The sequence below is a fragment of the Oncorhynchus mykiss genome, chromosome 3 (genome assembly GCF_013265735.2).
Source record: "Oncorhynchus mykiss isolate Arlee chromosome 3, USDA_OmykA_1.1, whole genome shotgun sequence".
Taxonomy (NCBI): Eukaryota; Metazoa; Chordata; class Actinopteri; order Salmoniformes; family Salmonidae; genus Oncorhynchus; species Oncorhynchus mykiss.
Window position 1 is genome coordinate 9,596,019 of NC_048567.1, and position 142,195 is coordinate 9,738,213.

The window sequence follows — 142,195 nt, forward strand, 5'->3', positions numbered from 1 at the left end:
GCAGATCAGCGTCCACTTCGCCAGAAAGGTGAAGTCATGCAGGTTCTGTCATGCAGGTTCTGTACAGAGAACAAACCAACTCAAAAGAGAGAAGCACTTGTCATGACACCTTTACCTAAGGGTCTGTGGCTGAAGATCGCAGCCGACCTGCGTGAGCTCGAGGGCAAGAAATACCTCATAGTGGTGGACTACTATTCTAGGGACATAGAAATACCACATAGTGGTGGACTACTATTCTAGGGACATAGAAATACCACATAGTGGTGGACTACTATTCTAGGGACATAGAAATACCTCATAGTGGTGGACTACTATTCTAGGGACATAGAAATACCTCATAGTGGTGGACTACTATTCTAGGGACATAGAAATACCTCATAGTGGTGGACTACTATTCTAGGGACATAGAAATACCACATAGTGGTGGACTACTATTCTAGGGACATTGAAATACCACATAGTGGTGTTCTACTATTCTAGGGACATTAGAAATACCACATAGTGGTGACTACTATTCTAGGGACATAGAAATACCTCATAGTGGTGACTACTATTCTAGGGACATAGAAATACCTCATAGTGGTGGACTACTATTCTAGGGACATTAGAAATACCACATAGTGGTGACTACTATTCTAGGGACATAGAAATACCTCATAGTGGTGGACTACTATTCTAGGGACATTGAAATACCACATAGTGGTGACGACTATTCTAGGGACATAGAAATACCTCATAGTGGTGGACTACTATTCTAGGGACATAGAAATACCTCATAGTGGTGGACTACTATTCTAGGGACATTAGAAATACCACATAGTGGTGGACTACTATTCTAGGGACATAGAAATACCTCATAGTGGTGTACTACTATTCTAGGGACATAGAAATACCACATAGTGGTGACTACTATTCTAGGGACATAGAAATACCACATAGTGGTGGACTACTATTCTAGGGACATAGAAATACCTCATAGTGGTGGACTACTATTCTAGGGACATAGAAATACCACATAGTGGTGACTACTATTCTAGGGACATAGAAATACCTCATAGTGGTGGACTACTATTCTAGGGACATAGAAATACCACATAGTGGTGACTACTATTCTAGGGACATAGAAATACCACATAGTGGTGGACTACTATTCTAGGGACATAGAAATACCTCATAGTGGTGGACTACTATTCTAGGGACATTGAAATACCACATAGTGGTGACTACTATTCTAGGGACATAGAAATACCTCATAGTGGTGGACTACTATTCTAGGGACATAGAAATACCACATAGTGGTGACTACTATTCTAGGGACATAGAAATACCACATAGTGGTGTTCTACTATTCTAGGGACATAGAAATACCTCATAGTGGTGACTACTATTCTAGGGACATAGAAATACCACATAGTGGTGGACTACTATTCTAGGGACATTAGAAATACCACATAGTGGTGTTCTACTATTCTAGGGACATTAGAAATACCACATAGTGGTGGACTACTATTCTAGGGACATTAGAAATACCACATAGTGGTGTTCTACTATTCTAGGGACATTAGAAATACCACATAGTGGTGGACTACTATTCTAGGGACATAGAAATACCACATAGTGGTGGACTACTATTCTAGGGACATTAGAAATACCACATAGTGGTGTTCTACTATTCTAGGGACATAGAAATACCACATAGTGGTGACGACTATTCTAGGGACATAGAAATACCTCATAGTGGTGGACTACTATTCTAGGGACATAGAAATACCACATAGTGGTGACTACTATTCTAGGGACATAGAAATACCTCATAGTGGTGGACTACTATTCTAGGGACATAGAAATACCTCATAGTGGTGGACTACTATTCTAGGGACATAGAAATACCACATAGTGGTGACTACTATTCTAGGGACATAGAAATACCACATAGTGGTGTTCTACTATTCTAGGGACATTAGAAATACCACATAGTGGTGACTACTATTCTAGGGACATAGAAATACCTCATAGTGGTGGACTACTATTCTAGGGACATAGAAATACCTCATAGTGGTGGACTACTATTCTAGGGACATAGAAATACCACATAGTGGTGTTCTACTATTCTAGGGACATTAGAAATACCACATAGTGGTGACGACTATTCTAGGGACATAGAAATACCACATAGTGGTGTTCTACTATTCTAGGGACATATAAATACCACATAGTGGTGACTACTATTCTAGGGACATTAGAAATGCCACATAGTGGTGACTACTATTCTAGGGACACAGAAATAGCTCACCTGCCCACTACCACTAGCCAGCACGGTCCCCGTGCTGGATGGGAAACTCCAACCAAAACGCTTCAGCCATAACACTGTTAAACAGAAGGACCAGAAAGCCAAACAAGCTTACCGGTTCTTCTATAACAGGAGGCATACAGTACACCCCTACTGGAATTACACCCTGGACAGGGTGTCAGAGTCAATCTGGACGGAGAGAAAAGATGGAAAACACCAGCAGTTGTCATCAGCAAATATCCAGAGCCGAGATCCTACGTTGTGGAAACTGAACACGGCACCATCGCTCAGAGAAACAGGCGACACCTTCAGGATTTTGCAGAGTCACCTACTCCAGAGAGAACAACAAAAGAGTCACCCAGTCTACCAGTGAGCCATCCAACTCCCATCCTCTCACTCAGTCCACCACCTCAGCCAGCCTCACCACAACTGGTGAGAATGACCTCCAGAGGTGGAGAGGTAAAACTACCACTGAGGTTCAGAGACACTTGAGAAAAAAGAACAAAAGAGGAATAGGAACAGCAACTGTTTCAGGGCAGAATGATCCTCATGTTGCTGTGGACTGTCAACCCCCATGTCCTAGTTGACACAGTTATGTTGCTGTGGACTGTCAACCCCCATGTCCTAGTTGACACAGTTATGTTGCTGTGGACTGTCAACACCCATGTCCTAGTTGACACAGTTATGTTGCTGTGGACTGTCAACCCCCATGTCCTAGTTGACACAGTTGTTGCTGTGGACTGTCAACCCCCATGTCCTAGTTGACACAGTTATGTTGCTGTGGACTGTCAACCCCCATGTCCTAGTTGACACAGTTATGTTGCTGTGGACTGTCAACCCCCATGTCCTAGTTGACACAGTTATGTTGCTGTGGACTGTCAACCTCCATGTCCTAGTTGACACAGTTATGTTGCTGTGGACTGTCAACCCCCATGTCCTAGTTGACACAGTTATGTTGCTGTGGACTGTCAACCTCCATGTCCTAGTTGACACAGTTATGTTGCTGTGGACTGTCAACCCCCATGTCCTAGTTGACACAGTTATGTTGCTGTGGACTGTCAACCCCCATGTCCTAGTTGACACAGTTATGTTGCTGTGGACTGTCAACCCCCATGTCCTAGTTGACACAGTTATGTTGCTGTGGACTGTCAACCCCCATGTCCTAGTTGACACAGTTATGTTGCTGTGGACTGTCAACCCCCATGTCCTAGTTGACACAGTTGTTGCTGTGGACTGTCAACCCCCATGTCCTAGTTGACACAGTTATGTTGCTGTGGACTGTCAACCCCCATGTCCTAGTTGACACAGTTATGTTGCTGTGGACTGTCAACCCCCATGTCCTAGTTGACACAGTTATGTTGCTGTGGACTGTCAACCCCCATGTCCTAGTTGACACAGTTATGTTGCTGTGGACTGTCAACCCCCATGTCCTAGTTGACACAGTTATGTTGCTGTGGACTGTCAACCCCCATGTCCTAGTTGACACAGTTATGTTGCTGTGGACTGTCAACCCCCATGTCCTAGTTGACACAGTTATGTTGCTGTGGACTGTCAACCCCCATGTCCTAGTTGACACAGTTATGTTGCTGTGGACTGTCAACCCCCATGTCCTAGTTGACACAGTTATGTTGCTGTGGACTGTCAACCCCCATGTCCTAGTTGACACAGTTATGTTGCTGTGGACTGTCAACCCCCATGTCCTAGTTGACACTGTTATGTTGCTGTGGACTGTCAACCCCCATGTCCTAGTTGACACAGTTATGTTGCTGTGGACTGTCAACCTCCATGTCCTAGTTGACACAGTTATGTTGCTGTGGACTGTCAACCCCCATGTCCTAGTTGACACTGTTATGTTGCTGTGGACTGTCAACCCCCATGTCCTAGTTGACACAGTTATGTTGCTGTGGACTGTCAACCTCCATGTCCTAGTTGACACAGTTATGTTGCTGTGGACTGTCAACCCCCATGTCCTAGTTGACACAGTTATGTTGCTGTGGACTGTCAACCTCCATGTCCTAGTTGACACTGTTATGTTGCTGTGGACTGTCAACCCCCATGTCCTAGTTGACACAGTTATGTTGCTGTGGACTGTCAACCTCCATGTCCTAGTTGACACAGTTATGTTGCTGTGGACTGTCAACCTCCATGTCCTAGTTGACACAGTTATGTTGCTGTGGACTGTCAACCCCCATGTCCTAGTTGACACAGTTATGTTGCTGTGGACTGTCAACCCCCATGTCCTAGTTGACACAGTTATGTTGCTGTGGACTGTCAACCTCCATGTCCTAGTTGACACAGTTATGTTGCTGTGGACTGTCAACCCCCATGTCCTAGTTGACACAGTTATGTTGCTGTGGACTGTCAACCCCCATGTCCTAGTTGACACAGTTATGTTGCTGTGGACTGTCAACCTCCATGTCCTAGTTGACACAGTTATGTTGCTGTGGACTGTCAACCCCCATGTCCTAGTTGACACAGTTATGTTGCTGTGGACTGTCAACCCCCATGTCCTAGTTGACACTGTTATGTTGCTGTGGACTGTCAACCCCCATGTCCTAGTTGACACAGTTATGTTGCTGTGGACTGTCAACCCCCATGTCCTAGTTGACACAGTTATGTTGCTGTGGACTGTCAACCCCCATGTCCTAGTTGACACAGTTATGTTGCTGTGGACTGTCAACCCCCATGTCCTAGTTGACACAGTTATGTTGCTGTGGACTGTCAACCCCCATGTCCTAGTTGACACAGTTATGTTGCTGTGGACTGTCAACCCCCATGTCCTAGTTGACACAGTTATGTTGCTGTGGACTGTCAACCCCCATGTCCTAGTTGACACAGTTATGTTGCTGTGGACTGTCAACCCCCATGTCCTAGTTGACACAGTTATGTTGCTGTGGACTGTCAACCTCCATGTCCAAGTTGACACAGTTATGTTGCTGTGGACTGTCAACCCCCATGTCCTAGTTGACACAGTTATGTTGCTGTGGACTGTCAACCTCCATGTCCTAGTTGACACAGTTATGTTGCTGTGGACTGTCAACCTCCATGTCCTAGTTGACACAGTTATGTTGCTGTGGACTGTCAACCCCCATGTCCTAGTTGACACAGTTATGTTGCTGTGGACTGTCAACCCCCATGTCCTAGTTGACACAGTTATGTTGCTGTGGACTGTCAACCCCCATGTCCTAGTTGACACAGTTATGTTGCTGTGGACTGTCAACCCCCATGTCCTAGTTGACACAGTTATGTTGCTGTGGACTGTCAACCCCCATGTCCTAGTTGACACAGTTATGTTGCTGTGGACTGTCAACCCCCATGTCCTAGTTGACACAGTTATGTTGCTGTGGACTGTCAACCCCCATGTCCTAGTTGACACAGTTATGTTGCTGTGGACTGTCAACCCCCATGTCCTAGTTGACACAGTTATGTTGCTGTGGACTGTCAACCCCCATGTCCTAGTTGACACAGTTATGTTGCTGTGGACTGTCAACCCCCATGTCCTAGTTGACACAGTTATGTTGCTGTGGACTGTCAACCCCCATGTCCTAGTTGACACAGTTATGTTGCTGTGGACTGTCAACCTCCATGTCCTAGTTGACACAGTTATGTTGCTGTGGACTGTCAACCCCCATGTCCTAGTTGACACAGTTATGTTGCTGTGGACTGTCAACCCCCATGTCCTAGTTGACACAGTTATGTTGCTGTGGACTGTCAACCCCCATGTCCTAGTTGACACAGTTATGTTGCTGTGGACTGTCAACCCCCATGTCCTAGTTGACACAGTTATGTTGCTGTGGACTGTCAACACCCATGTCCTAGTTGACACAGTTATGTTGCTGTGGACTGTCAACCCCCATGTCCTAGTTGACACAGTTATGTTGCTGTGGACTGTCAACCCCCATGTCCTAGTTGACACAGTTATGTTGCTGTGGACTGTCAACCCCCATGTCCTAGTTGACACAGTTATGTTGCTGTGGACTGTCAACCCCCATGTCCTAGTTGACACAGTTATGTTGCTGTGGACTGTCAACCTCCATGTCCTAGTTGACACAGTTATGTTGCTGTGGACTGTCAACCCCCATGTCCTAGTTGACACAGTTATGTTGCTGTGGACTGTCAACCCCCATGTCCTAGTTGACACAGTTATGTTGCTGTGGACTGTCAACCCCCATGTCCTAGTTGACACAGTTATGTTGCTGTGGACTGTCAACCCCCATGTCCTAGTTGACACAGTTATGTTGCTGTGGACTGTCAACCCCCATGTCCTAGTTGACACAGTTATGTTGCTGTGGACTGTCAACCCCCATGTCCTAGTTGACACAGTTATGTTGCTGTGGACTGTCAACCCCCATGTCCTAGTTGACACAGTTATGTTGCTGTGGACTGTCAACCCCCATGTCCTAGTTGACACAGTTATGTTGCTGTGGACTGTCAACCCCCATGTCCTAGTTGACACAGTTATGTTGCTGTGGACTGTCAACCCCCATGTCCTAGTTGACACAGTTATGTTGCTGTGGACTGTCAACCCCCATGTCCTAGTTGACACAGTTATGTGTATTGTCGATGTTAAAGAAAAATAAAACGTGTTTCTATGTTACTAAAAATACATGTTATTGAAATACAAATAGTTTGTATTGAAAAGGTCCACAGGGTGAATATTTGTATTAGGTAGAGAGGATGTATAGTTTGGATTTCTCTCAGAAAAGGGGAGATATCTATGAGACATCACTATAATTGATTGGTTATGCGTGTCATCGTCATAACCGGATATAACTAACCTAGCAATGAGGACTAGAAGATAGTAGCTCGTTGGACTACATGTTAATTGCCAGATAATTCACTGCCTGACCTCCATAATGACAGAGAGAGAGAAAGGCAGATGTCACACCAGGTTATGATAAGGTTATGCTCCAAGCTTTATTTGGAGAGAGGCAGTGCTTCCAAGACAGAATTGAATAAACACACAAAAACATTGTCTACATTTAAATCACTTTCAATGAACATGGAAAAAATATTGACTTTTCATCGTAATCTCTAAACTGTTGTTTTGTTTATGTACTTCATCTCCACATAAGGGAAATTTATTAATTCTAGTTCTATGCTATCTATGTAGTTAGTGTTCCAGTTAGTGTGTCTGTTAGGCTATGTGCCACTTAGGATTGGTGGGCCTGTCAGCCAGTCAGTGGTAGTGTCCAATAAGAACAGAGTGTTTAGGGCACGTGGACTGCCCTCATGATGTTAGTGTGACCAGAACCAGGGATCCAGCCGGTCACCACGATCACCATGTCACCTGTCTTGAAGAAGCCCCTGGCCTTTCCTACACACAGTGAGGGAGGGTGGAAGAGGGAGGCAGACACAGTGAGGGAGGGTGGAAGAGGGAGGCAGACACAGTGAGGGAGGATGGATGAGGGAGGCAGACACAGTGAGGGAGGGTGGAAGGGGGAGGAAGTCACAGTGAGGGAGGGTGGAAGGGGGAGGAAGTCACAATGAGGGAGGGTGGAAGTGGGAGGCAGACACAGTGAGGGCGGGTGGAAGAGGGAGGCAGACACAGTGAGGGAGGGTGGAAGGGGGAGGCAGACACAGTGAGGGAGGGTGGAAGAGGGAGGCAGACACAGTGAGGGAGGGTGGAAGAGGGAGGCAGACAGTGAAGGAGGGTGGAAGAGGGAGGCAGACACAGTGAGGGAGGGTGGAAGAGGGAGGCAGACACAGTGAGGGAGGGTGGAAGGGGGAGGCAGACACAGTGAGGGAGGGTGGAAGAGGGAGGCAGACACAGTGAAGGAGGGTGGAAGAGGGAGGCAGACACAGTGAGGGAGGGTGGAAGAGGGAGGCAGACACAGTGAGGGAGTGTGGAAGGGGGAGGCAGACACAGTGAAGGAGGGTGGAAGAGGGAGGCAGACACAGTGAGGGAGGGTAGAAGGGGGAGGCAGACACAGTGAGGGAGGGTGGAAGGGGGAGGCAGACAGTGAGGGAGGGTAGAAGGGGGAGGCAGACACAGTGAGGGAGGGTGGAAGGGGGAGGCAGACAGTGAGGGAGGGTGGAAGGGGGAGGTAGACATAGTGAGGGAGGGTGGAAGAGGGAGGCAGACACAGTGAGGGAGGGTGGAAGAGGGAGGCAGACAGTGAAGGAGGGTGGAAGAGGGAGGCAGACACAGTGAGGGAGGGTGGAAGAGGGAGGCAGACACAGTGAGGGAGGGTGGAAGGGGGAGGCAGACACAGTGAGGGAGGGTGGAAGAGGGAGGCAGACACAGTGAAGGAGGGTGGAAGAGGGAGGCAGACACAGTGAGGGAGGGTGGAAGAGGGAGGCAGACACAGTGAGGGAGGGTGGAAGAGGGAGGCAGACACAGTGAGGGAGGGTGGAAGTGGGAGGCAGACAGTGAGAGGGAGTGGAAGGGGGAGGCAGACACAGTGAAGGAGGGTGGAAGAGGGAGGCAGACACAGTGAGGGAGGGTAGAAGGGGGAGGCAGACACAGTGAGGGAGGGTGGAAGGGGGAGGCAGACAGTGAGGGAGGGTGGAAGGGGGAGGTAGACATAGTGAGGGAGGGTGGAAGAGGGAGGCAGACAGTAAGGGAGGGTGGAAGAGGGAGACAGACAGTGAGGGAGAGTGGAAGGGGGAGGCAGACAGAGAGGGTGGAAGAGGGAGACAGACAGTGAGGGAGAGTGGAAGGGGGAGGCAGACATAGTGAGGGAGGGTGGAAGAGGGAGGCAGACAGTAAGGGAGGGTGGAAGGTGGAGGCAGACATAGTGAGATAGTGAAAAGAGACGTGAATATCATCCATATGACACTAAACCTACGTTCTCTCTTTCCCACTTTCTCCCCATCTTTCCCACTCCTTTTCTCTCTCTCTCACACACACCCACCCCTTCAACACACACAGACCTATGTTCATGCCGAAGTTGACTCTGTTGTCTACATCATCGGCCCAGACGGGGGCAGGGAGGGGGTGGAACAGCACTGGGAACACACCCCTCAGCAGCTGGGCCTGACGTGCCACCTGGAGACAGAACACACACTGCCCCCGTCAGTCCACCCAAACTAACAGCCTTTACCTTTACCCTGAAGGAGGCAGGTAACAGCCCCACTCTACAGGCTACAACCACATATCAAACAACAATCCTAAACCTAACCTTAGGGGTTGTGTCTCGTAGAGTGGGCCAGTATTCAATCTCACCTGAGGACTTCTTGTTACCGCGACGATGGGACAGCGTGGGCGATACCGGGACAGGAGCTGGGCTGACCTGGGAGAGAGAGAGGGATAGAACGAGCAGAAAGGGAGAGGGTTGGAGTCAGTGAGCATGTGTGTGTTTGCATGTATAGTACGTGTGGAGTCAGTGAGCATGTGTGTGTGTGTATAACAGCATACCTGCCAGTAGTAGTGAGTACTATGACAGCTCCAGCACAGCATTTGAAGGAGGATTCTACAGCTCCTATAGCAGTGACCTCAGTAGGGTCATTGGACAGAGGGGTCAGACGACGAAGCTCCTCAAACAACTGCTGTTGGAAGATGGCTGCCTCTGCCTCCCTGCAGATCTGTAGGTGTGTGTGGTGTGGTGTGACAGAGATGGAGGGGGAATTGTTAAAGGGATAGGTCACCGCAAAATCTAAATTTGTCAGACATTTTGATTCCTTGGAAGTGTCCTACAGCCCAACTCTCCATATTTGACAGGCAGCAGGTAGCCTAGCGGTTAGAGAGTTGGGCCAGTAACCTAAAGGTTGCTAGTTTGAATACCCAAGCCGACAAAGTGAAAAATATGTCGATGTGCCCTTGAGCCGGGCACTTAACCACCCTAATTGCTCCAGGGTCGCGGTTGATAATGGCTGGCCGTGACCCCACTCTCTGAGGGTGTCTCAGTGGGAGTTGGGATATATTGAAAAACACATTTCCAATTTACACATCTATAATACACACTTGTACACGTGTGAAATAGGACAAATATAAGCACCCACCAAATGATTATTTAATAGAATGGACTTTCTACTCTCCACACACTGACCGAGTGCATCATGGCCACAGACTCGACAGGGAACAGTCCTTTAGCCGTCTCCCCAGAGAGCATCACACAGTCGGCTCCATCCAACACTGCGTTAGCTACGTCACTGCCCTCCGCACGCGTAGGCCTGGGGTGGGCTACCATGCTCTCCAACATCTACCACACACACACACACACACACACACACATCAGCACACAAGGGATGTGGTTGGGCAACATGAGAGAAGACACTGAGAATAGAATGGGTAGAGTGATGGGGAGGGATGGTTATTGATATTCGTGAGACTCCACACAGAGTCTAGCCATATGAGTCAATATGAAGGAGACAGAGAGAACATGAGACCGAGGAGTGTTTGTGTCCGTGTCTATGTGTGTGTGTCTGTGAGAGACAGTATCTATGTTATCATCATTATATTTTGTGTCCTGTTGCTAATATCCTATGTAACACATGTATGTTGTTTGGCCCTTCCCCGCTCTTCATGCCTTGAAGTATTTGTGTGTGTGTGTGGGTGTCTGCATGTGTATGTGTGCATTTTGGCCTTTTATAGAAATACCTGCTATTATGCTGTCACTCTGAGTCAAGAGCTGTACCATACAACACACTCAACATGGCTCCAGGACTGTGTGAGTATGTGTGTGTGTGTCCTCTGACCTGTGTGGCACAGATAACAGGCTTGCCAGCGGAGTTGCAACGTCCGATCATCATCTTCTGAGCGATGAAGACTTTCTCTGCAGGGATCTCTATGCCCAGGTCGCCCCTGGCAACCATCACCCCATCACTCTCCGCCAGGATCTCCAAGAAACTGAGAGAGAGCGAGAGAGAGAGGGAGGGAGGGAGGGAGGGAGGGAGGGAGGGAGGGAGGGAGGGAGGGAGGGAGGGAGGGAGGGAGGGAGGGAGGGAGGGAGGGAGGGAGGGAGGGAGGGAGGGAGGGAGGGAGAGATGGAGGGGGAGGGTAGGAGGAGGAAGAAGAGAAGTAGACGTGACTTATGATGACATATTCATATACAGGCAGCCATATGGGTGATGTATCATATACAGTATATATAATATCCAGATCCTATATAGTTCTGACACATCCTCATCCATCACTCTGCTGTCAGCTGTCAGTGTGATTATAGATCTCTAACATCCAGACGTGGTTATCAGTGACGTGGTTATCCATCACTTCGCTGTCAGTGGGAATGTGTGTTATGATAGCAGATAATGTTCTATTTAATTCTGTGGTTACGATACTGCAGAGTGGTTTTATATGTATTTATTAAAGAGCCCCAGTAGTTCCTGCCAAGGCAGCAGCTACTCCTCCTGGGGTCCAAACAAGATGAAGGCAATTACTTCACCATTTAAAATAAAACAGTACACCATACAACACATTATTACACCACTACTCTACCTCTACATACACTACCTTACCAAAAGTATGTGGACACCTGCTGGACAAACATCTCATTCCAAAATCATGGCCATTAATATGGAGTTGGTCCAGCCTTTTATGCTATAACTGTCTCCACTCTTCTGGGAAGGCTTTCCAGTAGATGTTGGAACATTGCTGTGGGGACTTGTTTCCATTCAGCCACAAGAGCATTAATGAGGTCGGGCACTGATGTTGAGTGATTAGGTCTGGCTCGCAATCGGCATTCCAATTCATCCGAAAGGTGTTCAACGGGTTTGAGGTCAGGACTCTGTGCAGGCCAGTCAAGTTCGTCCACACAGATCTTGACAAACCAACGCCAAGAGTGTGCAAAGCTGTCATCAAGGCAAAAAATGGCTACTTTGAAGAATCTAAAATCTAAAATATATTTAGATTTGTTTAACACTTTTTTGGTTACTACATGTTTCCATATGTGTTTTTTCATAGTTGTCACACCCTGGTGTGTTTCACCTGTCTTTGTGCTTGTCTCCACCCCCGTCCAGGTGTCGCCCATCTTCTCCCTTATCCCCAGTGTACTTATACCTGTGTTCTCTGTTTGTCTGTTGCCAGTTCACCTTGATCATAGAAAAACCCTGGAATGAGGTGTGTCCAAACGTTTGACTGGTACTGTATACTGTAGTGTATCTATAATACAAAATGTATAATACCACAATAAAACAATATTACAACATTACAATGTACGTGTGTGTAGAGTCAAATCAAATCAAATTTTATTTGTCACATACACATGGTTAGCAGATGTTAATGCGAGTGTAGCGAAATGCTTGTGCTTCTAGTTCCGACAATGCAGTAATCACCAACAAGTAATCTAGCAAACAATTCCAAAACTACTACCTTATAGACACAAGTGTAAGGGGATAAAGAATATGTACATAAAGATATATGAATGAGTGATGGTACAGAGCGGCATAGGCAAGATACAGTAGATGGTATTGAGTGCAGTATATACATATGAGATGAGTATGTAAATAAAGTGGCATAGTTAAAGTGGCTAGTGATACATGTACTACATGAAGATGCAGTAGATGATATAGAGTACAGTATATACATATACATATGAGATGAATATTGTAGGGTATGTAACATTATATAAGGTAGCATTGTTTAAAGTGGCTAGTGATATATTTTACATCATTTCCCATCAATTCCCATTATTAAAGTGGCTGGAGTTGAGTCAGTGTGTTGGCAGCAGCCACCCAATGTTAGTGGTGGCTGTTTAACAGTCTGATGGCCTTGAGATAGAAGCTGTTTTTCAGTCTCTCGGTCCCAGCTTTGATGCACCTGTACTGACCTCGCCTTCTGGATGATAGCGGGGTGAACAGGCAGTGGCTCGGGTGGTTGTTGTCCTTGATGATCTTTATGGCCTTCCTGTGACATCGGGTGGTGTAGGTGTCCTGGAGGGCAGGTAGTTTGCCCCCGGTGATGCGTTGTGCAGACCTCACTACCCTCTGGAGAGCCTTACGGTTGTGGGCGGAGCAGTTGCCGTACCAGGCGGTGATACAGCCCGCCAGGATGCTCTCGATTGTGCATCTGTAGAAGTTTGTGAGTGCTTTTGGTGACAAGCCGAATTTCTTCAGCCTCCTGAGGTTGAAGAGGCGCTGCTGCGCCTTCTTCGCGATGTTGTCTGTGTGGGTGGACCAATTCAGTTTGTCTGTGATGTGTACGCCGAGGAACTTAAAACTTACTACCCTCTCCACTACTGTTCCATCGATGTGGATAGGGGGGTGTTCCCTCTGCTGTTTCCTGAAGTCCACAATCATCTCCTTAGTTTTGTTGACGTTGAGTGTGAGGTTATTTTCCTGACACCACACTCCGAGGGCCCTCACCTCCTCCCTGTAGGCCGTCTCGTCGTTGTTGGTAATCAAGCCTACCACTGTTGTGTCGTCCGCAAACTTAATGATTGAGTTGGAGGCGTGCGCAGTCGTGGGTGAACAGGGAGTACAGGAGAGGGCTCAGAACGCACCCTTGTGGGGCCCCAGTGTTGAGAATCAGCGGGGTGGAAATGTTGTTGCCTACCCTCACCACCTGGGGGCGGCCCGTCAGGAAGTCCAGTACCCAGTTGCACAGGGCGGGGTCGAGACCCAGGGTCTCGAGCTTGATGACGAGCTTGGAGGGCACTATGGTGTTAAATGCCTAGCGTGTCTGTGCGTATGCGTTTGTGAGTGCCTGTGTGTGTGTCTCTTCACAGTCCGCGTTGTTCCATAAGGTATCTGATTCTACTGCTTGCTTGAGTTATTTGATGTGGAATAGTTCCATGTAGCCATGGCTCTATGTAGTACTATGCATTTCCCAGAGTATTTTCTGAACTTGGGGACTGTGAAGAGACCCCTGGTGGCAATGGCATGCCTTGTGGGGTATGCATGGGTGTTTGAGCTGTGTGCATGCCATTTGAACAGACAGCTCCGTGCCTTCAACACGTCCATACCTCTCATAAAGACAAGTAGTGATGCAGTCAATCGCTCCTCTACTGTGAGCCAGGAGAGATTGACGTGCATGTTATTGAAGTTAGCTCTCTGTGTACATTTAAGGGCCAGCCGTGCTGCTCTGTTCTGGGCCAACTGTAATTTGCCTATGTCCCTCTTTGTGGCACTTGGCCATACAGTATGACTGATCAGTAGTCCTGGTGCTATAAAACCAGAGCCTGTAGGACTAGTTTTGTTGATAGCAATGTCAAGAAAGCAGAGTCCTATCATGCAGCCTCAGAATGTTTTTCAAATCTAAACATATAGCCCAACAGTTGTATTACAGTTGTATTTAGGTACAAATCTGTCGCTCTGCCCCTGAACAAGGCAGTTAACCCACTGTTCCTAGGCCGTCATTGAAAATAAGAATTTGTTCTTAACTGACTTGCCTAGCTAAATAAAGGGGGGGGGGGAATTCAGGAGTATGGTTGTCTTACTGTATGTACTGTAGATTATAGAATCTTATTGTTAGAGATACAGAATGAGTCATGTGATTCCAAGGCCAACAGCAGGTATTGACAGCAGGGTATCCATCTACTGAGGCTGAAGATATGCGCTGTTCATGTGTAAATCTGAGACTGTAAAGCTACTAATTCAGTGAAAGTTATTCTATTCATGTTGACTCTTCATGTTGTGTCTCTTCCTCTCTCTCTTCTCCTCCACACACACTCACTTATGTACTCCCTGGCGACTCTCCACCTTGCTGACCACCTTGATGTCCTTTCCGAAAGGCCCCAGGGCCCGTCGGATCTCCCTGACATCCTGGCCACAGCGGATGAAGCTGGCGAACACCATGTCCACCCCCTGGGCCACGCCGAACCTCAGGTCCCCCTCATCACGCTCACTCACAGCGGGCATGTCCACCAGGTCACACCCCGGCAGGTTGACCCCCTTACGGCTGCCCAGAACACCTCCACTCTCTACCAGTGCCTCCACCCAGTCTGGACCTGGAGAGAGGGGAGAGGAAGAGAAGGGAGGGAGGTCATAAGAACAGATCATGAGATAGAAGTAGAGAATGTTTATTTGTTTATGGCTTGTCTATCTCCAGGACTGTGCAGTATGATCATGTACAGTGGATCTTCCTTTAAAAGTTGCGGTATACTGCAGCACAGCTTGCGGGATGCCACAGAATTCTGTGTAAGCCATTGTTGCCAGAATGACGCAATTTACCACATTCTGCCACCATCTACAGTGGGGAGAACAAATATTTGATACACTGACGATTTTGCAGGTTTTCCTTTTTACAAAGCATGTAGAGGTCTGTAATTTTTATCATAGGAATCTAAAACAAAAATCCAGAAAATCACATTGTATGATTTTAAGTAATTAATTTGCATTTTATTGCATGACATAAGTATTTGATACATCAGAAAAGCAGAACTTAATATTTGGTACAGAAACCTTTGTTTGCAATTACAGAGATCATACGTTTCCTGTAGTTCTTGACCAGGTTTGCACACACTGCAGCAGGGATTTTGGCCCACTCCTCCATACAGACCTTCTTCAGATCCTTCAGGTTTCGGGGCTGTCGCTGGGCAATAAGGACTTTCAGCTCCCTCCAAAGATTTTCAATTGGGTTCAGGTCTGGAGACTGGCTAGGCCACTCCAGGATCTTGAGATGCTTCTTACGGAGCCACTCCTTAGGTGCCCTGGCTGTGTGTTTCGGGTCGTTGTCATGCTGGAAGACCCAGCCACAACCCATCTTCAATGCTCTTACTGAGGGAAGGAGGTTGTTGGCCAAGATCTCGCGATATATGGCCCCATCCATCCTCCCCTCAATACGGTGCATTCGTCCTGTCCCCTTTGCAGAAAAGCATCCCCAAAGAATGATGTTTCCACCTCCATGCTTCACGGTTGGGATGGTGTTCTTGGGGTTGTACTCATCCTTCTTCTTCCTCCAAACACGGCGAGTGGAGGTTAGACCAAAAGCTATATTTTTCTCTCATCAGACCACATGACCTTCTCCCATTCCTCTTCTGGATCATCCAGATGGTCATTGACAAACTTCAGACGGGCCTGGACATGCGCTGGCTTGAGCAGGGGGACCTTGCGTGCGCTGCAGGATTTTAATCCATGACGGCGTAGTGTGTTACTAATGGTTTTCTTTGAGACTGTGGTCCCAGGTCCTGCCGTGACCAGGTCCTGCCGTGTAGTTCTGGGCTGATCCCTCACCTTCCTCATGATCATTGATGCCCCACGAGGTGAGATCTTGCAAGGAGCCCCAGACCGAGGGTGTTTGACCGTCATCTTGAACTTCTTCCATTTTCTAATAATTGCGCCAACAGTTGTTGCCTTCTCACCAAGCTGCTTGCCTATTGTCCTGTAGCCCATCCCAGGCTTGTGCAGGTCTACAATTTTATCCCTGATGTCCTTACACAGCTCTCTGGTCTTGGCCATTGTGGAGAGGTTGGAGTCTGTTTGATTGAGTATGCGGACAGGTGTCTTTTATACAGGTAACGAGTTCAAACAGGTGCAGTTAATACAGGTAATGAGTGGAGAACAGGAGGACTTCTTAAAGAAAAACTAACAGGTCTGTGAGAGACGGAATTCTTACTGGTTGGTAAGTGATCAAATACTTATGTCATGCAATAAAATGCAAATGAATTACTTAAAAATCATACAATGTGATTTTCTGGATTTTTGTTTTAGATTCCGTCTCTCATAGTTGAAGTGTACCTATGATAAAAAATTACAGACCTTGTGGGAGAAATTGGTTATGTGGGAGAAATTATATACATGATTTTGGTAACACAAGAGAAAGATACACTTATGGGTTCATTTCTTGTTCTGGTAAAATGCATTGTCTATTGTATAGGGCAGGAAGTAGATAAAGGCCATGGGAGTATGGGACAGCTGAAAAACACTTAAAATGCAGACACATATATGCCTAGGGCAACTGGACATACAAAGATCAGAGAGATAGACAAAGGAGGGGGTCAGCCAAAGGACCAACTGATGGATTACAGGCATCAATCACATCACAGGGGAGACACACAAGTCTGTTTGATCTTAGACAACAATATGAAGAGAAGGTGACCAGGGCAGCTGAACACACTAAAAACTAGAGATAAAGGACACATACAAAAGGGACACATGGGGTTAATTACAGGGTCTAAACACAGGCCACAGGAAAGGGGGAGGTATATTATCTTTAGATCAAAGCAAGGGTCTTGTCATCATGATAATCTGACGGAAAGCAGATGTGGGCGTTACTGGGCTGAACAAGCAGGATGCACGGATTGGAATGTAACTGTAGTTGCATTGGGGGATGAACTGATGATGTATGTGTGGGTATAAAATGAAGAGTGAGAGCTCTGGAAAGGGTGTGTGTTCCGCGGACCGCTCCGGCTTATGATACTGTTGTATTAAAAGTCTATATTGATTTTCACAAAGTTCTTGGTTGTGTCATATTTGAACCGATTTGCCACTACATAATTGGCGAGCATGCCAGGAGAATTAGGGACTGAATAACGTTCTTGGCTGGCAGCGGGATCTTTGGACGATCTGGGCAAACAAGGGTGGCCACCCAGCTAAGGTAAGACAACAGTGAAATGTTTGCGTAGATCGCTTCAGAGATCCTGCCTCAGCAAGAGGAGCGTCAAGTAGGTCTCTCTCTCTCAAATTTCCTAAAAACTATAGAAACGAAAGAACTTTTTGAAATTCAATGAATTTGCATGCATGTGTGTAAGCTTGGAAATTGTATAATGAATGTGCATGCATGTCTAGTGAGTAAGTAGGTGGGGGCTGTGAACTTCGCTGGTGTAGGGTGTGTTATTCTGGCATGTTGGGGCTGGGATTGGGCACAGGGTTACAGCTATCTGCTTATAAGGTTTGAATAAAATAAGTAGTTATAGAAGTCCTGCGATACCGCTTCAAAATATTTACCAGAAGGTCTGAATGGGTAGGTTACTTTATTGATAAGTAATCCTGCGATACCGCTTCAAAATATTTAGCTGAAGGACTGAATGGGTAGGCTACTTTATTGATAAGTAGATAGATAAACATTCATGGCTACCGCTTCAAGGAAAAGGTCTGTACGGATGAGTATTTAGAAAATAAATACACATGGCTACCGCTTTGAAATGAAGGTCTGTACGGGTGAATATTTAAAACACAGAAAGAACGCTGGCCTGATTGTGCGACGTTCAACTGAAAAAGGAAATCCTGCGAATATAAAACGCTCCGTCTAGCTAAACGGGGGTTTATAAATCAGTAGGTCGCGCCACGATATTGCTCTAACGTAGAATAAAGATCAATACGGGGTGGATGAATAGGATATGAAGACAAGCTGATCCGATTAGACAGTAGTCTCGTCATGTCGTAAAAATCCTATAGGATAATACCAGTTTATGTAGAGGAAGTGTATTAAACTAGGGGATAAACTATAGGTCGTTTTTAGGTAAAAACGAAGAGTGTGCGTGAAAAATCCTATAGGATAATACCAGCTTATGTAGAGGAAGTGAATTAAGTTAGGTAATAAACTGTTTTGTTTTTAGGTAAAGACAAAAGGATTGAATGAATGCTGTAATATAATTATTTGTGATGAATGAGCAGATTAGAAAGAAGAGGAAGAACAGGCTGTGTGTCTGTGACCAACTGGGAATGCGCAGGCCTCTCTGACAGTTAACTAAGTGTAATTTGAGAAAGAGAGCGCATTTAACTCTCACTGGGAAGAGGAACGAAATCGATAAATATTGGGCAAGATAAGTTATACATAAGCATAAAACATTGACTGGATAATGAGTTAAAATATCATTGTAAAAATTACAATAGGTGTTAAAAAGAGTTATTAAACAAGGCATGGATAGTATAAAACGGATGCGAAGTAGGAAGAAATAACTTAAAAATATACAGAAACTAAAATATACTGGTTAAAATAAATCTAGGCAAAAGTGAGAATTGCATGAAAATAGAAGTCTAGAACACATTAAAAATATCACGAGCCCTGTAAACGAAATAGGAGGCTGCAATTTAAAAATAGCCTCAGGAATTAAACAGTAAAATAGGCTAAGAGAGAATATAGCAAGCGGATAAATAAAGAGATAAGAAAGTGCAGACATTATAAATAAGCTGAATTAGAAGGAAAATTATATGAAATAGGATTTAATACATTGAATAAAGTTAAAGTAATAGTATAAGCAAAGATAAAAACACAGTGATATTTGTGGTGCTGTACTAGAATAAGACATTAAGGCTTCTGTAGTATTCAGTAATACAGTTGTAGACATTATAGAGTAGGTTTTAATAGGAGGTATTAAGTGATGTGACTAATAAATTATTATTTGAGAAAGTAGGGTAGATCTACCTTGGAAAATAGTAAATAAAGTATATAATGCGATGGGAGAGTTTAGGAAAAATAAATAGTGGCATGGAAACAAATGGACTGTTTCTCCCTGGAATATAGAGATAGCGAAATTTAATAAAGCCATAGAGTCGCTGAAAGAAGCGCACGTTAATTCTACCAATTCGATTTGAATATGAAGGAGCGGTTTGCTACAATGTAGGGCAACATTACCCGGTAAACAGGATAAATAAAATAATGAATTGGAACGATCACATAAAACCATAACAAGAAGCTTAACTTACCAGCGTTTTAATGTTAATTAACATATCATCAGAAATACATTACGATGGGGGAAGTGTAAGAAGTTGTAGAGCAGGGCTAACTAGTGTGGGGGAAAATTAGTGTAAGATGACACTGGAATGCGATAGCAGAGAATGCAGAAATACAGGAATTTACACCCGTTTTAAAAGAACAACAACTGATCGTTCTAAGGTTAGTACGAATTAAGTTTTCACCAAGCGGTGTATAGTCTCTGATTGATCAAAAAGTGGTTCATAGAGAGTACAGTTTATGTGATGAAATACGTACTAGATCACGTTTTACCTAACTTATAGTAAGGTACCGATGTAATTTACAAATAGCCTCACTCGGAGTCGTTTTGCATTACAATGGTGGTTTCAGTGGTGATAAAATGCGTGGAGAAGTTGTTATTAGCGTCAAAATACGGAAAATAAACGTATATGAAAAATCACAAGCGTGGTAAAAATAGAAGAAAAGCAAATTGTAGAGTATGGGTGTATTCAATTTCTAAGGGTAGGATACAGATGGCCGAGCATGGGGGAATTGTGCGTTCTGTGCATGGCTGGAGCTTTTATCGCATGCTCGGGATAAGTGAGGGGATTTTAGTATGTGTGTTACTGTTGGCTTGCTGATTTAGAGGGTGGCATGGTGAATGTTAACGAAATGTACATTTATTTTCCAGAAAAAAGGGGTTACATTTTCAATGGGTTTTTCAGTTCGGTTTCAAATTGGGTATGCAGAAGGATGGAAGTGCTTTTGAAAGTGTGGTTAAGATGTTTCTAAAGAAAAAAGAGTGAAAACATTATAATGGTGTCGAATGCCCTGAACTCTAAGAATTTCCCGTGAAGACTGATCAACTTCACTAGAAATTTTTGGAATAGGTGGGATTTAATTATAAAATGATTGAGAAACACCAGTTTCTGTTCAAAGTGTAGAATCACTGAAATTCCATTATTTCCTTGGGAAAAAGATGAAGAGTTGTAATCTTGAATTGACTAGTTATTCAAATAGGTTTATTTTTATTTAACATGGGGTTATAGGAGAACATATCAATTCCCTGGGGTTATGGTCTTTGGGTAAATACAAAATGTGCTTTGTTCATGCTACATATAAAATGGAAATATATGTAAACAAGGGATAACAGTTACTCCAAATAGGTTATTGGAGGGGGGGTTTCTGCAAGGGTTATGATGATAACTACATAATCTGTAACTCATCTGAGAGATCGCTAGTAGAATAAGGGAGTTATCATGGAAATGTAATGTCAGACTGCATTAATGCTTGGGAGAGACTATCATAACACCAAGTGGGTGTGAAACTCAAACCCACCCTACTGGCTGAATAGTGTGGGACAACTGTGTCTGATGACCTGTGAACTGTATCTGGAATGATATGTACTGGGAGAAGAATGACTAAAGGGGATTGGGATAATGACCTTTTATTACTAGGCCACTCATGACAGAAAAACAGAGGTAAAAGGGCGCATGGTACAATAGATATTACTGGTACTAAAAGTTTTTAGTATGATAATTATTAAAGGGAGATGTATTGAATTGAGTAGGTCAAATTTGAGTTAAAGTAAGCACTAAGGACTGTTATTTTGAATATTGGATTGGACAATATATAAACAACATTTAGTTTTAAATATAGGACTGTTTAAATTTACTAAGCCTAGGGAAGCTCTGGAAACTAATCCTGAGACAGGTTGATTGACAGAACTTGCAGAATATTAGATTAAAGGTTTTTGTTTCTTTTATTTTACAATATCATAGTAATTGGAGTGATACATTGGAATGACATAAGTAATTGAATAAAAAGTATAGTCTGTTGTGTGATACCACCCAAGGATGAAGAAGACATTACAAGAAGACATTACAAATAGTGGTAATTTATTGCAAATATGCAGTTATTATAATTTACTTTACCATTTTTCTTGTTTGGTCAATTTATTTTTGTTTTGAGGAAAATAAGAGTGTATATTTTTCCTGAGGAGGGACTGATATATATTGACTAAAAATGATTTGAGAATGTTTAAGTATGTATCAAACTATGGAAGGAAATTAGGAGTAGTGACTTATGTGTTATGGGTTAGAAAAACTGTAACTACATTGGGGGCTCATATATGAAGGTTATGGTAACAAGAGGGGGGTGTTATTTCTAGAAACAGTGTATATTGATAGACAAGATAATTCACAGAAAAGGAAGGACAGTTGGTTTTGTAAAAATATAGGGACAATTCTAAAAGTAAATAGAACATTACACATACCTAGATTATGGTAAAAGTGATAGGTAGTGGCATTTTGAACACTAGAGCAAAAGTTTAAGAAGCTTAGGATTTAGTTTTGTTAGGATTGGATATTCTTTCAACTGGAAGACACTTGACTGATTACATGTTATTCTTGCAGCAGTTACGGTAGGGACCATAATTTGGCTATCATTATGAATATTTTTGTGGCAAGAGGCCAGGTATTTAAGACAGAATGTTTACATAGGGCTGTTATTTAAAAATTAAGATTTAGTGATCTTGCTCTAAGAAGAAAGTCTTTTGTCAGGAAATAACCCATGAGTTAGTATGTATGTTCCCAGGAAAAGACGCCAGATGGAAGGGCATGGGCTGAATTCTGGAAACTGAGTGTACATCAAGATACACCGGGCTGGGGATATACTTCTTACAGCACCTGCAGTGGTAAAGATTGTCATGTCTCTCTATGATGGGTGCATAAGTTTCACAAGAAGTAAGGTCCAGCTGAATAATGGGTGAGCTTGAAAACACCATGACAGAGGACGTGAAACAAAACAAAAGAGAGAGAGAGAGACTAGATTCTACTGTAGACATACTGGGTTGAGTTTGGGGGTTATTTGTTTTATTTGATAATGTATCATGTGAATAAGGATATATGTTAGGGTAGTTGTACTCTAAACCACATGTTGAAGGCTCAATGTGGAAGCTCATTCCGTGTTGAATTACTTTAAGAAGGAATAATGTTGATTAAGGTTATGCACATGTTTATCAGTTGAAACAGAGCAGATGGGGAACTAAGTAAAAAATGACATGGTTTGGGAACACCTCTCAGAACCTGCGGCCGAAAGGGGAAGACTGGATGAAAGCATGAGGAAGCCAATTAGGGCCTCCATTTTTGTGGAGTCCAGCAGAAAAGTATCCTGGAGGCATAGAGTCAGGTGAAGAGAGAGTGGGAATTGTCATGGTCTCAGATTTCAGTATTCATGAATACAGTCATGCATAACATATAACATTGTCAATACTGTTATGTTTTGTCCTTTGTTTTCCAAGTCTTATGTTTAGGAAACCAGATGGAGAAGGGTTCTCCAGCTTCAGCTGGAATGTCAGTTTGTGTGATGAGTGATGGAAGTAAGAGAATGTATGGTGTAATCATAGAACAGAGGCCATAAGTCTCTAAGTATGAATGCCCCATAGAAAGAAGGCAGAAATCTGAACCAGGATGAGAGGTTCCACATCTGATGATCCAAGGGGACCAGAAGGATCTCTCCCAGTGATACCAGGAGATCGAGTCTACGTTTGAGTGTTCCGAAGGAAGTGGGATCAGCCGAGGAGGGAAGGACCCTACGAGGTGGCAACAGCCACAAACACGGCCGTCCAAGTGAAAGGAAGCAAGACGTGGTATCATCTAAACCACTGCACCCGAGTCCCGACGGAGAGAAGGACACAACCATACAGAGATGAGGACACAGAGGATGCTGATTCACCAGAAGGGACCCCGGAGGGAGCAGGAGCAGCGGAATCGATCAAAGCGCCGGGGAGGAATCAAGAAAATGGCAGACCAGATACAACGAGTGCATCGGCTAACATACTCAGAAGAACGAACCAGGGAAAAAGAGCCTGAAAAGAAAAGAGACAAACAACCAAAGTTTCCTCCAGTATGGCCAGAAAGCCCAGAAGTGGGAGGGGGTAACATGTCTGCCACTCCTGATGATATACTTGTTGGGGCAGACTCTGTTGACGGAAGCCTTCTACAGTGGGACCCCGAGGTATCGCCTAAAGAATGTGAACATCTCTTCCCTGAAATGGTCACCTTCCAGATGGAAGCACAGTCCGGCCTGAGGAGGGAGCCTCAGGGGAAGACAGAGGAGGAGAGGCCTCACAGGAACAGAAGGAGAGACCCCGCAAAGAGGAGGAAAAGTCCAGCAAGCTGAAGAAAATGGGGATTTCCCCAAAATTGACTTTTCAGCTCTTGAATTGTCTCCTTAACAGACACTTGAAGTTAGAGCCACAGAAGAACAATGATATTGACATAACAGAAGTAACAGTGAACGCTAGTATAGCAACAACAGACTCACGTACAATCAAGATGTAGGGTGGAAACAGGAAGAGAAGAGAGGAACCAGTCAAACAATCTAAAAAGACTGACAAGGTTAGAATCTCTGTTCCACCTCAACATATAACTGAAACAGAAGAAGAGAAGACAAAAGGATCAAACCCTTACCGGAGATTGCATTTGGTGGATGGACATATCATCGAACGAAGAGAGAAGTCATTTGGGACTCAAAAGGATGTGACCTGACGTTAACCAAAGAAGTAGACGAGTGGGTGCTCACCATGAATCAGATTGAACCAGTTGAAGGTGAAGAATTAATAGGTGAAATAATGAGAACAAGATTGGCTGAAGGGAGTAGTTCCTCAGTCATTCAGAATTGGTCTTACGCCAATACCTAAACAGGAAGAGCCTGTGGTAGCTAGAAAGCATCAGAACCAGGAGGGTTCTTTATTGACATTTTGAACTTTTTGACTAACTCTAATGACCTACCTCAAGATAAGAACATTGCAAAGATGACAGACAGACATACCAGACTCTGAACCACTCAAGGACACCACATGAAAAGAATAGTGAAGAATGAGTGGTACGAATGGGCTAAGTATACAGCAGAAATAAACATAGAATGGACAATTGTATTTTGTGTAGAAAATCACCTTCCCATCTTTTGATAGTACCTGAACCTGCATCATTTGAAGAATGTGTTAAATGTAAAATGTTCAATATTCAGAGAAAATACTACATTCCCTTGTGTAACATAGAATGTAGGATTGCTCGAGGGAGCACACTAGAGGCAGAACCATGTTAAACGAGACTGGATTAGGAGACAAGGATTGTGCTGCCTATGACATTAAAACTGAATTAAATGGACCTCAATTAGACAGAAGTACTGTGGTTAAGGGAAAATATGAATGTTTTTACAGCCATAACACCGAAGGAATTGGTGTAGGAAACACCACTGTAGAATGTGATACTATTTGGGTACTAGAGACTGCAGGGGTTCGTAGGAATAAAGATAAAGGGTTGGTGACGAATAGAAAAGGGTTGTGTGGTAAAATAACTCAGGTTGCGCCATCTCTTATTATGCTAAAAAATCAGGACAGAAGTATTGCGGATAGTTTCTGGATGTGTGGGAATGACAAACTGTTGAATGTACTGCCAGATGGATGGACGGGTCTTTGTACCTTAGTTAGAGCAATTCAACAGGTAGTCATCATGGGGTGATTTAATAATGGTTATGTTAACTCTAGAGTTAAGAGGGTGTATGAGAAAGACACTGAGGTATACTTTGATGCAATTGGACAGCCTAGAGGGGTACCTCGGGAGTTCAAGGCAAGAGATGAAGTTAAATCTGGATTTGAATCTATATTTTTGTGGATAACACCAAATAAGAACTTAGAGTGGATTAATTACATATACTATAACCAACAGAGATTCATTAACTATACTGACTCGGCTTTAACGGCGTTGGGGAAACAGGTACAGGCTCCCAGTAAAATGTCTTGGCAAAATAGACAGGCTCTCAATTGGCTTTTGGCAGAGAAGGGTGGAGTTTGTGTTATGTTCGGGGATGATTGTTGCACCTTTATTCCCAATAACACTGCGCCTAATGGATTCTTTGCTGTCGCTATGGCTAAACTTAAAGGGTTAAGAGAAGAGGTTAAGAAAAATGCTGGGGTGGACTCTCATGGTTGGGATTGGTTGGACTTAGCATTGGGGAAATAGGGAGCCATGTTTGCTAGGACGGCCTTTATGCTGGAAGGGGGGTTATTGGCTCTGGGTATTGTATTTTGTTGTGTTTTACCCTGGGTGAAATCACTTGTGATCCAGACAACGGTTAAACAGATGTTTGTAAGTAGAGCTGACACTCCGGTGATAGTTGATCCTGTGCCGGGTAGGCCAGGCCACTATACTGATGAAAATGGACAGTTATGCTGTCATTCCAAATTCATAAGAAAGTCAACTGATGCATATCCACAAAAAGGGTCATTTCCGTAGTAAATACTAGAGATGTTTGGTCTAAGTTAGGTGTTCTTTTATTGTTTCTAACTAGATCTTTTACTCTTATGAAATACTAGAGATGTTTGGTCTAGTTAATTAGGGAGCTTTATTTTTGTTAATCAATTGTTGATATTCTGATCCGTATATGTCCTTTTAAGTTTTTTGGTGCTTATTAAAGCACCAGAGGGGGGTTATGTGGGAGAAATTGGTTATGTGGGAGAAATTATATACATGATTTTGGTAACACAAGAGAAAGATACACTTATGGGTTCATTTCTTGTTCTGGTAAAATGCATTGTCTATTGTATAGGGCAGGAAGTAGATAAAGGCCATGGGAGTATGGGACAGCTGAAAAACACTTAAAATGCAGACACATATATGCCTAGGGCAACTGGACATACAAAGATCAGAGAGATAGACAAAGGAGGGGGTCAGCCAAAGGACCAACTGATGGATTACAGGCATCAATCACATCACAGGGGAGACACACAAGTCTGTTTGATCTTAGACAACAATATGAAGAGAAGGTGACCAGGGCAGCTGAACACACTAAAAACTAGAGATAAAGGACACATACAAAAGGGACACATGGGGTTAATTACAGGGTCTAAACACAGGCCACAGGAAAGGGGGAGGTATATTATCTTTAGATCAAAGCAAGGGTCTTGTCATCATGATAATCTGACGGAAAGCAGATGTGGGCGTTACTGGGCTGAACAAGCAGGATGCACGGATTGGAATGTAACTGTAGTTGCATTGGGGGATGAACTGATGATGTATGTGTGGGTATAAAATGAAGAGTGAGAGCTCTGGAAAGGGTGTGTGTTCCGCGGACCGCTCCGGCTTATGATACTGTTGTATTAAAAGTCTATATTGATTTTCACAAAGTTCTTGGTTGTGTCATATTTGAACCGATTTGCCACTACAACCTCTACATGCTTTGTAAGTAGGAAAACCTGCAAAATTGTCAGTGTATCAAATACTTGTTCTCCCCACTGTACCACAAACGGTCGCGACATAAAGTCAAAACCTTTAAAGGAAGAACCACTGCACCAACACTGTATCGCCAGTAATGTGTTTTGATGCAGTATGTTTGTGTGTGTGTGTGTGAGTGTGTGTGTGTGAGAATGTGTGTGCGTGAGTGTGTGTGTGTGTGTGTGTGAGTGTGAGTGTGTGTGTGTGTGTGTGTGAGAGAGTGAGTGTGTGTGTGTGTGTGTGAGTGAGAGTGAGAGTGAGTGTGTGTGTGTGTGTGAGAGTGTGTGTGTGTGTGTGTGTGTGTGTGAGAGTGTGTGTGTGTGTGTGTGTGTGTGTGTGTGTGTGTGTGTGTGTGTGTGTGTGTGTGTGTGAGAATGTGTGTGTGTGTTAAATTATGTGTTACCTGTCTCCAGGACTTTTAGTCCGATGAGTCCGTCGTCGATATAGATCCTTCCTCCTTTCTCCAGGACCTGAGGCAGACTGGGGTAGTCCACCCAGATGACGTTCCCATCCGTACTGTCCCTGTCCCCCTCCCCTGTCACCACACGCACACTGGCCCCACGCTCCAGCTCCACCTCCTGCTCTGCAGTCTACATACACAGAGAAACACAGAATAACACACACATCTTAACTTCTGTCATTTAGCAGATTCTCTTATCCAGAGCTACTTACAGTTAGTGCATTCATCTTAAGATAGCTAGGTGAGACAACCACGCATCACAGTCATATAGTAAGTAAAACTTTTCCTCAATAAAGTAGCTATCAGGACAGTCAGAGCTAGCAAGAAATGGCATGCAGACGTGCACACACACACACACACACACAGGCTAGACATTGCCTTATAGAACACATAGAATGTAGCAGACAATAAAATCTTTTTTTTTTAAGTATATTGAACTTTCCATTGGCAGGACTGGTGCTATAACAAACAGATCAGTGCCCAACAGAGGAGGCTGGTGGGAGGAGCTATAGGAGGACTGGCTCATTGTAATGGCTGCAATGGAATAAATGGAGCGCAGTCAAAATCTCCATATGCTTGATGTGTTTGATACGGTTCCATTTATTCCATTCCAGCCATTACAATGGGCCCGTCCTCCTATAGCTCCTCCCACCAGCCTCCTCTGGTGCCCAAACACTTGTCCTGTTCTGATGCTGAGAAAGCATCTTTCTCACTACTGTTGATACTGTTGCAGTCAAAATGTCCATATGCTTGATGTGTTTGATACGGTTCCATTTATTCCATTCCAGCCATTACAATGGGCCCGTCCTCCTATAGCTCCTCCCACCAGCCTCCTCTGGTGCCCAAACACTTGTCCTGTTCTGATGCTGAGAAAGCATCTTTCTCACTACTGTTGATACTGTTGCACAATCTGTGTCTGTGTCCAGGATAGGACACCCCCCCAAAAAACAGCATGGTCAGTCAACACTGGTCACACTCTCCTGGTCTGTTGACCCTCACCCTAAACTGGACTACTGACGAGTCGGGATGTAGGGAATGTAAGCCCATTGGATAGAATGTTAAGTAGTGATGAAATGCTGGCTTACCCCTCGAACCAGGCCTGTGCGTATTTCAGGGCCTTTGGTATCCAAGGCGATGGCTACCGGCCTGTAATATAAAGGGTCAGTGGTTATGGTCTCGACCGCCTCCCGGATGTTCTTGATGGTCTCACCATGGTACTGAAGGAAGGAGACAGGGAGAGAGAGAGAGAGATAGAGAGAATAGCTGTTACTAAACTGATATGATTGACAGTTGTGTCAGATCAGTGATTACTTGCGAGACAGGTTATGACAGAGACAAACAAACCTCATGAGAGCCATGAGAGAAGTTGAGTCGAGCGATGTTCATTCCTGCCTTCACCATCTCCTGCAGTTTGGCGATGGAGCGAGACGCAGGCCCTGAGAGAGAGAGAGAACAAGAGACAACAGAGACCATGGGTTGTCCAGCAGTTCATTGGTTAATCAATCCACTTTGATACATCATCAATAGTGCAGTCAGTGGGATGCCAATCACCAATACCCAGCCTGCCAGCCAACACCACACCAACCTAGATCTACTGAGCTCCAACCCCTAGCCCATACAGTTCTACCCTAGGTCAACTCTGCGTGGCCATAGTGAAAGAATTAGAAGGCCTACCTATCCTGTTAAGCAGGCACTCTAATCCAGACAGACATGAGTGCATTGATTCTCATACTTTCTTTGTTCATGTTCCCCGTGGGAATCTAAACCACAACCCTGGCATTGCAAGAACCACGCTCTACCAACTGAGCCACATGGGTTTACCTACACAAGCTACACAAAACAAATTGTTATTTTACTCACTGATGGTGCAGTTGTGGTTATTTAACTCACTGATGGTGCAGATGTGGTTATTTAACTCACTGATGGTGCAACTGATTGGTTATTTAACTCACTGATGGTGCAGATGATTGGTTGTTTAACTCACTGATGGTGCAGCTGATTGGTTATTTAACTCACTGATGGTGCAGCTGATTGGTTATTTAACTCACTGATGGTGCAGCTGATTGGTTATTTAACTCACTGATGGTGCAGATGTGGTTATTTAACTCACTGATGGTGCAGATGTGGTTATTTAACTCACTGATGGTGCAGATGTGGTTATTTAACTCACTGATGGTGCAGCTGATTGGTTATTTAACTCACTGATGGTGCAGATGTGGTTATTTAACTCACTGATGGTGCAGCTGATTGGTTATTTAACTCACTGATGGTGCAGATGTGGTTATTTAACTTACTGATGGTGCAGATGTGGTTATTTAACTCACTGATGGTGCAGATGTGGTTATTTAACTCACTGATGGTGCAGATGTGGTTATTTAACTCACCAATGATGCAACTGATTGGTTATTTAACTCACTGATGGTGCAGCTGATTGGTTCTTTAACTCACTGATGGTGCAGATGTGGTTATTTAACTCACCAATGATGCAACTGATTGGTTATTTAACTCACTGATGGTGCAGCTGATTGGTTCTTTAACTCACTGATGGTGCAGATGTGGTTATTTAACTCACCAATGATGCAGCTGATTGATTATTTAACTCACTGATGATGCAACTGATTGGTTATTTAACTCACCAATGATGCAACTGATTGGTTATTTAACTCACTGATGGTGCAGATGTGGTTATTTAACTCACCAATGATGCATCTGATTGGTTATTTAACTCACTGATGGTGCAGATGATTGGTTATTTAACTCACCAATGATGCAGCTGATTGGTTATTTAACTCACTGATGGTGCAGATGTGGTTATTTAACTCATTGATGGTGCAGATGATTGGTTATTTAACTCACTGATGGTGCAGCTGATTGGTTATTTAACTCACTGATGGTGCAGATGTGGTTATTTAACTTACTGATGGTGCAGATGTGGTTATTTAACTCACTGATGGTGCAGATGTGGTTATTTAACTCACTGATGGTGCAGATGTGGATATTTAACTCACCAATGATGCAACTGATTGGTTATTTAACTCACTGATGGTGCAGATGTGGTTATTTAACTCACTGATGATGCAGCTGATTGGTTATTTAACTCACTGATGGTGCAGATGTGGTTATTTAACTCACTGATGATGCAGCTGATTGGTTATTTAACTCACTGATGGTGCAGATGTGGTTATTTAACTCACTGAGGGTGCAGATGTGGTTATTTAACTCACTGATGGTGCAAACGTGGTTATTTAACTCACCAAGGGTGTAGATGATTGGTTATTTAACTCACTGATGGTGCAGATGTGGTTATTTAACTCACCAATGGTGCAGCTGATTGGTTATTTAACTCACTGATGGTGCAGATGGGTTATTTAACTCACTGATGGTGCAGATGTGGTAAATTAACTCATTGATGGTGCAGCAGATTGGCTATTTAACTCACTGATGGTGCAGATGGGTTATTTAACTCACTGATGGTGCAGATGTGGTTATTTAACTCACTGATGGTGCAGATGTGGTTATTTAACTCACCGATGATGCAACTGATTGGTTATTTAACTCACTGATGGTGCAGATGATTGGTTATTTAACTCACTGATGGTGCAGCTGATTGGTTATTTAACTCACTGATGGTGCAGATGTGGTTATTTAACTCACTGATGGTGCAGATGTGGTTATTTAACTCACTGATGGTGCAGATGTGGTTATTTAACTCACTGATGGTGCAGATGTGGTTATTTAACTCACCAATGATGCAACTGATTGGTTATTTAACTCACTGATGATGCAACTGATTGGTTATTTAACTCACCAATGATGCAACTGATTGGTTATTTAACTCACTGATGGTGCAGATGTGGTTATTTAACTCACCAATGATGCAGCTGATTGGTTATTTACCTCACCGATGATGCAGCTGATTGGTTATTTAACTCACTGATGGTGCAGATGATTGGTTATTTAACTCACCAATGATGCAGCTGATTGGTTATTTAACTCACTGATCGTAGAGATGATTGGTTATTTAACTCAACAATGATGCAGCTGATTGGTTATTTAACTCACTGATGGTGCAGATGTGGTTATTTAACTCACTGATGGTGCAGATGTGGTTATTTAACTCATTGATGGTGCAGATGATTGGTTATTTAACTCACTGATGGTGCAGCTGATTGGTTATTTAACTCACTGATGGTGCAGATGTGGTTATTTAACTCACTGATGGTGCAGCTGATTGGTTATTTAACTCACTGATGGTGCAGATGTGGTTATTTAACTCACCAATGATGCAGCTGATTGGTTATTTAACTCACTGATGATGCAACTGATTGGTTATTTAACTCACTGATGGTGCAGATGATTGGTTATTTAACTCACCAATGATGCAGCTGATTGGTTATTTAACTCACTGATGGTGCAGATGATTGGTTATTTAACTCACCAATGATGCAGCTGATTGGTTATTTAACTCACTGATGGTGCAGATGTGGTTATTTAACTCACTGATGGTGCAGATGTGGTTATTTAACTCATTGATGGTGCAGATGATTGGTTATTTAACTCACTGATGGTGCAGCTGATTGGTTATTTAACTCACTGATGGTGCAGATGTGGTTATTTAACTTACTGATGGTGCAGATGTGGTTATTTAACTCACTGATGGTGCAGATGTGGTTATTTAACTCACTGATGGTGCAGATGTGGTTATTTAACTCACTGATGGTGCAGATGTGGATATTTAACTCACCAATGATGCAACTGATTGTTTATTTAACTCACTGATGGTGCAGATGTGGTTATTTAACTCACTGATGATGCAGCTGATTGGTTATTTAACTCACTGATGGTGCAGATGTGGTTATTTAACTCACTGATGATGCAGCTGATTGGTTATTTAACTCACTGATGGTGCAGATGATTGGTTATTTAACTCACTGATGGTGCAGATGTGGTTATTTAACTCACTGAGGGTGCAGATGTGGTTATTTAACTCACTGATGGTGCAAACGTGGTTATTTAACTCACCAAGGGTGTAGATGATTGGTTATTTAACTCACTGATGGTGCAGATGTGGTTATTTAACTCACCAATGGTGCAGCTGATTGGTTATTTAACTCACTGATGGTGCAGATGGGTTATTTAACTCACTGATGGTGCAGATGTGGTAAATTAACTCATTGATGGTGCAGCAGATTGGTTATTTAACTCACTGATGGTGCAGATGGGTTATTTAACTCACTGATGGTGCAGATGTGGTTATTTAACTCACTGATGGTGCAGATGTGGTTATTTATCTCACTGATGGTGCAGATGTGGTTATTTAACTCACCGATGATGCAACTGATTGGTTATTTAACTCACTGATGGTGCAGATGATTGGTTATTTAACTCACTGATGGTGCAGCTGATTGGTTATTTAACTCACTGATGGTGCAGATGTGGTTATTTAACTCACTGATGGTGCAGATGTGGTTATTTAACTCACTGATGGTGCAGATGTGGTTATTTAACTCACTGATGGTGCAGATGTGGTTATTTAACTCACTGGTGGTGCAGATGTGGTTATTTAACTCACCAATGATGCAACTGATTGGTTATTTAACTCACTGATGGTGCAGATGTGGTTATTTAACTCACCAATAATGCAGCTGATTGGTTATTTAACTCACTGATGATGCAACTGATTGGTTATTTAACTCACCAATGATGCAACTGATTGGTTATTTAACTCACTGATGGTGCAGATGTGGTTATTTAACTCACCAATGATGCAGCTGATTGGTTATTTAACTCACCGATGATGCAGCTGATTGGTTATTTAACTCACTGATGGTGCAGATGATTGGTTATTTAACTCACCAATGATGCAGCTGATTGGTTATTTAACTCACTGATGGTAGAGATGATTGGTTATTTAACTCACCAATGATGCAGCTGATTGGTTATTTAACTCACTGATGGTGCAGATGTGGTTATTTAACTCACTGATGGTGCAGATGTGGTTATTTAACTCACTGATGGTGCAGCTGATTGGTTATTTAACTCACTGATGGTGCAGATGTGGTTATTTAACTCACTGATGGTGCAGATGTGGTTATTTAACTTACTGATGGTGCAGATGTGGTTATTTAACTCACTGATGGTGCAGATGTGGTTATTTAACTCACCGATGATGCAGCTGATTGGTTATTTAACTCACTGATGGTGCAGATGATTGGTTATTTAACTCACCAATGATGCAGCTGATTGGTTATTTAACTCACTGATGGTAGAGATGATTGGTTATTTAACTCACCAATGATGCAACTGATTGGTTATTTAACTCACTGATGGTGCAGATGGGTTATTTAACTCACTGATGGTGCAGATGTGGTTATTTAACTCACTGATGGTGCAGATGTGGTTATTTAACTCACTGATGGTGCAGATGTGGTTATTTAACTCACTGATGGTGCAGATGTGGTTATTTAACTCACCAATGATGCAGCTGATTGGTTATTTAACTCACTGATGGTGCAGATGTGGATATTTAACTCACCAATGATGCAACTGATTGGTTATTTAACTCACTGATGGTGCAGATGGGTTATTTAACTCACTGATGGTGCAGATGTGGTTATTTAACTCACTGATGGTGCAGATGTGGTTATTTAACTCACTGATGGTGCAGATGTGGTTATTTAACTCACCGATGATGGTGCAGATGTGGTTATTTAACTCATTGATGGTGCAGATGATTGGTTATTTAACTCACTGATGGTGCAGATGTGGTTATTTAACTCACTGAGGGTGCAGATGTGGTTATTTAACTCACTGATGGTGCAAACGTGGTTATTTAACTCACCAAGGGTGTAGATGATTGGTTATTTAACTCACTGATGGTGCAGATGTGGTTATTTAACTCACCAATGGTGCAGCTGATTGGTTATTTAACTCACTGATGGTGCAGATGGGTTATTTAACTCACTGATGGTGCAGATGTGGTAAATTAACTCATTGATGGTGCAGCAGATTGGTTATTTAACTCACTGATGGTGCAGATGGGTTATTTAACTCACTGATGGTGCAGATGTGGTTATTTAACTCACTGATGGTGCAGATGTGGTTATTTATCTCACTGATGGTGCAGATGTGGTTATTTAACTCACCGATGATGCAACTGATTGGTTATTTAACTCACTGATGGTGCAGCTGATTGGTTATTTAACTCACTGATGGTGCAGCTGATTGGTTATTTAACTCACTGATGGTGCAGCTGATTGGTTATTTAACTCACTGATGGTGCAGATGTGGTTATTTAACTTACTGATGGTGCAGCTGATTGGTTATTTAACTCACTGATGGTGCAGATGTGGTTATTTAACTCACTGATGGTGCAGATGTGGATATTTAACTCACCAATGATGCAACTGATTGGTTATTTAACTCACTGATGGTGCAGATGTGGTAAATTAACTCATTGATGGTGCAGCAGATTGGTTATTTAACTCACTGATGGTGGAGATGGGTTATTTAACTCACTGATGGTGCAGATGTGGTTATTTAACTCACTGATGGTGCAGATGTGGTTATTTAACTCACTGATGGTGCAGATGTGGTTATTTAACTCACTGATGGTGCAGATGTGGTTATTTAACTCACTGATGATGCAACTGATTGGTTATTTAACTCACCAATGATGCAACTGATTGGTTATTTAACTCACTGATGGTGCAGATGTGGTTATTTAACTCACTGATGGTGCAGATTATTGTTTATTTAACTCATTGATGGTGCAGATTATTGGTTATTTAACTCACTGATGGTGCAGATTATTGGTTATTTAACTCACTGATGGTGCAGATGTGGTTATTTAACTTACTGATGGTGCAGATGTGGTTATTTAACTCACTGATGGTGCAGATGTGGTTATTTAACTCACTGATGGTGCAGCTGATTGGTTATTTAACTCACTGATGGTGCAGATGTGGATATTTAACTCACTGATGGTGCAGATGTGGATATTTAACTCACCAATGATGCAACTGATTGGTTATTTAACTCACTGATGGTGCAGATGTGGTTATTTAACTCACCAATGATGCAGCTGATTGGTTATTTAACTCACTGATGGTGCAGATGTGGTTATTTAACTCACTGATGATGCAGCTGATTGGTTATTTAACTCACTGATGGTGCAGATGATTGGTTATTTAACTCACTGATGGTGCAGATATGGTTATTTAACTCACCAAGGGTGCAGCTGATTGGTTATTTAACTCACCAATAATGTTGACTACCCAATATGGCATATATTTTTTGGGCTACTTTGTAGCCTACAAGGGTAGACCTACTTTTTTGGGCTACAAGGGTAGAGCGAAAGCTCACAGACACTCAGGCCTCCGTGGAATGCTTTCTGACACGTGGTGCAGATGATTAGTTATTTAACTCACCGATGGTGCAGATGATGCTTGTGTTGCGGGCTGTGATTGGCTCCTGGTCGATGTCCAGCAGACACAGGTGCTCCAGGAAGGTGTCAGCCATGCTGGCGTCCAGCTGCTGCTTCTGGATGAAGGAGTCTGGGAGGGGCATGACGTCAGAGTAACGTCTGATACGAGCTAAGAGAGAGAGAAATGTCTATGTTTTTTAAAACTTTTGTGAGCGTAATGTTTACTGTTAATTTCTGAAGGTTTATTTCCGTTTTTGTTTTTTTGTCTATTCCACTTACTTTGGTAATGTAAACCTTTTGAATTGAGAGAGAGAGGGGGGGGGAGTGAGAGAGACACGGGGTAGAGAGAGACCTCTTAGCTTGTTGAGGTTTCAGAGGTCTCTTAGCTTGTTGAGATGTCCTCAGACTGACAGAACTAAGGTTGGAGAAGGCTAACATGCAGCATTCTGAACAGTGACATTCAAGAGAGGGTGTGAGTGTTTGTGGGGAGGGGGCTAACGTCACGTGACATGCAACATACTGCCATACAGGACAGATGCTGTGACTGGCCACTACATGACATTTACAACCTAACATGGAAATCGTATACATTGACATTCTGGAGACAAGAAGCAATCTGACAAATGGTTCTAATTTGGAGTCTGTTTTAAATGAACACACACATCAGATGCACAGTCTGTCTGGGTACTGGTGTCTTTACAAACAAACCATTCTTTATTAGTACTATTTTCTACATTGTAAAATACTAGTGAAGAATAAAACTGTTATGCGGTGAGTGAGGACCCAAAAGCGGTTTAACATAAACAGAGTTTCTTTAATAACGAAACACACGTAGGCTCAGATGGACAGGCAGATTCCGACAGGACAGGACAAGGTAAAGCAAACACGACGATAGTCTGGTTCTGGCATGAGATACACAAACGAGAATCCGACAAAGACAGAAGCAGAAAGAGAGAGAGATATAGAGACCTAATCAGAGGGAAAAAGGGAACAGGTGGGAAAAGGGGTGAACGAGGTAGTCAGAGAAGACAAGGAACAGCTGGGGGAAAGAGGGGAAGAAAAGGTAACCTAGTACGACCAGCAGAGGGAGACAGGGTGAAGAGAAAGGACAGAAACAAGACACAACATGACAATACATGACAAAAACACTATGAAATAACACATACGGAATCATGTAGCAACCAAGAAAGTGTTAAACAAATCAAAATATTTTTTTGATTTTAGATTCTTCAAACTAGCCACCCTTTGCTTTGATGACAGCTTTGCACACTCTTGGCAATCTCTCAACCAGATTCACATGGAATGCTTTTCCAACAGTCTTGAAGGAGTTCCCACATATGCTGAGCACTTGTTGGCTGCTTTTCCTTCACTCTGCGGTCCAACTCATCCCAAACAATCTCAATTGGGTTGAGGTCGGGTGATTGTGGAGGCCAGGTCATTTGATGCAGCACTTCATTGCTCTCCTTCTTGGTAAAATAGCCCTTACACAGCCTGGAGATGTGTTGGGTCATTGTCCCATTGAAAAATAAATGATAGTCCCACTAAGTGCAAACCAGATGGGATGGTGTATCGCTGCAGAATGCTGTGGTAGCCATGTTGGTTAAGTTTGCCTTGAATTCTAAATAAATCACAACAGTGCTTTATCATGGGGGTAACCACACATGAGGAGATCGTCCGTTTACCTAGTCTGCGTCTCACAAAGACACGGCGGTTGGAACCAAAAATCTCAAATTTGGACTCATCAGACCAAAGGACAGAATTCCACCAGTCTATTGTTGATTGCTCGTGTTTCTTGGCCCAAGCAAGTCTCTTCTTATTATTGGTGTCCTTTAGAAGTGGTTTCTTTGTAACAATTCGACCATGAAGGTTTGAGTCATGCAGTCTCCTCTGAACAGTTGATGTGTCTGTTACTTGAACACTGTGAAGCATTTATTTGGGTTGAAATTTCTGAGTCTGTTATCTCTAATGAACTTATCCTCTGCAGCATAGGTCACTCTGGGTCTTCCTTTCCTATGGCGGTCCTCATGAGAGGCAGTTTCATCACAGCGCTTGATGGTTTTTGCGACTGCACTTGAAGAAATGTTCAAAGTTTTAGAAATTTTCCGTACTAACTGACCTTCATGTCTTAAAGTAATGATGGACTGTCATTTCTCTTTGCTTATTTGAGCTGTTCTTTCCATAATATGGACTTGTTTTTTCACCAAATCTTCTGTATACCACCCCTACAACACAACGGATTGGCTCAAAAGCATTAAGAAGGAAAGAAATTCCGCAAATTAACTTTTAACAAGGCACACCTGTTAATTGAAATGCATTCCAGGTGACTACCTCATGAAGCTGGTTTAGAGAATAGCAATTGTGGGCAAAGCTGTCATCAAGGCAAAGGGTGGCTACTTTGAAGAATATCACATATAAAATACATTTTGATTTTTTAACACTTTTTTGGTTACTACATGATTCCATGATGTGTTATTTCATAGCTCATGTCTTCACTATTATTCTAAAATGTAGAAAATAGTTCTAATAAAGAAAAATCATTGAATGAGTACGTGTGTTGTCTGTGATCTAAACGCCTCATAGGGAAAAAAAATAATAATAAAAAGTTGGACACAAAAAAATATAAAAAAATACATTTAACACTCAGTCAGTCTGTACTGCTGCTGTCAACACACAAGACAGGCAGAGAGGAGGAGGAGGAGGAGGAGGAGGAGGAGGAGGAGGAGGAGGAGAAGGAGGAGGAGGAGGAGGAGGAGAAGGAGGAGGAGGAGGAGGAGGAGGGAAGGATATGGATGGAAGGAGATGGAGGGAAGGATATGGATGGAAGGAGATGGAGGGAGGATAGGGAGGGAAGGAGATGGAGGGATGGATATAGAGGGAAGCAGATGGAGGGAGGATAGGGAGGGAAGGAGAGTAGCTCAATACTCAAGGTGCCCCCTAAACGGTGGGAAGGAAAAGGAGAAGGAGGAAAAGAAGGAGCTGACAAACATGCTGGTCCTGGGAGGTGGTCTAGCCCTGAGAGAGAGAGAGAGAGAGGGGGAGAGAGAGAAAGACAGAGAGGGGGAGTGAGAGAGACACAGGGGAGAGAGAGACCTCTTAGCTTGTTGAAGTCTGTGATGTGCTTGTCAGTCTGTGTGTATGTGTCCTGTGGGATGTCTAGGCACGGTGCTCTCTTTCTCCATCCCCTCGATCACGCTCTCCATCTCTCTCTCCCTCTGTCTCCTTTCTGTGACCCAATTCCGATGCCCTGCTGCACACATTATTAAGTGTTCACAGAGCTCTACCTCTGACACATCACACACACACACACACACACACACACACACACACACACACCTCACACACACACACACACACACACACACACACACACACACACACACACACACACACACACCTCACAAAATGATATAATTACAATACTTAGGTGCCGATACGATATGTATTGTGATTCTCACGATTCTACATGTATTGCGATTAGATACTGCAGTTTTATTGTGATTTGAGGTTCCAAACATATTTCTCACTATGTCTGCTGCAGAGGGACAAGAGAGAGCATCAGAAAATGAATTTTGATCAGTCTGAAAACATGTTGGCTCTCTATTTAAAAAGAAAATGCAGAACAAGTGATAGGATGAAAACCTGAGTTTTGACGCTGGTACTGTCAACTAGTGCTAGATAACGCTGCCTACAGTAGCTAAAAAAATTGTTGGAGTCAAATATCGATATAATATCTTCCACCACTAATATTGCGATATGTAACTGTATCGATTTTTAGCCCCATCACTAATTCACACACACAGAAATGGACTGAAACTTGTTACTGACCAAAACAGACACCTGTTCTAGCTGACTGTAAGGCTGAGATTAGGTCCCAACACTGTGCTGTAATGTACAGATCAGTGCATGTTTTCCATAGAGGAGCGATATGGTTGGGTGTGTGGACAGGACATACTGACACTAGCTGAAAAAGTGTTCTATGTGTGAGGAAGATAAGGCAATGTCTATGTGTGAGGAGGTGTGTGTGTGTGTGTGTGTGTGTGGACAGTCAATGAACCTTAGGTTATCCTGACCAACCACCACTGTGCTCTGGGTCAACTCCTGGCAATGCAAATCTAACTGCCTAATTCTGGTATACAGCCCTCAACATTTAACCACCAATCAACCAACAATAACTATTATAACGCAACCAAAATTCATACAATAACATTCTTACGATATTACGCTTGATGCTTCCTGAATGATGATAAGCAGACTAGAAGCATTCTGCTGAGGACTGGAGAAAACTTGCTTTGCATCAGTGACTTCTATGAGTCTTATGACCTTGGAATAAAACGTCTCTGTCTGATCTCCAAAATATCAACTTTTCAGGAAATTTAAAAAAAGTTATTTTTACAATTAACAAACATGCAGTTGTGAAATTACAGAAGCTAATTTAAATAAAAATGCCATATATGTTCAGAGTACACTGAGGGGTGTTACCACTTTCAATAAAGGTAAAAACAATAACAAATCGACTAAGTTAAAGGTTTTCATCAGGCAGCAACTAAAAAGAGAATAGATGTACAACCACTGTAGAAGATTCTGTTCCACCTGATCTTGAGTCAAGGTAGAATGTCTGAAAGACATCAACTCCAATGTGGTCACTATAGCATCAGAAAGTGGCTAGTGTGGGTGAACCTATTTAAGCTTTAATCTTTTAGCCAGGTAACACTTCAATATTCTATTGCATTAATGGAGAAGTTTAAAGGTTAACCTCCTGTATGCTAGCAGCTCTACAGACTTACCTCCCATCTTGACCCAAAGCTTTGTCAAACTCCAACTGTACTATCCTATCACCTCTATATGTCTGTCCAGTCCAGTCCAGTCCAGTCCAGTCCAGTCAGTCAGTCAGTCAGTCAGTCAGTCAGTCTGTCTTTTCTCAGTCAGTGCTCAATCTCTGAACTTTCACTAATTTCCTCCCTCTCCCCCTCCTCTCTACACCCCTCAGCCCAATCTACTGTAACCATTCACAGTGTCCACTCCCTTTGACACAGAAGTTAGCCTGGATGATCATGTGATAGTCATAGTGACTTTTTCATTATTGATCACATGGTTTTGTTTTTCTTCATCTAGGGTTATGGTCAGGGTTAGGTTGGAATTACAGTCAGGGTTAGGTTTGGGTTACGGTCAGGGTTAAGGTTAAGGTCAGGGTTAAGGTCAGGGTTAGGTTGGGGTTACGGTCAGGGTTAGGTTGGAATTACGGTCAGGGTTAAGGTCAGGGTTAGGTTGGGGTTACGGTCAGGGTTAGGGTCAGGGTTAAGGTCAGGGTTAAGGTCAGGGTTAGGTTGGGGTTACGGTCAGGGTTGCGGTTAGGGTTAAGGTCAGGGTTAGGTTGGGGTTACGGTCAAGGTTAAGGTCAGGGTTAAGGCCAGGGTTAGGTTGGAGTTACGGTCAGGGTTAAGGTCAGGGTTAGGGTCAGGGTTAAGGTCAGGGTTAGGTTGGAGTTACGGTCAGGGTTAAGGTTAAGGTCAGGGTTAAGGTCAGGGTTAGGTTGGGGTTACGGTCAGGGTTAAGGTCAGGGTTAGGTTGGAATTACGGTCAGGGTTAGGTTGGGGTTACGGTCAGGGTTAAGGTCAGGGTTAAGGTCAGGGTTAACGTCAGGGTTAGGTTGGGGTTACGGTCAGGGTTGCGGTTAGGGTTAAGGTCAGGGTTAGGTTGGGGTTACGGTCAAGGTTAAGGTCAGGGTTAAGGCCAGGGTTAGGTTGGAGTTACGGTCAGGGTTAAGGTCAGGGTTAGGGTCAGGGTTAAGGTCAGGGTTAGGTTGGAGTTACGGTCAGGGTTAAGGTCAGGGTTAAGGTCAGGGTTAGGTTGGAGTTACGGTCAGGGTTAAGGTCAGGGTTAAGGTCAGGGTTGTTTGGAGTTACGGTCAGGGTTAAGGTCAGGGTTAAGGTCAGGGTTAAGGTCAGGGTTAGGTTGGAGTTACGGTCAGGGTTAAGGTCAGGGTTAAGGTGAGGGTTAGATTGGAGTTACGGTCAGGGTTAGGTTGGAGTTAAGGTCAGGTTTATGTTGGAGTTAAGGTCAGGGTTAGGTTGGAGTTAAGGTCAGGGTTAGGTTGGAGTAAAGGTCAGGGTTAGGTTGGAGTTAAGGTCAAGGTTAAGTTGGGGTTAAGGTCAGGGTTAGGTTGGAGTTAAGGTCAGGGTGAGGTTGGAGTTAAGGTCAGGGTTAGGTTGGAGTTAAGGTCAGGGTTAGGTTGGAGTTAAGGTCAGTGTTAGGTTGGAGTTAAGGTCAGGGTTAAAGTCAGGGTTAGGTTGGAGTTAAGGTCAGGGTTAGGTTGGAGTTAAGGTCAGGGTTAGGTTGGAGTTAAGGTCAGGGTGAGGTTGGAGTTAAGGTCAGGGTTAGGTTGGAGTTAAGGTCAGGGTTAGGTTGGAGTTAAGGTCAGGGTTAGGTTGGAGTTAAGGTCAGGGTTAGGTTGGAGTTAAGGTCAGGGTTAGGTTGGAGTTAAGGTCAGGGTGAGGTTGGAGTTAAGGTCAGGGTTAGGTTGGAGTTAAGGTCAGGGTTAGGTTGGAGTTAAGGTCAGGGTTAGGTTGGAGTTAAGGTCAGGGTTAGGTTGGAGTTAAGGTCAGGGTGAGGTTGGAGTTAAGGTCAGGGTTAGGTTGGAGTTAAGGTCAGTGTTAGGTTGGAGTTAAGGTCAGGGTTAGGTTGGAGTTAAGGTCAGGGTGAGGTTGGAGTTAAGGTCAGGGTTAGGTTGGAGTTAAGGTCAGGGTTAGGTTGGAGTTAAGGTCAGGGTTAGGTTGGAGTTAAGGTCAGGGTTAGGTTGGGGTTAACATTATTCTGTAACAACAGAATAAAACAATACAAGTCCCATGATGATAGTGACTGCCCCTTACTGCTTATCACTTATTAACGGTCATTCATTCACAATACTTTACTTTAGCAAAATATTAGTTTATTTTATGACTTTATTATTTCATTCCATGTCACATCTATAGAGCTGCTGCCTAAGCTGTCTGACAAAATCACTATTTTAGTAGTTCTTCAAAGTAAATAAGGCATACTTTTATGACTGCTGAATACCAACTATCAATCACTTAGATCATGTATTTTCAGGTAGAGAAACCTCTCGAAGCAACTGCTTTCTATCCCTCTCGCACATTCTCTCTGTCTCTGTCAAGGAGGTCTCCATGTCTGCTCCACACAGACTGAGACCAGACAAGTAGGAGGTCTCCATGTCTGCTCCACACAGACTGAGACCAGACAAGTAGGTCTCCATGTCTGCTCCACACAGACTGAGACCAGACAAGTAGGAGGTCTCCATGTCTGCTCCACACAGACTGAGACCAGACAAGTAGGTCTCCATGTCTGCTCCACACAGACTGAGACCAGACAAGTAGGAGGTCTCCATGTCTGCTCCACACAGACTGAGACCAGACAAGTAGGAGGTCTCCATGTCTGCTCCACACAGACTGAGACCAGACAAGTCGGAGGTCTCCATGTCTGCTCCACACAGACTGAGACCAGACAAGTAGGAGGTCTCCATGTCTGCTCCACACAGACTGAGACCAGACAAGTAGGAGGTCTCCATGTCTGCTCCACACAGACTGAGACCAGACAAGTAGGAGGTCTCCATGTCTGCTCCACACAGACTGAGACCAGACAAGTAAGCGGGTGCGCAATGGATTACGTCATTGTAGGTGATTACCACACCGGTGCCCCCGCACTCTGTACCGGTACCCCCGCACTCTGTACCGGTGCCCCCGCACTCTGTACCGGTGCCCCCGCACTCTGTACCGGTGCCCCCGCACTCTGTACCGGTGCCCCCGCACTCTGTACCGGTACCCCCGCACTCTGTACCGGTGCCCCCGCACTCTGTACCGGTGCCCCCGCACTCTGTACCGGTGCCCCCGCACTCTGTACCGGTGCCCCCGCACTCTGTACCGGTGCCCCCGCACTCTGTACCGGTACCCCCTGTATACAGCCCCGCTATTGTTATTTACTGCTACTCTTTAACTGCATCGTTGGTTGAGGGCTTGTAAATAACCATTTCACTGTAAGCTCTACACCGGTTGTATTCGGTGCATGTGACAAATGAAATGTGATGTGATTGATGTATTGCTTAGTGTTGTGCTGGGTCATGGCTTTGCATCTAAAACAAATGAAATGTGATGTGATTGATGTATTGCTTAGTGTTGTGCTGGGTCATGGCTTTGCATCTAAAACAAATTAAATGTGATGTGATTGATGTATTGTTTAGTGATGCTGGGTCATGGCTTTGCATCTAAAACAAATTGTGGAGTTTGCACCACCAAGATTTACATGTTAAAGTCACCACTGCATTGGTCTTAGTTTGTTTACTTTTCTTGTGGGAACTTCTGATCCCCACAAGTAAAGTAGAGTTGAACACGCTCGCACACGCACACACGCACACACGCACACACGCACACACACACACACTTGTGTAGCTACCCTGAAAAGCCAACAGACAGAGGGTGTAAATCAGTAGCCAGAACACAAACAGACCTTTGTGCTGGAGTTGACTAGAGAGAATGTACACTGTGAAGCCACTCCCCTGGACTCCAGAACACAGCTAGATACACACATTATGTGACATAACACCCTGTCAAAATACATGACATAGAGCACATTTAGATGCAACACAGCCTTTGGCATCAAGTCCTAATATATTAGCCATCATTTCAGTCCTGACTCCATTCTTCAAGTGGCCTAAACTAGTATTTTACAGGATGGCCTGTAATTAAAGGGTTACCATTATTACTGACGTTTCAGTTTCAGCCCATATCATCCAATTTATCTCAAACCTGTTTTGCAATAGATTTAATGCAACATAAACTGACTATTATGACATTTTCATCCAGTGACTTTGCAAAGGGATTGAGATGAACAGAATGTTATAGAACTAATCACTAACTAAAACTGACCAAAACTGTCACAATGACTTCCTTTCCTTTGAGAAGTATGTCAACAATGTGTCACCATGGCCTTTGAAGTAGAAAGAATTGGCGCACGGTTGAGTTTAGCAGCCTAAACTTGGCAGAGCTCTGACAGAGTATATCTTTTTTTTTAACTTGAAATGGTTGCAGGGATTGTGCGATTCAGCTAATTATTGTAACATCATGCATTCACAACGAATGACATAGATATTCCAGAATTCTGTTGTAAAAAAATATATATGTGTATAATAATAAAGAGAGATAGACTGAATAGCTCAAATTAAAATATATATCTAGAGGAAGAAGAACACCAACCTGTGAGTTTCAGGCAGCAGCAACGAAGACAACTTTGTGGATGTGGAGACGCGCATAGCACCAGGTTCGCAAAATAATAATTTAAATCATTCGTTTATGTAGTTTAGCTGTGGGCTCTACCGCCATCTTGTGGACACCATCGATTATCTCGGATAATCGTTTGCGGCTTTTGATGGGAGAAATCTGTTTGGATTCGGATTCTTCATGTCTAAGAATATCTATCCCGCTGTAACAAACCTTAATCAACATCTGAAAAAGAAATGAACAAGAAAACACTGGCCTTTTCATTGACCTGAAATAGGACTTTATTATTATTTGATGTTTTCATGTGGACTATATGGTAAGGCTGTTGGTGAGTTCATTGAGATTACCTGGTATAATGGATTGCTAAAATGATTGATTTGTTTGGTTGGTTAAACGATTGGTGTATGTGTGTATGTGTGTGTGTTGGGAGGGGGGGTGAGTGTGGGTGTGTGTCAGAGTGTGCTGAAGGTGATGCGTGGTGGGGTTTCAGGCTGGAGGATTAGGGTGTATTTGGTGCTGAGCTCCTCTGAAGACGACACACTGAGACGGAAACTCAACAGGATCTACAGAGAGGGAGAGAGAGGGAGAGAAAATGAGGGGTAGGAAGGGGGAGACGAAGGAGAAAGGGGGACTAATTAGCATAGATTCAACTAATCTTCTCCAGACTTCACTTCTTCACTCTCATCATGTCTTTCCTTCTCACATCATTCTCTCCTTTTTGACATCCCTCTCTTCCTTTTCCCTTTGTTTTCCCATCTCCCTCTCTGTCAAACCTCCATCCCTCCTTCACTCACGTGCATCAGTAGCAGCTGCATTTCGTTCTCAGCGATCCTCCTGCCAACACACTGCCTGGCCCCGAATCCAAACGCCAGGGAGCGGAACCCTCCACCACCCCCAGGCCCCTCTCCAGACTCCTGAGTCCCCCAGCGACCAGGGTCAAAAAGCTCTGGATCCTGAAACACATCTCGACTTCTTCCCAGAGGATACAGACACGCCTGGACACATGTCTGAGAGAGCGAGGGGGAGGGAAAGAGGAGGAGGGAGAAAGGGGAATGAGAGGAAGAGAAAGACAGGGGGAGGGAGAGAAAGAGCGAGAGAGGAAGAGAGAGAGAGGGAGATAAAGAGAAAAGAGAAAGAGGGCAGGGGGAAAGAGCGTGAGAGGGAGAGAGGGAGAGGTAAAGAATGAGAGAGGGAAAGAGAGAGAGATGGAGGAGAAATGAGAGAGGATTAATTTCACTGATATATGCATCATGTTCAAGTGAGGATTAGTGAGTGCTTGTGCGTGTGCGTTTGTGTGTCAGAGACTGATCTCACCCCAGCAGGTATGTGGTAGTTCTGGATGATGATGTCTCTGACTGGATATCTCTGGACAGTAATTCCCACTGGATATAACCTTTACCACACAGCACACACAGACATGTACAGATTACAAATAACTATCAAACTGTAAGATATTGATCTCTAAAATGAATGCAGACATTCTCTGTACCTGAGGGTCTCCTTGACGAGTCCCTTCAGTAGTGGCGCCCCCTGCAGGGCCTTGTGGGCGTCACCGCCGGCTCTTGCCCACGCTACCCGCACCTGACCTCTGACCTGTTCCTGCACTGCCGGGTTACGACCCAACTCGTACAGGGCAAATTGCAGGGGCACTGCCGTCTGAGGATACACACATACTAATTTCACATAACAAGATATAAGTGGGGTAAGACACATTCTGTACACACATCAAACACACACACTGAGCAGACTGAGCTTTAGACACACACACATACCACACATGCACTCACCGTGTCCACTCCCCCGGCCATGAGTTCAGTGATGTTGGCTCTAATGAGCTCCAGAGACAACTGTCCTTTATCTATCAACTGACCCAGGATCCCTGTGAACTCTCCCTCTGCACCCCCACTACCACCTCCCGCAGCCTTCGTGGAGTGCAGACGCTGGACTCCTCTCTGGATCCTTTTCTCGGCTGGGGGTAGGAAAGGGGAACAGGACAGTGAAACGGGGAAGGTGAGGGGGACAGCAGTGAGGAGAGAGAATGAGGGAGTTGAGTCAGGTCAAGGTGGGAGAGGGGTTGAGAGCAGAGAAGGAAAGGGTTTGAGAGAAGAGAAGAGAAGGAGAGGGTTTGAGAGAAGCTAAGAGAAGGAGAGGGGTTGAGAGAAGAGAAGAGAAAGAGAGGGGTTGAGAGAAGAGAAGAGAAAGAGAGGGGTTGAGAGAAGAGAAGAGAAAGAGAGGGTTGAGAGCAGAGAAGGAGAGGGGTTGAGAGAAGAGAAGGAGAGGGGTTGAGAGAAGAGAAGGAGAGGGTTTGAGAGAAGAGAAGAGAAAGAGAGGGTTGAGAGCAGAGAAGGAGAGGGGTTAAGAGAAGAGAAGGAGAGGGGTTGAGAGGAGAGAAGGAGAGGGGTTGAGAGCAGAGAAGGAGAAGGGTTGGGAGCAGAGAAGGAGAGGGGTTGAAAGGAGAGAATGAGAGGGGTTGAGAGCAGAGAAGGAGAGGGGTTGAGAGCAGAGGAGAAGGGTTGGGAGCAGAGAAGGAGAGGGGTTGAGAGCAGAGAAGGAGAGGGGTTGAGGGAAGAGAAGGAGAGGGGTTGAGAGAAGAGAAGGAGAGGGGTTGAGAGCAGAGAAGGAGAGGGGTTGAGAGCAGAGAATGAGAAGGGTTGAGAGCAGAGAAGGAGAAGGGTTGAGAGCAGAGAAGGAGAGGGGTTGAGAGAAGAGAAGGAGAGGGGTTGAGAGCAGAGAAGGAGAGGGGTTGAGAGCAGAGAAGGAGAGGGGTTGAGAGAAGAGAAGGAGAGGGGTTGAGAGCAGAGAAGGAGAAGGGTTGGGAGCAGAGAAGGAGAGGGGTTGAGGGAAGAGAAGGAGAGGGGTTGAGAGAAGAGAAGGAGAGGGGTTGAGAGCAGAGAAGGAGAGGGGTTGAGAGCAGAGAAGGAGAGGGGTTGAGAGAAGAGAAGGAGAGGGGTTGAGAGCAGAGAAGGAGAAGGGTTGGGAGCAGAGAAGGAGAGGGGTTGAGAGAAGAGAAGGAGAGGGGTTGAGAGAAGAGAAGGAGAGGGGTTGAGAGCAGAGAAGGAGAAGGGTTGGGAGCAGAGAAGGAGAGGGGTTGAGAGAAGAGAAGGAGAGGGGTTGAGAGAAGAGAAAGAGTAGGGTTGAGAGCAGAGAAGGAGAAGGGTTGAGAGCAGAGAAGGAGAGGGGTTGAGAGAAGAGAAGGAGAAGGGTTGGGAGCAGAGGAGGAGAGGGGTTGAGAGAAGAGAAGGAGAGGGGTTGAGAGCAGAGAAGGAGAGGGGTTGAGAGCAGAAAAGGAGAAGGATTGGGAGCAGAGGAGGAGAGGGGTTGAGAGAAGAGAAGGAGAGGGGTTGAGAGCAGAGAAGGAGAGGGGTTGAGAGCAGAAAAGGAGAAGGGTTGGGAGCAGAGAAGGAGAGGGGTTGAGAGAAGAGAAGGAGAGGGGTTGAGAGGAGAGAAGGAGAGGGGTTGAGAGCAGAGGAGAAGGGTTGAGAGAAGAGAAGGAGAGCGCAGGAGGAAAACAAATGGTAGTGAATGAGGGGAGAAGTGTTGTCATTACTCTCATTAGTTTATCATTGTTTTATTCCTTTTGGAGGTGATTGTCTTCTATGTGTCTGTCTCACCGTGGCTGAAGATGTGGTCCCATGCAGTGGCGTGTTGTGTCCAGAGGGGGGCGCCTAGGCGCCACAGCAGACGGGGGGGCAGGTAGAGGAGAGGAGGGGTGGTGGCCAACATTCTCTCAACTGCAAAAATAAACTTCTGAGACTCCTGGGAGGGAGAGGTGGAGAAGAGACCGATACGCTCTCCATACAGGACATGACAACTGGCTGGAGAAAGAGAACGAGAGAAAAAGTGAGAAACAGAGGATTTTGAGATGAAGTAGAATGGAGAAAGGTAAAGAAAGAAAGCAAAGATAGATATTAACTTCAGAAACCCCCATCCATGCAGTTTGTTTATCTGATGTTCTTATCAGTGGTCGACTCTACTGTATCTTCCATTTCTAGCCTGGACGATATTCAAATACCTTGGATCACCAGAAAGAAAGAAAGAAAGAAAGAAAGAAAGAAAGAAAGAAAGAAAGAAAGAAAGAAAGAAAGAAAGAAAGAAAGAAAGAAAGAAAGAAAGAAAGAAAGAAAGAAAGAAAGAAAGAAAGAAAGAAAGAAAGAAAGAAAGAAAGAAAGAAAGAAAGAAAGAAAGAAAGAAAGAAAGAAAGAAAGAAAGAAAGAAAGAAAGAAAGAAAGAAAGAAAGAAAGAAAGAAAGAAAGAAAGAAAGAAAGAAAGAAAGAAAGAAAGAAAGAAAGAAAGACAGACAGACAGACAGACAGACAGACAGACAGACAGACAGACAGACAGACAGACAGACAGACAGACAGACAGACAGACAGACAGACAGACAGACAGACAGACAGACAGACAGACAGACAGACAGACAGACAGACAGACAGACAGACAGACAGAACATCCATCATGTGACATCCATCCACCAGACATATTAGTTCTACATTAGAGCCACGTCAGTCTCAGGGATAGATTTTCCATCTATCTATTCCCTCTCTGATGTAGCTAAGCAGCTGACCCTGTCTAACTGTCATGGAATTATGGGATGCTGTCTAAGAACACATAATGTTTTTTGGGGTCAAACCGCAATAGCGCTGTAAACTCTCCCTAAGGCTGTGTGTGGAGTGAGCCAATCTAAAATAATTATCCCCACACAAATACATGCATTCACATGCACACACACACACTAATGTGTCACATTCAGACAGGCACATCAAAGCTGCTCTCAAAGAGCCTGGTGAGAAAATTCGGAGGCCTTCCAGATAATCTCTAACAGGCTATATTTAAACATTTACTTCTACTATTTTCTCATTTCATAGGATGTGCCCTAACGGAATACGGGCAAGAGAATGTTGATGAGAGATCATTGATGTCTAAAGTATTTTGAAGGAAAATCTATTTTGAAGTGAGAGAGAGAGAGTGAAAGAGAAAGACAGAGAGAGAGAGAGAGAGAGAGACATTTGACTCCAATATCTACCGGGGTATATGTGTCAACAGCAATCTTGGGAAAATCCTCTGCATTATCATTAACAGCAGACTCGTACATTTCCTCAGTGAAAACAATGTACTGAGCAAATGTCAGATGGGCTTTCTACCAAATTACTGTACAACAGACCACATATTCACCCTGCACACCCTAATTGACAAACAAACCAAAACAAAGGCAAAGTCTTCTCATGCTTTGTTGATATCAAAAAGCTTTTGACTCAATTTGGCATGAGGGTCTGCTATACAAATTGATGGAAAGTGGTGTTGGGGGAAGAACATGCAACATTATAAAATCCATGTATGCAAACAAGGGTGCGGTTAAAATTGGCAAAAACACATCCATTTCTTTCCATGGGGCTGTGGGGTGAGACAGCGATGCAGCTTAAGCCCCACCCTCTTAATCATATATAAATGAATTGGCGAGGACACTAGAACAGTCTGCAGCACCTGGCCTCACCCTACTAGAATCTGAAGTCAAATGTCTACCGTTTGCTGATGATCGGTCTGGTGCTTCTGTCCACAACCAGAATGATGCACATCATCATCTGCACTTCTATCACTCTAGTATTAATGCTAAATTGTAATTATTTTTGCCTCTAGGTCCTATTTATTTCCTACCTCCCTACTCTTCTACATTTGCACACACTGTACATAGATCTTTCTATTTTTATTTTATTTTGTGTTATTGACTGTACGTTTGTTTATGTGTAACTCTGTGTTATTTGTGTCACACAGCTTTGCTTTATCTTGGCCAGGTAGCAGTTGTAAATGAGAACTTGTTCACAACTGGGCCTACCTGGTTAAATAAAGGTGAAATAAATTACATTAATTTAAAAAAACTTTTTAATAAAGCAAGGAGGGCCTACAGCAGCACCTAGAACTTCTGCACAGATTGGGGCCCTGACCGTAAATCTCAGTAAGACAAAAATAATGGTGTTCCAAAAAAGGACCAGTTGCCAGGACAACGTTGCCCTAGAGCACACAAAAACTATACATACCTCGGCCTTAACATCAGTGCCACAGATAACTTCCACAAAGCTGTGAACGATTTGAGAGACAAGGCAAGAAGGGCATTCTATGCCATCAAAAGGAAGATAAAATTTGACATACCAATTATGATCTGACTAAAAATACTTAAATCGGTTACAGGAAGCATTGCCCTTCATGGTTGTGAGGTCTGGGGTCCGTTCACCAACCAAGAATTCACAAAATGGGGCAAACACCAAATTGAGACTGCATGCAGAATTCGGCAAAAATGTCCTCTGTGTACAATGTAAAACACCAAATAGAGCAGAATTAGGCCGATACCCGCTAATTATCATAATCCAGAAAATAACCGTTAAATTCTACAACCACCTAAAAGGAAGCGATTCCAAAATCTTCCTTAACAAAGCCATCACCTACAGAGAAATTGTCATGTATCAGTATGCCGAGGTGAGTACGGAGTCAGGTGCAGGACACAGAACTGAGTAAAAATAACGTACTTTACTCTGAAAATATTCAACCATAAATTCCACGCAGGGACAACTCACCATAACACAGAAGACTGATAACACTAGACAAGGAACAATCACTCACAAAACATAATGAGAACCAGAGGGTTAAATAGGGAAATACAGTGCCTTGCGAAAGTATTCGGCCCCCTTGAACTTTGCGACCTTTTGCCACATTTCAGGCTTCAAACATAAAGATATAAAACTGTATTTTTTTGTGAAGAATCAACAACAAGTGGGACACAATCATGAAGTGGAACGACATTTATTGGATATTTCAAACTTTTTTAACAAATCAAAAACTGAAAAATTGGGCGTGCAAAATTATTCAGCCCCCTTAAGTTAATACTTTGTAGCGCCACCTTTTGCTGCGATTACAGCTGTAAGTCGCTTGGGGTATGTCTCTATCAGTTTTGCACATCGAGACACTGACATTTTTTCCCATTCCTCCTTGCAAAACAGCTGGAGCTCAGTGAGGTTGGATGGAGAGCATTTGTGAACAGCAGTTTTCAGTTCTTTCCACAGATTCTCTATTGGATTCAGGTCTGGACTTTGACTTGGCCATTCTAACACCTGGATATGTTTATTTTTGAACCATTCCATTGTAGATTTTGCTTTATGTTTTGGATCATTGTCTTGTTGGAAGACAAATCTCCGTCCCAGTCTCAGGTCTTTTGCAGACTCCATCAGGTTTTCTTCCAGAACGGTCCTGTATTTGGCTCCATCCATCTTCCCATCAATTTGAACCATCTTCCCTGTCCCTGCTGAAGAAAAGCAGGCCCAAACCATGATGCTGCCACCCCCATGTTTGACAGTGGGGATGGTGTGTTCAGGGTGATGAGCTGTGTTGTTTTTACGCCAAACATAACGTTTTGCATTGTTGCCAAAAAGTTCAATTTTGGTTTCATCTGACCAGAGCACCTTCTTCCACATGTTTGGTGTGTCTCCCAGGTGGCTTGTGGCAAACTTTAAACAACACTTTTTATGGATCTTTAAGAAATGGCTTTCTTCTTGCCACTCTTCCATAAAGGCATTTATATGGAGACTTGATTACACACAGGTGGATTGTATTTATCATCATTAGTCATTTAGGTCAACATTGGATCATTCAGAGATCCTCACTGAACTTCTGGAGAGAGTTTGCTGCACTGAAAGTAAAGGGGCTGAATAATTTTGCACGCCCAATTTTTCAGTTTTTGATTTGTTAAACAAGTTAGAAATATCCAATAAATGTCGTTCCACTTCACGATTGTGTCCCACTTGTTGTTGATTCTTCACAAAAAAATACAGTTTTATATCTTTATGTTTGAAGCCTGAAATGTGGCAAAAGGTCGCAAAGTTCAAGGGGGCCGAATACTTTCGCAAGGCACTGTAATAATAACGTAATGGGAACCAGGTGTGTACAATCAAGACATAACAAATGTACAGACAGTGAGCATAGCCTTGCTATTGAGAAAGGATGCTGAAGGGAGAGAGAGAGACTAAGAGAGAGAGAGACTAAGAGAGAGAGAGAGAGATTCATCCACGCCAACACATCCACATCCACACCAATACATCCCCACCAACACATCCCCACCAACACCAACACATCCACACCAACACATCCACACCAACACATCCACACCAACACATCCCCACCAACACATCCACACCAGCACATCCACACCAGCACATCCACACCAACACATCCACACCAACACACATCCACACCAACACATCCACACCAACACATCCACACCAACACACATCCCCACCAACACATCCACACCAACACATTTCCCCACCAACACATTTCCCCACCAACACATCCACATCAATGCACATCCACACCAACACATCCACACCAATACACATCCACACCAACACATCCACACCAACACATCCACACCAAAACATCCACACCAACACATCCAAACCAAGATATCCCCACCAACACATCCCCACCAACACATCCATACCAGCACATCCCCACCAACACATCCCCACCAATACATCCACACCAACACATCCACACCAACACATCCCCACCAACACATCCACACCAACACATCTACACTAACACACATCCCCACCAACACATCCACACTAACACATCCACACCAACACATCCACACTAACACACATCCACACCAACACATCCACACCAACACATCCACACTAATACACATCCACACCAACACATCTACACCAACACATCCCCACCAACACATCCATACCAACACATTCACACCAACACATCCACACCAACACACATCCCCACCAACACACATCCCCACCAACACACATCCACACCAACACACATCCACACCAACACACATCCACACCAACATATCCACACCAACACATCCCCACCAACACATCCACACCAACACACATCCACACCAACACACATCCCCACCATCACACATCCCCACCATCACATCCACACCAACACATCCACACCAACACATCCACACCAATGCACATCCACACCAACACACATCCACACCAACACATCCACACTAACACACATCCACACCAACACATCCACACCAACACATCCACACTAATACACATCCACACCAACACATCCACACCAACACATCCCCACCAACACATCCATACCAACACATTCACACCAACACATCCACACCAACACACATCCCCACCAACACACATCCCCACCAACACACATCCACACCAACACACATCCACACCAACATATCCACACCAACACATCCCCACCAACACATCCACACCAACACACATCCACACCAACACACATCCCCACCATCACACATCCCCACCATCACATCCACACCAACACATCCACACCAACACATCCACACCAACACACATCCACACCAATGCACATCCACACCAACACACATCCACACCAATGCACATCCACACCAATACACATCCACACCAACACATCTACACTGACACACATCCCCACCAACACATCCACACCAACACATCCACACCAACACACATCCACACCAATGCACATCCACACCAACACATCCATACCAATACACATCCACACCAACACATCCACACCAACACATCTACACTAACACACATTCCCACCAACACATCCACACCAACACACATCCCCACCAACACATTCCTACCAACACAGCCACACCAAGACACATCCCCACCAACACATCCCCACCAACACATCCACACCAACACATCCACACCAACACATCCACATCCGCACCAACACATCCACACCAACACACATCCCCACCAACACATCCACACCAATACACATCCACACCAACACATCCACACCAACACATCCACACCAACACACATCCACACCAACACATCCATACCAACACATCCCCCCCAACACCAACACTTCCACACCAACACATCCACACTAACACATCCACACCAACACATCCACACCAACACCAACACATCCACACCAACACATCCACACTAACACATCCACACCAACACCAACACATCCACACATCCACACCAACACATCCACACCAACACATCCACACCAAGACACATCCACACCAACACACATCAAATTAGGAATTTTAGGAAAAATTAAAATGTGAAAGAAGACAACCTTCCAGGGCGAAGCGGAAGAGGTCAGGGCTGGGGTCGATAGTCAGACTGTGCCCCCTCTCCTCCTTTCCTCCCTCTTGCTCCACACGGGTCGCTAGCAGACGGCAGAAATCCCTCGCTACTTCGTCTAGGAGGGGCAGGAAGCGACGTACGGCAGGAGCCATCATCACCTCCCTGTTGAGCAGGAGACGGTCGGCACGCCACTCTGTCCCGTTCCTGGTGGTAGAGAGGACCACAGTCAAATTACTGACTATATTCCCACCCTCCATACACTCTGTCCCGTTCCTGGTGCTAGAGAGGACCACAGTCAAATTACTGACTATATTCCCACCCTCCATACACTCTGTCCCGTTCCTGGTGGTAGAGAGGACCACAGTCAAATTACTGACTATATTCCCACCCTCCATACACTCTGTCCCGTTCCTGGTGGTAGAGAGGACCACAGTCAAATTACTGACTATATTCCCACCCTCCATACACTCTGTCCCGTTCCTGGTGCTAGAGAGGACCACAGTCAAATTACTGACTATATTCCCACCCTCCATACACTCTGTCCCGTTCCTGGTGGTAGAGAGGACCACAGTCAAATTACTGACTATATTCCCACCCTCCATACACTCTGTCCCGTTCCTGGTGGTAGAGAGGACCACAGTCAAATTACTGACTATATTCCCACCCTCCATACACTCTGTCCCGTTCCTGGTGGTAGAGAGGACCACAGTCAAATTATTGACTATATTCCCACCCTCCATACACACACACACACACACACACACACACACACACACACACACACACACACACACACACACACACACACACACACACACACACACACACACACACACACACACACACACACACACACACACACACACACACACACACACACACACACACACAGGTATGTACTTGAGGAAGACTCCCTTGCTGTGCTGCCGTGTCTCTCTGTGTGTGGCCCATGGCTGCAGGGTCATGCGTCGGGGGTGAAGGCCCTCAGAGCGGAACAGCTCACTGATGTCAGACGGCAGCAGGATATTCACAGTGCTCTGGGTGCCCAGACGCTCCCTGTTGGTGACACACCCGACACAGTACATAAAACATGACAGCACACACACGTACACACGTACACACACGTACACACATGTACACACACACACACACATACACACACACACGTACACAAGTACACACACACACACACACACACACACACACACACACACACACACACACACACACACACACACACACATACACATTCATGGGTGTCAGCATCTGTCAGCATCTGATGGGTGTCAGCATCTGCCTCTGATTCCAACGGTTACTACCTTAACCTTTCAGAGTTACTACCTTAACCGTTCAGAGTTACTACCTTAACCGTTCAGAGTTACTACCTTAACCGTTCAGAGTTACTACCTTAACCTTTCAGAGTTAATACCTTAACCTTTCAGAGTTACTACCTTAACCGTTCAGAGTTACTACCTTAACCATTCAGAGTTAATACCTTAACCATTCAGAGTTAATACCTTAACCGTTCAGAGTTACTACCTTAACCGTTCAGAGTTACTACCTTAACCGTTCAGAGTTACTACCTTAACCATTCAGAGTTAATACCTTAACCGTTCAGAGTTAATACCTTAACCGTTCAGAGTTAATACCTTAACCGTTCAGAGTTACTACCTTAACCGTTCAGAGTTACTACCTTAACCTTTCAGAGTTAATACCTTAACCTTTCAGAGTTACTACCTTAACCGTTCAGAGTTACTACCTTAACCATTCAGAGTTAATACCTTAACCATTCAGAGTTAATACCTTAACCGTTCAGAGTTACTACCTTAACCTTTCAGAGTTAATACCTTAACCTTTCAGAGTTACTACCTTAACCGTTCAGAGTTACTACCTTAACCGTTCAGAGTTACTACCTTAACCATTCAGAGTTAATACCTTAACCGTTCAGAGTTAATACCTTAACCGTTCAGAGTTACTACCTTAACCTTTCAGAGTTAATACCTTAACCTTTCAGAGTTACTACCTTAACCTTTCAGAGTTACTACCTTAACCGTTCAGAGTTACTACCTTAACCCTTCAGAGTTAATACCTTAACGTTTCAGAGTTAATACCTTAACCTTTCAGAGTTAATACCTTAACCATTCAGAGTGAAGAGAAACATGATGTGAGACTGTGAGAGCTGGTAGGGCCCACAGCGTCACACTGCCACACACACGTTCATACAAACACACATGCACACACACAACCACGCACATGCACACACACACAGGTACCTGTAAATGGGGCCGAGGGTGTTGAAGGTCCTCTCCATGTGTTTGTGTAATAGTTTAAATCTGTCTTCTCTCCAGAACTTCACCAGGTTGAGCCAGCCACTGCTGCCCGTGTGGGGGATCTCCTCAAACCGCCTCAGCCCTCTACCTCCACCTCTCCCCGCAGGACCCCCTTTGGCGGGGGTTACCCCCTCCACACCGAGCCCTGCCACTGTCCCCGCCGGACACACACACATCCCCCTCTGTATCCTCACACACACTGCTTGTCGCACGGACACACACATCCCCTGTATCCCCTGGAACACGGACGGGCTCACAGATACACTCCACATGGTCTGAGGTAGGGATGACCCTCACAGACTCTCATAGCTTCACCGTTACTCTCCACTCTCTACAGCGCAAATGTGCTTTTTTCTTCTCAATTATTGCTCCATCCCTCCATCCCTCCCTCCTCTCCTCCTTCGCCTGTTTGTCCTCCATCTCTCATAGAGCTGATAGAGGTGATGATTTATGTCTCAGAAGGTCAAAGTTCAAGAGAAACATAGCACAACAAAAATGTCAGAATGGTGTAGGATTAACACACGCACACACAGTCACAAACACTCATAGTCACACACAGACACGCAGGAACACACTCACACACACACACCTACAGTCACACACAGACACACTCACACACACACACACACCTACAGTCACACACACACACATCTCTGTAGTACGTCAGTACCAAACTAGTCTTTATTAACAGTTTCTTTGTAACAACATAATAAGGACAGCGTTTGACTTATATATACCACAAAAGTCAAAGGTTATGTACAAAACAAAGATTAACAAGACAAATATTTGGGAACTAAGAACTGAAGTAAATGTGAAAACAACACTTAAGGTTATTATCTTGTTCGGGTTACTTCCCTGTGTGTGTGGGCCCCAAATGGGCCTAATGATCTGAAACAGGTACAGTCCAGTTTCATCCAGTTAGTTCCTGTATGGTCCAGACCAGTTCTATGCAAATAGTAACAATGACAGCCATGTCCTACTATCAGTGACATAGGGATGACGTCATTTCCCCTGACGAGTCATCCTCACAGCCTGGCTCTATTGTCACCAGTCTGATCAGCAGATAACTCAGTGAGAGAGAGTGAGAGAGATGGGGGGTGAGAGAGAGAGAGAGAGAGAGAGAGAGAGACAGGGAGCGAGAGAGAAAGAGAGAGAGAGAGAGAGAGAGAGAGAGAGAGAGAGTTAAAGACAGATAAGGAGATAAAGGGATAGAGGAGCAACTGTGACAAAGTCGTCTACCATTGTGTTCCCTCCAATCTGCTACTACGTTGTGTTAAAATGTTATTCTTCATCATTTAGGCATAATGCATGTTTTTAGCATGTTGCAGGTTGATTCTGTCTAGTATCTAGTATGTTCTCTTTGATCACATGACTTTGCAGGCCTCTCCGTTGACTGACATTGGAGTGGACGACTTGGTCTGCTTGCCTCCAAGCATCCCCATGTTGAAGTTGAGGCCTTGGAAGGCGCTCAGCAGGCTGTAGCCATCGTCCTTGGCCGGGGTCTCAGGACCAATCAGTTTAGCCAGTTGACGGGGGAGTGCCACTTTCCCTTGCGCCACACTCAGGTGGCTGGTGTCCTTGGAACTCTGCGGGTTGGGAAGAGAGTTGGGAAGAGAGGGGTAGGGTGACGAGGAAAAAATACAGTTTAAATATAGTCCTGCCATTTTTAACTTCAGTCTCAAATCCCCGAAGTAAGAAACATGGTCAGTATCAGAACTGGGAGGATGCCAGACAGATAAATGGTGAAGCAGCACTGCTTTAAGGGCTAGAAGATAGGGGCTAGGGGCTAGAGGCTAGGAGATAGGGGCTAGGAGATAGGGGCTAGGGGCTAGGAGATAGGAGATAGGGGCTAGGAGATAGGGGCTAGTGGCTAGGGGCTAGGAGATAGGAGATAGGGGCTAGGAGATAGGAGATAGGGGCTAGGAGATAGGGGCTAGGAGATAAGGGCTAAGGGCTAGGAGATAGGGGCTAGGGGCTAGGAGATAGGGGCTAGGAGATAGGGGCTAGGATATAGGAGATAGGGGCTAGGAGATAGGGGCTAGGAGATAGGAGATAGGAGATAAGGGCTAGGAGATAGGAGATAGGGGCTAGGAGGTAGGAGATAGGGGCTAGGAGATAGGGGCTAGGAGATAGGGGCTAGGAGATAGGGGCTAGGAGATAGGGGCTAGGAGATAGGGGTATAATTTGTTCTGCTAATGCAACACACTAACCTTGGAGAGCTGGTACTTCTTCCTGAAGTGATCCCTCATGGCGGCTCTCTCTGCGTGCTTCTGAGCATTCAGGGCTTCCCTCAGCATCCTGGAATCAACACAACTACATGTAACACATAGACAGACACACACACAAACATAAATACATCCCTGCCCTAAAACCCATCACCGCCAACCCCCAACCTGTCTGTTACCAAGCTGGTTTTCATCCATAATCTCCTCATGGTGTTGTTTCTAATCTCCACATTGACCACAGTGGTCATGTTGTAGTTATGTTTGCGGTCACTCACCTCTCTTTCTCCAGGTCAGTTTGGTAGGAGCGTGTGACGGAGGTCTGTCCCGTCCGTGGAGGGCTGCTCTTTACTCCTCCTGTCCACCTCTTGTCCCTGCGCCTGGCCCACACCTCTCTCTCCTTCACTCCTGTCACACAGCTGGACAGCTTCTTCATGGGCACCGCCAGAGACTGCTTCACCATAGTATCCATGTCTCAGGGGGTGTGTGTTAGGGTGAGTGTGTGTGTGTGTGTGTGTGTGTGTGAGAGAGAGAGAGAGAGAGAGGGAGAGAGAGAGAGAAAGGGAGAGTAAGTCCAGAACTCTCTGTAGTGTAACCTGTGTGTTACTTTACACTCAGAAGCATCAAAGAGTGTCCTTTTTCATTCGTGTTCTGTAGGACATATGTTTGTGTCTGTGCGCATCTCCCACATCTTCCTCCTTGAGGTTAGCTGGTTTGGACACACTCACTACAGTACAGACAGCCAGTGTATTCATAGACAATGACTCAGGGGCTCAGTACCTGCAAGGACAAGGACACAGACAGGCAGTTAGAGATTACACCCAGACAGCATGTGCAGTGTTTCAGATAGACACACACAAGCCCAGTCCAGTACTTCCTTACCCAGACATCCACAGTAGGCCTGAGCCTCAAACACCCACAAAGTCCTTAGAGCTTCAGCCAGAGGCCATATACTGTAGCTAACCGTGTCCCATAGTCCAGTTCCACAAAGCCTTGAGGTCAACTGAAGGCAATGAGAAGAGCAACCCCACAGACACAGTTCTTCCTGCTCTCCTTTCCTGCTCTCCTCCACTCCTTGTGCTGTGTGTTCTATTGCCCTCTCAGGTGAAAATAACAGCTTTCCTCCCCGAGGATCTACTATTCAACCCATTCCCCCCTCATCCTCTATACCCCTCCCTCTTTACTATTACCCCCCTTGAGATGACCTCCTTATGGACTTAACGAGGGGAATCTCGTTAGCAGAAACAGGGACTGCACCCTGTGTATGAAGAAGACTTAGAGACACATTAGCTGATGTCATGTTGGGTTAGACACTCTCCTGACTGACTGTGTGCTTGTGTGACAAACAGAAAGGATGGCAGGGTATTATTACCTTTAAAAAGTTCCAACAAGTTACCATCCCTCACGCTTTCTAGGTAGATGATGCCTTAAGCACAGGTCTGGGATCTGTTTATGCAATCCCAATACCCAATCTCCAACCATTAGAAGGCAGAAAGACAAGTGATCTTCGATCAGGTTTAACCAGCTGTGATCAGGATGACGGTGGAGGTTTAAGACAGGCCAGATGGATGGAAGGGCTCTGAGTTCAGTAGATAATGGGAGATGGATGGACGGGAATATAGAGGCAGACAGAGAGAGATATACGGCGTGAGGGAAAGTCAGTCTGTCAGTATGAGACAGCAGTCTGTGTTCAGAGCAGAAGACAGTAGTTACTACATACTGATCTGAAGACCATCCAGCAAAAGGGGTGGGAATGAGGAAAAAGGACAATGTCTTCTCATACTCTAGATTCTGTTCTAGTCTCAAACAGCACCACTTCAACCATTATGGATCTTCAACAGGCTTGGAAACATAACAGTGTGCACTCTGCAGCCGTTTCCCCAATTGTTTTCCTATGTAAACCACCTGAGACTGACAGGGCAAGTCATTCCAGGTACTCAGACACAACAGATAGAGAGAACAGGTGATGGAAAGGGAGGGATGGAGGTACAGATGGAGGGATGGAGGGATGGGCGGGATGGAGGGATGGAGGTACAGATGGAGGGGAGGAGGGATGGAGGGGAGGAGGCATGGAGGGATGGGAGGGATGGAGGGATGGAGGTACAGATGGAGGGGAGGAGAGATGGAGGGGAGGAGGTATGGAGGGATGGGAGGGATGGAGGGACAGATGGAGGGGAGGAGGGGTGGAGGGATGGAGGGGAGGAGGTATGGAGGGACGGGAGGGATGGAGGGGAGGAGGTATGGAGGTACAGATGGAGGGGAGGAGGGATGGAGGGAAGGAGGTATGGAGGGATGGGAGGGATGGAGGGATGAATGGGAAGGAGGGATGGGAGGGACGGAGGTATGGGAGGGATGGAGGGATAGATGGAGGGGAGGAGGTATGGAGGTATGGAGGGCTGGAGGGATGGGAGGGATGGAGGTATGGAGGTATGGAGGGCTGGAGGGCTGGAGGGATGGGAGGGATGGAGGTATGGAGGTATGGAGGGCTGGAGGGATGGAGGGATGGGAGGGATGGAGGGATGGAGGGATGGGAGGTATGGAAGGGATGGAGGTATGGGAGGGATGGAGGGATGGATGGGAAGGAGGGATGGGAGGGACGGAGGTATGGGAGGGATGGAGGGATGGAGGTACAGATGGAGGGGAGGAGGGATGGAGGGGAGGAGGTATGGAGGGATGGGAGGGATGGAGGGACAGATGGAGGGGAGGAGGGGTGGAGGGATGGAGGGGAGGAGGTATGGAGGGATGGGAGGGATGGAGGGGAGGAGGGATGGAGGGAAGGAGGTATGGAGGTACAGATGGAGGGGAGGAGGGAAGGAGGTATGGAGGGATGGGAGGGAGGGATGGAGGGATGGATGGGAAGGAGGGATGGGAGGGACGGAGGTATGGGAGGGATGGAGGTATGGGAGGGATGGAGGTATAGAGGGATGGGAGGGATGGAGGTACAGATGGAGGGGAGGAGGGGTGGAGGGATGGGAGGGATTGAGGTATGGAGGTATGGAGGGCTGGAGGGATGGGAGGGATGGAGGTATGGAGGCATGGGAGGGATGGAGGGATGGAGGGATGGGAGGTATGGGAGGGATGGAGGTATGGGAGCGATGGAGGGATGGATGGGAAGGAGGGATGGGAGGGGCGGAGGTATGGGAGGGATGGAGGGATGGAGGTATGGGAGGGATGGAGGTATGGAGGGATGGGAGGGATGGAGGGACAGATGGAGGGATGGGAGGGATGGAAGGGATGGAGGCATGGGAGGGATGGAGGGATGGGAGGTATGTGAGGGATGGATGGGAAGGAGGGATGGGAGGGATGGAGGTACAGATGGAGGGATGGCGGATGGAGGGATGGAGGAATGGGAGGGATGGAGGTACAGATGGAGGGATGGGGGATGGAGGGATGGGAGGGATGGAAGGATGGGGGATGGAGGTATGGGAGGGATGCAGGGATGGATGGAGGGATGGTGAGGAATGGAGGGATGGGAGGGATGGAGGGATGGATGGAGGTATGGGAGGGATAGAGGTATGGGAGGGATGGATGGAGGGATGGGAGGGATGGAGGTATGGAGGTATGGATGGAGGGATAGAGGGATGGAGGTATGGGAGGGATGGAGGTATGGATGGAGGGATGGGAGGAATGGATGGAGGGATGGATGGAGGGATGGATGGAGGGATGGTGAGGGAGTAGAGAGCAGTGAAAGAAGAGATATGACCCCTGTTTATCTCAGGTCTGGGATCTGTTTATGCAATCCCAATACCCAATCTCCAACCATTAGAAGGCAGAAAGACAAAGTGATCTTCGATCAGGTTTAACCAGCTGTGATCAGGATGACGGTGGAGGTTTAAGACAGGCCAGATGGATGGAAGGGCTCTGAGTTCAGTAGATAATGGGAGATGGATGTACGGGAATATAGAGGCAGACAGAGAGAGATATATGGCGTGAGGGAAAGTCAGTCTGTCAGTATGAGACAGCAGTCTGTGTTCAGAGCAAAAGACAGTAGTTACTACATACTGATCTGAAGACCATCCAGCAAAAGGGGCGGGAATGAGGAAAAAGGACAATGTCTTCTCATACTCTAGATTCTGTTCTAGTCTCAAACAGCACCACTTCAACCATTATGGATCTTCAACAGGCTTGGAAACATAACAGTGTGCACTCTGCAGCCGTTTCCCCAATTGTTTTCCTATGTAAACCACCTGAGACTGACAGGGCAAGTCATTCCAGGTACTCAGACACAGCAGATAGAGAGAACAGGTGATGGAAAGGGAGGGATGGAGGTACAGATGGAGGGATGGAGGGATGGAGGGATGGGCGGGATGGAGGGATGGAGATACAGATGGAGGTATGGAGGGATGGAGGTACAGATGGAGGGGAGGAGGGATGGAGGGATGGGAGGGATGGAGGTACAGATAAAGCGGAGGAGGGATGGAGGGGAGGAGGTATGGAGGGATGGGAGGGATGGAGGGACAGATGGAGGGGAGGAGGGGTGGAGGGATGGAGAAGAGGAGGGGTGTAGGGATGGAGGGGAGGAGGTATGGAGGGATGGGAGGGATGGAGGGGAGGAAGGATGGAGGGAAGGAGGTATGGAGGTACAGATGGAGGGGAGGAGGGATGGAGGGAAGGAGGTATGGAGGGATGGGAGGGATGGAGGGATGAATTGGAAGGAGGGATGGGAGGGACGGAGGTATGGGAGGGATGGAGGGATGGGGGATGGAGGTATGGGAGGGATGGAGGGACAGATGGAGGGGAGGAGGTATGGAGGTATGGAGGGCTGGAGGGATGGGAGGGATGGAGGTATGGAGGGCTGGAGGGATGGAGGGATGGGAGGGATGGAGGGATGGAGGGATGGGAGGGATGGAGGGATGGGAAGGAGGGATGGGAGGGACGGAGGTATGGGAGGGATGGAGGGATGGGGGATGGAGGTATGGGAGGGATGGAGGTATGGAGGGATGAGGGATGGAGGGACAGATGGAGGGATGGGAGGGATGGAAGGGATGGAGGCATGGAGGGATGGGAGGTATGGGAGGGATGGATGGGAAGGAGGGATGGGAGGGATGGAGGTACAGATGGAGGGATGGCGGATGGAGGGATGGAGGGATGGGAGGGATGGAGGTACAGATGGAGGGATGGGGGATGGAGGGATGGAGGTATGGGAGGGATGGAGGTATGGGAAGGATGGAGGGCTGGAGGTACAGATGGAGGGATGGGGGATGGAGGGATGGAGGGATGGGAGGGATGGAGGGCTGGATGGATGGGAGGGACGGAGTTATGGGAGGGATGGAGGGATGAGGGATGGAGGGATGGATGGAGGGATGGGGGATGGAGGTATGGGAGGGATGCAGGGATGGCTGGAGGGATGGGAGGGATGGATGGAGGATGGAGGTATGGGAGGGATGGAGGGATGGATGGAGGTATGGGGGATGGAGGTATGGGAGGGATGCAGGGATGGATGGAGGTATGGGAGGGATGGAGGTATGGGAGGGATGCAGGGATGGATGGAGGTATGGGAGGGATGGAGGTATGGGTGGGATGGAGGGATGGATGGAGGGATGGGGGATGGAGGTATGGGAGGGATGGAGGGATTGGGGATGGCGGTATGGGAGGGATGGAGGGATGAATGGAGGGGTGGGGGATGGAGGTATGGGAGGGATGCAGGGATGGATGGAGGGATGGGAGGGATGGATGGAGGATGGAGGTATGGGAGGGATGGAGGGATGGGGGATGGAGGTATGGGAGGGATGCAGGGATGGTGAGGAATGGAGGGATGGGAGGGATGGAGGGATGGATGGAGGTATGGATGGAGGGATGGTGAGGGAGTAGAGAGCAGTGAAAGAAGAGATATGACCGCTGTTTATCTCAGGTCTGTTGTGAGACGGACAGAAAGAGTAGCTGTCAGGACACAGACAGTCTGGTTTACTAGCCGTGTGGCTAGTGCCAGGCATGCTAGGATGTGTGACAGGAATGCACACGAGTATGTGTGTGTAGGTGTGTGTATGGGTAGATGTGTGTGTCTATAACATTACACAAACTAAAAACACAACGAAAGGAGACATAAAGATGTGACAGAACCCTGAGAAGTACATCAGGTGGCCAGCTGTTTGGCTTGGTGTCCATTCATCTTCTCCTGCAGCATCAGGAATTGCTACAGTATCTTCATTTGACCAGTTTCTCACAGCAGGAAAATGATCCTGCAGCATCAGGAAATGTGAGTTATTATGTGGTATTATATAATTAATGGACACTTTTGTAGGGATTAATACATTGGACATTAGGGCAAATCAAATCTGACATATTTAAATGGGAATTACAAACTTTAGAAGCCTTTTTAAACCTTGAACACACTACAAGTTTGCATTTCCTGCGCATGAAGATGCTCTGCCTCAACATAGTGATGAAATTAAGATAGTAGATCTGTACAGTTCAAGCTCAGCCAGGACATATTAGACAGGACATGGGGAATGGAGGGAGAGAGTGTGTGTGTGGGGCCCTCAAGGTTCGCCATCTCCCAGTCAATCCAACCTCCCCTCTCCCCTCCCCCTCTCCCTTCTCCCTTCTCCACTCCCCTCTCCCCTCTCCCTCCCCCCTCTTCACCTCCAACCCCCTGGGCCTTGGTTTGTGACAGATGAGGACACCATTAATTCCTTAACGAGATGGAGGAGAGAGCCCACAGCCCTTCTGTCACAGATCCTTATGCACAGATTTAGGACCAGCTCTTCAATAATTATACCTGTTGGGGGAGAAATTTGAAACTGACGACATCCTACTGCCACAGAGGGTGAGATAAGTCAACGGGCAACGTTAACACCTTTCAATGTACCACACAGATGCTGGGTAGGGACACTACAGTGTCTTTAGAGGGACATAATACTTAGAAACTACTGTGAGGAGAATAGTAGTTACATGGGATCTTTCATGATAAAGATAGATGTTATACAAACTGTGTAATGTGTTTGTAAAAAAATCGAATTAAATCTGAATTTATTTAAAGTGCATTTAACAAAGTCACAACACACATTACAAAACAACAACAACATAATAATAATAATAAGACAAGAGACAACAGAGAAATCAAGAAGAGAGAAACAGAGACAGCAGACAGAAAATGACAAAAAACCTCAAGCAAACATAAGGAGGGTGGGGGGTCTGGGGGGGCTGGTGAGGGGGGTAAGACAGAGTACAGGGACACATGGGACAGCAAGACATTAAGGAGTCCAGTAGGTCAGGAGTGGTATTGAGTCCATTTATAGCCAGGAGGAAGGTGGACGGTTAGCAGGGTGTAAAGTGTGTATGTCAGTGGAGGCTGCTGAGGGGAGGACGGCTCATAATAATGGCTGGAACAGACAAATGGAAACCAGGTGTTTAATGTATTTGATACCATTCCCCGTATTCCGCTCCAGACATTACCACGAGCCTGTCCTCCCCAGTTAAGGTACCACCAACCTCCTGTGGTGTATGTGTGTTGGAGCTTCCAGGAGCACTGCTGCCTGAGCTTCTTAAGGGATTCCACTGTGGATCAGTGTCCAGCATGTGAAGGGCGGCCAGCCTGACCAGAACACACACACACACACACACACACACACACACACACACACACACACACACACACACGCACGCACGCACGCACACACGCACGCACACACACGCACGCACGCACGCACGCACACACACACTCTGTTTCTCCCTCTTTCTCTCTCATACACACGCACAGGTCAGGGATGTGCTAAGGTCATTCCTTTCAGACCAGTACAATAACAGGGCTGTCTAATGTTAGTGTGTGTGAATTACCATGACTCAGTCTGAGACTGCTCTCACTGACAAGACACACAGAGACATGGGAAACACACATGTGCTTCCCCTGTGAGCTTCACACACTCAAACACACTCAAACACATGAGCATACAGAAGTGACAGACTCTCTCCATTCCATGTTTTATGTTAAAGGTGGAGAAGGATACTGTGAGGAGTGTGTATTTGTGTCTGTGAGGAGTGTGTATTTGTGTCTGTGAGGAGTGTGTATTTGTGTCTGTGAGGAGTGTGTATTTGTGTCTGTGAGGAGTGTGTATGTGTGTCTATGAGGAGTGTGTATTTGTGTCTGTGAGGAGTGTGTATTTGTGTCTGTGAGGAGTGTGTATTTGTGTCTGTGAGGAGTGTGTATGTGTGTCTGTGAGGAGTGTGTATTTGTGTCTGTGAGGAGTGTGTATTTGTGTCTGTGAGGAGTGTGTATGTGTGTCTGTGAGGAGTGTGTATGTGTGTCTATGAGGAGTGTGTATGTGAGGAGTGTGTATGTGTGTCTATGAGGAGTGTGTATGTGTGTCTGTGAGGAGTGTGTATGTGTGTCTGTGAGGAGTGTGTATGTGTGTCTGTGAGGAGTGTGTATGTGCGTCTGTGAGGAGTGTGTATGTGTGTCTGTGAGGAGTGTGTATGTGTGTCTGTGAGGAGTGTGTATGTGTGTCTGTGAGGAGTGTGTATGTGTGTCTATGAGGAGTGTGTATGTGTGTCTATGAGGAGTGTGTATGTGTGTCTATGAGGAGTGTGTATGTGTGTCTGTGAGGAGTGTGTATGTGTGTCTGTGAGGAGTGTGTATGTGTATGTGTGTCTATGAGGAGTGTGTATGTGTGTCTGTGAGGAGTGTGTATGTGTGTCTGTGAGGAGTGTGTATGTGTGTATGTGTGTCTATGAGGAGTGTGTATGTGTGTCTATGAGGAGTGTGTATGTGTGTCTATGAGGAGTGTGTATGTGTGTCTGTGAGGTGTGTATGTGTGTCTGTGAGGAGTGTGTATGTGTGTCTGTGAGGAGTGTGTATGTGTGTCTATGAGGAGTGTGCATGTGCGTCTGTGAGGAGTGTGTATGTGTGTCTGTGAGGAGTGTGTATGTGTGTCTGTGAGGAGTGTGTATGTGTGTCTGTGAGGAGTGTGTATGTGTGTCTATGAGGAGTGTGTATGTGTGTCTATGAGGAGTGTGTATGTGTGTCTATGAGGAGTGTGTATGTGTGTCTGTGAGGAGTGTGTATGTGTGTCTGTGAGGAGTGTGTATGTGTATGTGTGTCTATGAGGAGTGTGTATGTGTGTCTATGAGGAGTGTGTATGTGTGTCTGTGAGGAGTGTGTATGTGTGTCTGTGAGGAGTGTGTATGTGTGTCTGTGAGGAGTGTGTATGTGTGTCTGTGAGGAGTGTGTATGTGTGTCTATGAGGAGTGTGTATGTGTGTCTATGAGGAGTGTGTATGTGTGTCTGTGAGGTGTGTATGTGTGTCTGTGAGGAGTGTGTATGTGTGTCTGTGAGGAGTGTATATGTGTGTCTATGAGGAGTGTGTATTTGTGTCTATGAGGAGTGTGTATGTGCGTCTATGAGGAGTGTGTATGTGTGTCTGTGAGGAGTGTGTATGTGTGTCTATGAGGAGTGTGTATGTGTGTCTATGAGGAGTGTGTATGTGTGTCTGTGAGGAGTGTGTATGTGTGTCTGTGAAGAGTGTGTATGTGTGTCTATGAGGAGTGTGTATGTGTGTCTGTGAGGAGTGTGTATGTGTGTCTGTGAGGAGTGTGTATGTGTGTTTATGAGGAGTGTGTATGTGTGTCTATGAGGAGTGTGTATGTGTGTCTGTGAGGAGTGTGTATGTGTGTCTATGAGGAGTGTGTATGTATGTCTATGAGAAGTGTGTATGTGTGTCTGTGAGGAGTGTGTATGTGTGTCTATGAGCAGTGTGTATGTGTGTCTGTGAGGAGTGTGTATGTGTGTCTGTGAGGAGTGTGTATGTGTGTCTATGAGGAGTGTGTATGTGTGTCTGTGAGGACTGTGTATGTGTGTCTGTGAGGACTGTGTATGTGTGTCTGTGAGGAGTGTGTATGTGTGTCTATGAGGAGTGTGTATGTGTGTCTATGAGGAGTGTGTATGTGTGTCTGTGAGGAGTGTGTATGTGTGTCTATGAGGAGTGTGTATGTGTGTCTATGAGGAGTGTGTATGTGTGTCTATGAGGAGTGTGTATGTGTGTCTATGAGGAGTGTGTATGTGTGTCTGTGAGGAGTGTGTATGTGTGTCTGTGAGGAGTGTGTATGTGTGTCTATGAGGAGTGTGTATGTGTGTCTGTGAGGAGTGTGTATGTGTGTGTGTGTAACTGTCATCATGTGTTATCTGGTCTTGCAGATCATCGTAGAGGGGAGAGGTCCCCGTACTCTCTCCATCATGGCCAGGTGCTCCTGGTTGTCATGGGTCTGAGACAAACACAAACACTGGTCAGCAGAAGCTATAAACTCCCAACTTAGTTAACTTTCACTTGTATCACACAAACAACAAACACACACATAGTCTTTTGTAACTAACATTGTGGGGACACACAATTCAGTCCTATTCAACATCCTGTTTTCCCTAACCCCTAACCCTTAACCGTAACTCTAACCCTTACTTTAACCCTATCCCCAAAACCTAACTTTAACACTAACCTTAATCCTAACCCATAACCCTAAAACTAACCCTAACTCTAACTCTAACCTAACCCTAACTCTAACTCTAACCCTAACCCTAACTCTAACTCTAAATCTAACCCTAACTCTAACCCTAACTCTAACCCCTAACCCTAACCCTAGCTCATAACCCTAAAACTAACCCTAAATCCTAACCCTAACTCCTAACCCTAACCCTAACTCTAATCCTAAACCCCCTAGAAATAGCATTTGACGTTGTGGGGGCTAACAAAATGTCCCCAGTTGGTCAAATGTTTGTTTGTTTACTATTCTTGTAGGGACTTCTGGTGCCCACAAGTATAGTTAAACATGTCCACACACACACGTCCACACAGTACCTGATATAGGGTGAAGCCTTCATAGTACTCAAACAGGATGCAGCCGATACTCCAGACATCACACGGATGACTCCAGCCCAGCTCTGAGTTGGAACAGTAACAAATGTTCAGCTAGCCAATAGTCCAAGATTAGAGTGTGTGATAGTGATGTGTGTAGGTTACCCAGAATAACTTCAGGAGCGCGGTAGTGGCGTGTAGATACAGTGCCTTGCGAAAGTATTCGGCCCCCTTGAACTTTGCGACCTTTTGACACATTTCAGGCTTCAAACATAAAGACATAAAACTGTATTTTTTTGTGAAGAATCAACAACAAGTGGGACACAATCATGAAGTGGAACGACATTTATTGGATATTTCAAACTTTTTTAACAAATCAAAAACTGAAAAATTGGGCGTGCAAAATTATTCAGCCCCTTTACTTTCAGTGCAGAAAACTCTCTCCAGAAGTTCAGTGAGGATCTCTGAATGATCCAATGTTGACCTAAATGACTAATGATGATAAATACAATCCACCTGTGTGTAATCAAGTCTCCGTATAAATGCACCTGCACTGTGATAGTCTCAGAGGTCTGTTAAAAGCGCAGAGAGCATCCTGAAGAACAAGGAACACACCAGGCAGGTCCGAGATACTGTTGTGAAGAAGTTTAAAGCCGGATTTGGATACAAAAAGATTTCCCAAGTTTTAAACATCCCAAGGAGCACTGTGCAAGCGATAATATTGAAATGGAAGGAGTATCAGACCACTGCAAATCTACCAAGACCTGGCCGTCCCTCTAAACTTTCAGCTCATACAAGGAGAAGACTGATCAGAGATGCAGCCAAGAGGCCCATGATCACTCTGGATGAACTGCAGAGATCTACAGCTGAGGTGGGAGACTCTGTCCATAGGACAACAATCAGTCGTATATTGCACAAATCTGGCCTTTATGGAAGAGTGGCAAGAAGAAAGCCATTTCTTAAAGATATCCATAAAAAGTGTTGTTTAAAGTTTGCCACAAGCCACCTGGGAGACACACCAAACATGTGGAAGAAGGTGCTCTGGTCAGATGAAACCAAAATGGAACTTTTTGGCAACAATGCAAAACGTTATGTTTGGCGTAAAAGCAACACAGCTGAACACACCATCCCCACTGTCAAACATGGTGGTGGCAGCATCATGGTTTGGGCCTGCTTTTCTTCAGCAGGGACAGGGAAGATGGTTAAAATTGATGGGAAGATGGATGGAGCCAAATACAGGACCATTCTGGAAGAAAACCTGATGGAGTCTGCAAAAGACCTGAGACTGGGATGGAGATTTGTCTTCCAACAAGACAATGATCCAAAACATAAAGCAAAATCTACAATGGAATGGTTAAAAAATAAACATATCCAGGTGTTAGAATGGCCAAGTCAAAGTCCAGACCTGAATCCAATTGAGAATCTGTGGAAAGAACTGAAAACTGCTGTTCACAAATGCTCTCCATCCAACCTCACTGAGCTCGAGCTGTTTTGCAAGGAGGAATGGGAAAAAATGTCAGTCTCTCGATGTGCAAAACTGATAGAGACATACCCCAAGCGACTTACAGCTGTAATCGCAGCAAAAGGTGGCGCTACAAAGTATTAACTTAAGGGGGCTGAATAATTTTGCACGCCCAATTTTTCAGTTTTTGATTTGTTAAAAAAGTTTGAAATATCCAATAAATGTCATTCCACTTCATGATTGTGTCCCACTTGTTGTTGATTCTTCACAAAAAAAATACAGTTTTATATCTTTATGTTTGAAGCCTGAAATGTGGCAAAAGGTCGCAAAGTTCAAGGGGGCCGAATACTTTCGCAAGGCACTGTATGATGGTGCTGTGGTGTTTGTGGTCAAACGTGGAACTGCCAAAATCCACCAGCTTTACTGTTGTATCCAGAGAGAGAGAGAGAGGGAGGGACAGAGAGAGAGGGGGGGACAGAGAGAGAGGGGGACAGAGAGAGAGGGGGACAGAGAGAAAGGGGGGACAGAGAGAGAAGGGGGGGCGGAGAGAGAGAGAGAGAGGGAGGGACAGAGAGAGAGGGGGAGGACAGAGAGAGAGAAAGGGGGGGACAGAGAGAGAGGGGGGGACAGAGAGAGAGAGAGGGGGGGACAGAGAGAGAGAGAGGGGGGGGCAGAGAGAGAGAAAGGGGGGGACAGAGAGAGAGGGGGGGACAGAGAGAGAGGGGGAGGACAGAGAGAGAGAGAGGGGGGGACAGAGAGAGAGGGGGGGACAGAGAGAGAGAGGGGGGGACAGAGAGAGAGAGGGGGGGACAGAGAGAGAGGGTGGGGGCAGAGAGAGAGGGGGGGACAGAGAGAGAGAGGGGGGGACAGAGAGAGAGAGGGGGGCCAGAGAGAGGGGGGGGCAGAGAGAGAGAGGGGGGACAGAGAGAGAGAGGGGGGGACAGAGAGAGAGAGGGGGGCCAGAGAGAGGGGGGGGACAGAGAGAGAGGGGGGGACAGAGAGAGAGAGGGGGGGACAGAGAGAGAGAGGAGGGACACAGAGAGAGGGGGGGACAGAGAGAGAGAGGGGGAGAGAAAGAAGAAGACAAGAAGAAAGGAGGGGAAAGGAAGATACAGGCATTTTATCAATTAGATATGCTCACCTTCTGCATCCACTATCCTCAGTCCTCTATCCTCCGTCCACTATCCACCGTCCACTATCCACCGTCCTCTCTCCTTCGTCCTCTATCCTCCACCCGCTCTCCTTCGTCCTCTATCCTCCCTCCTCTCTCCTTCGTCCTCTATCCTCCGTCCTCTCTCCTTCGTCCTCTATCCTCCGCCCTTTCTCCTTCGTCCTCTATCCTCCGCCCTCTCTCCTTCGTCCTCTATCCTCCGCCCTCTCTCCTTCGTCCTCTATCCTCCGCCCTCTCTCCTTCGTCCTCTATCCTCCATCCTCTATCCTCCGTCCTCTCTCCTTCGTCCTCTATCCTCCGCCCTCTGTCCTTTGTCCTCTATCCTCCGCCCTCTGTCCTTCGTCCTCTGTCCTCCGCCCTCTGTCCTTCGTCCTCTGTCTTCCGCCCTCTGTCCTTCGTCCTCTATCCTCCGCCCTCTCTCCTCCGCCCTCCGTCCTCTGTCCTCCGCCCTTCGTCCTCTATCCTCCGCCCTCTCTCCTCCGCCCTCTCTCCTCCGTCCTCTGTCCTTCGTCCTTCGTCCTCTATCCTCCGTCCTCTCTCCTCCGCCCTCTCTCCTCCGTCCTCTGTCCTTCGTCCTTCGTCCTCTATACTCCGTCCTCTCTCCTCCGCCCTCTATCCTCCGTCCTCTCTCCTCCGCCCTCTCTCCTCCGTCCTCTCTCCTCCGTCCTCTCTCTCCTCCGTCCTCTCTCCTCCGCCCTCTCTCCTCCGTCCTCTCTCTCCTCCGTCCTCTCTCCTCCGTCATCTATCCTCCGTCCTCTCTCCTCCGTCCTCTCTCTCCTCCGTCCTCTCTCCTCCGTCCTCTCTCTCCTCCGTCCTCTCTCCTCCGCCCTCTCTCCTCCGCCCTCTCTCCTCCGTCCTCTCTCCTCCGCCCTCTCTCCTCCGTCCTCTCTCTCCTCCGTCCTCTCTCCTCCGTCATCTATCCTCCGTCCTCTCTCCTCCGTCCTCTCTCCTCCGTCCTCTCTCTCCTCCGCCCTCTCTCCTCCGTCCTCTCTCCTCCGTCCTCTCTCTCCTCCGTCCTCTCTCCTCCGTCATCTATCCTCCGCCCTCTAACCCCCTGCCCTCTATCCTCCGTCCTCTCTCCTCCATCCTCTATCCTCCGTCCTGGTAAGTAATGTCCTCTCTCCTCCGTCCTCTATCCTCCGCCCTCTATCCTCCGCCCTCTAACCCCCTGCCCTCTATCCTCCGCCCTCTATCCTCCATCCTCTATCCTCCGTCCTCTATCCTCCGTCCTGGTAAGTAATGTCCTCTCTCCTCCGTCCTCTATCCTCCGCCCTCTATCCTCCGCCCTCTAACCCCCTGCCCTCTATCCTCCGCCCTCTATCCTCCATCCTCTATCCTTCGTCCTGGTAAGTAATGTCCTCTCTCCTCTGTCCTCTATCCTCCGCCCTCTATCCTCTGTCCTCCGCCCTCTGTCCTTCGTCCTCTGTCTTCCGCCCTCTGTCCTTCGTCCTCTATCCTCCGCCCTCTCTCCTCCGCCCTCCGTCCTCTGTCCTCCGCCCTTCGTCCTCTATCCTCCGCCCTCTCTCCTCCGTCCTCTGTCCTTCGTCCTTCGTCCTCTATCCTCCGTCCTCTCTCCTCCGCCCTCTCTCCTCCGTCCTCTGTCCTTCGTCCTTCGTCCTCTATCCTCCGTCCTCTCTCCTCCGCCCTCTATCCTCCGTCCTCTCTCCTCCGCCCTCTCTCCTCCGTCCTCTCTCCTCCGTCCTCTCTCTCCTCCGTCCTCTCTCCTCCGCCCTCTCTCCTCCGCCCTCTCTCCTCCGTCCTCTCTCTCCTCCGTCCTCTCTCCTCCGTCATCTATCCTCCGTCCTCTCTCCTCCGTCCTCTCTCCTCCGTCCTCTCTCTCCTCCGCCCTCTCTCCTCCGTCCTCTCTCCTCCGTCCTCTCTCTCCTCCGTCCTCTCTCCTCCGTCATCTATCCTCCGCCCTCTAACCCCCTGCCCTCTATCCTCCGTCCTCTATCCTCCATCCTCTATCCTCCGTCCTGGTAAGTAATGTCCTCTCTCCTCCGTCCTCTATCCTCCGCCCTCTATCCTCCGCCCTCTAACCCCCTGCCCTCTATCCTCCGCCCTCTATCCTCCGCCCTCTATCCTCCATCCTCTATCCTCCGTCCTCTATCCTCCGTCCTGGTAAGTAATGTCCTCTCTCCTCCGTCCTCTATCCTCCGCCCTCTATCCTCCGCCCTCTAACCCCCTGCCCTCTATCCTCCGCCCTCTATCCTCCATCCTCTATCCTTCGTCCTGGTAAGTAATGTCCTCTCTCCTCCGTCCTCCATCCTCCGCCCTCTATCCTCCGCCCTCTAACCCCCTGCCCTCTAACCCCCTGCCCTCTATCCTCCGCCCTCTATCCTCCATCCTCTATCCTTCGTCCTGGTAAGTAATGTCCTCTCTCGCCTCATTTTGAAAAAGGTAAAAGTTAATCTAGGATAATCGGCAAGGAGAGTGACCGTGGATGAAAATGTGCTTGGTTGAAATGAGACGGTCCTTCTCCACTCAAATGACGTTTACAGGGGTGGATCCCAAAATAAATGTTTAAAGTGATCAAAACAAATTAAGATGCAAAACAGTTTATGGTTAAAACAATACGTAGCATATTGTTTTTAAAAGTGTGCATGTTTTTATATATATTTCAAAGGGGGTGTGGTATGTTTCAAATGGGGTGTGGTATGTTTCAAATGGGGTGTGGTATACTTCAAATGGGGTGTGGTATGTTTCAAATGGGGTGTGGTATATTTCAAAGGGGGTGTGGTATATTTCAAATGGGGTGTGGTATATTGCAAATGGGGTGTGGTATATTTCAAATGGGGTGTGGTATATTTCAAATGGGGTGTGGTATGTTTCAAATGGGGTGTGGTATGTTTCAAATGGGGTGTGGTATGTTTCAAATGGGGTGTGGTATACTTCAAATGGGGTGTGGCAGATGTCAAAACTCTTCTGCAGTAGGATACTGTAGACATGAGTATCCTCAATGAAAAGTGGCTATCGAGGAGGGGACAACACTCTTCTTTGCCTACTAATAAATTGACACACTCCTCGACCACTCATCGGTTTACGGGTCACAGATGAGAGAGGACAGAGGAGAGAGGACAGAGGATGGTCTTTTTCCCAAAGGAGAAACACCCAGATACAGCGTAGGTAAAGAAGAGAGTGATGAAGGAAGCCCTCCCCCTCCCTCTCACCTTCTCAGCGTTGTAAGTGATGGTGTAGTCAGAGTTGACAAACAGGATGTTCTCAGGTTTGAGGTCAGTGTGGGTCAGCTTGTTGATATGGAGAACTGCAGAGGGAAACAGATAAACCATGCATCCATCATGATAATACCTGGACAGCCAAGGTGAAACTGCCCAGCGTTGCACTTGCTGCCCATAGTTCCTCTACAGCATGTAGTAGACCAGCGGTATTCAACTCTGACCCTACGAGGTCCGGAGCCTGCTGCTTTTCTCTTCTACCTGATACTTAATTGCTCTAAATCAGTTCCTGATTAGAGGGGAACAATGAAAAAAGCAGTGGAACTGACTTTGACGCCCAGAGTTGAGTTTTAGGCTTGTAGACTGAGCTACATCAATTAACCAGCGCCCTCTTCTGGTCAAAGAGACCAATACCAGACACGAAACAATCCCTGGTAAGTAATGTCATAGTCTATGGAAGTAGTCACCACCAACCCTGGTTCTGGAGAGCTGCCAGCATGCACATGGGCATACATATATGTGTGTGACACACTCACAGTTGACAGCGAGGCAGATCTGGTAGGCCATCTGGCGGATGTGATCCATACAGTACGGCAGGAAGTTGTTCTCCTTCAGGAAGTCAAAAGTGCTGAGGGCTAGCAGCTCCATGGAGATACACACATGACCATGGTAGTCAAACCAGTCCAGCATCTGAACACATTGACTGAGAGCGAGAGGGGGGGGGGGGGGGGGGGGGCGAGAGAAGTAAAGAGAAAGCCACAGAAGGTGAGGGAAACAACTTCTCAAACTTTCTACTGGTTCATCAGACTCCGTACTGTTTGTTGTGTGGGTCTTTCTCGTTGATTTTCTCCAGGACATTGATCTCCAGTTTAGCAGCTTGTCTGTACTTCTCCATGTTCTTAATGATCTTCAGAGATGGAGGCATGGGGATTCAATTAAAGACTGGGAAGTAGAGGAGTCTCTTTTATGAGAGGGCTCGAAAACATTCACCTATCCTGTCTTTTCAATGTGTGAAGACTAGAGGATAGTGGGAGGGATAGGGGGAGGGACTAGTAGATGAGAAGGTAAACATAGCCTACATCTCTCTTGTAGAACGTCTCCATTCTGGTAGGCCAGGTGACCATCGTCAGGGTCCTTCTCGTTCTTCCCTGGCCCCCCACTGCTGCTCCGCTAGGGGTCAGAGGTCAGGGGTCAAGGGTTTAGAGGAGGGGACAACAGGGCAAAAGTCATCAGCATAGTTGGACTGGACCTCTCAATAACACACACACACACACAGCTGACATAACAGCTGCTTAATAATCTAAAATGCTTGTAAGCTGAGGACTAGTGTTGCAAGCCCCCGATGATGTTATCCAATTCCACAGGCTCCTCCTAACTCTTTAAGAAAACAGTCCATTCCTGATGAATGTAATGACTTGGGACTGCCACCTGGAACTGAACTGGTGAACTGAACTGCACTTAAACAGAGTATGCACTAGTGGACTATATCAGTAGTGGACTATGTTATCTGTACATACAGTAGAGTGGAGCCCTAAACCCTCTCCTGTCCTGTCCTGGTATTACGGGCCTAAATGAGAAGTGTCATGTGACTGGCTGGCCTGCATGGAGCAGCTCTGTGACTATTTCCATCTACATTCTAAGACTGTTATTAATATCAGAACATCACAAGGAGAAAGAGTGCTGAGAGAAAGAGGGAGCCAGAGAGAAAGAGAGAGTGCTGAGCGAAAGAGAGAGTGAGAGAGAAAGAGAGTGCTGAGAGAAAGAGAGAGCGAGAGAGAAAGAGTGCAGAGAGAAAGAGGGAGTGAGAGAGAAAGAGAGAGCGAGAGAGAAAGAGAGAGAGTGCTGAGAGAAAGAGGGAGCCAGAGAGAAAGAGAGAGAGTGCTGAGAGAAAGAGAGAGCGAGAGAGAAAGAGAGAGAGTGCTGAGAGAAAGAGGGAGCCAGAGAGAAAGAGAGAGAGTGCTGAGAGAAAGAGGGAGCCAGAGAGAAAGAGAGAGAGTGCTGAGAGAAAGAGGGAGAGAGAGAGAAAGAGAGCTGAGAGAAAGAGGGAGCCAGAGAGAAAGAGAGAGAGTGCTGAGAGAAAGAGGGAGCCAGAGAGATAGAGAGAGAGTGCTGAGAGAAAGAGAGAGAGTGCTGAGAGAAAGAGAGAGAGTACTGAGAGAAAGAGGGAGCCAGAGAGAAAGAGAGAGAGTGCTGAGAGAAAGAGAGAGCGAGAGAGAAAGAGAGAGAGTGCTGAGAGAAAGGGAGCCAGAGAGAAAGAGAGAGTGTGCTGAGAGAAAGAGGGAGCCAGAGAGAAAGAGAGAGAGTGCTGAGAGAAAGAGAGAGAGTGCTGAGAGAAAGAGGGAGCCAGAGAGAAAGAGAGAGTGCTGAGAGAAAGAGGGAGCCAGAGAGAAAGAGAGAGAGTGCTGAGAGAAAGAGGGAGCGAGAGAGAAAGAGAGAGAGTGCTGAGAGAAAGAGAGAGCCAGAGAGAAAGAGAGAGAGTGCTGAGCGGGCAACTTTCTCTGACTTAGAGGGTGGCTTACAGACTGAATGAACACACACACAGACTTTCTCTCTATGAGTTGTGGTAGAGAGGCAGAACACAGGTAGAGAGAGTGAAGGGTTGCCAGGAATAAAACTGAGCTGTATCAAACTTCACAAAACACAACTAAATGAATTCAAACATTAAGAAAAGGCAGTGAACATATGAACAGTGCATAGCAGAGGAAAGGAGGGGATGGGAGAGAGAAGGAAAGGAGACAATGGGAGAGAGAAGCAGACGAGGAGGAAGAGGAGGGAAGATGCAGATGGGTACTCACAGAGAGGCAGAGACAGTCCAGAAAGCTACAGACAGAAAGTACAACTCTGTCTTCCCCATAACTCAGAACAGAGAGAGGGGATTAAGAAGATAAGGGAAAAGAGGGGAGAGGAAGATACAGCGTAGGTAAAGAAGACAGCGAAGAAGGGAGGATAAAGTCCACAAACAGTGAAACAGGAAAAGGAAAGATGACTGAAGAGAGGAGACAGAAACTAATGACAGAGCAAAAAGCAGTGCAGAGGAAGACAGAACTAATATAAGAGTGAGAAAGACAGAACAGACAAAGTAAACAGAGGGAAGAGAAAACAGCAAAAACAAAAGGACAGTGGCAGAGAAGAGACAAAAGTAAGAGAGTGAAGTACAAATGAAAAAAGATGAGAAAAAGACAGATTAGATGAACCGATGAAGACAGAACAGAGAAGCAAAGAGACAGACAGATAAGGAGAAAGTAGATAGGGAAGGAGAGATATGAGAAGCATACAGGAGATTGAGAGAGAGAAAAAGAGAGATGAGACAGACACTAACAATAACCTTTGGTCACACCCCCCAGGGAAAGTCCTGAGACCAGAATCAAGATGTGGAGTGTGTGTGAGTGTAGGTGTGTGTGAGTGTATGAGGGACATATTTAGTTTCCCTCCCTGACACTCCTGTCACCTCCTTGACCCCGGCATAGTGCTTTTCTACACCTGTCCTCTGTGTATGCTGTTGAAGAAAAACTTGTTCCAAGGATCAGGCAGGGCTCATTTTCAAGTTAAGATTTTATTCAAGCAATTGCAAGGAAGTTAACTCTCCGGATATACCAGGGAGGAACGTAAACATGTACACATTACTCAGTCATTTATATTCTTCACCTACACAAAGAACTGCTTTCAACGTGGCACCGTCATAGGATGCTACCTTTCCAACAAGTCAGTTTGTCAAATTTCTGCCCTACTAGAGCCGCCCCGGTCAACTGTAAGTGCTGTTATTGTGAAGAGGAAACGTCTAGGAGCAACAACAGCTCAGCTGCTAAGTGGTAGGCCACACAAGCTCACAGAACGGGACTGCCGAGTGCTGAAGGGTGTAGCGCGTAAAAAGTGTCTGCCCTCAGTTTCAACACTCCCTACTGAGTTCCAAACTGCCATGTAGTGCATCTCTTCACTACAAGCACAGGTGCAACTTCTGAAACTTTTTTAGGAATAATGTTACCAAGCAGGACTAGACCCATCTCTAAGCTTTACACCAAACCAAGTGGGTGGGCTGCTGTTGGGCTGACACAAACTCAGGATTGTACCTTTAAAGTTTGCCGTCTGTGTTTGGTGATACTGACCGGCCTGTATGTCGGTTAGTAGATGGATAGGTGTAACAGATCAATATGGGAGCAGTATAGCTTTAATAGGCTAAATGGGCTGCTAGTGTTATCATTAAACAAACATTCACTTTAGCATCGTAATTGATCAATTTCTGATTGAAATTGTCAGTTAAACTGACTGTTGATCTGGACGGTTATTTCATTGTCTGTAGTTACATACAATAAATATATTACCACTCTAACCCCCAACGCTGACCCTTTACCTTCCACCCAAACTACTGAGCTGAATAACATTCATCTATATCCAAGTAAATACAGTCAAACGTCAACAGAACAGAAGACGTTCATTCATTTTATTTCAGATTGGACTTTTTATTACAGCTTTTGTGGTGTTCATCTCACATAGGAAAGAGCAGGAAGTCACTGAAGGAGCTGTGTTTATTTGAATCATCATAGATCCTTTAGCCTGATGGGAGACGCATGTAGACCAAGTCCCCCTTCTCCAGTTCTAGAGTCCCAGAATTGGAGAGATACTGTCACCTTCCGTGACTATTGTACTGTCCATTCCACATTACACCCTGGTCATTCTTGAACAAACCAAAGTCCATGTACTCCTCTCACTGGAGCACTGAAGACAACAGCATCAGAGGAATAACAGATAAATCAACACGGTCAGTCTCTCAAAGCCACCAGACACTGGAGCAGTCTGTTAGTGATGTTGGACTCAGTGTCTGTATCTGGTCCCATTGGACATGTGTGTTTATACATGTAGATTGGTGTGTAAGCCAGCAACCTGTAGCTGCTTGGGCTGAAATTACTAATATAGGAACAATTTTGGAAACCTGTTCCTTGTCTGATTTGGACCAAATATAACATTCTCTTTACATACGGTCTTTTTAAATCTCTACATTACCTGCATGCTCTGTCTTCAGCTCCTCAACCTGGCTCTCACTCTGGCCTGCAATTCTACAATATCATACAAAGAAACTGTTGAATTCAATACAATGTAATCACATTAGATACAGCTGTCTTACTTTACCTGTATTCTCTCTCTCCAGTTCCTCCACCTTGTTCTTGTAGAACTGCAGTTCAGTCTTAGTGATACTCAGCTCCACTCTCAGTTCCACCACTATGTTCCTCAGCTCCACTCTCTGTTCCACCACCATGTTCCTCAGCTCCTCTCTCAGTTCCACCACCATGTTCCTCAGCTCCTCTCTCTGTTCCACCACCATGTTCCTCAGCTCCACTCTGTTCCACCACCATGTTCCTCAGCTCCTCTCTCAGTTCCACCACCATGTTCCTCAACTCCACTCTGTTCCACCACCATGTTCCTCAGCTCCACTCTCTGGTCTACCACCATGTTCCTCAGCTCCACCACCATGTTACTCAGCTCCACTCTCTGTTCCACCACCATGTTCCTCAGCTCCACTCTTTGGTCCACCACCATGTTCCTCAGCTCCACTCTTTGGTTCACCACCATGTTCCTCAGCTCCACTCTTTGGTTCACCACCATGTTCCTCAGCTCCACTCTCTGTTCCACCACCATGTTCCTCAGCTCCACTCTCTGTTCCACCATCATGTTCCTCAGCTCCACCACCATGTTCCTCAGCTCCACTCTCTGATCCACCACCATGTCCCTCAGCTCCACTCTCTGTTTCACCACCATGTTCCTCAGCTCCACTCTCTGGTTCACCACCATGTTCCTCAGCTCCACTCTCTGTTCCACCACCATGTTCCTCAGCTCCACTCTCTGTTCCACCATCATGTTCCTCAGCTCCACTCTCTGTTCCACCACCATGTTCCTCAGCTCCACTCTGTTACACCACCATGTTCCTCAACTCCACTCTCTGTTCCACCACCATGTTCCTCTGCTCCACTCTCTGGTCCACCACCATGTTCCTCTGCTCCACTCTCTGGTCCACCACCATGTTCCTCAGCTCCACTCTCTGGTTCACCACCATGTTCCTCAGCTCCACTCTCTGTTCCACCACCATGTTCCTCAGCTCCACTCTCTGTTCCACCATCATGTTCCTCAGCTCCACTCTCTGTTCCACCACCATGTTCCTCAGCTCCACTCTGTTACACCACCATGTTCCTCAACTCCACTCTCTGTTCCACCACCATGTTCCTCTGCTCCACTCTCTGGTCCACCACCATGTTCCTCTGCTCCACTCTCTGGTCCACCACCATGTTCCTCTGCTCCACTCTCTGGTCCACCACCATGTTCCTCTGCTCCACTCTCTGGTCCACCACCATGTTCCTCTGCTCCACTCTCTGGTCCACCACCATGTTCCTCTGCTCCACTCTCTGGTCCACCACCATGTTCCTCTGCTCCACTCTCTGGTCCACCACCATGTTCCTCTGCTCCACTCTCTGGTCCACCACCATGTTCCTCTGCTCCACTCTCTGGTCCACCACCATGTTCCTCTGCTCCACTCTCTGGTCCACCACCATGTTCCTCTGCTCCACTCTCTGGTCCACCACCATGTTCCTCTGCTCCACTCTCTGGTCCACCACCATGTTCCTCAGCTCCACTCTCTGGTCCACCACCATGTTCCTCAGCTCCACTCAGTTCCACCACCATGTTCCTCAGCTCCACTCTCTGGTCCACCACCATGTTCCTCAGCTCCACTCTGTTCCACCACCATGTTCCTCAGCTCCACTCTCTGTTCCACCACCATGTTCCTCAGCTCCACTCTCTGTTCCACCACCATGTTCCTCAGCTACACTCTGTTCCACCACCATGTCTCTCAGCACCTTCAGTTCAGTGCAATGTCAGGCTAGGTGGTCAACTGTTCAGCATCAGTCTTTCATCCTTCACTGTGACCCTGTTCAGTGATATCCTTCTCTCTGTCCCCTCTACCCTCTCCATGAGCCCATGTCCCAGACAGGCAGTGCAGCAACACCAGCAGAGCTACAACACCCCTCATTCTGAAACAACGTCTCTTCAGATCTAATGTAGTCTACTGGGCTCAGTCCCCTTCTTTATACACACTGGTGTTGTTGAACCAATACATGGAAATTTAACAGGTGTCCTCGTGTAATATTTTGAGAACATAGCCAAGGAATGTGTGATAGAACAAGTAAATATGATTTCTTGGCAGTTGATTCAGATTGTGGGTTGTTAAAGACCATGGGAGATTCACACCTGCTAGTCAGTAAAACCACCCATTTTCTCTCTATTGCATGATCTGTCAAACTAGTCTTGAAATAAAACTCTCATACACAGAGATAATGCTAATTTATTCCACAAAAGCATTAGAACAGTTGAGTCAATTGCATTTTATAAAAGTCCAACAAGCATATTTATATGATCTGTACTCAAGGAAGAGAGAGATTTGATTAAGATTTGGACCAAGAAAGAAAATGGAGATGGGGGAAATATATTTTTTGACAAAGAAATCATTTAGAATGCATTGAAATCTCTTCTATCTCAGTGCTTTTCTACACTAGTAAAACCAGGAGTGGACACGTCCAAATCAACCAAAAACAGGGCACTATTACCCTCCATTTGTGTCTGTTCCTCAGCTGTCTCTCCTATACAGAGTTCAGAGTACACTTGAATCTGTGTGGAAGTCTGGGGCATCTTGCTGCTTGTCACCATATATCCAGTCTGTTGTGCCTGGTTGGCTGGTTCAGTCTGTTCTCTTTGTATCAGCCAGCCGGTCTGTTTAGTCCATTTTACACACACACACACACACACACACTGCTTTACTGCTGAGCACATGGCAAAACTGTTTTAACGAAATCTAAGTCATCACAAAATAAATTATATCAAGTGGAGGAGCAGGTAGGAGTGATGGTTCAGGGGAAAGGGGAAGAGGGGGGACTGGGGCTCAGTTTGGGGTTTTTGGCACCCTCCAAAAGGCCCAAGGTGTCAGGGGAGGGTATGAGGTTTAATACTCCTGTGTTATGGGGCCATCCAGAAGGGCATGGGCTGCTGTGACTGTGCCTGCTGTGTTTTGGCACGTTGGGGAGGCGGAGGGGGGCAGCGGTACCCCAGAGTCCAGCCCGAGGATGACGTGGGGGTGGAGTGGGTTGCCCCAGCGACGTTACCATGGTTACCTGCCCCCAAGGTTTTGGGGGTGGAGTGGTCCTCCTCTTCGTCCGAGGAGTCACCAGCGTACGCCACGAGCCCCGTCTTCATCCTCTTCACTGAGGGATCTGAGAGAGATGAGAGGGAAAAACAGTGGGAGAAAGAGGGAGGAATGAGGGAGAAAGGAGAGGGGTGGTCGAGAGAGAGAGAGAAGACATACACACAAAGAGAAAGAACACAACCAAAGACCAGCACAATGGTTTCAAAAACAACAGTTGGAAGTCAATTGTTTTACCAACAGATAGGGAGAGAAAGTTAATAGATTGCATTGTGTTTGGCAGGAGGGGTGAGTTAGGTAGAGGAGGAGGGGCATGGGTCAGCAGCGGCAGTCATTGGTCGGTGGGGAGCGGCAGCGTTAGGGCCGTCCAATCACAATGCAGAACAGCGCCACAGGAGAAGAGCCCCACCCCCATCCGGCATCCCACCCAGAGAGACATGGAAGAGAAGAAAAACACAGAAAGAACACAAAAAAAGAGAGAGTCTTGTTAGTGAGGGAGTCAAACACGGGCACAGACACTCCTGTCTGATGACGTCATCAGAAAGGGACGGGCAGCGAGGGGACAGCACCAGCTAGACAGAGGGGGACTCCCAATCTGAAATCCATCCCTAAACACCTCCTAGATGTCACAAGATGAGATGCCAGGTGTAAGCAGTATGGTAATAGTTCAGCCGTACTCTTCTACAGGCCAATTGTAATTGTCTACATATCGCTTACACCTATAAAATCCTCCTCAGGCCTACACAGTGCCTAGGGCTAGGGGTTGACTTAGGATCAACGACAGAGTTACCTGAGGCAGTGGGGGATCGAAGCTTTGCCCAGTTCTTGATTCTGAACTGACTGGCTTTCAAAGCAGAACTTATCGAGGAACACTATGCCTGTCTGATGTAATCTGCTAGAACCTGTTCTGTCACGTGTGAGAACAGCATGTCTGCATGCAAAATGCTATTTGACTCTGACTACTGACAGCCAAGAGTCCGGGGGGGTGGGCAGCGTGCTTTATGGCTGAGGCCATGGATGGGGAGGGGTCAGGGGGGTTACATGGGGTGGGGCCCTTACCCAGGGGGCCTTGCAGCAGCCTCCTCTCCTCCATCTTGGGTGTCATGCCTCCGTTCATCGGAATGGGTGGTGGAGGCATCAGCTGCCTACTGCTGGAGAGAAAGAGAGGGAGGGAGGGAGGGAGGGAGGGAGGAGGGAAGGAGAGAGAGGGAAGGAGTCAGTGTTGCAGAACATCAATCACAAGCAAACACAAGCCTGCACACACGGTGTGTCCAGCATCTGGGATGAAGGACACTGCTATAAAGGAGAGTGACTCGTCGCCCCCCCATCTCGTACCTGTCCCTCTCCCTCGGCGGCCCGGAGGAACTCGGTGGCGGGGGTCCTGAAGCCTCTGGGCCGGGGCTGCCCACAGGGAAGCCTGCACCTAAATTAGTCATATGAATGGGTCCATGCTATGAGCAGAAAAACACACAGGCGCATTAGCACACATCCTCCCCTAAATCACTATTATTAATAGTAGGCCTACAAGCATGTAGTTATCTAAACTATTGAATGGAACTGAACTGCAGAGTTATTATTCCATAACGTTTTCCTTTTCACTACACCTTATTTAAGCAGCTGACAATAAAACTAGGATTTTAACTTTATGCATGCTCTGATTGCACATAATCCAAAAATAGGAATGGACTGTATTAAAGTAACATCAAGAGGACACATTTAAATTAGGCCTGTGAAGAAACTAGTATTGCGATATATTTTCCAGGGCAAAAATTAAAACAGGAAGCAGACCAAACTGCTGTATATAAAACATGATGTGCTATAGCCTGGAAAATAAACCTAATGACTCTGGGGGACAACATAACGATGGTTGTTTCCAACATTAGGGCCGTTTTCCTAAAGAAGTTCATCCGTTTCATGTTTGTTTCCTTGCCATGATACTGATATCGTACCTGCACTAATTTCAATATATTGAAATACATTTGATGATTATCCAACAATACCTTTCCAGAATCTCCAGTTCTATAAATCCAATACTACATGGACTCAGATAATAACAGCTATGGTTACAATGCTTTTCAATGAACGCCATAAGATCTACTAGGGAAAAAACAAGTTGACACTGAACAGACACTTAGACCCATTCAACAAGCAAACCTTTTCTATAGAATGCAGACAGGGACTCACAGAATTACAGACAAGAGACAGTGAGAATCATAATGAATTGAGTCTTGAGAACAGAAAGAGGAACAGAAATCAGATACATGGACAGAAGATAAGAAAAGACAGGAAGACAACAGAAGCAGAAGAGACAGACTGGACGAAGGCAGCACATAAGGTGGAAGAATAAAATAATGGGAAATCACCTGGTATCCCAGCAGACCGCTGTCACTCTCGTCTGGCACCTCCTCCGTGAAGCGTCTTTTCTGCGGCGGATTGGCTAAGACTACAGGAGGCGGAGCTTTGGGCGGAACCGGAGCAGCGGGTGGGAAAGGAGAAGGTGGGAGAGTCTGGGGACAAAAAAAACAACTTGGATGTAATGCATGTTGAATACATCATATATACAGCCTATCAAGAAAATGTTTTTCAACTAGTTTCATAACTCAGATGTAATAGTCTTAATGTACTGTATAGGTCCAAGTCTACTGTATAGGTCCAAGTTATAGGTCCAAGTCTAAATCTGATTGACCAGTCTTACCTGTGGTAAAGTGACAGGTGCAGGGGGGAGGGCGTACCGGTTGGGAGGGGGGAGACCAGCAGGCAGCCCAGGGGGAATGGGAGGGGGGACAGTGTAGGGGGGAGGAATGGGCTGAGGGGGAGGTACAGGGAGGGGGTAGCTGGGCTGGTACCCCGATGGGGGGTAGTAAGGGGGCTGGGGGGGCATCCCGTTGGCCATGGGGGGCTGCATAAAGCCTGGAGGAGGAGAGGAAGAGGAACACGTCAGTATGTTGACACATTGTAGAGGCTGTAAAAGAGAAAGACAGCCAGAGTCTGTACCGGGAGTAGGCATCATGACACTCATCTGGTTGAGGAAGACAGAATACTCTGCATGGACCTGGAGGGAAGAGAGAACAGTCACAGATCCACATGGCAAACAGAGCCCAGCTACATAATACAACACACTTCACATGGGACAGCTTGAAACAGGGTTTAAGTGAAAGTAGAGCAGTGTACAGAGAGCAGAGTGCCAGTCAGTAAACCATTAGACACTCACCGTCTGCAGCAGGTTGTCACACAGGGTCTTAGCTGCAGCAAGGCCCTCTGGTTTGGGATGACTGGGGAAGAGAGAGGAGTTCATGTGTGCCTGGTGTCTAAGCTCTGTGTCTCTGAGCTAATACAAATCAACATGGACTTTACTCCCCCATTAATACTGCCATTTACCTGATGTAGATGTACATTTGTTCAAGGCCCTCTCTGAGTTGACACAGATGAACACGAGTCTAGTCCATGAGACTTACCTGATGTAGATGTACATCGGTTCGAAGGCCTCTCGCCCAGAGGCGGGCTCCAGACAGCCTGATCCCTTCCCCCTGAGGAAGACCTTGGCCCCAGTCTCACCCTGGATGTGCTGCAGGTAGGAGCTGCCTGGCCCTTCCACCCTCTCCTTCACTGAGAAGCCCTGGATGGCATGCTCCAGACCCACAAACAACTTTTCCTGCACATAGTGCATCTGAAAGGATATGGATGTGAGTCTTAAAGATTCATCAATGACATTGACACTCATAAAATAACATTGTCGCTCAGTGTGTGTCAATCACACACACAAACTCTGTTTTCTTATTAGTGTCAGCCATCAGCTAAATCAGCCGGTTACAGACTCATTTTCAGCCACCTACTTTTTCCACTTTATATTAACTAGGCTACTTTCCATTTAAACCTTTCAATCCCTAGTCTGCCGTGTGGATAGAGTGAACGATATGCATCTTCTAGTGATCTATTGATAGGATAGGTGCCCATCAGTCACAAAGCAAGCGATGACAGGGAAACGCAATGTGCTGTCTGTCCCGCCTCCCAGTACCATTTGTGTGCACTGTGGTTGGTTGCAGTCTAATTTCTTTACACAGAGGAAGGAGAGAGCATGAAAATAGGGAATTTGCATACCCCGCGTCGCGTACGTACGAGGTAACGCCCCACGTAGCGGATGGGCGAGGTAACGCCCCACGTAGCGGATGGGCGAGGTAACGCCCCACGTAGCGGATGGGCGAGGTAACGCCCCACGTAGCGGATGGACAAGGTAACGCCCCACGTAGCGGATGGGCGAGGTAACGCCCCACGTAGCGGATGGACGAGGTAACGCCCCACGTAGCGGATGGGCGAGGTAACGCCCCACGTAGCGGATGGACAAGGTAACGCCCCACGTAGCGGATGGGCGAGGTAATGCCCCACGTAGCGGATGGACAAGGTAACGCCCCACGTAGCGGATGGGCGAGGTAACGCCCCACGTAGCGGATGGACAAGGTAACGCCCCACGTAGCGGATGGACGAGGTAACGCCCCACGTAGCGGATGGGCGAGGTAACGCCCCACGTAGCAGATGGACAAGGTAACGCCCCACGTAGCGGATGGGCGAGGTAACGCCCCACGTAGCGGATGGACGAGGTAACGCCCCACGTAGCGGATGGACGAGGTAACGCCCCACGTAGCGGATGGGCGAGGTAACGCCCCACGTAGCGGATGGACAAGGTAACGCCCCACGTAGCGGATGGACAAGGTAACGCCCCACGTAGCGGATGGACGAGGTAACGCCCCACGTAGCGGATGGACGAGGTAACGCCCCACGTAGCGGATGGACGAGGTAACGCCCCACGTAGCGGATGGACAAGGTAACGCCCCACGTAGCGGATGGACAAGGTAACGCCCCACGTAGCGGATGGGCGAGGTAACGCCCCACGTAGAGGACACAGTATTTTCCTTTGCGTGTTTCACATAGCCAGCCACATGGAGTCGTGGTGCATAGTAGACTATTTACTGTGCTTTGATTGACAACTGAACAGCAAGCGTTGACTAGTTTATAAAAAGTGTCAAACTGACTAAAGAAAAAATACAAAAAATCTCCTATATCCCTTTGCCATTCATAAATCATACAGCGTGGTTATACTGCATGTCCATGGTGACATAAACCAAAGGATTCCCTAGGTTTCCTTTCCTAAGATGTCGGGACTAAAGTCACTGTAAATAAGACTTTAATCTCAAGAGAAGACATGTTAAACGCTCCCTTACTTAGAAAATAGTCCTGATATAAGCCTAGGCCATACCCCAAACAACTAATTCATTCATTTTCAGTAAATTAAAACTGCCCTGGCTGGCTACTTTTTCTATTTGGCTGGCTACTCTATGCACTTGTGGAAAACACTGCTTACCCCAGACTGAAAGTGTGGTCTGTGATGGTGGTTGATGGGGGGCAGTGAGGGGGGCTGGGGTTTGTGTTGCTGGTAGACTGGTACTGTGGCTCCGGTTCCGCTGTAGGAGGAGGTGGCCGCCTTCACCACTCCGTTAGTGATGATCTCCTTGATGCGGTTCACAGCTCCTGGAGAGAGATTGGATCGTCACAACATAGAAAGTCAGGAAAGAAGGACCATGGTGATCATAAATGGTGATAATCTTAATCAAATTAGGTGAGGTAAATAGAGATGTACTGACTGTCAACAAGCTCCCTGGTCTGGCCCTGGACGTGAAGATAGAGGGGTCGGTCCCTGACGACAGAGAGAGAAGCAGTCTAAGCAGTAGCCTAAGACTTGGTTGTATGATGCAATCAGACAACAGATCCACTTGTCTGTATAAAGAAAAGTAAATACCAGTAACATCCTTGGTAGAGCAATGTGGTAATAAAGGTGTGAAGCAGGACTCACCCTTGTGGAGCCTTGTACTTCTCCACTGCTGCCATGTATCGCCCCCTGGTGGACACAGCAGCACCGCTCACTTTGCTGATCTTCACATAATAGGATGAAGAAGAAGCTGGTCATTTACTATCCTCAAGTGAGACACTTTCAGTCCCATACTGGTTTACATGACACTGATCCAGTCTGTACATGTGCGTGTCACACAGAGAAAGAGCTGGGTAAACATAGCAGTAAGTTTGACTGTTGACCAGATTGTCAATCAATGGGTCTAAAGATCACAATGATGTCATGGACTCTGACCTCGTCCTGTGTCTGTCCGCGGGTCAGCAGGTTCCGGCAGGGGAGAGGAACGTCGTTGATCTCCACCTCCGCAACCACCAGGTCATCCTTCGCTTTCATAGGAGGCTGGGGCTTCCCTGCACCCACAACCTGGTGATGACAAAGATTCATTTTTATGTGTCGCATGCTAACATTTACAACAATATCTCTAAAAAAAGAGAGAGATTAAGAGTGAGGGGATTATAGAATTTGGAGGCAAGAGAGGGACAGACAACGAAGACAGAGAGAAGACAGATTACAGGTGAGAGACTGAAAGCGTTTCTAATGTTTTCAGTGTAAGAGGTTTCCTGACCATTACCTTGTCTGGGGGTCCAGATGGTCCAGAGGGTCCTATCTGGGAGGGCTTGAGCTTGCCCTTGGCTACCAGCATGGCGTTGATCTTAGCTGCCACAGCAGCTGCAGCGTCCAGAGCACCTGTAGGAGCTGCCTCCGCCTCCCCCATCTGGTCTGAACCAGGACCTGGGCCCGGCTGGTCCCATTTACTACGGCGCCTGAGGAACAAAGAGGGGAGCGGGAAGTGGAACAGAGACAGGGGGAGGGGTAGTGAAAGACGGAGGGAGAAAAAGAGGGCAATGGTAAGTGGAAGGGATGGGAGAAGCAGAGGGAGAATGGAGGGCAGTGCAAAAGCAGCAATCACAAGGCCTCTCCTCAACCGTTTCTGTAAAAAGCTGGAGGGATCGGTGCTGGAGAAACAAAGGCCTAACAACTCTGACAGAGCTATGGATGCAAAAACTGACCATCTATGATATAAAAATTATATATATATATAAAAAAAATTAACCATTTGTGGCAAAAAACAGTGTTTGTTTACATATACTTTTGGTTTTACTCTTACTCCCATGTGGTAAAAAAAAGGGTATATTTTGGGTTCTGATGTTGTATGTCAGTTGAGCTAAACTTTTTGGGTGACCAACCAATTTCACATGTTAGTTATATGCCTCCTGAGTGGCGCAGCGGTCTAATGACCTGGAGTCCAACAGGGCGGCGCAAAAATGGTCCAGCGTCGTCCGGGTTAGAGGAGGGTTTGGCCGCGGGGGCTTTACATGGCTCATCGTGCTCTAGTGACTCCTTGTGGCGGGCCAGGCACCTGCAGGCTGACTTCCGTTGTCAGTTGAACAGTGTTTCCACCAACACATTGGTGTGGCTGGCTTCCAGGTTAAGCGAGCAGGTGTTAAGAAGCGCAGTTTGGCGGGTCATGTTTCGGAGGACGCATGAGTTGACCTTCGCCTCTCCCGAGTCCGTTGCGATGAGACAAGATCGTAAAACGTAATAATATGAAATTGGGGAGAAAACAGGGGAAAACATTTTTTTTTTTAAATGCATGCTAGTTATAGATTTGTCAAATCTAAGAAGCAGTAGATTTTCTATGCTTCCCGTTATTAAGTTTTGTTTTTGCGTCTTTCACTTTTGGATTTGTACACCAGCTTCAAACAGCTGAAAATACAATATTTTTGGTTATGTAAAATATATTTCACAGGGGATTAGATGGTACAATGATTCTCTACACTGTACCTGCTTGTTTTATCAAACTGAAATTAGGTGAACTAAATTATTACAATCAGGAAATCATGAAGTAAAAAATAATAAAAGGATGTAGCAACTGCAGGTTGCCCCTTAAATGACCACATCAATTACAGGGTTCAGAGGTCGTAGGCTAACAAGTTAGTTTAGTCATTGCCATCTAACGTTACAATTAATGTTAACTTTGTGGATTGAATTAATGTTGTTGACTTGATAACGTTAGCTAGCTAGTTATCCAACAGTTTTGTTCCAAGTCGCTGTGCTTAACGTTAGTTAACTAGCAACCATACGTAGTTAGCTAATGTAACTTACCAAAACAACAGTTATCGAGCTAACTAATCGATAGCTAGGTAACCAACTCACATCGATTTTAAAAAAAAATAGACGTAACACCCAACGGCGCTCTTAGTTAGCTATATAACCAACAAATTTCTAAACTGGGCAGCGACAGCTAGCTAGCTACAACGTTGGCTACTAAGCATACCCCACGTAGTTAGCTACAAGCACTCCGCCATTACAAATTAACTAGCTAGCTTTGTGCTGCTCAGTCAGTGTTGGGCAAGTCTGTGGTCAAATGCACCGTGATAACGCAACGTTCTTTCAACTCACCCGCCGTTTTGCGTTCCACTAAATGACATTAATCTTCTATTTGGTTGAATTTCTCTTTGCGTAAAAACACTAACGTTAATACGGACTCCGCCTGACTTTCAATATTGTCCAGACAGTGGAGTACTTCAAGAGCTTTCACTCTATGCGATATCGTTCCCACTTCCTGTTTTTTGGGGAAAGGACCGGTGCTGTGTTGAATTTTGCTTCCCTCACACAGATTGAAGAAAATAATCATGTGCGACGCTAGGGGACGTAGTGAGCGGGACGCAGCGTCTCACCGGATGATGCAGTCCTGTGGCTGCCTGCTATCATCGTTTTCCTGCCACCCCAGGTGAGTGTTGCGGATATGAACCAGATTCATCTCGGTTCAGGTTTCCCAAATGAAACCCCACAGCTTGGTCTACGTCTACAGACATCTTTACAAGCAGGATGCTGAGGTGATGATTGCCAGAGCCAGGTAAACTATGGTTGTTAGCCAGGTAAACTATGGTTGTTAGCCAGGTAAACTATGGTTGTTAGCCAGGTAAACTATGGTTGTTAGCCAGGTAAACTATGGTTGTTAGCCAGGTAAACTATGGTTGTTAGCCAGGTAAACTATGGTTGTTAGCCAGGTAAACAAACTATGGTTGTTAGGCCAGGTAAAGTATGGTTGTTGTCAGCACGTGGTGTTGTCTCTGTGTTTAAAAACAATAACATTGGCCCCATTGCAGTTTATTGCATGTGTAAAATGTATTGTTGTCAACTTTTTTTCAATATGTGTGGTCCTTTGTGGACCGTTTAATTAGCCCAACTGTTTATTGACATTTTTCAGTAAACTGATTTCCCCTCCAACTACATGTTGTTTCTTAAAACCATGTTTGCCTAGCTACCGTTGCTAACCATGATTGATCTATTTACCATGATTCACTGAATAAGCTCAGGAATGTCTCTCCTTCCTGTACTTTGTAAGTAGGCTATCAGCCAAGTTTAACCTTTTTAATTACCTTGGCAATTAGATCACGGATCTGCAGTCTAAAATTAAATACCCAGTGCCACATAGACTTAGCCTAATTTTAATGCTTATGTCTGAGTTTGGGTTATCAGGTCCTATGCCTTATTATGCATAATGTCTTGTCTATTCTGTTCTAGTGTTGAGTACACTGGTGGTCTATCCATCATCAGGTGAGTATCATTTTAATACCACACACTCTTCATTTTTAGACCATTACTTATATTCAAGTTTACAGATCAAGTTACTTAATGTAGACTTTAGGTGTGGCAGACTGGGCAATATCTTGAAATCAACACTTTGGATGCTTTGCCAAAACAGCCCAGAATGTGTTGAAATTCTACACTACTGCATGTGTTCACAGAGGTTCTACTGATGCCGACTCTGACCGTGGAGCCTTCAGGACGACAGGTGTACACTGAGGACACAGTCACCTTGGCATGTCGGTTACCTGGCCACTCTGGGCTGGGCTGGCAGTTCTACTGGCACAAAGACAGGTGTGACCTCCGGCTCCCTCTTTATGTTGCTTCTCTGATGGTGTATATTGGAGGTCGGGAGGTGTGATAGATTTCAGTGCAATCTAATAGAATGTGGGTGTTAGGCTACTTGTTGTATCCATCACTCGCTGAGTGATGATCGTAATACATGGCACTGGATAACTGTGTACAGGAACTGGAATGTACTAACAAGTGGAACAAACTAATGCTCATAACACTATATTAGGCAGGACACTGTCCCTGTGGAGCAGATGTGGGGCAGTGGTGGAGGTGGGGCAGTCTACCAACTGTGGCGTGCCTCTGTCACACACACAGGCCAGTACTGGTGCAGAGCAGGGAGAGGACAGCCAGTCTTCTACACCCAATACAGCCAGGCAGTCTCTGTTAATGTCATTGGTGAGTGAGGAGACTAGCACATGAGTAATGGGTGTCTTGCATGTGGTGTCATGCTCTTTTTCATAGATTACTTGACAAGCCCCACTCATTACTCTAGCTCTTGTCAGTGACAATTGGAATATATTTCTCTTCTCTACTTCTTTGTAATCTATATTTTTCTCAACTTCCTCCTCTAATCAATCTGTGTAATCAATATCCTCTCCAGAGCTCTTCACATCAGTGACTTTGTCAGCATTTCCTTCGACCGTGGTCAAAGAGGGCGGGGCTTTCAACCTCACCTGTGAGGCCCAGTTTAGCAACTGCAAGCTGAGCCAACATCATGGTAACCACAGTCTACATAGTCACCCTGATCCTGACCGTAACTGGACCACAGTGGTTGTAACATTCTCCTTCCTGCGGGACGGCTGGCCAGTGGCCAGGGACTCTGTCAGTGGGATGTACAGCGTAGCGAGGGCTTCTAGGTGTCACATGGGGACCTACAGCTGTGTGGCCAGAGCAGGCCGGGCCAGGAGGAGCAGTCAGGAGATCAGCATCACACTAGACAGTGAGTTCTTACTATATCACCTGAACGTTTAGTTTGCCAATTGCTATAGGTTTTCATTCCTCATTGCTGGTCTGAAATCATATTCATTATTGTGGTGCCAAAACTGCCACTCTTTACCGTTCACTTTGTATCCTGATCTCTCTCATGCTGCCTTCATCCAGACCTGTCTCTGATACTGGTCACCTGCTTTGGCACCTTCCTGATCCTCTCCGTGGCTCCATTGGCATTTTTTGTGAGACTATACGCGATGAGATGTAAGTGGCAGCATAGTGGATCTTAGTCTGACTCTTGAGTCTCTGGGACTGAGTTAGTTCAACACCTATCTCTTCTCTTTGTGTGACCATGCAGTATGGCAGCTCAGAGGCAGAGGACAAGGATAATTGCAGTGCAATGAGTGCAGTACAATACAGGGACCAAAATGGAGGACAGGTGAGACATGCTGTGAGAACTCATGTAGTTCACATGGCTGTATTAGTGCACAGGTGTAGGATCTTAATTTGATCACCCTGTTGCATGTTTTTTACTCAAAAGATTAAAACAGATGTTTTTATTGTAATCTTGCAGATGTATCTGGACCCAGCTGACTTGAGAAACTTTATATCGTTTATTACAAAATTGGAGTGTAGAATAATAAACATAAATTATTTGGAGAATTTTGACCAAAGAATGTTTTTGTTTTATTTTCACCACACCCAAATAATACATTGATTCAACACTGCAACATGCCTGTATTGTCAAATAGAGCCAACTCTTTTCTCATAACAGGTTCCATATTTTGTAAAGAAATAACTGCCCACCACCAGTTGATTAAAAGTGAGTGTGAGTGAATCTCAACAGTGTAAGGCAAGCTATAATATGTTTGCCCTTATGTTCCATTTATTGGTGAATTGTTAGACCCAAAGGATTGTATGATGAATGGGCCAAGATCTGAGAATTGCATTCTGTCTCCATGTAAACTCACAAAAAAAGAAACGTCCCTTTTTCAGGACCCTGTCTTTCAAAGATAATTCGTAAAATCCAAATAACTTCACAGATCTTCATTATAAAGGGTTTAAACACTGTTTCCCATGCTTGTTCAATGAACCATAAACATTTAATGAACATGCACCTGTGGAACGGTTGTTAAGACGCTAACAGCTTACAGACGGTAGGCAATTAAGGTCACAGTTATTAAAACTTAAAGAGGCCTTTCTACTGACTCTGAAAAACACCAAAAGAAAGATACGACAGACAGCTGATTGTCCTCACAGTGGCAGACCACGTGTAACAACACCTGCACAGGATCGGTACATTCAAACTTCACACCTGTGGGACAGGTACAGGATGGCAACAACAACTGCCCGAGTTACACTAGGAACGCACAATCCCTCCATCAGTGTTCAGACTGTCCGCAATAGGCTGAGAGAGGCTGGACTGAGGGCTTATAGTAGGCCTGTTGTACGGCAGGTCCTCACCAGACATCACCGGCAACAATGTCTCCTATGGGCACAAGCCCAACGTCACTGGACCAGACAGGACTGGCAAAAAGTGCTCTTCACTGATGAGTCACAGTTTTGTCTCACCAGGAGTGATGTTCGGATCCGTGTTTATCGTTGAAGGAATGAGCATTACACCGAGGCCTGTACTCTGGAGCGGGATCGATTTGGAAGTGGAGGGTCCGTCATGGTCTGGGGCGGTGTGTCACAGCATCATCGGACTGAGCTTGTTGTCATTGCAGGCAATCTCAACGCTGTGCTTTACAGGGAAAACATCCTCCTCCCTCATGTGGTACCCTTCCTGCAGGCTCATCCTGGCGTGACCCTCCAGCATGACAATTCCACCAGCCATACTGCTCGTTCTGTGTGTGATTTCCTGCAAGACAGGAATGTCAGTGTTCTGCAATGGCCAGCAAAGAGCCCGGATCTCAATCCCATTGAGCACATCTGGGTCCTGTTGGATCCGAGGGTGAGGGCTAGGGCCATTCCCCCCAGAAATGTCTGGGAACTTGCAGGTGCCTTGGTGGAAGAGTGGGGTAACATCTCACAGCAAGAACTGGCAAATCTGGTGCAGTCCATGAGGAGGAGATGCACTGCAGTACTTAGTATCTGGTGTGGCCACCAGCTGCATTGACTGTTACTTTTGATTTTGACCACCTCTTTGTTCAGAGGCGCATTATTCAATTTCTGTTAGTCACATGTCTGTGGAACTTGTTCAGTTTGTCTCAGTTGTTGAATCTTGTTATGTTCATACAAATATGTACGCATGTTAAGTTTACTGGAAATAAACGCAGTTGACAGTGAGAGGACATTTCTTTTTTTGCTGAGTTTATTTTGAAGTGTAAGTTCGGGAATGGGGTTCAGATGAGCTAAGTGTCAATAGGTCAGAGGAGCTTTGATGCCCAACTTGACAAGGGAGGACTGTTTATGGGCAGAGACATGGAAAGAGGGAAAGATGGAGGGATACTCTGCTTTGACATAAAAAATGTATCCACTTGTCCTTCGATATTACAATGACAGAAGAAGTTAGCGCAAACAACAAACACTCCCTCCCTGATAGAAGAGCACTAATATGTACAGATCTTTTTTTAACCATGCTGCCCGACGCTCCTCAGCTCAGCAACAAAACAATAACAGCTGTGGTGGGGTGGGGTGGCCAGTGGCGCTGTTTGTCCCTAATGCGGATTCCATCTTTAAGGCTCCCCTGGAGGATGGTTGACCACCCTTCATAGCGTATAAAATATTGCAGCATTAAGCCTATAATTACAACCAAATACTTGATATTTCTTTATAAAATAATTTACTTATTCAATGAATCAGGGATCAAATGGATTTATTTGGCTAATTCAAAGCAAGGTAACTAACTAAGGCGTGTTTATCTATAACCTTGTAAGGCTAAAATATTCTGGTTTCAGTGATCTATTGACAGCATGGGAGATATTTGTCAACTAGGCTATTCCAAGAATATATTTTACAGTTGTCAGAATGACATAGCCAATGTTGAACAGAGGGGAATTCCAGCTTTCCACACAGATGTATTTTTCAGCTCCCAATATTCAGCGCTGTAGAGGCAGTTGGTCTCTACAGGAGTATGTGGCATTGGTCTATTAAAGAAGGAATCTGCAGTAGGGGGAAATGGCTCCAATGGTCGCCCTTCCACCGTTTGTATCATTTTTGTTGATGAGTTGAGGAGTGTCACACGGCATGTTAAAATTCTTTGACAGATTCCAGCTTTAAGGCACCAGTTCATCAACTGCTTGTCGGTCATTTGCAGTTGGAGTACCGGTGACATTAATACATGATAATGTTAAATAGATAACTGTCGAGATAACTAGCCAGGCTTCATGATATGTAGTTAGTTATGTAGTTATCTAATTAGTCTGTTGTCTATCATTATTTTATAGGCTAGGCCTACCTGCTGCTGTCTCTCTCTCTCTCTCTACTCTGGCCGACTCACACTGGCACACATGCAGGTGATGCGCACAGCTGCACACCATGACTTTTCTAGGATTTTCATGACTGTACAAACCCTGTTTGCTGACCAAAATGTGCGTTAACTGTGTAAATAACTCACTAATTAGCACCGAATATCAACATGTGCACACACTGATACACACAGCTCTTTGCTTTGATCTCAAAAGCTCACAACCCGGGATGATTGAAAGACTGCTCCTACCTGTTATTTCAATACAATCCTACTCGATGCAGTCTGCAGAAATGGGGAGAACAGCAACACATCGCATTCAGGGGGGACAATGATCCAACTCTGATCCAATTGTCATTGTTTGATATTGCAATGTTTTTGTGTGATTGTTTTACTTGTCCATTCGGACAACTCAAATCTATATTCTTCTTGTTCAACTTTTTCAAATATTTTTTTTCTACAAGCCCTGGGAGAAGGATGGAGAGACATGCCATATTTACAGTCTTTACTAGTAAGAGCCCATGTGCGAACTGCAGAGCCTATGTAGGTTTATGTAACCTCCAGCCTTCAAGGCACGCAAGCCTGGGTCTCGCCTGATGTTGGCGGCTGACACAGAAGTGTGAAGACAGGGGACGTGGCTGGGAGGAGGGTTCCTCATGGTGGGGGTGCCATACGGTGAACAAAGAGACTGTCTGTTCCCTGGTTTCAGTGTTTGCTGTCAAACCAGCAATTACGAGTAGGGGAGTTTTGAACAGGTTTTCGATTGCATTCGCTAAAATAAACCCTACCCTAATACTTTGATAAATGTTGTTACCACATTAAATGATGTAGTAAGTAACCATGTGTTGGTTGTGACCGGTCGTGATGCTTCAGGGAGTCAATAAATTCAGTTTCTTTGCTCACACAGCTTGGCCTACAGGACATGAGTAACTACACTGACATGAGTAACTCACACAGCTTGGCCTACAGGACATGAGTAACTCACACAGCTTGGCCTACAGGACATGAGTAACTACACTGACATGAGTAACTACACTGACATGAGTAACTCACACAGCTTGGCCTACAGGACATGAGTAACTACACTGACATGAGTAACTACACTGACATGAGTAACTCACACAGCTTGGCCTACAGGACATGAGTAACTACACTGACATGAGTAACTCTCACAGCTTGGCCTACAGGACATGAGTAACTACACTGACATGAGTAACTCTCACAGCTTGGCCTACAGGACATGAGTAACTACACTGACATGAGTAACTCACACAGCTTGGCCTACAGGACATGAGTAACTACACTGACATGAGTAACTCACACAGCTTGGCCTACAGGACATGAGTAACTACACTGACATGAGTAACTCTCACAGCTTGGCCTACAGGAGATGAGTAACTACACTGACATGAGTAACTACACTGACATGAGTAACTCACACAGCTTGGCCTGCAGAACATGAGTAACTTCAGGGCGTGAGTGACTACAGGACATGAGTAACTACAGGACATGAGTAATTCTTACTGCTTATTATGATAGCTTGAGTAAAGAGTTAAACCTTTTTTTAGTAGTCATGTTTTTCATAATTTTCCAGGATTGATGGACGTGCTTCAGTCTGTAACCTTTATAAAGTCATATGGGGTGAGAGAAGGGACAGGGAGGCAGAGAGAGAGGGAAACAGAGAGACTTGCGAAGTAGAGAAAGAGAGTGATTTGAGAGAGGGAAAACAGATGGGAAGATTGCATTTTGGAGAGAAACGGAGCGAGAGAGGAGGAGGAGTGCAGGGCAAATCTTTTTTTTGTGTGTCTGGATAGAAGGGAGCCTCTTTATACCCCTCACAGCATGAGCTTGGCCCGGGCTGCGGCCCAGTCTCGTCTGCACAGCAGGGGCCTTTCCTGAGCAGGCTGCCCAGGGGAGGGGCACCTGCTCCAGGCCTAAACACTGACTGAGAGAAGGGTCTGGAGGGTGGGGCGGAGGGGCGAGGGGATGGAAAGACACTCAACAGTTCCAGGAAATAGACGTGCTGGATTTATGAAACTCTCAGGTAACAGAGCGACGCTCCTGAAAGAAAATATTTGTCTTCTTGCTCTCCCTGCGGACGAGAGGATAGGATGAAGACACCCGTCTCTGGTGTGAAATAAGAAGTTTCTGTGGAGAGCAGGAGGCAGAAGTTATGGTTGGACCCGACCTGCAGGAGCTAGTTACTACCAACACAAACCCACAGTTTATGGATTGGCTAAGCCTCCGACTGAGGCAATATTTTCCGCCGGTTTGGTTGGGTTGAATAAACACAACGTGTTTGAAGTTTATCAAACACTCAGTCATCCCAGCAGACGTGGGGGATAACTTGATCATCTGATATATGGAGTATGAGAATACACTGACACCCAAGGCCTGTCCAATATGCCTGAGACGGGCAATATTCAACGACCAACTCCACTGCCAGTACTGTCAAATCCCCAATGGCGAAAATGGAGTGAAATGTCTGTTTTGGATGAGCTTCAGTTTAACCCTCCATTTCTGATATTTTGCTGTAAGTTTGGGATCCGTGGAGCACATTCCCACATGAACCCTACATTCGTCCCAAGAGCATGCCAGTATGTTTTTCTTTATACAGCGTCTCTGTCTGTCAAATATGCTGTATCTCTACTGTAACGTCTAGTCCGAGAGCCCAGTTGGACTAAGAAGGTCTCCGAGACCGACTACTTGTCTGTGACATTAAGGGTCTCAAGGTGGATGGCTATTGCATTGACTTCACACGGAGTGACTGCACAGGGCGCTGGGTAATAACTGCGGTGGGAACGTCACGTTCTGAGGTAACCCAGGTAAATGGAAACACATGGTGGAAAAACCCGAGACTTCAGGAGAGGCTCCCAACCATACAGACAGAACGGCCAGGACGCACATTCAGATGGCTAGAACAGTTCTGAAGTCCACAACAATTTCCACAGTTCACCCATATCGCCATGAAAGTGAATGCGTAATTTGTTGACTTATCGTGGATAGCGATCTGTCAAAACAAACTTTAATTGGTTTGGGATGTCTCCAGAGGGTGTTGTTGTTGTGTATGTTGATAAAAATACAATGGAAAAGGGTGTTTGCCCATCAGCCAACCAATCCAACGAGCTACTGCTCACCAATGTTTCTCATCATCAGTGTTTTAGGGGTCAGGTGTTACCAATATGTCTCTTAGTTACAGGACTTACCAGCCCCCTCCTTACCCCCTGTGTAGGTCCACTCTCTCTGCGGATTTGAGATTCCCTTCACTAAGTTACATTTAGGCCTTTCTGAATAGTAACAAGAGAACTTTTAGGGACTGTATGTTATTTATAATGAATGACAACTGGAGAAAATCGGACCTGAAAATGGATGGCCCTCCCTGAACAACTTTTACCCGACCCTCCCTGAACAGCTTTTACCCGACCCTCCCTGAACAACTTTTACCCGACCCTCCCTGAACAACTTTTACCCGACCCTCCCTGAACAACTTTTACCCGACCCTCCCTGAACGACTTTTACCCGACCCTCCCTGAACGACTTTTACCCGACCCTCCCTGAACAGCTTTTACCCGACCCTCCCTGAACAACTTTTACCCGACCCTCCCTGAACAGCTTTTACCCGACCCTCCCTGAACGACTTTTACCCGACCCTCCCTGAACAACTTTTACCTGACCCTCCCTGAACAACTTTTACCTGACCCTCCCTGAACAACTTTTACCTGACCCTCCCTGAACAACTTTTACCTGACCCTCCCTGAACAACTTTTACCTGACCCTCCCTGAACAACTTTTACCCGACCCTCCCTGAACAACTTTTACCCGATACTCCCTGAACAACTTTTACCCGACCCTCCCTGAACAGCTTTTACCCGACCCTCCCTGAACGACTTTTACCCGACCCTCCCTGAACAACTTTTACCCGACCCTCCCTGAACAACTTTTACCTGACCCTCCCTGAACAACTTTTACCCGACCCTCCCCTAACAATTAAAACAAAGTGGATAGCAGAGAACATGCCTATTGTTTACCCTCCTAGGACAGACCAGAGCCTTAGATGCAGTTTTAGAAACGTTTTTTTCTTTTGTAAGCATTACATGGCAAAGTGCCAGAAAGTTGTGATTCGCAGACCACCGATGACAAGGGTAGGGGTGAAAAGATCTCCATTCTAATAAAAGCACGGCATGAATCTATCATCTTCTTTGCGGTCTGAGAAACTAGACTTTAAAAAAGAGGATAGTCTAAGTCTGGAACAGTGCTAAAGTTGTCCATCAACTGTAAACATGGAGCTGAACAGAACCAGTTACATCTGAAGTATCTGATCATACATGAATTCAAGAAAACGTCATTTGTTTTTTAACACAGCAGCCGCCCGCATATTATCAGGTAGGCCTACAGTATATGCACTTGTAAATTTACAAATGTATTCTATTTTATTCCATGATATTGTTATCACAAAATAGATTTGTGTTTACTGTGATTAGGGCATAAGAGCATTTGTTAGGTTAAATTAACTAGGCATGCATGGCTCACCGCATGATTCTCAAACCAAAGACTGGCCAAACTCATGTTTCTAAAAGTGAATTCAAAGGCATTGTAGAATGACTCTATAGCCTAATAAGACATTTTTCATTTCATTATTATTTAACTCTAAGTAAAAAATAAAGTAATTGTTTATAGCCTAAATGCAAAATGTATAGGCCTGTTGTTAAAGTCCTGTTGTTGAAATGCTGAGCTCTCCTGCCAGCCTGTAGCATGTCACAAATGCTTCACAATTGATTTCTTAAATGGTGGCATTAGCTATATCACTGGACAATATTTTCATACACATCATTGCCTTTTATAGAATTCTGTTGGCTGGGATTCTCTGACTGCCAAAAGGGCCCAACATTGGCTGCTATTTGTATGTAAAACAGTTCTCCAGAAACTCCCTAGCTACCTCACTTCTTAATTGGAAATCAAGCCACCAGACTTGCTCTCGAGACTGAATAGTTCTAGAGGTTCCTCTGGTCTCCACAGAGTTGGGGAAGATTGCCTTTAGTTATTGTGCCCGTAGTGCATGGAACGACATGCAGCACACTTTGAGGCTTGACTCTGTGGTCTCGAAGGGTCAGGTTGGGACTTTCATGAGGAATGTGGTGAAGGAGAAATGCACTTGTTTTGATTGATGTGTCATTTTATCTGCTGCTTTTGAATTTGATTGGTTGAAATGTGAAATTGTAAATTGATTGTGTTGTTTTGATTCTGATTATGTTGATTTATTGTTCCCAGGGCAACCTTCAAAATGAGGTTAAATGAAGGTCAAATAAATAAAAATAATATAGCCTAAATTATTATTTTTCTTTCTTAGGCTACCCAGCTTGCTCCTGACTGATTTAGAGTTAGTGTATTGTTTTATAGCCTGTTGACATTTTAGACGTCAATTGATAGTGACAGAATTACACATTACTTCAAAGTAACATTTTTGTCTCCTCTGCAATAGGTTGTAGTGCATCCTCTGAATGTCGTAGAGTCAAACCAAAGATGTCCCATATGCATCATAGTCACGACTTTCCCGGGCATTTTACAGTTTGTTTAAAGCATAAAGTATTGCAAACTAAAGTGTAGTTATAGATCGCTGTATATAATAAGGTCCACAAAAGCTAACAAGAGGTAGGCCTATTCTTTAGCTATTTTCTTTAAAACTTCTTCGGGATCGGTGTCCCGTCCACGGAACGGTTGAGCTAACGTAGGCTAATGCGATTAGCATGAGGTTGTACTTAACAAGAACATTTCCCAGGACATAGACATATCTGATATTGTCAGAAAGCTTAAATTCTTCTTAATCTAACGGGCACTGTCCAATTTACAGTAGCTATTACAGTAAAAGAACACCATGCTATTGTTTGTGGAGAGTGCACAATTTTGAACATAAAGTTATTAATAAACAAATTAGGCACATTTGGGCAGTCTTGACCCAACATTTTGAACAGAAATGCAATGGTTCATTGGATCAGTCTAAAACGTTGCACATACACTGCTGCCATCTAGTGACAAATCTAAATTGCACCTGGGCTGGAATAATACATTATGGCCTTTCTCTTGCATTTCAAAGATGATGGTACAAAAAAAATACAAAAGAGCAGTTGTCTTTTGTATTATCTTTTACCAGATCTATTGTGGTATACTCCTACATTCCTTTCACATTTCCACAAACTTCAAAGTGTTTCCTTTCAAATGGTACCAAAAATATGCATGTCCTTGCTACAGGCAGTTAGATTTGGGTAAGTCATTTTAGGCGAAAATTTAAAAAAAAAGGGGTGGATCCTTTAACAAAAGTCACAATACCCTCACATACCCCCTCAACTCGAGCACTGGTTTTAACTTAACACATCAAGTCCTTTATTGACACTGAGCTATTTAAGGAGTGCATGGTGACTGAAGGAATTGGCTGATAAAATCAATGGATTGTAGACTAATTTTGTCTATCAAACAGGTAGACATACCTCTTATTTCTTGAATAGGAAGAATTGGGCTCCAACACAAAGCCCTCTTGTTGTTAGTAGCCTAAAGTCAAATTAAAATCAACACTGTTTAAATTAATTAGGCCTTCTCGAATTAGCATTTCAGCACCCATGCACTGTCCATGCTGCCGCTTCATAGTAATGTAAAGTTATGTAAATTAGTCAAATCTGGCTTATTGTGAGGTCAATAGCTCTGACAAATAGCTTCACTATGGGCAACAAAATATTTTTAATTTAAAATTTTCATTAAAAATAAATTATAGGTGTAGCAAGCTTAACTCCAGTCCTCCTTCTCGTCTTCGCGCTCTCCCTCCTATACGGAACAGAACATCAGTAGGCCTAGACTGTGCGCACAGATATTGCATTTTTATTTTATTTTTACAAATATTTTTTTTTCCTGGAAGAAGCCTTTGACTCGCCTTCTGAAGTGCCACTGTACACATCACAGCCATTGGTTAGACAGCACAAAAGGCTTTATGTCTACATCAGTAAGAGCAGGGCAGACCAGGGCTCATGATTGGGAAAGCCTATCCATTGCTGTGTGTAATACAGTATAGCCTAGTTTTGCACCATCCCAGCAGCACAAAACACGGGAAGGAAGTAGATTTAGAAAATGCCTTCAGAAAGTATTCACACCCCTGGACGTTTCTACATGTTGTGTTACAGCCTGTATTAAAAAATACCCTATAATGTCAAAGTGGAATTATATTTTCTAAATGTTTACAAATGAATTAAAATAAAAAGCTGACATGTCATTAAGTTTTCAACCCCTTTGTTATGGCAAGCCTAAATAAGTTCAGGAGTAAAAATGTGCTTAACAAGTCACATAATAAGTTGCATGGAATAATTGTGTTTGACATGATTTTTGAATGACTACCTCATCTCTGTACCCCACACATACAATTATCTGTAAGGACCCTCAGTCGAGCAGTGAATTTCAAACACAGATTCAACCACAAAGACCAGGGAGGTTTTCCAATGCCTCACAAAGAAGGGCACCTATTGGTAGATGGGTATAAAAAAACACACAAAAAAACAGACATTGAATAGTCCTTTAAGCATGGTGAAGTTATTCATTACAGTTTGGATGGTGTATCAATACACCCAATCACTACAAAGATACAGGTATCCTTCCTAACTCAGTTGCCAGAGAGGAAGGAAACCTCTCAGGGATTTCACCATAAGGCCAATGGTGATTTTTAAAACAGTTGCAGAGTTTAATGGCTGTGATAGGAGAAAACTGAGGAAGGATCAACAACATTGTAGTTATTCCACAAATCTAATCTAAATGACAGAGTGAAAAGAAGGAAGCCTGTACAGAATAAAAATATTACAAAACATGCATCCTGTTTGCAACAAGGCACTAAAGGAATACCGCTAAAAATGTGGCTAAGCAATTCACTTTTTGTCCAGAAGGCAAAGTGTTACGTGTGGGGCAAATCTAATACAACACATTACAGAGTACCACTCTCCATATCTTCAAGCTGCATCATGTTAATAAATATCAAAGATTCAAACCATCTGCCTCCCATGTCTACATCTGGGTCTCTATCCTTGTGCCCTTATAGTGGAAAGCAGTCTGAACCAGGTTTTACATTTAGCCTGTGCTTAGCTCTATTCTGTACATTTTGTGTCCTGAAAAACTTGTCATTCCTTAATGGATTACAAGCATTATCTTAATCAATCCAAAAGGGGAAGGCAAGAGAATGGTCGTGGACAGGCAAAAGGTCAAGCCAGGAGTCCAGGAGGTACAGAGTGGCAGGCAGGCTCGAGGTCAGGCAGGCTCGAGGTCAGGCAGGCTCGAGGTTAGGCAGGCTCGAGGTCAGGCAGGCTCGAGGTCAGGCAGGCGGGTATGGAATCCAGAAAACAGACAAGGGTCAAAACCAGGAGGACTAGCAAAAAGAGAATAGAAGCAGGAGTACGGGAAAACACACTGGTTGACTTGAAAGACATACAAGACGAACTAGCACAGAGAGACGGGAAACACAGGGATAAATACACCAGGGAAAATAAGTGATACCTGCAGGGGGTGGAGACAATCACAAGGACAGGTGAAACAGATCAGGGTGTGACACACCCTGGAAATGAATTCACCTTTCAGCAGGACAATAACCTAAAACACAAGGCCAAATCTACCCTGGAGTTGCTTACCAAGCAGACGGAATGTTTCTCAGTGACTGATTTATAGTTTTGACTTAAATCTACTTGAACATCTATGGCAAGACTTGAAAATGGTTGTCTCACGATGATCAACAACCAATTTGACAGAGCTTGAAGAATATTGAAAAGAATAATGGGCAAATGTTGTACAATCCAGGAATGCAAAGCTCTTAGAGACTTACCCAGTTAGACTCACAGCTGTAATCACTGACAAACGTTCTTCTACAAAGTATTTTCTCAGGAGTGTGAATACTTATCTAAATGAGATTTCTGTATTTCATTTTCAATAAATTAGCAAAAATGTCTAAAAACATGTTTTCACTTTGTCAAAATTAGGCATTGTGTGTAGATGGGTGAATGAAAACAATCTATTTAACCCATTTTGAATTCAGGTTGTAACACAACAAAATGTGGAATAAGTCAAGGGGTATGACTACTTTCTGAAGGCACTGTAACTTTGCCCTGTGATTCTCAGAGCATGCTCTTCATATAGCCTATAGTATAGGGTATGGATCATTTGATGGAGAACACACTAGGCAGACTCTATTGCACGCCCAGCAGAGAATCAGGTATGAGGGGCAGCATTGGGCACACATCGAGATATAATAAGCAACTCATTCTCAAACACTGAGCAATATGACATTTAATTGATTACAAATGACATGCCCCTCCCCTGAACTAAATAAAACACATATTAAACCCTCCCCTTGAAAAAGTACAACCATCCCAGATTTTCCTCCGGGTAACAATTGTGTACATTTCAACCACTACCTTAAGTCCTTGAATGCCACATGATTTGAATGGACAGAGGAAAAGCATCATTCATCAGTAATGTAATATTAGACAGGCCTTTTACCTTCTGCAATTAATTTAAAACCCTACTTGATGGATCTGTGTTGACCCTGAACCATTCATCTAAAGGAGAATATCTGAGGGACTGGGATGGATAAAGTGTCCTTCTGTCTCTGTTTCTTTAACTCTGGAGTTAATGGTCACATCATAAAGAAGACAGAACCATAGTATGGTGATATAACTGATATAAATGGATATTTCTATTATATAATAGGATGTTACGACTAAACGTTGTATTGAATCAAATCATGTCAATTATTACATACAGTGCATTCAGAAAGTATTCAGACCCCTTGACTTTTCGACATTTTGTTATGTTACAGCCCTTCTCTAAAATGGATGAAATTTTAAAAAATCCTCTTGAATCTACACACAATACCCCATAACTACAAAGTGAAAACAAGTCAAATGTTTGCAAATGTATTACAAATAAAAAACAAAAGTATTCAGACCCATTGCTATGAGACTCGAAATTGAACTCGGATGCATCCTGTTTCCATTGATCGTCCTTGAGATGTTTCTACAACTTGATTGGAGTCCACCTGTGGTAAATTCAATTGATGGGACATGATTTGGAAAGGCATTCACCTGTCTATATAAGGTCCCACAGTTGACAGTGCATGTCAGAGCAAAATCCAAGCCACGAGGTCGAATGATTTGCCCATAGAGCTCCAAGACAGGATTCTGTCGAGGCACAGATCTGGGGAAGACCAAATGTCTGCAGTGTTGAAGGTCCCCAAGAACACAGTGGCCTCCATCATTCTTAAATGGAACAAGTTTAGAGTAAGCTTAGAGTAGAGCTGGCCGTCTGGCCAAACTGAGCAATCTGGGGAGAAGGGCCTTGGTCAGGGAGGTGACCAAGAACCCAATGGTCACTCTGACAGAGCTCCAGAGTTCCTCTGTGGAGATGGGAGAACCTTCCAGAAGGACAACCATCTCTGCAGCACTCCACCAATCAGGCCTTTATAGTAGAGTGGCCAGAAGGAAGCCACTCCTCAGTAAAAGGCACATGACTGCCCATTTGGAGTTTGCCAAAAAGGTACCTAAAGACTCAGAACATGAGTCACTGGTCTGATGAAACCAATATTGAACTCTTTGGCCTGAATGCTTAGCGTCACATCTGGAGGAAACCTGGCACCATCCCTACGATGAAGCATCGTGGTGGCAGCATCATGCTTTGGGGGTGTTTTTCAGTGGCAGGGACTGGGAGACTAGTCAGGATCGAGGGAAATATGAACAGAGCAAAGTACAGAGAGATCCTTGGTGAAAACCTGCTCCAGAGCACTCAGGACCTCAGACTGGGGCGAAGGTTCACCTTCCAACAGGACAGCGACCCTAAGCACACAGCCAAGAAAACGCCGGAGTGGCTTTGGGTCAAGTCTCTGAATGTCCTTGAGTGGCCCAGCCAGAGACCGGACTTGAACCCGATCCAACATCTCTGGAGAGACCTGACAATAGCTGTGCAGCGACGCTCCTCATCCAACCTGACAGAGCTTGAGAGGATCTGCAGAAAATAATGTAAGAAACTATCAAAATAAAGGTGTACCAAGCTTTTAGCGTCATACCCAAGAAGACTCAAGGCTGTAATCTCTTCCAAAGGTGCTTCAACAAGTACTGAGTAAAGAGTCTGAATACTTATGTAAATGTAATTTTTTAAAATTTTTTATAAATTGGCAAAAATGTATAAAAAAATGGGGTATTGTGTGTAGATTGAAGATTTTTACATTTATCAATTTTAGAATAAGGCTATAACGTAATAAAATGTGTAAAAAGTCAAGGGGTCTGAATACTTTCCGAATGCACTGTATACACTGCTCAAAAAAACACTTAAACAACACAATGTAACTCCAAGTCAATCACACTTCTGTGAAATCAAACTGTCCACTTAGGAAGCAACACTGATTGACAATAAATTTCACATGCTGTTGTGCAAATGGAATAGACAACAGGTGGAAATTATAGGCAATTAGCAAGACAGCCCCAATAAAGGAGTGGTTCTGCAGGTGGTGACCACAGACCACTTCTCAGTTCCTATGCTTCCTGGCTGATGTTTTGGTCACTTTTGAATGCTGGCGGTGCTTTCACTCTAGTGGTAGCATGAGACGGAGTCTACAACCCACACAAGTGGCTCAGGTAGTGCAGCTCATCCAGGATGGCACATCAATGCGAGCTGTGGCAAGAAGGTTTGTTGTGTCTGTCAACGTAGTGTCCAGAGCATGGAGGCGCTACCAGGAGACAGACCAGTACATCAGGAGACGTGGAGGAGGCCGTACGAGGGCAACAACCCAGCAGCAGGACCGCTACCTCCGCCTTTGTGCAAGGAGGAGCAGGAGGAGCACTGCCAGAGCCCTGCAAAATGACCTCCAGCAGGCCACAAATGTGCATGTGTCTGCTCAAACGGTCAGATACAGACTCCATGAGGGTTGTGCTTACTGCCCAACACCGTGCAGGACGTTTGACATATCCCTCCCACCACCCAACCCCCTATCCCTCCCACCACCCAACCCCCTATCCCTCCCACCACCCAACCCCCTATCCCTCCCACCACCCAGCCCCCTATCCCTCCCACCACCCAGCCCCCTATCCCTCCCACCACCCAACCCCCTATCCCTCCCACCACCCAACCCCCTATCCCTCCCACCATCCAACCCCCTATCCCTCCCACCACCCAGCCCCCTATCCCTCCCACCACCCAGCCCCCTATCCCTCCCACCACCCAACCCCCTATCCCTCCACCACCCAACCCCCTATCCCTCCCGCCACCCAGCCCCCTATCCCTCCCACCACCCAACCCCCTATCCCTCCCACCCCTATCCCTCCCACCACCCAGCCCCCTATCCCTCCCAATACCCAACCCCCTATCCCTCCCACCACCCAACCCCCTAACCCCCTATCCCACCCACCACCCAGCCCTTAACCCTCCACCACCCAGCCCCTATCCCTCCCACCACCCAGCCCCTATCCCTCCCACCACCCAGCCCCTATTCCTCCCACCACCCAACCCCCTATCCCTGCCACCACCCAGACCCTAACCCTCCCACCACCCAGCCCCTATCCCTCCCACCACCCACCACCCAACCCCCTACCCCTATCACCACCCAGACCCTAACCCTCCCACCACCCAGCCCCTATCCCTCCCACCACCCACCACCCAACCCCCTACCCCTCCTACCACCCAGACCCTAACCCTCCCACCACCCAGCCCCTATCCCCCCACCCAGCCCCTTATCCCCCCCAACCTCACTCCTCTCTGTCAAACAACAATATTTGCTCATCTGCATCAAAGAGCCACAGGGTTTTGTTGGGTGTACAGTACAGTCAGTGTTTGAGTCAGACACAGACAGACACGCCGTTGCTACAAGGAGACACAGAGAGAGACTGCCCAACGAACACACACAGGGAAGGGGAAGACCTGAGAGACTCACAGACACGCTGACACAGACACACAAATACAAGTATGAGTGCAAACTCAAATCCAGGGATTTTTCCACTCAGCACTTTCTTCTTGGCCTTTCCTTCTCTGCTTTTTTCTCTCTTTTTCTGTCAATCCTTCTTCTCGCCTTCTGTCCCCCTCCTTCCCTCTACATCTCTTTGCTCACTCTCTCTGGCCATCCCTCTTTTTCTCACTGTCTCTCTCTCTCTGGCCATCCCTCTTTTTCTCACTGTCTCTCTCTCTCTGGCCACCCCTCTTTTTCTCACTGTCTCTCTCTCTCTCTGGCCATCCCTCTTTTTCTCACTGTCTCTCTCTCTCTGGCCATCCCTCTTTTTCTCACTGTCTCTCTCTCTCTCTGGCCATCCCTCTTTCTCTCACTGTCTCTCGCTCTCTGGCCATCCCTCTTTTTCTCACTGTCTCTCTCTCTCTCTGGCCATCCCTCTTTTTCTCACTGTCTCTCTCTCTCTCTCTGGCCATCCCTCTTTTTCTCACTGTCTCTCTCTCTCTGGCCATCCCTCTTTTTCTCACTGTCTCTCTCTCTCTCTGGCCATCCCTCTTTCTCTCACTGTCTCTCGCTCTCTGGCCATCCCTCTTTTTCTCACTCTCTCTCTCTCTCTCTGGCCATCCCTCTTTTTCTCACTGTCTCTCTCTCTCTCTCTGGCCATCCCTCTTTTTCTCACTGTCTCTCTCTCTCTGGCCACCCCTCTTTTTCTCACTGTCTCTCTCTCTCTCTCTGGCCATCCCTCTTTTTCTCACTGTCTCTCTCTCTGGCCATCCCTCTTTTTCTCACTGTCTCTCTCTCTCTGGCCATCCCTCTTTTTCTCACTGTCTCTCTCTCTCTCTCTCTGGCCATCCCTCTTTTTCTCACTGTCTCTCTCTCTCTCTCTCTGGCCATCCCTCTTTTTCTCACTGTCTCTCTCTCTCTGTCCATCTCTCTTTCTCTCCCCTCGTCTGCTATTGTCATAAATACCATAAAACGGTGGGTATGAGATCTGTATTTTCAGTTATGTTGTGTTCTTTTCTGAGGGGTCAAGAGGAACACATCCTCTCCTCTAGGGAACAAGAAACCCGTGACATAGACTCTAGTATATAAAGCATGTTTTTATTTGATATATTATATCATATTATACACACCAAACTGGATATAAATACAGGCATCATCATCACCATGCAAAGCATTGCAGAGTTCGTTACAAAATAAAAGTCCAAACCCAACATGCAGGTATTGCTAATAAAAAAAGGTCTGACTTTAAGGGTGCATATCAAACGTTAAGGGTCTGTGACACGAGGTCCTCTCTAACCCCTCAAACATCAGTCTCTGTGTCAATAAACAACTTTTTAAAGAAACATCTCCAAATATGTCATGGCCAGTGACAATCAGTTGCTGTTCAAAAGCAAAACCTTTTCTGGCCTTCCAGACTGATAGAAGTGCGTTGTCATTTTACTGTAAATGCACAGTTCCACTAAAGCCCCCTAAATGATAACAGAACACACAAACGCTGCTTCCCTGTTGTCATACTCCACTCATGGCCCGTACACACAAACGCTGCTTCCCTGTTGTCATACTCCACTCATGGCCCGTACACACAAACGCTGCTTCCCTGTTGTCATACTCCACTCATGGCCCGTACACACAAACGCTGCTTCCCTGTTGTCATACTCCACTCATGGCCCGTACACACAAACGCTGCTTCCCTGTTGTCATACTCCACTCATGGCCCGTACACACAAACGCTGCTTCCCTGTTGTCATACTCCACTCATGGCCCGTACACACAAACGCTGCTTCCCTGTTGTCATACTCCACTCATGGCCCGTACACACAAACGCTGCTTCCCTGTTGTCATACTCCACTCATGGCCCGTACACACAAACGCTGCTTCCCTGTTGTCATACTCCACTCATGGCCCGTACACACAAACGCTGCTTCCCTGTTGTCATACTCCACTCATGGCCCGTATGTGGATGTATTTTTGTGAATTCATACAATCAATGAGATATTTCTCAACTTTTGAAGCTTTGGTATTTTCGCTCAGCCCGTCACATTTTTAATCTCCAAATAGGAAGTATGGTCCAGTCACATCCATGCATACAAAGTGCTGTCTTTAATATAGTCCTTATGAAGTAACAATCACACAGTGAAATGCCCTTTGATATTTCAGGGGGAGACGGGGGTGTTTGAATCGGACAGTTTGTAAGCAGCCCCCCACCAGCCCCCAGAGCAGTCTATTATACCGGACTGTCTGTGCTGTCACGAACACTACTGCGGACTGCTCTTGCGGCAGAGCTGATTCGCTGACGTCGGTGTCTGCCTGTTCCTCCGTCGTTTCCCCCCTGTGAGCAGCGTGTAGAAGAATGGGTTCACACAAGAGTTCCCGTACGTCAGCCCTGTTAGGATCCGGTTCACCGTCACCTGGGTACCCACCGGTACTGTCCGCAGCATGTCGGGCCGGTATAGCGGCAGCAGCTGCCACACCCAGAAGGGCAAGAAACAGGCCCAGAAGGCCAGAACTATCCCCAGGATGAGGAGCAGGACCTTGGGCCTAGGGGCCCGCGGAGGGTAGGACGTGCTACCCCCACTACCACTGGCCCAGGGCTGGGTCTGGGACACCCAGTAGAGACGGCCCAGAGTAGCATACAGCGCCCCGATGGCCAGCCCCGGCCCTATCATACTGGTACAGAACAGCACGCTCATATACACTTTGGAGCTCTGCTCGTCCCAGGCAGGGACACACAGCTGTCCGTCGTCTCCGTCCTCCAGGTGGAGGGTGATCATCATGGGCAGGCTGAGGGCCACCGCCAGGCCCCAGGCCAGGGCCACACGGAGCAACCCAGAGGAGGGGGAGGACGAGGTGGCCAGGGGGTTGGCCACAGCCCGATAGCGGTCCAGACTCATGGCGGTGAGGGTGTAGATGGAGGCGTGCAGGGTGATCAGGTCCAGGCTGAAGAGGAGGCGACAGCCCAGCTCCCCAAACGCCCAGTCAGCTGCCAGGCTGTCGTACACAATGAAGGGAGCCGTGAAGAGGTAGAGGAGGTCCGCCAGAGCTAAACTCAGCACCTGGAGATGGAGGGAGGTGGAGGAAGAGGAGGTGGGAGAGGAGGAAGGGGAGAGGGAGGGGGGAGAGGAGGAGAGGCAGGATGGTAACGGTACTCCTCTCCCTCCTAAACAGCAGCTAGAACACCCTCGCCTCCTTCTGCCTCTCCTGCGTCTGATGAGGAGACCCATGGTGTAGAGGTTCCCCCCAATGCCCAGGAGAGCCAGGAGGGACAGGAGGGAGCAGAAGAGAGCGGTTGAGGCCAGGCTGGGGGAAGGAGAGATGTATGGAGAGGCGGAGGGGAAGGAGGAGTTGGGGATGAAGGGGGAGGTGTATAATGGAGAAGGTGAGGGAGGCAGGGAGCTAGAGAAATCCATACTTTTTAGTTGAGACTTCTGAAATGGTGGTGGTGTGGAGGTTAGCTAGGTTTATATAAATGTCAGAGGGAGAGGAACTATTATTTTGATTCCACTTGGCTGGATGGGAGGGTTTTGGTGGTGGACAATGGTAAGAGTGAGGGGGGGTAGACATAGGAGATGGGGAGCATGGTTGAGAAAGGGAAATGGGAGAGGAGAAAGTTATATGTATTAGCATTGAAACACAGAAAATGGCCTTCTGAAAAGCATCTACAGCATTTCATGATTTGACATATGGATGAATGTTCTGTCAATGTATTGTATGTGTGTAGTAGTCCCAGTAACAGAGGCATTTTAGAAAGGCAAAGCCGTTGTATTGGCAAAGCTTCAATTCTAGATACGTTTATGGTGCTTTTTTTCACACTGGCTTTTCTGTGTAGGGGTGTAGAGCCAGTTGTAGATCATACATTTACTGATGAACCCCCTGCACTCATGTTAAGGTCGCACCGCTGGTTGTGGGCAACAATTTCATGGCACGAAACGAAATGTGGAACCGACGCATACAAATGTTCGCCGCGCGCCTCATGAAGCTGACCTTGAGGCAAGTAAGCTGACGCGTTTTTCGGCCCTTTCCAGATTTATGTCAACGTGCACATTTGCGCACCGGGGGCACGAGAATGCAGAGACTCCGGAGTCAAGCTGTCACCACATGTTTAACTTAACAGAACATATTCCTCACCAGTTTATGAAATTCCATCGGCTTGCTACACCGCTGTGGCTGAGGATAGGAAGAGCAAGGCAGGAGACAGAGAGAACCCATGTTGTTGGCAATAAAATATCATGTTTTGTTTGACAATCGGTGATTTATTAGGGCATAAAATGAGGGTTGAAACCCACTGTTTCATTAAACAAAACATTGCGATATCTACATTAGGCTAATTATAATAAGTTAATAATGGTTATAAACACATAAGTATAGACTTGTTTGCAACATGGTTTCTTATAGGCGAATCCAAATAACCTATCCAACCTAACTTATAGCTTTCGGCGTAGTGGTAATTGTAGTGATTGTTATTGTACGCGGTAACGTCAAAGCAGATCGAGGGGTAAAGCTAGAGTGCAGAAAAAAAGCCTATGACACATGTTGGCTCCGCCAGTACCGGGGTTAAGAGCTACTGTTGAACTGTAGAGGGCCTGCCGAACTCCCGCTGTGGCCCATGCCCCACGGGTTTAATGTGCCCCCTAAAATAACATCTCTGTTAATTCTCTAACAAATTGACATTTCATTCAGACTGTTGCATTTTTCCTGGAGGTTTCTTTCCTTAGATTGTTACTTAGATATTTAATATTTTAGCCTAATTTAGCTTTCTAAAAATATTAGGCCAAGGCTACCACATCATAATCTAAAACGGTTAGGCTATGTCTTCTAAATGTAGGTGACAGGTATTGTTTTGTGAAAATATTTGTGCCAGCTCCAAATATAACATTTTGTCAGAGAATATAAATTAGGTTTGAATTTAATAAAAATGTTGACAAACAGGCCTCGGCCTACGGTAAACACAGTGACATAAACATAACTGAAAAGACTGACTGAAGAGTAGAGTAGGCCTAATGATGACTTGTTAATTATTGATAATAATAATTTAGGCTAAATGGTCAGATGAATAGGTAGTGTATCCACCCAGCATTAGACAATTCTTCCACAGAAGTGTATATCCAAGACCAGAGCTCTTTATTACAGACTGCTCTAGTCAAGACCACAAATACACCTTTTTAAAGTAGGCTATATAATCTGTTGAGTTGTCTTTACCTTATTCAATCCAATTCTGGTAGTTGCAAATAACATCATCATCCATTTAATTTGTCTGAATGTCCGATTCAGTTTCCATTCTAAAATCCACAGAGGCCTATAGTTGGTCCAGTTTTTGTCTATAGAAAAAATAGATATCCTCAATTCTTTATTATTCGTTGTCAGACAGGTGATGGTTGTTGGATCTGAAGCTGTTCTTCCTAACTTTGTGCCTCGCTATGCTATGTTTCCTCTCCTCTCCCTCCTCATAGTGTGGCTCTCGCCCCCTCGGCCCAGTCTCTGGTGTGTCTACGAGTCCACGGGAGGGGAAGGAGGAGAAACAGACACGCTCACAGGGTAGAGGGAGAGAATGATAGAGAGAGAGAGAGAGAGGTCTTTCACCCATCACTCATATATTAGTGGAACATAGAGTTCCATACTTTGGCTGAACATTTGTTGTGGTTTGTTTTATTTATTGTATTGGACATCTGGTTATATTAGTCAGTTATTAAAGGTTGTGGTTAAAGTAACTATTATAGCTGTCATTCATGCAGCCTATAATCAAGTCCGTACAGTAAATGGTTATTGTCAAATGGTGAAAGTTTGGACACTCTTCAAGCTTCCCTAATGCATATCTAGATCATATTTATTCTATTCTAAATTGAAATGATGAATAGATTTGGAAATGTAACATTGCTTGCTTGAATGAGTGTGTCTTTCAATACTTTAGGTTCATATGAAGTGTTCTGTATTTACAGCCTCACATAACACTTCATATTATGGTCAACATAACGGGCTCCGTTACACTTGACTTGGGCTTTCTTGTGTTACTATGTGCGTTTTTAGACGAGTTGTATTTGCTGGAAAGAAAAGGTGAGGGTTGAACAGTGTTGTTGCATGATCATTCGTGTGAAAATTCAATATTTTGATATAATAGGTTCAATATTTTTTAGCCAGGTCCAGATAAACGTCTTGGAAAGATTTCCCCACAAAATTCAAGTATTTGACCATAAATGGTATCTCAAAATCAGACTGCAGTACATTGCAGATGCCAATGAGTCAGGGATGTATTACCATGATGTCTAAATGTTAAAAGTTCTCCATAAAGTATATCATTATAGATTTGTATCAGCTGGATGCTTTGGTCTCAGCTGTGATTCCAAGAGGAGGGATAAGTTGGGGATCTGGCATTCGGATGAGATGACTCAGCAAAGAGATTACTGTTGGAGGGTAAAACTAATACAAACCTTTCAATTAAGAGATCAAGAACATCCCTTTTAAAGCCAAATAAATATTTATCTTATGAACCCTTTACTGAAATAAAAAGCTAGTTTATTTTATATAGGATGTTATGTTACTACAAATACTTAAATGTCCCATAGAGCGGCGCACAATTGGCCCTGCGTCGCCTGGGTGAAAGGAGTGTTTGGCCCTGCGTCGCCTGGGTTAAGGGAGTGTTTGGCCCTGCGTCGCCTGGGTTAAGGGAGTGTTTGGCCCTGCGTCGCCTGGGTTAAGGGAGTGTTTGGCCCTGCGTCGCCTGGGTTAAGGGAGTGTTTGGCCCTGCGTCGCCTGGGTTAAGGGAGTGTTTGGCCCTGCGTCGCCTGGGTTAAGGGAGTGTTTGGCCCTGCGTCGCCTGGGTTAAGGGAGTGTTTGGCCCTGCGTCGTCTGGGTTAAGGGAGTGTTTGGCCCTGCGTCGCCTGGGTTAAGGGAGTGTTTGGCCCTGCGTCGCCTGGGTTAAGGGAGTGTTTGGCCCTGCGTCGCCTGGGTTAAGGAAGTGTTTGGCCCTGCGTCGCCTGGGTTAAGGGAGTGTTTGGCCCTGCGTCGCCTGGGTTAAGGTAGTGTTTGGCCCTGCGTCGCCTGGGTTAAGGGAGTGTTTGGCCCTGCGTCGCCTGGGTTAAGGGAGTGTTTGGCCCTGCGTCGCCTGGGTTAAGGGAGTGTTTGGCCCTGCGTCGCCTGGGTTAAGGGAGTGTTTGGCCCTGCGTCGCCTGGGTTAAGGGAGTGTTTGGCCCTGCGTCGCCTGGGTTAAGGGAGTGTTTGGCCCTGCGTCGCCTGGGTTAAGGGAGTGTTTGGCCCTGCGTCGCCTGGGTTAAGGGAGTGTTTGGCCCTGCGTCGCCTGGGTTAAGGGAGTGTTTGGCCCTGCGTCGCCTGGGTTAAGGGAGTGTTGGCCCTGCGTCGCCTGGGTTAAGGGAGTGTTTGGCCGGGGTAGACCTTCATTGTAAATAAGAATTTGTTCTTAACTGACTTGCCTAGTTAAATAAAGGTTAAATCAAATGTTTTTTAAAAATACAGTATCTGGCTCCCTCATAGCCTAGGCCAAGACATACTAATACTATTCACTGTGAATCAGTGAATCACTTTGAAATGAATTATGCAATATTTCTCCTGCCAGTGCAATAAACAGTAGGCTTAATTACTTTATAACAACATGACACAAAAATGAACAACACAAGAACAAAACCAATGGTGAGTACACTAGACTAGAGTACAATACATATTGTACAAACATTGCTGCTATGAATTAACTAAATTGTACATTCTTCATTACAGACATTACGTTACTAGGGTTTACTGAACATGCACCTTCCAGTAAGAGTCACGATGACGCACGATAATAGTCTTTCAGTGAAATGTACGCTCGTGTGTTTCTTTAATTACAAAGTCAATCACTCAATTGGGGCTGAATAAGATAAGGTAAAGAGCGGCAGGCAGCCTAGCGGATAGAGAGTTGTGTGAGTAACGGAAAGGTTGCTGGTTCGAATCACAGTGCCAACAAGGTGGGAAAATTATGTTGATGTGCCCTTCAGCAAGGCACTTAACCCTAATTGCTCCTGTAAGTCGCTCTGGATAATTGCGTCTGTTAAATGATTCAAATGTAAAAATGTAACTTTATCGACCCCAAAAGGAATCAATCCTCAATTGCACCAGCCAATCCAACAGACAGAACTACAATCAGCAACGTTCTGCCGCAACATACTGTAAATTGAATGAGTATCTAGATTACACAAACACACTGGTCTTGATATGCGTGTTAGTTCCAGTATCTTCCAGTAAAAATGTGTGACTCATGAGGCTTTCCAGTGAAACAGACCAGAACAGGACAGGAGGCAGACGGACAGACGTGCTGACACACCAGTGAGACGTCGTTATTTGCTGTCATTTCGGGGAGCGCTGCAATAACTAACGCACTTCAACTACAGCCCAATGTCAATACTACACACACAGATTCTCTCTCTCTCTCTCTCTCTCACACACACACACACACACACACACACACACACACACACACACACACACACACACACACACACACACAGCTTTATATGGTGGTGGGATGTCTGATTTCTGAATTACAGTAAGGCAGCCAGTGCCTCTAACAACATATTTCCATGTCAGAAACAAGTTCAAATAGCAATGATTTTGTCATTAAGCATAGAAGAAACTTCTAACTCACATTCAGGCTTGTGCCCGGGAATTAAAACCACCATCTTGGGTCTGCCAGCACCACTATGCCCCTAGCAACTCAGCCACATTGACCTGGTTGTGTGTGGTACTTATTGAGTATTAACCTGTGCACTGTACGCCTCTTAGCATGATTACTGTATGTGATACCAATGCTGAGGTCTGGTCTTGATGTCCCATACATGTGTTAGCAAGACCGACTGAGACAGGTCGTAAAGACGAGAAGTAGAGAGAGGGAGGGTGCAGGGACATACCTAGCCCCGCAGGGTGTGAGGAATTTGAACAAATACCTGGCACGGGCATGCCAAAGAAGGAGGAGAGGGTTAGGGGGAGAGGGGCTGGGGGGGAGAAGCTGAAGGGAGAGGGGCTAGGGGCGGGAGAAGCTGGAGGGAGAGGGGCTAGTTGGGGGAGAACCTGGAGGGAGAGGGGCTAGGGGCAGGAGAAGTTGGAGGGAGAGGGGTTAGGGGCGGGAGAAGCTGGAGGGAGAGGGGCTAGTTGGGGGAGAACCTGGAGGGAGAGGGGTTAGGGCCAGGAGAAGCTGGAGGGAGAGGGGCTAGGAGGGAGAGGGACTAGGGGCGGGAGAAGCTGGAGGGAGAGGGGCTAGGGGGGGAGAAGCTGGAGGGAGAGGGGCTAGGAGGGAGAGGGACTAGGGGCGGGAGAAGCTGGAGGGAGAGGGGCTAGGGGTGGGAGAAGCTGGAGGGAGAGGGGCTAGGAGGGAGAGGGGCTAGGGACTGGAGAAGCTGGAAGGAGAGGGGCTAGGAGGGAGAGGGGCTAGGGACTGGAGAAGCTGGAGGGAGAGGGGCTAGGAGGGAGAGGGGCTAGGAGTGGGAGAAGCTGGAGGGAGAGGGGCTAGGAGGGAGAGGGGCTAGGGACTGGAGAAGCTGGAAGGAGAGGGGCTAGGAGGGAGAGGGGCTAGGAGTGGGAGAAGCTGGAGGGAGAGGGGCTAGGAGGGAGAGGGGCTAGGGACTGGAGAAGCTGGAAGGAGAGGGGCTAGGAGGGAGAGGGGCTAGGGACTGGAGAAGCTGGAGGGAGAGGGGCTAGGAGGGAGAGGGGCTAGGAGTGGGAGAAGCTGGAGGGAGAGGGGCTAGGAGGGAGAGGGGCTAGGGACTGGAGAAGCTGGAAGGAGAGGGGCTAGGAGGGAGAGGGGCTAGGGGTGGGAGAAGCTGGAGGGAGAGGGGCTAGGAGGGAGAGGGGCTAGGAGTGGGAGAAGCTGGAGGGAGAGGGGCTAGGAGGGAGAGGGGCTAGGGGTGGGAGAAGCTGGAGGGAGAGGGGCTAGGAGGGAGAGGGGCTAGGAGGGAGAGGGGCTAGGGGTGGGAGAAGCTGGAGGGAGAGGGGCTAGGAGGGAGAGGGGCTAGGGGTGGGAGAAGCTGGAGGGAGAGGGGCTAGGAGGGAGAGGGGCTAGGAGGGAGAGGGGCTAGGAGGGAGAGGGGCTAGGGGTGGGAGAAGCTGGAGGGAGAGGGGCTAGGGGTGGGAGAAGCTGGAAGGAGAGGGGCTAGGGACTGGAGAAGCTGGAAGGAGAGGGGCTAGGAGGGAGAGGGGCTAGGGGCGGGAGAAGCTGGAGGGAGAGTGGCTAGGGACTGGAGAAGCTGGAAGGAGAGGGGCTAGGAGGGAGAGGGGCTAGGGACTGGAGAAGCTGGAGGGAGAGGGGCTAGGAGGGAGAGGGGCTAGGGGTGGGAGAAGCTGGAGGGAGAGGGGCTAGGGGTGGGAGAAGCTGGAGGGAGAGGGGCTAGGAGGGAGAGGGGCTAGGGACTGGAGAAGCTGGAGGGAGAGGGGCTAGGAGGGAGAGGGACTAGGGGCGGGAGAAGCTGGAGGGAGAGGGGCTAGGAGGGGTACAGGGACATAGGCTTGCTCCGATACAGACAGAACAATGGATTGAAATAGAGATACAGTGTATATAGACAGGGATGAAGAAAGGTAGAAGGAAAGGCCAAAGACGGGAGAGAGCAGTGAGCTCTGGGTGCTCACTGCTTGGGCTCTCAAGTGGACAGAGATAGAGAGAAAGATAGAGATGAAGGGTTCCATACCCCTTCATCTCTATCTTTCTTTCTATCTCTGTCCACTTGAGAACCCAAGCAGTTAGGTGAGAGAATTTAGAGGTCAATGTTGACTCAGACAAATGAGGAGAAAATTGAGAATGACAAATTGGGGGAAAGAGGGGAGAAATGGAGAGAAGGGGGGATGAGAAGGGAAGTTAATCTGAGATGGTATGCGGCTTGTTTTCTTCTGTGGTACACATCCAGCCCATCGATCTCTGTTCACATGACAGTCCTGTCTGGTGTAATCTCTAATTACATGCACTTGAGCTATGACTGCGGCATCTTAACCTACTCTACAGTTGTTTCAATGAACATTTGAGGGACGAAGAATAACCTCATTCAGAGATGTGACTTCAGAGATGTGTCCAGATCAATTATATAATTTCTTATTTTCTGAACTATTATCTATTTCTTTCATCATTGAAACTGACCCCAAACCAGGGTCTTCATTCTCCTCCTGATCACATCTGTGCTCTATAACGTTACATTTATGTTGTTTTAGAGGTTGTGTCTGGAAGGGACATGGGTCTAGCTGTCGCTGGACATCACATAGAGAACCTGGCTGGTCTAAACCCTTAGATGACAGAGGTAAATTGTAATATGCCAAGGTAGGAACCATATCCTTGAGGCAGCTGTCACAGTGGTACTACGCTGTCATGACCATGATAACAACAACAGACATTATATTTCAGTATTTCATGACAGCCAACAGTCATCCGTATTGCTCTGACGTAAGTCAGGTGTGTGTCTGATGTATGTAATTCATCCGTATTGCTCTGACGTAAGTCAGGTGTGTGTCTGATGTATGTAATTCATCCAGTGTTGTGTAGGCTGATGTAAGTCAGGTGTGTGTCTGATGTATGTAATTCATCCAGTGTTGTGTAGACAGATGTAAGTCAGGTGTGTGTCTGATGTATGTAATTCATCCGTATTGTTCTGATGTAAGTCAGGTGTGTGTCTGATGTATGTAATTCATCCGTATTGTTCTGATGTAAGTCAGGTGTGTGTCTGATGTATGTAATTCATCCAGTGTTGTGTAGGCTGATGTAAGTCAGGTGTGTGTCTGATGTATGTAATTCATCCAGTGTTGTGTAGGCTGATGTAAGTCAGGTGTGTGTCTGATGTATGTAATTCATCCAGTGTTGTGTAGGCTGATGTAAGTCAGGTGTGTGTCTGATGTACGTAATTCATCCAGTGTTGTGTAGGCTGATGTAAGTCAGGTGTGTGTCTGATGTATGTAATTCATCCAGTGTTGTGTAGACAGATGTAAATCAGGTGTGTGTCTGATGTATGTAATTCATCCAGTGTTGTGTAGGCTGATGTAAATCAGGTGTGTGTCTGATGTATGTAATTCATCCGTATTGTTCTGATGTAAGTCAGGTGTGTGTCTGATGTATGTAATTCATCCGTATTGTTCTGATGTAAGTCAGGTGTGTGTCTGATGTACGTAATTCATCCAGTGTTGTGTAGGCTGATGTAAGTCAGGTGTGTGTCTGATGTATGTAATTCATCCGTATTGTTCTGATGTAAGTCAGGTGTGTGTCTGATGTATGTAATTCATCCAGTGTTGTGTAGGCTGATGTAAGTCAGGTGTGTGTCTGATGTATCTAATTCATCCGTATTGTTCTGATGTAAGTCAGGTGTGTGTCTGATGTATGTAATTCATCCGTATTGTTCTGATGTAAGTCAGGTGTGTGTCTGATGTATGTAATTCATCCAGTGTTGTGTAGACAGATGTTAGTCAGGTGTGTGTCTGATGTATGTAATTCATCCAGTGTTGTGTAGGCTGACGTAAGTCAGGTGTGTGTCTGATGTATGTAATTCATCCGTATTGTTCTGATGTAAATCAGGTGTGAAGCCTTCCATGTGACCCACAATCCTTCTGACGTGTCTTTGTAGGCTACTGCTGAGAGTTCCAGAGGTTATGACTATAAAACAGAACTGAGGTTGGAATCACACTCAAACTGGGCTTGGAATCACACTCTCCTTGGAAAAACAGTTTTTATTTTTCTATATATCAGCATCTGTGAGCGGTAGTTACAAGGGATGTAACTTTAGTAGCCTGTCATGACAGAAATGAAATAACACCAAATAATCCCCTCCGGCTTCTCGTGCTGTCCTTCCGCTATACCTTCATTATGTTCATTCATTTATTCCTGTTTCTCAACGACTGACTGACAAATTGCCCACCGGTTGGCCAGCTTCCCATACTAATAATTAAATGGGCGGACATCTTTTCTGCGTGACAAACGGTTGTTTCTTCCGGCTGATTAGCCGCGCTCGCGATGAGTTATTGATCCCTCTCCGCACACAGGCCTATGTAGGACTCTAAACAAGATGTTTCACTTTCACTAATCCACAGAGCAAGAGTTGATTTGGCTTTATTGTGTTGTCATTTACCAGCACAACAGATGCCGATATTGCTTTCAGCGAGACTGGCCTCTGCCAATAGGTCTAGATCTTTATGGCACAGGAAGAGTTACCTCCATATTGGTAGTCCTTTTCCCCCCTCAATTGCTACTGTCCCATGTAGTCAGAGTAACAGTGATGTGAGTAACTCTGAGGAAAGGTTGACAGCAGTATTGAACGTTTGACTGAAGCCTCGCAAATCTATGTTTGTGTCTTTTGGACAAACATCCTATATATCAGTGAGTTTGTGAGATCGTGTTGGATGTGGCATCCCACAGGAGTCATATGAACTGCTGATGGCTGCTCTAAGGGAGGAACAGTTTAACCTGCGCCTCTGAATCACTTATACATGACGTTTCTAGTCTCTTTTGACGGGCAGTGAAGTCTGGAGAACCTCAAAGCCATAGATTGAATCAAGATGGTCTCTCCTCCTCCTCCTGAATCCTGGAGCATTTGATTTCTACATTCTGTGACCATGACAAAATCTGGAAACTGTTACTGGGCCTGAATCTCTTTGTCCCAGATCAGAATTTTAGTGGGCCCATGTGGAATGTTATCTCTGCAGCCAAGGTCTTACTGCAGAGGAGGGAGATGGTCTCCATCGCTGTGATGAGCAGATCAGTGGAACTATTGGACATATCCGTCTTGTCTTCTTTCTCCCAGATGCTGAGAGGGTTATAAAGCATTTATTCAATGTAACTGTAGTTTAACTATCTCTTATGGTCATTTTAATGTAATAGTTATGTAATAATAATAGTATTGGTGTAGGATGCAATATATTTAATGTCAATCACTTGACAATCACAAAAAATAAACCATGATACTCTGAAATAAGCCCGGAGAGGAAAGCTACATGAAAATGGTCAAATAAATGGCATTTTCTCCCAAGGCAGAGGGAAATAGTGCTTAGATTCCCTGTTGGGTAGTTTACACTATCATGCATAATCTAAATCCCAAACCTCAACCTCCCAATTGGCGCAGCAGTCTAAGGCACTGCATCGTAGTGCTTGAGGCGTCACTATAGACCCGGGTTCGATCCCAGGCTGTGTTTTAGCCAGCCACCTCTCCTGAGTCCGTACGGGAGTTGCAGCGATGGGACAAGACTGTAACTACCAATTGGGGAGAAAAAGGGCTAAAAAATAAAAATAAGCCCAAACCTCCTTGGTTGCTTCAAGCACTTTGTTGATGATTGCAAAAATGGCTGACATCTGCTCTCTGGTGGTTATGTGTTGCTAAAGCACCCTCCCTCTACTCTACCCAGATAAACACCCTAGAAAAAAGCATAGCCCTTGGGCTGGAAATGCCAATTACACATCTTTACAGGAAGCATGTTCTAATAATGGGATGTATATTTTAATTGAACCCGGCGCTTAGGAACGTGTGGGCCTGGGTTGGGTGCAGGCCCACTTGAGATTTTAAAAATAAAGGATGTTCCAAATGGGACATTCTTTGTCTTTTAACTTAAACATGCAAATGCCATCAGATAGAATTTATAGCAAGCAGTGCACTGGGTTAGTTATATTTGATGAACTGTAATGACGTTCACTCTCACAGCCACAAACCCAATATGCCACAAATATGACTGCATTGAAGCATATGTCACTGTGCTTCTTTGGCTATATGCACCATGCCACTGCCTATGTCATTTGTTTATTTAGCAAACAAGACAGCTCATAATCCAGTACCTTTATCACAGTTAACACAGCTAAACTTTTTTGGGGGGGGCACCCACCAACGAATTTCTGTCTATGCCACTGAATTGAACTGTTTCATAAAACCATGCCTCCATTCTCTCTCTCTTTTCTGTGCTGATCATGAACTTTCACATTCAAAAGCTGTTAGAGGCAATAATGAAGTATTTCTTCCATCTCTCTTTCTTTCTTGCTCTCCTCTCTCATGACATGTACACTCTCTCTCTCTACTCTATCTTTCCCGCTCTCCCTCTCTCTCTCCCTCTCTCTCTCTAACTCTCTCTCTACTCTTTCTTTCCCACTCTCCCTCTCTCCCTCCCATGTACACATTTCTCTCTCTCTCTCCCTCCCATGTACACATTTCTCTCTCTCTCTATTTCTCTCTCTCTCTCTACTCTTTCTTTCCCGCTCTCCCTCTCTCTCTCTCCCTCTCTCTCTCTCTCTCTCTCTCTCTACTCTTTCTTTCCCGCTCTCCCTCTCTCTCTCTCTCTCTCTCTCTCTCTCTCTCTCTCTCTCTCTACTCTTTCTTTCCCGCTCTCCCTCTCCCTCGCTCTCTCTCTCTCTCTCTCTCTCTACTCTTTCTTTCCCGCTCTCCCTCTCTCTCTCTCTCTCTCTCTCTCTCTCTCTCTACTCTTTCTTTCCCGCTCTCCCTCTCTCTCTCTCTCTCTCTCTCTACTCTTTCTTTCCCGCTCTCCCTCTCCCTCTCTCTCTCTCTCTCTCTCTCTCTACTCTTTCTTTCCCGCTCTCCCTCTCTCTCTCTCTCTCTCTCTCTCTCTACTCTTTCTTTCCCGCTCTCCCTCTCTCTCTCTCCCTCTCTCTCTCTCTCTCTCTCTCTACTCTTTCTTTCCCCTCTCTCCCTCTCTCTCTCTGTCTCTCTCTACTCTTTCTTTCCCGCTCTCCCTCTCCCTCTCTCTCTCTCTCTCTCTCTCTCTCTCTCTCTCTCTCTACTCTTTCTTTCCCGCTCTCCCTCTCTCTCTCTCTCTCTCTCTCTCTCTACTCTTTCTTTCTCGCTCTCCCTCTCTCTCTCTCTCTCTCTCTCTACTCTTTCTTTCCCGCTCTCCCTCTCCCTCTCTCTCTCTCTCTCTCTCTCTCTCTCTCTCTCTCTCTACTCTTTCTTTCCCACTCTCCCGCTCTCTCTCTCTCTCTCTCTCTCTACTCTTTCTTTCCCGCTCTCCCTCTCCCTCTCTCTCTCTCCCTCTCTCTCTCTCTCTCTACTCTTTCTTTCCCGCTCTCCCTCTCTCTCTCTGTCTCTCTCTCTCTCTCTCTCTCTCTCTCTCTCTACTCTTTCTTTCCCGCTCTCCCTCTCCCTCTCTCTCTCTCTCTCTCTCGCTCTCTCTCTCTCTACTCTTTCTTTCCCGCTCTCCCTCTCTCTCTCTCTCTCTCTACTCTTTCTTTCCCGCTCTCCCTCTCTCTCTCTCCCTCTCTCTCTCTCTCTCTCTCTCTCTCTACTCTTTCTTTCCCCTCTCTCCCTCTCTCTCTCTGTCTCTCTCTACTCTTTCTTTCCCGCTCTCCCTCTCCCTCTCTCTCTCTCTCTCTCTCTCTCTCTCTCTCTCTACTCTTTCTTTCCCGCTCTCCCTCTCTCTCTCTCTCTCTCTCTCTCTCTACTCTTTCTTTCTCGCTCTCCCTCTCTCTCTCTCTCTCTCTCTCTACTCTTTCTTTCCCGCTCTCCCTCTCCCTCTCTCTCTCTCTCTCTCTCTCTCTCTCTCTCTCTCTCTCTCTCTCTACTCTTTCTTTCCCACTCTCCCGCTCTCTCTCTCTCTCTCTCTCTCTCTACTCTTTCTTTCCCGCTCTCCCTCTCCCTCTCTCTCTCTCCCTCTCTCTCTCTCTCTCTACTCTTTCTTTCCCGCTCTCCCTCTCTCTCTCTGTCTCTCTCTCTCTCTCTCTCTATCTCTCTCTACTCTTTCTTTCCCGCTCTCCCTCTCCCTCTCTCTCTCTCTCTCTCTCGCTCTCTCTCTCTCTACTCTTTCTTTCCCGCTCTCCCTCTCTCTCTCTCTCTCTCTCTACTCTTTCTTTCCCGCTCTCCCTCTCCCTCTCTCTCTCTCTCTCTCTCTCTCTCTCTCTCTCTCTCTCTACTCTTTCTTTCCCACTCTCCCGCTCTCTCTCTCTCTCTCTCTCTCTACTCTTTCTTTCCCGCTCTCCCTCTCCCTCTCTCTCTCTCTCTCTCTCTCTCTCTCTCTCTCGCTCTCTCTCTCTACTCTTTCTTTCCCGCTCTCTCTCTCTCTCTCTCTCTCTCTACTCTTTCTTTCCCGCTCTCCCTCTCCCTCTCTCTCTCTCTCTCTCTCTCTCTCTCTCTCTCCCTCTCTCTCTCTCTACTCTTTCTTTCCCGCTCTCTCTCTCTCTCTCTTTCTTTCCCGCTCTCCCTCTCTCTCTCTCTCTCCTCTATCTTTCCCGCTCCCCTTCTCTCCCTCTCATGTACACATTTCTCTCTCTCTCTTGCTGCCTGGAGAGAATTTTCCATTGATCAATTACAATCAGTGTACCTTTCTCACACTATGCAAGGACAGACTGATGGCTAGATGGACCAGTGGCATAACGGTACAAACCCACAGCTAATGTATTGAATCACTGGTAGTCCTTTTAATCCTTCATATCTAATTCGCACAGTGAGGTGATCATTTACTCCTTATTATGATTGTACAGTATGTGATTCATTTGCTAACTTTAGCCAGAGAAAAGTGAATGCTTTATTGCCCGGCGTCATGATACATGATATGACATCATTGGTTTCAGCCCCTAACCTCCTTTCCATCACCTTCCGGTGCGCTGCTGGCTGTCTGATCCTATTTGCATTAGATGACAGAGGCTATGATATGACATCATAGGTCACGCCTTGGTGAATTTGACCGAGATTAAAACAGATGAAGTATTAGTAAACACACACACACACACACAGCCTACACATACATACACACATGCCTCCTACACAATTACCTTTTATATTCATGACAAACATTTACATTATTAATGACACCAGAAATGAAGGTAACAAAATATGTTTTAGCTGCTGAGCAACCTACCCATTTCACAATGCCTTTTCATTGACGTTGTATGACCAATATTCTCCACTTTACATTTAAACTTTAGACAATAACATCTCATGCAGAATGTAATAGTTTTACTGTCACATCATTAGTTTTATTGTCACAAAACAGCACAGGTGGGGGATATTTGAAGTAGCCAGTTGTTGCTGGAGGGAGAAGGAGCCAGTCAGAGCGCACGACGAGACGTGGCGGGTAGCAGTCTGTCAACGAGGGTAATATCCCGGTGTGAGCCAGCGCACGGGCATACAGAGCGAGAGGAGCGCACCCGTCCCGGACACTTTACACTAGGCTGGCTACATCCTGTGTTACAAATTTATATATGAAGAAAAGCAATCAGGTGGTCCAGAATGGAAATTTGTAGAATTTCTTTACAACTGCAAAAAGGCGAATAAAACGGTGAGTGACAATTGTTTTGCATTAAATAAGTTGCCAAAATACACATTTTTGTATTGGACAAATTTGATCATAATACTCTTGCTGTTTTAACCGATATAACTGATTTGCGTACAGGCTTCCATAAATGGTAGCATCATGGACATTAGAAATAACCTGCTGTTGTTCATAGTTGACAAACCACAAACATATATGATATAGTTTATGTCGCAGTGAAAATAATATCTGTTTACACTGTTTTAAAGTTCTCTGTTAGAGACATGCAGGTAGTAGACACTTGAAAATGCCTTGCCTCTTAATTATTTGACAATTGTTTTGTACAGTGTTTTACAATGTAAATCTGTCCATTTTCGTATTGGGCAGGTGTTTACTTCCGAGGAAGCAACTATAAACAGCCTCGTCTGTTTTGTATTTTGTGTATTTTTAGTTGGCGACATGTCATTAATAGTCATCTGTTTTGGTCGGGATCCTCACTAGAATAGTGGGAACATATTGTCCAAAGGGATTTGGTGGAACTGTCCTTCGAAGTGACAGATTTTCACCCCACTGCAGACATATCTGTACATTGTATACTGATAGGTTAAAGGAAAAGGGAAAGAAAGGCCTGTATTGCTGTGTTTTCATGGCTGATTATTTTGGGTAACGGAAAAACATTCCTAAAAAAAATGGAAGCATTGGGAACCACAGGCTTTTATAATTTGACCATTTGACCTCTGTCTGTGACTGGGCTGTTGGGAAGAACCTTACTTTATTATTTTTTAGTTACTTAAAACATAATTAAAGGTCAGAACTGTATTACCTTCTCTTACTGTAGGTCAAACAATCAGAATTTGTATGATGATAATGCTGAAATCGTCACCATTTTAAATAATCATAAGTTATGTTGTTATCTGTGTGTGGTTCCCTGGACCATGTGAGTGTTTGGCAGCTCTGTGAGAGGGAGCGCTGTTTTTGGACTCGGGGCCAAGGATTACCCCTCTACCATCCACTCTGTTCATTGAAGCTAGGGATATAGTGAGAGGTCAGAGAGATGGAAAGGGGAGGAGTGTGAGAAAAATATATAGTTTCACAGACTGACACGCCACCTTGTGTGCCAAATCTCTCTCGGTCATTACCAGATGATTGTGTTCTGTGAAGTACAGCAAGAGATGAGGAATGAGAGAGAGAAAGAGAAGTACACAGAGCGAAAGGAGGAATTAGAGAGAAAGAGAAGGACACAGAGAGAAAGGAGGAATTACAGAGAGAAAGAGAAGGACACAGAGAGAAAGGAGGAATTACAGAGAGAAAGAGAAGGACACAGAGAGAAAGGAGGAATTAGAGAGAGAAAGAGAAGGACACAGAGAGAAAGGAGGAATTACAGAGAGAAAGAGAAGGACACAGAGAGAAAGGAGGAATTACAGAGAGAAAGAGAAGGACACAGAGAGAAAGGAGGAATTAGAGAGAGAAAGAGAAGGACACAGAGAGAAAGGAGGAATTACAGAGAGAAAGAGAAGGACACAGAGAGAAAGGAGGAATTACAGAGAGAAAGAGAAGGACACAACGAGAAAGGAGGAATTAGAGAGAGAAAGAGAAGGACACAGAGAGAAAGGAGGAATGAGAGAGAGAAAGAGAAGGACACAGGGAGAAAGGAGGAATTAGAGAGAGAAAGAGAAGCACAGGGAGAGAAAGGAGGAATTACAGAGAGAAAGAGAAGGACACAACGAGAAAGGAGGAATTAGTGAGAAAGAGAAAGACACAAAGAGAAAGGAGGAATTAATGAGAAAGAGAAGGACACAAAGAGAAAGGAGGAATTACAGAGAGAAAGAGAAGGACACAGAGAGAAAGGAGGAATTACAGAGAGAAAGAGAAGGACACAGGGAGAAAGGAGGAATTAGTGAGAAAGAGAAGGACACAGAGAGAGAGGGGGAATTAATGAGAAAGAGAAGGACACAAAGAGAAAGGAGGAATTAGAGAGAGAAAGAGAAGGACACAGAGAGAAAGGAGGAATTAATGAGAAAGAGAAGGACACAAAGAGAAAGGAGGAATTAATGAGAAAGAGAAGGACACAACGAGAAAGGAGGAATTAGTGAGAAAGAGAAGGACACAAAGAGAAAGGAGGAATTAATGAGAAAGAGAAGGACACAACGAGAAAGGAGGAATTAGTGAGAAAGAGAAGGACACAGGGAGAAAGGAAGAATTACTGAGAAAGAGAAGGACACAGGGAGAAAGGAGGAATTAGTGAGAAAGAGAAGGACACAGGGAGAAAGGGGGAATTAGAGAGAAAGAGAAGGACACAACGAGAAAGGAGGAATTAATGAGAAAGAGAAGGACACAAAGAGAAAGGAGGAATTAATGAGAAAGAGAAGGACACAACGAGAAAGGAGGAATTAGTGAGAAAGAGAAGGACACAGGGAGAAAGGAAGAATTACTGAGAAAGAGAAGGACACAGAGAGAAAGGAGGAATTAGTGAGAAAGAGAAGGACACAGGGAGAAAGGAGGAATTAGTGAGAAAGAGAAGGACACAGGGAGAAAGGAGGAATTACTGAGAAAGAGAAGGACACAGGGAGAAAGGAGGAATTAGTGAGAAAGAGAAGGACACAGGGAGAAAGGAGGAATTAGTGAGAAAGAGAAGGACACAACGAGATAGAGAAGAACACAAAGAGAAAGGAGGAATTACAGAGAGAAAGAGAAGGACACAGAGAGAAAGGAGGAATTACAGAGAGAAAGAGAAGGACACAGGGAGAAAGGAGGAATTAATGAGAAAGAGAAGGACACAAAGAGAAATGAGGAATTACAGAGAGAAAGACAAGGACACAGGGAGAAAGGAGGAATTAGTGAGAAAGGGAAGGACACAGGGAGAAAGGAGGAATTAATGAGAAAGAGAAGGACACAACGAGAAAGGAGGAATTAGAGAGAGAAAGAGAAGGACACAGAGAGAAAGGAGGAATTAGAGAGAGAAAGAGAAGGACACAGAGAGAAAGGAGGAATTACAGAGAGAAAGAGAAGGACACAACGAGAAAGGAGGAATTAGTGAGAAAGAGAAAGACAAAGAGAAAGGAGGAATTAATGAGAAAGAGAAGGACACAAAGAGAAAGGAGGAATTAGAGAGAGAAAGAGAAGGACACAGAGAGAAAGGAGGAATTAATGAGAAAGAGAAGGACACAAAGAGAAAGGAGAAATTAATGAGAAAGAGAAGGACACAGGGAGAAAGGAAGAATTACTGAGAAAGAGAAGGACACAGGGAGAAAGGAGGAATTAGTGAGAAAGAGAAGGACACAAAGAGAAAGGAGGAATTAATGAGAAAGAGAAGGACACAACGAGAAAGGAGGAATTAGTGAGAAAGAGAAGGACACAGGGAGAAAGGAAGAATTACTGAGAAAGAGAAGGACACAGGGAGAAAGGAGGAATTAGTGAAAAAGAGAATGACACAGGGAGAAAGGGGGAATTAGAGAGAAAGAGAAGGATACAACGAGAAAGGAGGAATTAATGAGAAAGAGAAGGACACAGGGAGAAAGGAAGAATTACTGAGAAAGAGAAGGACACAGGGAGAAAGGAGGAATTAGTGAGAAAGAGAAGGACACAGGGAGAAAGGAAGAATTACTGAGAAAGAGAAGGACACAGGGAGAAAGGAGGAATTAGTGAGAAAGAGAAGGACACAGGGAGAAAGGAGGAATTAGTGAGAAAGAGAAGGACACAACGAGATAGAGAAGAACACAAAGAGAAAGGAGGAATTACAGAGAGAAAGAGAAGGACACAGAGAGAAAGGAGGAATTACAGAGAGAAAGAGAAGGACACAGGGAGAAAGGAGGAATTAATGAGAAAGAGAAGGACACAAAGAGAAAGGAGAAATTAGAGAGAGAAAGAGAAGGACACAGAGAGAAAGGAGGAATTACAGAGAGAAAGAGAAGGACACAACGAGAAAGGAGGAATTAATGAGAAAGAGAAGGACACAAAGAGAAATGAGGAATTAGAGAGAGAAAGAGAAGTACACAACGAGAAAGGAGGAATTAGTGAGAAAGAGAAGGACACAGGGAGAAAGGAGGAATTAGTGAGAAAGGGAAGGACACAGGGAGAAAGGAGGAATTAATGAGAAAGAGAAGGACACAACGAGAAAGGAGGAATTAGAGAGAGAAAGAGAAGGACACAGAGAGAAAGGAGGAATTAGAGAGAGAAAGAGAAGGACACAGAGAGAAAGGAGGAATTACAGAGAGAAAGAGAAGGACACAACGAGAAAGGAGGAATTAGTGAGAAAGAGAAAGACACAAAGAGAAAGGAGGAATTAATGAGAAAGAGAAGGACACAAAGAGAAAGGAGGAATTAGAGAGAGAAAGAGAAGGACACAAAGAGAAAGGAGGAATTAATGAGAAAGAGAAGGACACAACGAGAAAGGAGGAATTAGTGAGAAAGAGAAGGACACAGGGAGAAAGGAAGAATTACTGAGAAAGAGAAGGACACAGGGAGAAAGGAGGAATTAGTGAGAAAGAGAATGACACAGGGAGAAAGGGGGAATTTGAGAGAAAGAGAAGGATACAACGAGAAAGGAGGAATTAATGAGTAAGAGAAGGACACAGGGAGAAAGGAAGAATTACTGAGAAAGAGAAGGACACAGGGAGAAAGGAGGAATTAGTGAGAAAGAGAAGGACACAGGGAGAAAGGAAGAATTACTGAGAAAGAGAAGGACACAGGGAGAAAGGAGGAATTAGTGAGAAAGAGAAGGACACAGGGAGAAAGGAGGAATTAGTGAGAAAGAGAAGGACACAACGAGATAGAGAAGAACACAAAGAGAAAGGAGGAATTACAGAGAGAAAGAGAAGGACACAGAGAGAAAGGAGGAATTACAGAGAGAAAGAGAAGGACACAGGGAGAAAGGAGGAATTAATGAGAAAGAGAAGGACACAAAGAGAAAGGAGAAATTAGAGAGAGAAAGAGAAGGACACAGAGAGAAAGGAGGAATTACAGAGAGAAAGAGAAGGACACAACGAGAAAGGAGGAATTAATGAGAAAGAGAAGGACACAAAGAGAAATGAGGAATTAGAGAGAGAAAGAGAAGTACACAACGAGAAAGGAGGAATTAGTGAGAAAGAGAAGGACACAGGGAGAAAGGAGGAATTAGTGAGAAAGGGAAGGACACAGGGAGAAAGGAGGAATTAATGAGAAAGAGAAGGACACAACGAGAAAGGAGGAATTAGAGAGAGAAAGAGAAGGACACAGAGAGAAAGGAGGAATTAGAGAGAGAAAGAGAAGGACACAGAGAGAAAGGAGGAATTACAGAGAGAAAGAGAAGGACACAACGAGAAAGGAGGAATTAGTGAGAAAGAGAAAGACACAAAGAGAAAGGAGGAATTAATGAGAAAGAGAAGGACACAAAGAGAAAGGAGGAATTAGAGAGAGAAAGAGAAGGACACAAAGAGAAAGGAGGAATTAATGAGAAAGAGAAGGACACAACGAGAAAGGAGGAATTAGTGAGAAAGAGAAGGACACAGGGAGAAAGGAAGAATTACTGAGAAAGAGAAGGACACAGGGAGAAAGGAGGAATTAGTGAGAAAGAGAATGACACAGGGAGAAAGGGGGAATTTGAGAGAAAGAGAAGGATACAACGAGAAAGGAGGAATTAATGAGTAAGAGAAGGACACAGGGAGAAAGGAAGAATTACTGAGAAAGAGAAGGACACAGGGAGAAAGGAGGAATTAGTGAGAAAGAGAAGGACACAGGGAGAAAGGAAGAATTACTGAGAAAGAGAAGGACACAGGGAGAAAGGAGGAATTAGTGAGAAAGAGAAGGACACAGGGAGAAAGGAGGAATTAGTGAGAAAGAGAAGGACACAACGAGATAGAGAAGAACACAAAGAGAAAGGAGGAATTACAGAGAGAAAGAGAAGGACACAGAGAGAAAGGAGGAATTACAGAGAGAAAGAGAAGGACACAGGGAGAAAGGAGGAATTAATGAGAAAGAGAAGGACACAAAGAGAAAGGAGAAATTAGAGAGAGAAAGAGAAGGACACAGAGAGAAAGGAGGAATTAGAGAGAGAAAGAGAAGGACACAGAGAGAAAGGAGGAATTACAGAGAGAAAGAGAAGGACACAACGAGAAAGGAGGAATTAATGAGAAAGAGAAGGACACAAAGAGAAATGAGGAATTAGAGAGAGAAAGAGAAGTACACAATGAGAAAGGAGGAATTAGTGAGAAAGAGAAGGACACAGGGAGAAAGGAGGAATTAGTGAGAAAGAGAAATACACAGAGAGAAAGGAGGAATTACAGAGAGAAAGAGAAGGACACAGAGAGAAAGGAGGAATTACAGAGAGAAAGAGAAGGACACAACGAGAAAGGAGGAATTAGTGAGAAAGAGAAAGACACAAAGAGAAAGGAGGAATTAATGAGAAAGAGAAGGACACAAAGAGAAAGGAGGAATTAGAGAGAGAAAGAGAAGGACACAAAGAGAAAGGAGGAATTAATGAGAAAGAGAAGGACACAACGAGAAAGGAGGAATTAGTGAGAAAGAGAAGGACACAGGGAGAAAGGAAGAATTACTGAGAAAGAGAAGGACACAGGGAGAAAGGAAGAATTAGGGAGAAAGAGAATGACACAGGGAGAAAGGGGGAATTAGAGAGAAAGAGAAGGATACAACGAGAAAGGAGGAATTAATGAGAAAGAGAAGGACACAGGGAGAAAGGAAGAATTACTGAGAAAGAGAAGGACACAGGGAGAAAGGAGGAATTAGTGAGAAAGAGAAGGACACAGGGAGAAAGGAAGAATTACTGAGAAAGAGAAGGACACAGGGAGAAAGGAGGAATTAGTGAGAAAGAGAAGGACACAGGGAGAAAGGAGGAATTAGTGAGAAAGAGAAGGACACAACGAGATAGAGAAGAACACAGAGAAAGGAGGAATTACAGAGAGAAAGAGAAGGACACAGAGAGAAAGGAGGAATTAGAGAGAGAAAGAGAAGGACACAGGGAGAAAGGAGGAATTAATGAGAAAGAGAAGGACACAAAGAGAAAGGAGAAATTAGAGAGAGAAAGAGAAGGACACAGAGAGAAAGGAAGAATTAGAGAGAGAAAGAGAAGGACACAGAGAGAAAGGAGGAATTACAGAGAGAAAGAGAAGGACACAACGAGAAAGGAGGAATTAATGAGAAAGAGAAGGACACAAAGAGAAATGAGGAATTAGAGAGAGAAAGAGAAGTACACAATGAGAAAGGAGGAATTAGTGCGAAAGAGAAGGACACAGGGAGAAAGGAGGAATTAGTGAGAAAGGGAAGGACACAAAGAGAAAGGAGGAATTAGAGAGAGAAAGAGAAGTACACAATGAGAAAGGAGGAATTAGTGAGAAAGAGAAGGACACAGGGAGAAAGGAGGAATTAGTGAGAAAGAGAAGGACACAGGGAGAAAGGAGGAATTAGTGAGAAAGAGAAGGACACAACGAGATAGAGAAGAACACAAAGAGAAAGGAGGAATTACAGAGAGAAAGAGAAGGACACAGAGAGAAATGAGGAATTAAAGAGAGAAAGAGAAGGACACAGGGAGAAAGGAGGAATTAATGAGAAAGAGAAGGACACAAAGAGAAAGGAGAAATTAGAGAGAGAAAGAGAAGGACACAGAGAGAAAGGAGGAATTAGAGAGAGAAAGAGAAGGACACAGAGAGAAAGGAGGAATTACAGAGAGAAAGAGAAGGACACAACGAGAAAGGAGGAATTAATGAGAAAGAGAAGGACACAACGAGAAAGGAGGAATTAGTGAGAAAGAGAAGGACACAAAGAGAAATGAGGAATTAGAGAGAGAAAGAGAAGTACACAATGAGAAAGGAGGAATTAGTGAGAAAGAGAAGGACACAGGGAGAAAGGAGGAATTAGTGAGAAAGGGAAGGACACAAAGAGAAAGGAGGAATTAGAGAGAGAAAGAGAAGTACACAATGAGAAAGGAGGAATTAGTGAGAAAGAGAAGGACACAGGGAGAAAGGAGGAATTAGTGAGAAAGGGAAGGACACAGGGAGAAAGGAGGAATTAATGAGAAAGAGAAGGACACAACGAGAAAGGAGGAATTAGAGAGAGAAAGAGAAGGACACAGAGAGAAAGGAGGAATTAGAGAGAGAAAGAGAAGGACACAACGAGAAAGGAGGAATTACAGAGAGAAAGAGAAGGACACAACGAGAAAGGAGGAATTACAGAGAGAAAGAGAAGGACACAACGAGAAAGGAGGAATTACAGAGAGAAAGAGAAGGACACAACGAGAAAGGAGGAATTAGTGAGAAAGAGAAAGACACAAAGAGAAAGGAGGAATTAATGAGAAAGAGAAGGACACAAAGAGAAAGGAGGAATTACAGAGAGAAAGAGAAGGACACAGAGAGAAAGGAGGAATTAATGAGAAAGAGAAGGACACAAAGAGAAAGGAGAAATTAATGAGAAAGAGAAGGACACAGGGAGAAAGGAGGAATTAGTGAGAAAGAGAAGGACACAGGGAGAAAGGGGGAATTAGAGAGAAAGAGAAGGACACAACGAGAAAGGAGGAATTAATGAGAAAGAGAAGGACACAGGGAGAAAGGAAGAATTACTGAGAAAGAGAAGGACACAGGGAGAAAGGAGGAATTAGTGAGAAAGAGAAGGACACAGGGAGAAAGGAGGAATTAGTGAGAAAGAGAAGGACACAACGAGATAGAGAAGAACACAAAGAGAAAGGAGGAATTAGAGCGAGAAAGAGAAGGACACAAAGAGAAAGGAGGAATTAGAGAGAAAGAGAAGGACACAAAGAGAAAGGAGGAATTAGAGAGAGAGAAAGAGAAGGACACAGAGAGAAAGGAGGAATTAGAGAGAAAGAGAAGGACACAACGAGAAAGGAGGAATTGGAGAGAAAGAGAAGGACACAACGAGAAAGGAGGAATTAGAGAGAGAAAGAGAAGGACACAGAGAGAGAGAGGAGGAATGAGAGAAAGAGAGAGAGAGAGAGAGAGAGAGGGAAAGACAGAGAAAGAGAGAGAGAGAGAGATAGAGAGAGAGAGAGAGGGGGAAAGACAGAGAAAGACAGAGACAGAGAGAGAGAGAGAGAGAGAGAGAGAGAGAGAGAGAGAGAGAGAGAGAGAGAGAGAGAGGGAGAGAGAGAGAGAGAGAGAGAGAGAGAGCGAGAGGAATTACAGAGTGAAAGATAAGGACACAGAGAGAGAGAGGTGGAATTACAGAGCGCAAAAGCGTAAGCACAGAAAGAGATGGAAATTGAGTGAAAAAGAGGAACAGAGAGGAGAGAGAGGAGGGGAAAAATTAACAAAATTCTCCAAAGTTATTATTGACCTCCAGGCGTTCTTCAGGTGTCATAAAGATGGCGGCATAATGTTTGCCCGTGTCTCTCCTTCTCTTGTTTTGCCAAATAACTTTGGAAAAGTTAGCTGACGTTGACCGTCATCCTACTTCTCCTCAAATGACTAGTGTTGTTGGATCTCACGTCTATATTAATTCCACGTGTGTCTGTATAAATGTCCAGTGTGTGTATTATTAGACTGAAAGGTGGCAGGTTGTAATCAGTTCCAGACCTTAGTGGTTCCATGATGAGCTGTCATCACTCTGTTCACACTGTGGTGGTCCTGATGGCATGAAGACAGAACACACTTAGTAGTGGAACAGAGAAACAGGGAGTGGAAACCAACCAGGAACTAACCAGGGTGCTGCTACCTTAGTAGTAATGTAGAAGTTAATATCTGATCTGTTGATAAGGTACTTTACTTATAACAAGACGAGCAGAGAGGAGTAGGACGAGAGAGAGAAGGGAATGGGCTGGCTGGAAGCATAAAGAGGTTTGTCCAGAACAAGGCCATACATTTGAAACATAACGATTCAGTCTATTTTAAAAGACTGATTAAATAAGTCAAAAGTCAGCTGAGTGTTCTTAACCCCTCTTCCTGATTGTGACCATCAGATGACCCTGATCACAATGGCACACAGTATAGAGGGATGGATGGAGCGAGGGATGGAGAGAAGGATGGAGAGAGGCATGGAGAGAGGGAGGGAGAGGGGGATGGAGAGGGAGAGGGGGATGGAGAATGGGATGGAGAGAGGGATGGAGAGAGGGAGGGAGAGGGGGATGGAGAGAGGGAGGGAGAGGGGGATGGAGAGAGGGAGGGAGAGGGGGATGGAGAGAGGGAGGGAGAGGGGGATGGAGAGAGGGAGGGAGAGGGGGATGGAGAATGGGATGGAGAGAGGGAGGGAGAGAGGGATGGAGAGAGGGATAGAGAGAGAGAGAGAGGGAAAGAGAGAGGGAGGGAGAGGGGGATGGAGAGAGGGAGGGAGAGAGGGAGGGAGAGAGGGATATAGAGAGGGAGGGAGAGGGGGATGGAGAGAGGGAGGGAGAGAGGGAGGGAAAAACATGGAATTAGAGGGAATAAGGCTCAGTGCCAATGCACATGATTGTATGTTTGAGTGTGTGTGTGTATTTGTGTTTGTGAGTGTGTGTCTAGACCACTGTGTTGGCATATGCCAATCTTTCCTAAGACCTGAGGACAGATGTTAACTCCCAGAGCTAGCCGCCAGGTTGGGTACATTTGGAGACACACAGGTTCCACTCAGACTCATCAGCCGAGCCCAGAGAAATTAGACCCGACTAGCCGTATGATGAGATGTCCAGTGTTTTAAACGGGTGCACAAGTCCATTCCTCTAGGGTAGGCTTGATGGTTATTATTTGTTGTTCTCTGTATTCGGTCGTTGAACAGGTCCAGCTGACACTGTAAGCAGAGCCCAGGCCAAAGTGGTGAACGATGAGACCGGTAAACATGCTTCAGTTAATAGTCTATTGATCCGATGGGACGAGAGTTAGAAGTTCACACACTATTGTTGTCATATTTCAATTGCCATGGCTTCATGTAGGCTGCCAGAAACATTCAGAGATAAAGGCTTCTATAACTTTATGTCACTGAAAATGGTTTTGAAATCAGATTGACATTGTAAAAAAACAAATGAGAAGAGAGAAACGGACTGACGGCCATAGAGAGAGCGAGCGAGAGAGAGGGAGGGGAAACAGGAATGAGCGAGGGATTAAAAGGGAGGGAGCTGGAAGAGAGGGTCATGTGACATGGAGAGAGCACCATTTTGTGGCCTGGTTTCAGACCCACGCTGATCAATGACACTATTGATCCTGCATATTTGGCTTATCACACTCACATCACAGCCAAGAAACTCAGGCCAGGCCAGCAGTCATAGTTTTAAACAGACAACATATATCACACTCAAGTCACCTTATTATAAACTCAGCAAAAAAAGAAATGTTCTCTCACTGTCAACTGCGTTTATTTTCAGCAAACTTAACATGTGGAAATATTTGTATGAACATAACAAGATTCAACAACTGAGACATAAACTGAACAAGTTCCACAGACATGTCTATAGACAGATGCAGTCTATCACAATGCCATCCGTTTTGTCACCAAAGCTCCATATACTACTGTCTTGTCTTTGGCTATGCCGGATTAAGGGATATGACATGCTATTCTATAAAATAATTTCTCCATAATTAATATTACCTGATTGAGCTAATCATGTAAATGTAATTAACTAGAGAGTCGGGGCACCACAAAATAATATTTATAGAGCTGTTATCTTCCGAATAAACTCTTAAAGATCTAGTAATATTTTACATCAATAGCAGTCAATATTAATCCTCACCTTAATTCAGTCTCATCTGAAAGTTGTAAATTCTTGGTTATCTGCACGAACCCTGGCTAACAAGTTGAATCAGCAATACAAAATTGGGTTTAATTATTTATTTGCTAAATACCTAACTAATCACACATAATTACACACACATAATTAATTATAACTTGATTACAAATTACGTCATAAAGGAAAATGTCCCTAGCGGGCGGAACAGATATGACAGCTGGTTACACAAAAGGCTGGGTTTGAGTGAAAGAGCGGGAAGACTGAGGTACACAGGGAGAAGCTGTGCTATCGTAAATACAGTATCTGATGCATTCTAAATGACCGCCCATTTGGAAAAGGAAAATGCAATAAATATTTACTCTGAGCTGCGCTTCAGTAGGTTGGTGGTAGATGGAAGGCCGTGTTGCCCAACCGAGTCCTTTGTCCTTTGAAGAATGTCTCTGCTGGTAAATTGAATACGTTGTAGTAACGTCGTTGTGTGGTAGACAGGATACTCTGTCTGTTCCTTCCTAACCTGCGTTTGCAGCTGCTGTTGCTAACTCAACGGCTAGGAGGTATCACTTCTGTAGTGAATAAGAGTTCAAAGTTCATACCATTCGCAACCAAAGCTCACGCTGATGTTGGCTTCGTTCTGTAGTTATTATCTGAACCATTCTGACATCGGACCGTCGTCCTCACATCCTCGGAACAGGA

General features: G+C 45.7%; 8 protein-coding genes and 1 long non-coding RNA gene across 19 annotated transcripts in view; 3 read left to right on the top strand and 6 right to left on the bottom strand.

The window, feature by feature from the left end:
• Window positions 1–7,182: 7,182 nt before the first annotated feature.
• LOC110536519 (pyruvate kinase PKM) lies at window positions 7,183–45,215 on the bottom strand. Of its 4 annotated transcripts, none has more exons than XM_036968218.1 (13): window positions 40,692–40,839; window positions 38,998–39,154; window positions 35,912–36,076; window positions 28,827–28,918; window positions 28,568–28,699; window positions 27,426–27,612; window positions 14,844–15,117; window positions 10,931–11,081; window positions 10,282–10,434; window positions 9,651–9,817; window positions 9,459–9,525; window positions 9,167–9,281; window positions 7,183–7,607 (listed from the first exon to the last, which is right to left on the bottom strand). In XM_036968218.1, exons 3-13 carry the CDS (start codon window positions 36,048–36,050, stop codon window positions 7,501–7,503), a joined length of 1,584 nt encoding a protein of 527 aa, XP_036824113.1. In that variant the 5' UTR covers window positions 36,051–36,076; window positions 38,998–39,154; window positions 40,692–40,839; the 3' UTR covers window positions 7,183–7,500. The 4 variants fall into 4 exon arrangements, with proteins under 4 accessions (XP_036824113.1, XP_036824116.1, XP_036824118.1 ...); XM_036968221.1 differs by having other exon boundaries at window positions 38,998–39,151; window positions 40,692–40,824; XM_036968223.1 differs by lacking the exons at window positions 38,998–39,154; window positions 40,692–40,839 and adding an exon at window positions 45,150–45,215.
• On the top strand, window positions 16,876–26,934 carry LOC118945352. The gene is made up of 2 exons (XR_005040516.1): window positions 16,876–22,934; window positions 23,047–26,934. It is a non-coding gene; the product is annotated as an uncharacterized LOC118945352 (long non-coding RNA).
• Window positions 45,216–45,619: 404 nt separating the features above from the next.
• On the bottom strand, window positions 45,620–57,934 carry cyp11b (11-beta-hydroxylase). Its single transcript, NM_001124264.1, is given in 9 exon segments — window positions 45,620–45,736; window positions 45,968–46,180; window positions 46,488–46,566; window positions 46,663–46,829; window positions 46,961–47,142; window positions 48,785–48,988; window positions 55,278–55,492; window positions 56,189–56,344; window positions 57,562–57,934. Coding segments are annotated over 9 exon segments (1,656 nt in total). The 5' UTR covers window positions 57,891–57,934; the 3' UTR covers window positions 45,620–45,625.
• Window positions 57,935–58,274: 340 nt separating this feature from the next.
• Window positions 58,275–60,893, bottom strand: LOC118945353 (complexin-3-like). The gene is made up of 3 exons (XM_036968228.1): window positions 60,119–60,893; window positions 59,829–59,916; window positions 58,275–59,204 (listed from the first exon to the last, which is right to left on the bottom strand). The coding sequence occupies exons 1-3, from the start codon at window positions 60,310–60,312 to the stop codon at window positions 58,983–58,985; spliced, it is 504 nt and encodes a 167-aa protein (XP_036824123.1). The 5' UTR covers window positions 60,313–60,893; the 3' UTR covers window positions 58,275–58,982.
• An 8,950-nt stretch (window positions 60,894–69,843) lies between these two features.
• LOC118944443 (dual specificity protein kinase CLK2-like) lies at window positions 69,844–77,370 on the bottom strand. Its single transcript, XM_036963791.1, has 6 exons — window positions 77,246–77,370; window positions 76,967–77,133; window positions 76,374–76,519; window positions 70,787–70,862; window positions 70,625–70,707; window positions 69,844–70,037 (listed from the first exon to the last, which is right to left on the bottom strand). Exons 1-6 carry the CDS (start codon window positions 77,353–77,355, stop codon window positions 69,954–69,956), a joined length of 666 nt encoding a protein of 221 aa, XP_036819686.1. The 5' UTR covers window positions 77,356–77,370; the 3' UTR covers window positions 69,844–69,953.
• A 6,369-nt stretch (window positions 77,371–83,739) lies between these two features.
• LOC110534283 (KH homology domain-containing protein 4) lies at window positions 83,740–93,063 on the bottom strand. 3 transcript variants are annotated; one of them, XM_036968246.1, is made up of 14 exons: window positions 92,915–93,063; window positions 91,083–91,275; window positions 90,746–90,874; window positions 90,455–90,534; window positions 90,246–90,298; window positions 89,966–90,132; window positions 88,065–88,276; window positions 87,821–87,881; window positions 87,604–87,661; window positions 87,305–87,519; window positions 86,973–87,116; window positions 85,945–86,060; window positions 85,727–85,760; window positions 83,740–84,743 (listed from the first exon to the last, which is right to left on the bottom strand). In XM_036968246.1, the coding sequence occupies exons 1-14, from the start codon at window positions 92,941–92,943 to the stop codon at window positions 84,426–84,428; spliced, it is 1,809 nt and encodes a 602-aa protein (XP_036824141.1). In that variant the 5' UTR covers window positions 92,944–93,063; the 3' UTR covers window positions 83,740–84,425. The 3 variants fall into 3 exon arrangements, with proteins under 3 accessions (XP_036824141.1, XP_036824130.1, XP_036824133.1); XM_036968235.1 differs by having other exon boundaries at window positions 83,740–84,679; window positions 85,669–85,760; XM_036968238.1 differs by having other exon boundaries at window positions 84,238–84,679; window positions 85,669–85,757.
• LOC110536529 (Fc receptor-like A) lies at window positions 93,046–95,989 on the top strand. Of its 3 annotated transcripts, none has more exons than XM_021622311.2 (8): window positions 93,046–93,245; window positions 94,043–94,075; window positions 94,267–94,399; window positions 94,626–94,795; window positions 95,001–95,339; window positions 95,501–95,593; window positions 95,688–95,768; window positions 95,904–95,989. In XM_021622311.2, the coding sequence occupies exons 3-7, from the start codon at window positions 94,278–94,280 to the stop codon at window positions 95,717–95,719; spliced, it is 756 nt and encodes a 251-aa protein (XP_021477986.1). In that variant the 5' UTR covers window positions 93,046–93,245; window positions 94,043–94,075; window positions 94,267–94,277; the 3' UTR covers window positions 95,720–95,768; window positions 95,904–95,989. The 3 variants fall into 3 exon arrangements, with proteins under 3 accessions (XP_021477986.1, XP_036824146.1, XP_036824144.1); XM_036968251.1 differs by having other exon boundaries at window positions 93,244–93,371; XM_036968249.1 differs by lacking the exon at window positions 93,046–93,245 and adding an exon at window positions 93,382–93,858.
• A 16,794-nt stretch (window positions 95,990–112,783) lies between these two features.
• On the bottom strand, window positions 112,784–117,170 carry LOC110536579 (urotensin-2 receptor). Its single transcript, XM_036968264.1, has 2 exons — window positions 116,884–117,170; window positions 112,784–115,193 (listed from the first exon to the last, which is right to left on the bottom strand). The coding sequence occupies exon 2, from the start codon at window positions 115,092–115,094 to the stop codon at window positions 113,943–113,945; it is 1,152 nt and encodes a 383-aa protein (XP_036824159.1). The 5' UTR covers window positions 115,095–115,193; window positions 116,884–117,170; the 3' UTR covers window positions 112,784–113,942.
• Window positions 117,171–129,356: 12,186 nt separating this feature from the next.
• LOC110536497 (inward rectifier potassium channel 2) overlaps window positions 129,357–142,195 on the top strand; it is a 38,933-nt gene continuing 26,094 nt past the window's right edge. For all 4 annotated transcript variants that reach the window (XM_036968270.1, XM_036968276.1, XM_036968279.1 and 1 more), the window contains exon 1: window positions 129,357–129,894. The gene's annotated coding sequence lies outside the window, so the exon portion shown is untranslated. The remainder of the gene's footprint in view (window positions 129,895–142,195) is intronic.

What these genes read in the sequence shown, in the direction of transcription:
- LOC110536519 (XM_036968212.1), bottom strand. An exon ending in ACTAAAAGTCCTGGAGACAG is followed by an intron (nt 15,118 to 27,425) that starts GTAACACATAAT and finishes CCCTCTCTCCAG; the next exon opens with GTCCAGACTGGGTGGAGGCA. An exon ending in CTGTTATCTGTGCCACACAG is followed by an intron (nt 10,435 to 10,930) that starts GTCAGAGGACAC and finishes TGTGTGTGGTAG; the next exon opens with ATGTTGGAGAGCATGGTAGC.
- LOC118945353 (XM_036968228.1), bottom strand. Translation starts at nt 60,312, where the DNA reads ATGGATACTATGGTGAAGCAGTCTCTGGCGGTGCCCATGAAGAAGCTG. An exon ending in ACTGACCTGGAGAAAGAGAG is followed by an intron (nt 59,917 to 60,118) that starts GTGAGTGACCGC and finishes TGTTGATTCCAG; the next exon opens with GATGCTGAGGGAAGCCCTGA. An exon ending in AGAAGTACCAGCTCTCCAAG is followed by an intron (nt 59,205 to 59,828) that starts GTTAGTGTGTTG and finishes CCCAACCCGCAG; the next exon opens with AGTTCCAAGGACACCAGCCA.
- LOC110534283 (XM_036968246.1), bottom strand. Translation starts at nt 92,943, where the DNA reads ATGTCATTTAGTGGAACGCAAAACGGCGG. An exon ending in AAGTACAAGGCTCCACAAGG is followed by an intron (nt 90,299 to 90,454) that starts GTGAGTCCTGCT and finishes CTCTGTCGTCAG; the next exon opens with GGACCGACCCCTCTATCTTC. An exon ending in GACCAGGGAGCTTGTTGACA is followed by an intron (nt 90,133 to 90,245) that starts GTCAGTACATCT and finishes ATCTCTCTCCAG; the next exon opens with GAGCTGTGAACCGCATCAAG.
- LOC118944443 (XM_036963791.1), bottom strand. Translation starts at nt 77,355, where the DNA reads ATGCCTCCATCTCTGAAGATCATTAAGAACATGGAGAAGTACAGACAA. An exon ending in CTCTCTTCTTTACCTACGCT is followed by an intron (nt 70,863 to 76,373) that starts GTATCTGGGTGT and finishes TCAAAAGGTCGC; the next exon opens with AAAGTTCAAGGGGGCCGAAT. An exon ending in AAGGCTTCACCCTATATCAG is followed by an intron (nt 70,038 to 70,624) that starts GTACTGTGTGGA and finishes TGTTTGTCTCAG; the next exon opens with ACCCATGACAACCAGGAGCA.
- LOC110536529 (XM_036968249.1), top strand. Translation starts at nt 93,837, where the DNA reads ATGTCTCTCCTTCCTGTACTTT. An exon ending in TTCTACTGGCACAAAGACAG is followed by an intron (nt 94,400 to 94,625) that starts GTGTGACCTCCG and finishes ACACTATATTAG; the next exon opens with GCAGGACACTGTCCCTGTGG. An exon ending in GAGACTATACGCGATGAGAT is followed by an intron (nt 95,594 to 95,687) that starts GTAAGTGGCAGC and finishes GTGACCATGCAG; the next exon opens with TATGGCAGCTCAGAGGCAGA.
- LOC110536579 (XM_036968264.1), bottom strand. Translation starts at nt 115,094, where the DNA reads ATGGATTTCTCTAGCTCCCTGCCTCCCTCACCTTCTCCATTATACACC.